This window comes from Mirounga leonina, unplaced genomic scaffold (genome assembly GCF_011800145.1).
Source record: "Mirounga leonina isolate KUSES-001 unplaced genomic scaffold, KU_Mleo_1.0 Mir_127, whole genome shotgun sequence".
Taxonomy (NCBI): Eukaryota; Metazoa; Chordata; class Mammalia; order Carnivora; family Phocidae; genus Mirounga; species Mirounga leonina.
The window spans coordinates 70,798,793-70,916,710 of record NW_023270316.1 but is presented as its reverse complement, the minus strand read 5'-3'; the positions used below and the strand labels follow the sequence as shown (position 1 = coordinate 70,916,710).

Sequence of the window (117,918 nt, the reverse complement as noted above, 5' to 3'; positions counted from 1 at the left end):
TGAGTCTCAGAGCAAATGTTTTGCGCTCTGGAAGCTCTTTCAGAAACCCCCAGGCAGATTAGGGGCTTTTTGCCCTGGACTACACACACACACACACACACATGCACACGCACACGCACACACACATGCACCCGCACACGCACACATACACCCCTTTGTACACAAATCCATTATAGCCATTATATTTTCTCTCGTTGCATATGTTTATACTCAAATTCAACTCTCCATTGGACTACGTCCCGTAAGGACAGGAATGATGTCTTACCTTTGCATTCTCGGCAGCTGGCTTATGGCCCCGTAACAAAGTATTATTTAATGGATACATCGTATGAATAATCAAATTAATGAATGAGTGCGTGAATGAATTATATCTAAACAAGTTTCCACAGAAGCATAGAAATGGCAGCTATAACCAGTGACTAGCCACACTGAAGAGACTACATCCAAGCTGGGCATTGAAGGACAAATCTGATGTTACTAGGAAGGAAAAGAAGAGAAAAATTATGAACAGAAGAACAGCAGGAACAGGGTGCCTGGGTGGCTCAGTTGGTTGAGCAACTGCTTTCGGCTCAGGTCATGATCCTGGAGTCCCGGGATCGAGTCCCGCATCGGGCTCCCTGCTCGGCGGGGACCCTGCTTCTCCCTCTGACCCTCCCCCCCTCATGTGCTTTCTCTCTCTCTCATTCTCTCTCTCAAATCAATAAATAAAATCTTAAAAAAATAATAATAAATAAAAAAAGAATGGCAGGAACAAAGTCATAGGGGTGGGAAAATATAATGGCCTTCCCAGAGAGGAACTAATACCAGTGGTCCAGGAGCAGACAGACATTAAAGAGGAAGAAGCCGGGGCCGACGCTGGGACCAGGATAATGTGCTGAGGAGTTAGGTTAGGCTTTATTCGGGGACATAATGAAGAACCGTGAAGGAACTCTGAATAGGGGAGACATGGGACCAGATATGTGACTTGACTGGAGCTTGGTTGGGAGGAAATTGCTGTAGTCCAGGCAATTACAGTAATAGCCTGGTAAAGCACGGCAACAGTGGGACAAAGAAAACAAAGGAAATTTGAGAAGCATTTTGGAAATAGGATCAAGAGGACTTGGCAACCAGTTGAATGTGGGAAATAAGGAACCCATGCAGCTGAAGACTGACCTAAACTTTCTGACCTGGTGACTGAGGGAAGGCTCAGACATGGCCACCCAAGTGCTAGCTTGTCCTCACAAGCTCTGAGAGAGCGAGGATCTTGGTGGATGCCTTACACTACATTTCCTATACACTCAGAGGTATTTAGTGAACATTCATTGAGAGAATGTTTCTTAGACTCACCACCTATATAAAAAAGGGAAATATTACAATACTTGCAATGTCTTTTTCAGAGACTCTGAGTTTTTCTTAGATTCTCAGCGTGTTTTTCAACCACAGATAGATTCACAAATGCCTCAACTTGTGCACCCACCAAGCTGACCCCTGTCACTCCATAAGCAGAAATCTCCTTTACAACTGTGTGTGTTGGGGGGCAAGAGGCAAGTGGTTGGTATTTTCACTTTTTTGGAGGGAGTGCTATGACAGTTTCAGTTCCTTGAAAATAAATCCAAAACAATAAAACCGAACGAATGTTTTTCTCCAGTAGAAGAAAAGAAAGCAAACCTACTACAGGTAAATTGAAATCCTCGAATAGACCCATAACGCATAGCTGACATTCTTGGGATAATGGCTTAGTTAGACCAGGGCCACAAATCTTTACATTTCTTCATTCACCTGGCAGGACTAATGAGATTTTATGGCGGGCAAGCTGTTTATCCCTTGGGTGACATTGGCAAGAACAACTATATCTTTATTAGTTAAGACTTTTCTGCACTGCAGCTTTTTTTTTCCCCACCAAAGACTGCCCCAGCCTAGATCACAACACACGCAACATGTAAGAACCTCATTTCTTCATATAAACACACCACTGTCCCCTTCCGTAGTTTGCCTCCAATCACTCTTTCCAAAAGTCATATTACTCCATAAAAGGACTGGTGGAAGAAATGGATAAAAGGAAAAGAGAAGAAAAGAAAATTTCAAAGGGACCTGCAAAGAGATTTAGAGCTGACGGCAACACATCTAGAATATTCGATGTGCCCAAAGGCCTTTAGGAATAGAGCTGCAGACCAACTGTTACCCGCAGTACCATAATTGCTGAACAGGGAAGAGGACTGTGCTCCCATCAGCAGTGGCTAGGAATAAGAGCACGGTGACCTCCACTTGAGTCTAGGACAAGGATTTGGCCCCTTTTGTATTGTCTATAATAGCCGGCCACCTTTTTTCAGCACTTAAATAGCACCGTATACACACAGACATACAAATTCACACATTTGGCAATTGCCAGCATAAATGCCGATAATGACATATCCATTCTACCTTTGTAACTAGGGAAGTGTCCCCAGTCCTGAGCCCAAAGGATATTGGAGAAATGGCTCAGCCAAAGTCAATGTGCAGGTTCTATTTCAGGGTGAGATGGAATCACACTCCACCCTGTTTCTCCCATTGAATACAGCTATAAGAGCTGGGGGCAACGCACAGAGCTGCTATTTGAGAACTTTTTAAAAAGTAAAAAGTGGCAGGTCAATTGGGGAAGAAAACAAGAATTCAAAGAACCTTTAAATTGCCTGTGGGTTTACCCGTCTTTCCTTTTGGTGATCCCTGCACAGGACTCAAAGCAGCCTGAAACCCAGAAGTGAGCACCAGTGTGAACGGAGCTCTAGCAGAACCTACTAGTTCAGGCTCAAGATGTGAGCAAGAGGTTTTCCAGCGGTGACAGCAGCAGCATGGAAGTTCCACAGCATAGAAAACGCCAAGGAAGGGGACTCTTCCTCTCCAATTAAAGGAGGGATGGCCCCAAGACCATGTTTTTTCTTCTCTGTGTGTACTTACCACTTGGCCCAGGGCATGGACAGAGTCACAAGAATTGCACAGAAGAGCAGGGTAAATAAAACCCTAGCCTTCTGGATGGATGAACAAAAAGGAGAACACCCAGGAAAAATTGGAAAATACCAGAGAGATCAGGGAGAGAAAGGAGGTTGGGAAAACAAACCCATGAAGTTCTTTGCTAATTTGGGTCTCACCCCAATCTATGCTTGCTTAAATTTGATCACAAACAACATACAAAAGAGTTTGAGAACTGAGTTAACAGATACATCACCATCTGGACCCCAGACCAACCATGAGATGGTGAGCATTCAGGAGAAATCTAAATAGCACTGCAAAGACTTTGCAAATGGAACCGACATTGGAACCACAGCCCACAGAAATCTGGACAGAACTTGCAGCCTAAGCACAATTCTGCCAATTGTCTGCTTAAAAAAAAAAAAAATCAACATTCTCTACGGATTTAAACAAGATCCAGTATCTTATAACATAATATTCAAAATGTCCATGATATGTAATATTATATTTATTTACTGTAAGACTATTTTTAAATTTATGTTGCCATTTATGGATTCAGTTTGGAACCATTTTAAATTTAGTAATACTTATTTTTTTTTAAAGATTTTATTTATTTATTTATTTGAGAGAGAGAATGAGATAGAGAGCATGAGAGCGGGAGGGTCAGAGAGAGAGGCAGACTCCCTGCTGAGCAGGGAGCTCGACGTGGGACTCGATCCCGGGACTCCAGGATCATGACCTGAGCCGAAGGCAGTCGCTTAACCAACTGAGCCACCCAGGCGCCCTAGTAATACTTATTTTAAAGCTCAGTCAGTAGAGAGTGCTACTCTTGATCTCAGGTTTATGAGTTCGAGCCCCACATGGGGTGTAGAGATTACTTAAAAAAAATCTTCAGACAAAATTACCCTGCATGAAAGGAGCAAGACTCAAAAAGTTATGTATTGTAACAATTTCCTTTATCTCATGCAGAAAGATAGAGCTATGGTGATGAAGAACACATCACAAGTTGTTAGGAGTCGGGGGTGGGATGAGGGTGTGAGTAAAGTGGGGTAGCACTGGAGAATGCTGGGGTGTTAAAGATGTCTATGCTGATTGTGATGGTGGTTACATGAATCTCTACATATACGAAAATGCATAGAACACTCCAGACGTATGTACAAAGTCAGTATTGCTGCATATTATTTTTTTTAAGTAGACAAATAGAGATGCTGGTCCCTAAGAAATTTCTAGTCTTTGAAAAACACATGAAGCTTCACCATCTCTCTTGGATGCCTGCTTGCGAGTGCAATCACTAGAGCCATGGCCGTGGCCGATATCAGGCTGTTTCTGCTGCCCTTGAGTGCAGCCAATCCCTGAATTTACCCTCTTCACCTGCCCCACTACCAGTTCAAGCAAAGAATACATGACATGCTTGAGCTGAACAATGAGTAAGAAGTGAGGAGTCATTTTGTGTGATGGCCCTCTTGTTCTACAAAAACTATAAAGCCCTCCTCACAAATAAGAAAAAACCCATTGAACGCATCAGGAGCAGGGCTTAGATATCTATATGTCACCCCATCATTGGAGCACTAGCTTCTGAGTTTCCTTCCTAGCTGCTGCACTCACCGAAGTAGAGCAAATCCCCAGCAGGTCCTGGAGACTCTGCACCATTCTACCACTTTGTGGACATGTAGACTGTCTCTGTTATAACAGATAGCCCTTGGGTCAAAGTGATCATTCTCCTTCGGTGTTCGGTGCTTGGTATTGCTATTTTTGCCTTTGGTGGACCCATGGAAGGAAAAAGGAATCCGCACATCAGCAGGGGAAGGAATAAGATAAAAGCAAGACCTTCAGCACCAACTCTAACGCTGCAGTTTTGCATTGTTTAAAAGTTGTGTGCATGTGGCTCTCTCCCCCTTCAAGCAGGAAGTGTGCTTTACTCAGTTTGATGTCTCCTGGGAATTACACAGTGACGGACGCGTAGACACGCTCACATAAATGGAGGTTGTAAACTAGTGAATGGATGCATACATGGCTGAAGAAATGATCTATGGGACTGATTGAGGCAAAAAGTCTTGCAGACACATCAGATAGCCATGCTCCGCCCTGTTCAGCTGGGTCTCTTGCCACTGAAGGCAATGGGCTGGGGTGATCCAACGGCCTGGGATGGACAAGGGTGCCAACTGGGGGACCCGAGCTGACAATGCGAAGGCAGGAGAATTGGGCCACAGCAGGTGGCTCACCATCCTGCCAGATGGATTGGCATGAGCAGTCCATCCCTATGTCAAGCAGAAGGAAGGAAATAAGGAACAGGAAACAGCACAATGAAATGCACTAAGGTCAATGTGCAAGCCAAAACATCCTCTAAAACATCTTCTATTCCCTGCCGTTCCTTCAAAGAGCGGCCCATCTTCAAATATGTTTAAAGAAACACTCTCTACCCTGTCTCCTTCTTAAAGATGTACCATGTATATTTGCTTGATTAACACCTCTGAAAAGTCCCATAGTAAAGAAATATGCTTAACTTTTTAAAAGATTCAATTGAGGTATAATTAACACATGCACAGTCCATTAAGTGTTCAGTTCAATGAGTATTGAGAGTTGAATATTCAATCTACCACCACCCAAAGCAAGATATATAAAACATTTCCAACACCCCAGGAAAATTCCCCATTCCTGCAAATCCCCTGTCCAGCAACAACTAGTGTCTGACTTCTCATCACTATAGTCTGGTTTTGCTACATCTTAGACATAAAAAAAACTGAATCATGTATGGATTTGCCAGTGGGGGGTGGGGGGCTGCTGTCTGACTTCTTTTGCTCAGTATGAGATTTTTTAGTTTCATCGATGCTGTTGTGTATATCAGTAGTTCATTCATTATTTTTTAATTGCTGAGCTGTATTCCATTGTGTGTGTGTGTGTGTGTGTATACACATCTCATTTGTTTACCTGTTCTCCTTTTGATGGACATTTGTGTTGTTTCCCAGAATTCTCCAGGGCTACCCCACTTTACTCACACCCTCATCCCACCCCCGACTTACTTATTCCATGAATAAGACAGGTATGAACGTTCTTGTGCAAGTCCTTTTGTAGACATATGTTTTCATTTTTCTCAGGTAAATACTTAAGAGAGGAATTGTTGGGCCAGAGGGCAGACATATTTAACTTTATAAAAACTGCCAAATAGTTCTCTAAAGTGGTTGCACCTGTTTGACTTTTTTTAACTTGGTACTTCCTGTAGTCATTTGACCACAGAACACCCCCCCCTACACACACACACACATTCACCAACATCTGTAAAATGAGCAGGTAGGGGTTAGATAGCTTTTCAGATTCCTCCTAGCTTTATGTGATGAGAAAATGGCCATGCCATTCAGAAGTGGAGTCGTTTTGCCTTCTCTGTATATATCTTGTAGGCAAAACCCAATGAGGTGAAACTCAGGATGGCCAGAATTGAAAAGCTTGGGAACAGAAAGAGAGGACAGCACTGAATTCGGTGAGTAGGGAAAAGGTGCTGTCAGGCAGTCATCTGGACAGAGGGATGAAAAAGAGATTTTTAAGCCCGAGAGACTCTGAGATACCAAGGTTAAAAACAATTAAAGCAGACACAATGGTGCACGGAGAATTCTACACTGTTTAAGAAGTTTCTCTGGTCCAAGGACATCACTGATGGCAAGATATTAAGAAAACTCTTCAACATTACTTTAAAAAGGTGGTAGGGGAGGGGAATTGGCTAGACAATTTGGGGGTAAAAATAAAAATAAGGTACAGTATCACTGTACTCATTCTAACTCCATTTATGAAGAATTTAAGCTTATAAGGACATATTACTGTAGGGATACGGTTCTCCGTAGATTTTTCAAATTTCTGCACATCTAGTGCAGAAAAATTGCCCTTTATTTTGGTTTTTTTTTTTTTTGAAGGATGTTTATATATCATATATAACCAGCCTTGATAAAAAGAGACAGTGTCTCCTTCTGGAGCGACTTGCAGGTTCGCTAACATCCTTGGAAGATAGAGATAACTGTCTACCTCTGAGGCAAAGGGCACATATGTGTACTGCCCTTTATATATGATTTGGGTTTCCTAAACTCAGGATTCCTCTCTTGAAATGCAACTCACTGTATAATCCAGCACTCTTTGCATTGCTCTCTGGAAAATGAAAAAGAAGTATTGATTGTCTGTCTACTGCTATGGCTGTGAGGAATAAACTGGCCTCCTCTGACCCAGCAGACTCATGTCTTCACCAGTAACCGTGAAACCAAAGAGGGCTAACTTTTAAGTGTGACATAGGTAAAATGTTGGACCCTTCACAATTCTTGACCGTCGCATCTGAACTTCTTGAACAACAGTAGCAAAAATTCTCCCTCCACACTCTTCCAAAGGCTCATTTGTAAAAAAAAAAAAAAAGAAAGAAAGAAAGAAAGAAAAGAAAAGAAAAAAGAAAGGTGGGCCACCTGTGTGGCTCAGTCAGTTAAGCATCTGACTCTTGATTTGGGCTCAGGTCATGATCTCAAGGTTGTGAGATTGAGCCCCGAGTTAGGGTTCTTAGGACTCTCTCTCCCTCTGCCCCTACCTGCCCTCTCTCCTTCTGAAAGAAAGAAAGAAAGAAAGAAAGAAAGAAAGAAAGAAAGAAAGAAAGAAAGAAGAAAGAAAGAAAGAAAGAAAGAAAGAAAGAAAGAAAGAAAGAAAGAAAGAAAGAAAGGAAGGAAGAAAGAAAGAAAGAAGGAAGGAAAGAAAGAAGGAAAAGAAAGAAAGAAAAAGAGAAAGAAAGAAAGAAAGAAAGAAAGAAAGAAAGAAAGAAAAGAAAAGAAAAGAAAAGAAAGGAAGGAAGGAAGGAAGGAAGGAAGGAAGGAAGGAAGGAAGGAAGGAAAGGAAGGAAGGAAGGAAGGAAGGAAAGAAGAAAGAAAGAAGGAAAGAAAGAAAGAAAAAGAAAGGAAGGAAGGAAGAACAACTTAACTTGTAAACAAGGGGAATCAATTCTAAAATCAGAAGTTTTTTTTTTAAGATTTATTTATTTATTTGAGACAGAGAGAATGAGAGAGAGAGCACATGAGAGGGGGGAGGGTCAGAGGGAGAAGCAGGCTCCCTGCCGAGCAGGGAGCCCGATGCGGGACTCGATCCTGGGACTCCAGGATCATGACCTGAGCCGAAGGCAGTTGCTTAACCAACTGAGCCACCCAGGCACCCCAGAAGATTTTTAAAAAGGAAAATTCAAGAAATTAAGAAGTTCCTTAATATGGTGTTAATTTCTAAAGTTAGGGGTTTTGGGGAAAGTATTTTCTGATACTTTTTAGAAAGTTATTTTGCAGGGCGCCTGGGTGGCTCAGCTGGTTAAGCGTCTGCCTTCGGCTCAGGTCATGATCTCTGGGTCCTGAGATCGAGTCCCACAACGGGCTCCCTGCTCAGCGGGGGGCCTGCTTCTCCCTCTTCCTCTGCCTCCCACTCCCCCTGCTTGTGCTCTCTCTCTCTCTCTCTCTGTCAAATAAATAAATAAAATCTTAAAAAAAAAAAGAAGTGCCTGTATTTAAAAAAAAAGTTATTTTGCTAGCACCAGTTGGGAAAAGATAATCCATTCTAGGAACCCACACGCTAAAACTTCTCAGATTCTGTATCACAAAGAAGAGAATCACACTCAGCCTCAGCTGCCAGAATCACTAGCATTACCCAAGGGCAAGAGCCTCTCCCGCTTCTCTAGTGTCAAAGGGTGACTGGCTCACTGCTCCCACAGAAGCCCTGAGGAGCGCATGTTTCCTCCGCGGTTTCTGAAACTGGGTCAGAGGAGGCCAGTTTATTTCTGAAAGGTTTGCTTCAGGACAGACAAGTGTCCCTCCTCACTGCACGCAGTTGGAGAACCCTTAAATCTCCAGCCAGAAGGCAGAGAGGGTCAGAGGCAGGTGCCCTTGTTTCCAACTTGCCAGGTTTATACCTGTTGCTCCCCATTTGGGGAGTAAAGTCATTATCCTAACCAAAGAATTCAGGAAGACTCTTCACTTCTTTAATTCCAACCCTCACAGCCCACGTGTCACCTCCTCCTACATTCCACTCACTTCTTCACTGAACTCATCTTTGGAAATGATCGGAGTCATAGGAGTGCTCCCCACACCCACTAGTATTGTGACGTGAATTCCCTCCACCTCCCAAATCATGACTTTCCCTTATAGCTTTCTCTGAAGGGCTAGCATTTCACCCACTGTGGGGAACAGTCCCCTTCTCTACTGTGAACTCAGTGACCCTCTTCTTCATCAGCATTCACTCTCATCTTCCACCATTGGACCAGATGATTTCCTGAGATTCCTTCCACACTTAATATATCATTCGATGTTACCCATTCATTTATTCCCTCCGCTTAAAATAGACACATACCATCCAAAATTGACATTGACTCTTCATGTCCTTCCCCTTCTAATACAACCTCCAGTACAAGTCAATTCACTCCTAGATAATTTCCAAGATATACTTTATCTCTGTACGCCACAGAAGCAGGGCTCTTAATAAGGTCCCTGGAGACCCACTCATTTCACATTTGATGAGTATTTCCCCTCCCTCCTCCTCATTGCCCTTTATCTGAGGGTGTGTGTGTGTGTGTGTGTCCGTGCGTGCGCAAACACATGCACCCGCATGTAATCTGTTGGTCCTTGACCTTGTTATGCCTAGGAAACTATTAAAATGCAGTATGTTTAGTATACTGTGTAGAATATGTGTTCTATTCTACATAGTATAGTCTACATAGTGTATTAGTCTGCTCGGGCTATCATATCAAAAAAACACCAACTGGAAGGCTTATATAATAGAAATTTATTTTCCTCACAGTTCTGGAGGCCAAGACATTGAAGATCAAGGTGCCAGCAGGGTTGGTGTCTGTTGGGAGTTAGGGATCCACCTTTGTGACCTCTTTTAACCTTAATTACCTCCAAGGCCCCATTTCCACATACAGTCACGTTTGGGTTTAGGACTTTAAAATATGAATTTGGAGAGACAGTTTGGTCCATAACAATAGGATCCAAAGCGTACATGAAATAATTAGAGTGGCAAGGCAAAAAATAAAGGTCACAGCTAAAGGCAGAATGCTAGCTATTGTCTGTAGAAACAAGGAACAGATAGCAAATACACAGAATTTACTTATCTATTTATTTACTTACTTAGAGAGCGAGTTGAGGGGGAGGGGCAGAAGGAGGGGAAGATAGAGAATCCCAGGCTGATTCCCACTGAGGGCAGAGTCCAAGGCAAGGCTCGATCCCATGACCCCAACATCATAACCTGAGGCAAAATCAAGAGTTGGACATCCAACCGACTGAGCCACCCAGGCACCTCTGTTTTATTTATGTTTTAAATAAGCTCTTCTGATATCTTGTTTACTCACCCTCAGTGGCCATCATTAAATACAGTGATTTTTTTAAGATTATTTATTTATTTATTTATTTATTTTTTTTTTTTTATTTGAGAGACAGGGTGAGAGAGAGAGAGAACACCAGCAGGGGCCAGCGGCAGAGGGAGAAGCAGGCTCCCCGCTGAGCAGAGATTCCCGACACGGGGCTCAATCCCAGGATCCCGAAGTCATGACCTGAGCCACCCAGGCGCCCCAAATACAATGATTTTAACTTTACAAGCACAACTACATTTTACAAAAAGGGCAGGCTCAGCCAATATTTTCATACAGTACCACCTGTGATGGCGCGGGCTTTAACATTAAACACGAAAGGGCACATAATTCATTAATGGCTGTCATTTCCACTTTCTGGCATTGATTAGAGACCTTTGCTTAAGAACCAGTCATTCTGAAACAGTTGGGGGAAATTGGTTGTCTCTTAGATAATGTTGAAGAATTATTGTTAATTTTATTGAATCTAATAAAGGTATTGTGGTTATAAAGAAAATGGAGAAACATATAGAACTACTTAAGGGTAAAAAAGAAGGAGGAGGAAGAGGAGGGGAAAGAGGAGGAGGAAAGAGAAAGGAAAATATGAAGCACATGTAGCAAAACATTCATAACCTGAACTGGGAGAAGGGTCCATGAGGTTCCTTATACATTGTGCCTACTGAAAAATCTTCATTATAAACTGTTTGTAGGGGGCACCCGGATGGCTCAGTCGGTTAAGCGTCTGCCTTTGGCTCAGGTCATGATCTCAGGGTCTTGGGATTGAGCCCCACATCGGGCTCCCTGCTCAGCGTGGAGTCTGTTTCTCCCTCTCCTTCTGTGTGTTCTCTCTCTCTCTCTTTCAAATAAATAAATCTTAAAAAAGTGTTTTTTAAAAATCATATTGGTGAACACTTACTATCAATGCATAACGTGGGAGTCAGCTGGCTGCCTGCTATTAGGGGTAGATCCAATTTTGGTGATGCCTGAAACTTTTACAGTCTGGAAGACCTTTTGAAGAAAAATCATGAATACCAAATTCTCCTGGAAGAGGCCTATGTAGTGAGAAGTCCTGATGCTTGAACTTCAGCAGCTCCGTGGTAAAGCCTTCTCTGTCTGCCATGGGTTAGGTTTGGCTGGCCCACGATTTCCCCTTCTTGTATTATTATGAACATTTTAAATATAAGCAAAAATCAGAGATTATTCAAGGACCTTCTCTGCACCTGTCACCCGGCTTCCATAGCCATCTGTCCTTGGTGAGTCTTACCCTCTACCCCATCCACTCCCCTCCACACATACTGTGTTATCCTCAAGCACATCTCTGGTATCATTTTATCTCTAAAAATATTTCAGTATGCATCTCTAAAAGATAAGGACCCTTGCAAAAACAGAACCATGATATCATTATCACACCTAAAACAATGATTCCCAAATCAAGTCAGTCCGAATTTCTCTCATTGTCTCAAATATTTTTTTATAGTTTGCTTGAATAAGGAACCAAATAAAGCATATATTGCAACTGGTAAAGCTAGTGTTTAAGTCTCTTTTAATGTATAGGTTTGCCCTCCACGTGTTTTCTTTTCCCTACAATCGATTTGTTGAAAGAACCGGGTCCTTTTGTCCGCTGTGGTTTCCCACAGTCTGGATCTCACTGATAGCATTCCTGTGGTAACATCTCACATGTTCCCCTAACTCCTTCTTTCCTGTAAATTGGTATTTAGAGCCAGAAGCTTGATCAGATTTGGGTTTGCTTTTTTGACAAAAATTCTTCCTGAGTGTATGTACTTTATCAGGAGGCACAAGATAAATTGTGTGTGTGCGTGTGTGTGCGTGTGTGTGCGTGTGTGTGCGTGTGCGTGTGTGTGCGTGTGTTTGAGTTGCTAGCGCTAGCAGCCATTGCCTGATCCTTACTGAGATCCTTTGTTTCCCAGTGTTTGCTTGGTTGTTATTTAAATGCGAGTGCCTACAGGCAGGTGTTGCTTACCTGGCTGGCTGCTGCCTTATCTGTACCCCAGGCCCACGCCACACTTGACAGTTGACCTGGCAGGCTCCCAAAGGTGCTGAACCATCGGAAGGATTAGGCCTGGCAACACCGCAAAGATAAACAAGGTGCAAGCCTTGTCCTAAAGGAGTTCATAGCCTCCTGGGTGTTGTAAACACACGAAAATAACAATAAAAGAGGTGTCGTTAAGTGGTACAAGTGACTTGTGCAGTGTTCCCCCTGGGAGACCCATCAGCAGGGAGAATCAGGCAAGGACTTTAACCCAAACACAGATTTTCGCCAACCAAAGTAGAATATCGTACAGATGACTGCGGAGCAGTCCAGGTACAAGTTGGCGTCTACCCATGTCCACCTGGACTTCCTGTCACAAGATGTCCTGTCCATTCTTCTCTGCTGTGTGTGTTGGGCCAAAGCTTTCATAGCCAGATTTCTGGCTCCCTCCTGCCTGGTTCCATGCCACCTGGTGGTACGACCACAAGTTACAACATATTTTCCCACCGAAGAAGGGGAAGAGATCAGCCATTATCCGCATTGGGAAGTGTGGAAACAAGACAACTGTTACATGCTTACTCTGAGCCAGGCACAGAGCTGGGCACATTCCCGTGTGTTATCTCATTCACAGCCCTCGCAGCACTGAATACCTAGGTACTCACTCAGTATCCACATTTGCCTTCTTTCTCTCTGACAGAATCCCAATTTTGATCCCGGTGGCAAAGGGCCCGCTAACACTTGCCTACTCAGACTCTCTCAGAGCTAAGAGTGACCATGTGGAATGAGGCTCATCAACGGGTTCTAGCTGCAAGCTGGCTAGGGATCTCTGGGAAAGCTTTTGGGGCTTCTTTTTCTTCCTTTCTCTCCTTTGCCTTCCTGCCTGGAATGCAGAGTTCAAGAGCAGCCATCTTGTGACCACAAGGAGACCAAGGTGAAGACAAACGCTTCACACTGAGGATCACACAGCGGGAACAAAGAAGTTACCCTCCTGATGTCACTACCCCTCCCTACAATACCTACTTCTAAGAATTCCCAAGAAGTGTGAAAAAAGAAAGCCTTACATGGTTAGACCATCTGAATCAGCTGTTACATGCAGCCCAAATATAATCTATCTGACAGTTGTTGTTATTATTATGGTAACTCTACTTATGTCTTCAGATACCGAAGTTCAGGTAGGTTAAGAAACTCAGACGAGCTCACAGAGCCAGAATAGGACACAGCTGACGTTCAACACATGCCCTGCCACCTAATTACAAAATACATCAATCTTTTGCTCTTCCATGATACCTCTCATCAGGCAGGCCAGAGGCTTTTCCTCAGCATTTGAAAGCCCGGTGGAATGAGCACTTTTCCCTTCTCCTGGTGTCTGTCCTTCTCTACAGTACTGTGTCAACATATTCCTCGACCAGTCAGAGCCTAGTCTGCTGGCAATGAGGACATTGTCCCTTCCCTTCCAGAGACCAGTGGCAGCTCCTGGATATCCCATCTCGTCTCCTTTCCACCACATTGCTCATTTCCTACCAGCGGAGAGCATCCAGAACATCCCTGTTAAAACACAGCTATCTTGGGGCGCCTGGGTGGCTCAGTTGGTTAAGCGACTGCCTTCGGCTCAGGTCAAGATCCTGGAGTCCCGGGATCGAGCCCCGCATCGGGCTCCCTGCTCTGCGGGAAGTCTGCTTCTCCCTCTCCCGCTTCCCCTGCTTGTGTTCCCTCTCTCTCTGTCTCTCTCTCTCTGTCAAATAAATAAAATCTTTAAAAAACAAACAAACAAAAAAAAACACAGCTATCTTGCCCTGTGATCCCCCACTGGGTGTTGCACAAAATCCTAGTCTCACAAGAGGTTACTGGATTTAATTAAGACTAAGATGCACATTCCTTCATGTTTTAATGTCTCCAAGAAATTGGGATGTTTGTTACAATCAATGTATCTTATCATCATCCTTGACCATTTTTCTCTTGCTTTAATATCTCTGAAATCATAACGTGACTTCAAGATACTGGCATTTTAGTTTTGTTGGAATAGGTGCTTGAAAATAAAACAGTACAGTAGTCAAATAAGTTTAGAAAACTTAGTAATCAAATAAACTAAATTAAACAGAAGTGTTTAATGCAGGCCTTCTCAGAGACTTTAACACGCTAAAGTGCATCTTAAGAGATTTGCTAAAATTTTTTGGCCTTGGGATTCTCTTTTTTTGTACGGCACCTTATAGTACTCATGTTATATGGAACATAAGTTTAGAACCACTGCATTAGACCATTATATTCTGCATTAATTAATCAGATTTGCCAAACAACTGTCCTCTGCAAGAGAATTTTGAGAAAGCTGGTCAGAAAATATGTAAACTGTGAAACTGGCAAGTCTGAAGTGTGGCCCTTTAGTGAGAGAGTCAAAGATGTCATAGAAGCATCATTAACCTGAGTAAGTCGCTGGAAATCAGAGCAGATCCCTTCAGAGGAAATTCTGGGGAAATGCGGGGGTGTCAGGATGCTGAATTTCACTATTTTTGGCAGTCAAACCTTCGTCCAGCCCAAAAAGACAGGAGTAGGGCTAGATTCACCCCTCCTTAATTCCTGGAGACTGCGTCTGACCCCCAGAGCCTTAGGACAGCATCACTGGTGTCAGAGATATGAATAACCTTGTAATGCCGGAAAGGTGAGACCCCAAACTTTAGAGAGTACTTTTTACATTCCCGGGTAATTCCAATGTGCAGACAAAATTGAGGGCCATACATTTAAGGAACTGACTTGAGTAAGCAGTGTCTAAACTGTGGTGGCTGGTGAAAGACGTATTTAGCTGTTGCAATAATCAACGCCCCAGGCAACACAGGCTAAAGGTGGTGACTCTAGAAAATGGGAGATGAGGCAAGAACTATTCTTGAGCAAGAATCTCTGGGGAGGCGGGGCGCCTGGGTGGCTCAGTAGGTAAGCGTCTGCCTTCGGCTCAGGTCATGATCCCAGGGTCCTGGGATCGAGCCCTGCATCGAGCCCTGCATCGAGCCCTGCATCGAGCCCTGCATCGGGCCCTGCATCGGGCCCTGCATCGGGCTCCCTGCTCGGCGGGAAGCCTGCTTCTCCCTCTCCCACTCCCCCGCTTGTGTTCCTGCTCTCACTAACTCTCTCTCTTTGTCAAATAAATAAATAAAATCTTTAAAAAAAAAAAAAGAATCTCCGGGGAGGGTCTTAACAGAACTCAGATTTTGAGAAGATTGAAAGAATGTCGTGCCACTGAGAAGCACAGGACAGCGATGGGAGGGGTGGGGGTCCTGGGTCCCCGAGGGAAGATGATTGTTTGAGTTTACACGCGGAACTACATATTTTTGGCATGATGTCCAAGTGGAAATGTCCAAGAGGCAGCTGGAGATGGGGACTGGGTCTCAGAGGGCAGAGATATAAATTTTGAAATCATTTGTATCCAGACGACATTTAAAGCTTTAGGAGTTTTTCAAAATCTTTCCCAGATTGCAATACTGTCCAGGGTTTCACACATTTATAACTGCTGGGAGTCCACATGAATGACTTGAAGTTCAAGTTCCACCTCTGCCGCCAGCCAGCTGTGTGGCCTTGTACGAGACACTCTTACCTCCTGAGCCTCAGTTTCCTTGCCTGGAAAACAGGAATTATCATAGCAACCTCTCTGAGCTGTTGAGAATAATAAGCAAGCGAATCCTTGTAAAGCACCTGGCATACTGCCTCGTGCTAAGTACGGCCTAGAGTCTCGTTAGGTCTCTGATTTCCCTAGCCCCACCCCCCGCAGCTCCCAAGCAAGCCATAGCACAAGTCCGCTCCACAGGGAGAGAATGAGTCCAGCAATAACACAATCAATTTGCACTCACCTCAATGGTATGTGAAGATCAAATCTTGGCAGACCAATTTAATTTTCTTTGATGAATAGATAGGCAGGTAGATAAGGAACGAGCAAGAGATATAATCTCTCTGTGCTGGAGTATGACCTCAGATTCCACTGCCAGTGACTTTTTTTACCACGGAAATAGAAAGAAAGAAGACTCTTATTTCTTAGGTGCAGGCACCAAGACCTGAATAATATCCCCCAAAAGGTGGCTTATCAATGACTCAGCCTCAGCCTGGAAGGTTCCCGCATGATCTCACTCATGTCAGAGCAGGAGCCAGTGCTGAGCATCTCTATCTTTACCCCAGTGATGTAACTCAGAACTTCTAAATAAATCACAGATGACACCGGGTTGTGAGGCATTAGTAACAAGGTAGGAATAGAAGTCAAAATACCATTAACTGACTAAAGAAATAGTTCATAATGCGGGCAAGTTTCAATAGGAACAAGCGTAACGTATTTTGAAATCACAGATGACACCGGGTTGCGAGGCATTAGTAACAGGGTAGGAATAGAAGTCAAAATACCATTAACTGACTAAAGAAATAGTTCATAATGCGGGCAAGTTTCAATAGGAACAAGCGTAACGTATTTTGAAACCAACTAGATAGACAAAAAGAAGGATATATATTGACTAGTTCACAGGCTTATCAACCAGTGTCACCCAGAGTTGTAGGCAGGTAAGCAATGCTCAAGCATGGTAGGGGTGCCTGGGTGCCCCGATGGGCTTAACACATAACAGAAGAAGGCAATAAGGCAGAAGAAAAGATAAGGAGAGGCAGGACGAGAAAGAGAGAAAGGGAAATGATAGACAAGTGTGATGTTAGAATTGCTGTGATATACGTTAAGAGTGGGAGATCCTAGTTAATTGGAATTACCTGGATCACATAGCGTGTGCCAGGCACTGTATCCAGAATCCTGCCCTCCTGGGTTTTTCTTTTTCTACCTGACTTCTAAATGTTGAAGAGCCTATTACGAGTCATCAGACGTCTTCTCTTTCCATCTGCACTCACTCCTTTGGCGATGTCATCCATTGCCTAGGCTTTCCATACACCCATCTGCTAGTGACTCACAACTCAGACTTCCATCCCAGACTCGGGTGACCAGTAGTCCACATGTCCCCTTCACAAATCACAAACTTGGTTCCTGTGAAGTGAAATCTTGAGTCTTCTCTCTCCCTCTCAAACCTGTCCCTTCCCCAGTCTTTCCCATCTGCATACACAGCACCAAACACAGCCCACACAGAGGACTTGTCCTTGGTTCCTGCATCCCATGCCCTGTTGCTTCTAATTCTCCAGAATTTGATTACACAGATGAAAAACAGCAGGGCCTAATTATTTCACATCCTAAAGTCTACTGCAAATGACCAGGACCAGAACAGACCCCTCCTTCCTTCCTCCCCTGTGCCTTCTCCTGCCCCTTAATCCTGACCTCCAGATATGACCTTGCCTGAACCAGCCCTATCCCGATCAACCCCACAACAAGAAGACTGGGGAAGATAAGACAGTCTTTGGGGTCTATTGCCTTGGGAGTGAGGACTGCAATATTCGGGGGGAGCGATGACTGACCCTCCCTTAGGGGAAAGAGAGGGAATGGATTCCAAAGTGTTGGGAGGCTCTGCAACACAGACCAGTGAACTTTCTCTGAGAAGGGCCAGATGGTAAATATTGTAGGATCTGCTGGCCGTCCAGTCTCTGTCCCAACCCAAATACTCAACACAGCTATCATGGCATGAAAGCAGCCGTAGACGGTGACAAATGAGACATACATGAATGAGCAAGGCTGTGTTCCAATAAAACTATTTATGGACACTTAAATTTGCAACCCATATGATTTCAACATCTTCACTTTTTTCAACCACTTAAAAAGTAAAAAAAAAAAAAAAAAATTCTTAGCTCACAAGCTATACAAAAACAGGCAGCGGATCAGGTTTGGCCTCTTGTCCATTATTTGTCAACCCTGAATCCAAGAGAGACACTTGCAGACACCGTGGGGACCTGCCAGAAGGGAACACCTCAGCCCCTCTCCCCACGCAGTAGACACAGCTGATGAACTGTGGACTGCAAGCTTGTCCGGGGTGGAGCAGTGGAGGTATTCCCTTCTGGAAGTTGGGAACACATGGGAGCAGAAGGCCGGGACTGATTCTTAGCTGGGGTTTCTGAAGACAAGACCCTTAGTGAAGCCGCACCTGCCCCAAGAGGAATAGAACTGATTTTACTTGTAACTCCCTCTCGAAAATACTGTATTTTTATAAAATGGTGTCTCCTAAATTCCAGCTCTGTCTGCAGTAAACTTAAAATGTAGCAACATAGTTACAGATGATTTATTGGGATGGAGAGCTTTTGCATGGGTTTTTGGAGTATTCATTTTTAAGTTTCTACTATTGGTGTAATTAAAAAAAAAATTATTCAAATGAAAGAAGGTTAAGCACCGATATCAGTTAACAAGAGCGGCTGCAGGATGCCTATCCTGAGAGCTTTAAACTAGGACCAACAAGCATCTGTTTCAGAAGTTTTAAGGAGAGCCCAGGCTGCCTCCAGAGGCTAGGTGGGATATCCACCCCTGGAGTTTGCCCTGTCTCCATAATTCCAGGCTACCTACAAAAGGAGACACATGCCCACGGGGAAGAGTGGTTAGAAAGAGCAGCTCTTCTTTCCTTTTCTCTGACAGCAGAGACAGTGAAGATTAACTCCCCAAATCCCTGTGTAACACTGAATACCCGGCAAAAGAAGTTTCCTTTGAAATTACATTTGCCAGCAGAGGAGGTCCACAAAACCTGCATTTTATTTTATTTTATTTTATTTTATTTTATTTTATTTTATTATTTTTTTAAAGATTTTATTTATTTATTTATTTGACAGAGAGAGACACAGCAAGAGCAGGAACACAAGCAGGGGGAGTGCGAGAAGGAGAAGCAGGCTCCCCGCGGAGCAGGGAGCCCAGTGTGGGGCTCGATCCCAGGACCCTGGGATCATGACCTGAGCTGAAGGCAGACGCTTAACGACTGAGCCACCCAGGTGCCCCTATTTGATTTTATTTTTTTTAAGATTTTTTATTTATTCATTTGAGACACAGAGATACAGAGAGAGAGAGAGCATGAGCAGGGAGAGAGGCAGAGGGAGAGGGAGAAACAGGCTCCCCGCTGAGCAGGGAGCCCGATGCGGGGCTCGATCCCAGGACGCTGGGATCATGACCTGAGCCGAAGGCAGATGCTTAACCATCTGAGCCACCCAGGCGCCCCAAAACCTGCATTTTAAAGTTGAAATAACTCCAGTTGTTTGAGCTGCTGTTACTGCTAAAAGATTTTTGAAGAGGAAAAAGAAAAAAGCCTCTCAATATGACGAGGAATTTGTCAGAAAGGCCTGGGTACAAACCAGGTGCTCATGTTTTCCCCTACAAAAGGGGTGGGTGTAGTTGAGAGATTGTCCCCATCCTCTTGGCCTGAAGTCCCTGGGGAGACACTGACAGACTTTTTCAGGTCACAGGTTTCTCTGCATCTGGTGGCCACTGAGTCTCTCTGCTCAGGATCTGGAAGTCAGGACATTTTCTCTCCACCTGAGTTTTCCCTAGCACTAGAGAAACTGGACATCCATGTGTAATTAGCAAATTGGGTTAATGTCACAGAGGGCAAAATTCCGAGCGGTTTGCTCTTCCTAGGCTGATTTCAAATCACTGGATTAACAAGAGCCAACGCTGAATTTTTGCCCCCAATTACACTGTATAACCGATTTTTTAAAATAACATGGGGACAGATATTATGTAAGATGCTCTGTTTTCCAAAATTTTTTTCTGTCCATCACCTTTTGGTGTCCAATTTTGTTTCTGCCATGCACGGCAGAAGTTTTGCAGCTATGTTATCTTTTATGCTATGTCATCTTCTTTTTTTCTTTTTTTTTTAAGATTTTATTTATTTATTTGAGAGAGAGCACATGAGAGGGGGGAGGGTCAAAGGGAGAAGCAGACCCCCTGCCGAGCAGGGAGCCCGATGCAGGACTCGATCCAGGGACTCCAGGATCATGACCTGAGCCGAAGGCAGTCGCTTAACCAACTGAGCCACCCAGGCGCCCTATGCTATGTCATTTTCAATCAAGGTGTCCGGCTATATTACTTAACAGAGACACAGCAGAGATGCCGTTAAGCCGGCTCGATGACCATCCCGCTGAGAAAAGAGTCTTCGTTCACTCGCTCCCTTCTGTCCTGGACAGAGTCGTGTGGTTTCCATTTGCGAGAAACACACTTGCAAATATTGTCTCTTAGCTGAACGTCCTTCCCTTTACTGTAGGATCAATAATTATGAAAAGATAAATACAGGAAAAGAGCAGCATCACTTATATGACCCTCCCCGCTCGCTAGGCACCTACCGCTTACCTGTGCCAAGCACGCTCGGTCCCTTCCCCCAACAACTGCACAAGCAGGCATTATTCATCCATTTTTACAGCTATGTAAACTAAACTGTAGGAAGTTAAATAACTTGTCTGGGCTCATACTTCTGGTATGAAGTGGAGGCTGCCTTCAAGCCCAGCTCCATTTGCCTCCAGCGCCTCGTTCTTTCCAATCTTCCACAACGCCTCCCTAAGTAACTATCCCGGGGCGGACCGAGCATTTTCTGTGGCTGTCCCTCGAGCCCATTCGTTTGTCTCTTTATATGAACCTCTTCCCACCTCTTCCGAGATTGTTACTTTTCTTTGTGATCACACAAGGATGACTTTAAAGAAACATTTCAAACAGGGGGTGTCACTCTCTTTCACAATTGGTTTCAGTTTTTATATTTTCTTCCAGTCTTCATATATGGGGATTGAACTAGCACATCGTTTTAAATGCTAAAAATTATATACCCTTCTTTTTGCACTTAACATTACACCATGAACATATTCCTATGTTTGTACATCATTATAATTACTAATTTAACAAGTGCATAAAATTCCATCAAGTCAACATAACCTCAATTTCTTAAACCATTTCTCCTATGTCAAATTGCTTATAACATTTCCCTAATATAAGTAATGTCACAATAAACATTAAAAAAGAAAGATTTTATTTTTAAGTAATCTCTACACCCAACGTGGGGCTCGAGCCCACAACCTTGAGATCAAGAGTTGCACGCTCCACCGACTGAGCCAGCCAAGTGTCCCTATAATAAACTTTTTTCACGTGTATATGCTTTTTCCTTTTACTGGGAATTTTCTTTAGGCTAAATTCCCAAAAGTATAATTACAGGACCAAAGGCTTTGACTGTTTTATGTTTGACCCCTGTTCCTAAATCTTGAACACGCGATTTTCAACCTTCTTCTCCTCATCTTGTAAGCATAATCTGCAAAAGCCAGATTCACTTCATTGCTTCATTTCCCTCACATTTGATTGGGCACTGGGTTAAAGTGGAACAGGCTCACGCTCAAAGCTGCTGCCAATTTCTGAATGTAAGCTGGACTTCTTCAAAAATCCTTGTGTTTCCCATTCAAATGCTAGGCCAGAAAGATAAAAAATAATTACTCGTGCTGGCAAGGGTTTGAAGAAATAGACATATAATAAATTGCACTGAGTATAAACTGGTATATTCTCTGGAAGGCAATTTGGCAATATGTAGAAAAGCTCTAAAAATGTACATATGCCTTAATCTAACCATTCTATATTAATAATTTATCCTACAGGGGAAAAGTCAATGATAAGTACAAATATTTAGCTGTAAGCTAAATTTATAGCATTTCTTTTTTTTTTTTTTTTTTAATTTAAATTCTAGTTAGTTGACATACAGCTCAATGTTGGTTTCAGGAGTAGAGTTCAGTGGTCATCATTTACTTAGAACACCCAGTGCTCATCATAACAAGTGCCATCCTTAATGCCCATCCCCCATCTAGTCCATCCCCCACCCACCTTCCTTCAACAACCCTCAGTTTGTTTTCTATCAAGGGTCTGTCATGATTTGTTTCCCTCTCTCTTTTTTCCCCTCCCAAATGTACATCTGTTTTGTTTCTTAAATTCCACATATGAGTGAAATCGTATGGTATTTGTCTTTCTCTGATTGACTTATTTCGCTTAGCATAATACACTCTAGGTCTTTCTACATCATAGCAAATGGCAAGATTTCATTCTTTTTGTTGGTTGAGTAATATTCCTATATATATGTATATATATATATATATACATATATATATACCACATCTTCTTTGTCCATTCATCCATTGATGGACATCTGGGCTCTTTCCATAGTTTGGCTATTGTGGACATTGCTGCTATAAACATTGGGGATGCACGTGCCCCTTGGAATCACTATTTTTGTATCCTTCGTACAAATACCTAGTAATGCAATTGCTGGGTCATAGGGTAGCTCTATTTTTAACTTTTTGAGGAAACTCCATACTGTTCTCCAGAGTGGCTGCACCAGTTTGCATTCCCACCAACAGTATAAGAGGGGTCCCCTTTCTCTGCATCCTTACCAACACCTGTTGTCTCCTGTGTTGTTAATTTTAGCCATTCTGACTGGTGTGAGGTAGTATCTCATTGTGGTTTTGATTTGTATTTCCCTGATGATGAGTGATGTTGAACATCTTTTCATGTGTCTGTTAGCCATCTGTGTGTCTTCTTTGGCAAAATATCTATTCATGTCTTCTGCTCATTTCTTAATTGGATTATTTGTTTTTTGGGTGTTGAGTTTAGTAAGTTCTTTATTGATTTTGGATACTTACCCTTTATCAGTTATATCATTTGCAAATACCTTCTTCCACTCCATAGGCTGCTTTTTAGTTTTGTTGATTGTTCCCTTCGCTATGCAGAATCTATAGCATTTCTTTATAGCATTTCTTATAATAGCAAAAATGGAAATAAGTGTATGTCCAAAAAAAACCAGAATTGGCTTAAAAAGTTATGACATAGCTGTATAATAGAGTACTATGCAACAATTTAAAATTATCATCATAATGAGGGGCGCCTGGCTGGCTCAGTCAATAGAGCATGCAACTCTTGATCTGGGGGGTGTAAGTTCAAGCCCCACATTGGAAGTAAAGATTACTTTTAAAAATTTTTAATAAATATATAAATAAAATTATAATTATAGATGATATACTACATTAATGACACCAACACAGGCTCATAATATACCTGATGAAGAAATAAGTCTCAAAATAGCACTTATTATATTACCTATTTGTGTAAAATAGGTAGATAGAAATAGCTGTAGAAATGCTCCAGTTGTTAATAGTATTTCTATCCAGATAGTGTTTAATGGTTTTGCCTTTTTATTTTTTACACCACAGATATTATTGCTTTTGTAATTTAAAAAAAAAAAAAAAAAAAAAGCTGGCTTTTTTTTTTTTTTCTTATTTAGACCAGTTTCTAAAGCCTAAATATACACAAAAAATGTTTTCCATACTCCATTCAGCTGGGATGGGGACAAAAAGAAGTGTCTGCATCATCCTCTAGATTCAATGTGTGTTTTATCATCCATACATGCAAACATCAAGGGAATAGCCAAGGGATTAGAAGTGTATCATGATGAATGTAAGGGAAATACCCTTCTATATCTCATTCAAAATACCAATACCCCCAGTCCAGCAAAGGAAGTGAAGGTGACTCAACTTCTTCATCAGGGACCTGGACACTTCTCGCTGCAGAAGTAATTGTGGGGAGGTTGGGAGTAAGGCTAGCAAGGAAGAGACACGACCTGCCCTTCCTGTGTTAGTTATCTATTGCTGGGTAGCAAGTTACCCTCAGACTCAGTAGCTTAAAACAATAAACATGTGTGATCTCACAGTTTCTGTGGGTCAGGGATTTGGAAGCGACTTCACTGGGTGGTTCTGACTCAGGTCTCTCATGAGATTGCAGGCAAGCAAGGACTGCAGTCATCTGAAGGCTTGACTGGGGCTGGAGATTCCATCCCAAGCACCCTCACACTGTTGGTAGCGCTCTCACTGGCTACCGTGTGGGGGCCTCATTTCCTTGCTTCCACAGAGTGTCTGTGTATTCTTGTGACATGACGGCTGATTTCCTGAATGAGTGATCAAGACTGAGTGAGAGATAAAGCACCTGACATGGAAGCCCCAGTGTCTTTTGAAACCTAATCTTGGAAGTAAAATCCAATCACTTCTGCTGTATCCTGTGGGCCACACAGACCAACTCTGACACAGTGTGGGAGGGGACTACGCCCAGGTGAGATCGCCAGGAGGCAGGAACCATGAGGGGTCCTCTTGGAGGCAGCCTACCACACTCACCAGTCATCACTGAAATCCCCCTCAGCAAAAGAACTGGGGACTCAGGAACTTAAAGCCACCTAGGAGAAATAAGATTGGAGGGCCATGGTTGCAAATGAATCTACAAATTTCTAATAGACAAATTTTTACTTTTATTAAAATAAAATAACAGACAATACAGTCAATAAAGAGCTTATCAATGGCATTAAATTAGAGGTAACAGGTACTATACAATTAATTTCCATTTCATTATGTTAAAACATTTACAAAAAACGTTTTCGGGTTTCCTTGCCAGCAGTTTCAAGGAGATTTTTATAAATTTATTTTGCTCAGCTGCAGATACTTCACACATCAAGAAGGTTTTTTCTTCTGTGTCTGGTCCTATGTACAAGGTGAGTGCCTCTCTCGTTGACTTACTCTGAGTCTTGCTCTGGTTATAATCCTAAAGGCACAGCATTGGCCCAATGTAACTTACTATTCAGTTACAGGGAGGTGAGGGGGATTTCAGTCCCTCAAGGCCTAACATCAGGGTTAGGAAGCCTCAAGGTCACCCTCACCTGTTTCAGGCTTCACACCTCCCTTAACTCCCAGCCTGCTGGTCCCTGCAGGACAGGCTTAACCCCTTCCCTGACTCACTCCTTACACGTGCCCCAAAGCTGCTTCTCCTGCCCGGGCTTCCTCTTTACCTCCTTTTCCATTTCTCGTTTCCAACTCATTGTTTAGATTCTTGCCAACAAGAGTGACAATCTCCATATGCCAACCCCCAAATTCTAGACCACAATCAAAGGTATCAAGTAAAGTGAAGAGCAGAATTTTTGGAAGAAGAATTAGTGTGGCCCTTTAGAGCCTTCTAGTGACTTGAATGTAAGATTGCTGTATACCCTCTGGGCGTACAGCAGAGTATTTACTACCTTTGTTAACTACTAAATGAATTAAGAGTTGGAGGATACATTTAAGCCTACTAGCCCCAGTTTGGCAAAATAAAAAGTCAGCAACTCTCTGACGTTTTCCCCTACCCCTGCCCCATTAAAAAAAAAAAAAAAAAATCTGACTTGCAAAATTGTGCGGTCTGGGAACCCACAGCTGGGGCCAGTGGTGCCATCATATTGTTTGTACTGTTGGTACCATGACTGTTCTTCTGCCCCTTGAGGTCAGAGGACCAAATAACACATGTCAACTCTAAGATGTCCACATCAGAAGGCATGAGCCAAGTAAGAAGAAACAGAGAAGACTCTTATGTATTAGATACAGAATGTGTCTAGAAGTGGAAGAAGACTTATAATGGGGAAGAAGACTCCTTACAGTTCTGGGTAAGTCCTAGGGGCCCAGCGGTATCCTTTGCGGGTTAATATGGTACTATCTAGCAGCAGGATAGCATGATGTGTAAACACTATATGGGTCAGGACTCTCCTAGTGGCCAAGTGACAAAAGCTGAACTCAAATTAGCTTAGATAAGGAATGCAGGGACTGAGAGGCAAGGATTTGAATGCCACCAGAATTCTTTCTCTATATCCTTGTCTCTGCTTTTCTTTGTGTTTGGACTTCATGCTCTCCTCCTACGGAGAACTTTCTTCACACAACAGTGGACATGGGAGCCCACCTCACTGGGCTCACAGTCAAGTGACACTATGGCCAGAGAAGAAAGGGTTCGTCTGTGAGGTCCCGCTAGGAATGTCCTGCATTAGGACTCTGTTGGGTGACAGGTCCCTCTCTACACCAGTCATTATAACCAAGAGGCCAGCTGTGTTTACTTAGATTCCCTAAGCTTCACTTCCCTCATCTGTAAAATAGGGATCACATTAGCACCAACCACAAACTGTTGTTGTGAAGATTAAAATAATTTACATGAGATAGTGCATATAAAGTACTAAATTCTATATCTCTGGCACATAGTAACTGCTCAAAAGTCCATTGCCTATTTTGGCAATCATTAATGCTCTGTGCTCAGCTCAACATGGAGACCAAACCACAAGATCTGGTTTTCTATTCTTGCCAACACTCTCCTATTCCTACAGCCAGACTGGAATTGTGTTGAATAATGTACATAACATACTATAAAACCGTGCATTCAGAAAGGTGTGGGAGGGTCAACAATGACTGAAACCAGAATCACATAATTTAGGACTTAAAGGAACTCCCTGATTTCAGATAATTTCAGATAATAAAATTGTACCCTCACCTGGCTAGATAGAGGCAGGAAATATAAGTTAGTGCCGAAATCCTGTTGTCATGAAAAGGTAGCACACTGGAGGGGCTCCTGGGTGGCTCAGTCATTAAGCATCTGCCTTCAGCTCTGGTCATGATCTGAGTCCCGACAAGCTATCAAGTGAAGCTGAAGCTCCCAGTCAACCACGTGATCATGAGGGTCAATGACCCACACACTGACAACCATTCCATCCTCAGATGACCATCCTGATTTTCACTTTCAGTACAGTCCTGGGATCGAGCCCCATGTCAGGCTCCCTACTCAGCGGGAGGCCTGCTTCTCCCTCTCCCACTCCCCCTGCTTGTGTTCCCTCTCTCACTGTGTCTCGCTCTGTCAAATACATAAATAAAATCTTAAAAAAAAAAAAAAAAGATAGCACACTGGATTTGTAGGCCGACAAGCTAGTTTCAGCAGTTGTGGATTTGCTTCAAAGCCTCTGTTTCTTCCATCTGTAAAATGGGGATAATGATATTCCCCTTCTACTCCCACAGTGGGGTGTGGTGGGACTTAATGAAGCACTGTTGGTAAGATGCTTTGAGCTCAGCTAATGAAAGCTCTGGGCAAGCACTCACATTACTACGTGGACCCTTCAAGGCCATGTGTGTCTGGAATAAGAAGTTGGTTGGCACTACTTCAGAGAACTGCTAAGAAATGTAGATATACTAAATGGTCTTCTTCAAAACTGAAATTAGAACAGAAAGTTTGGCCCAGTGACTGCCTCGTCCTAGTAAGACCTCATGCCTCATCGTGTTGACATTACTTCCCTCTGAGTGTCACCCGTGGGTACCGATGACCTACCTACACCTTATTTTATCTTTTTTTTTTTTTTAAGATTTTATTTATTTATTTGAGACAGAGAGAATGAGAGAGAACATGAGAGGGGGGAGGGTCAGAGGGAGAAGCAGACTCCCCGCCGAGCGGGAGCCCGATGCGGGACTCGATCCAGGGACTCCAGGATCATGACCTGAGCCGAAGGCAGTCGCTTAACCAACTGAGCCACCCAGGCACCCCACCTTATTTTATCTTAACTCTTCTTTTTACCCCTCAAATCAAGTTTTCATCTCATTCCACTGAGGTGTCATTCTTTCTTCACCACACGTGGGAAGTTACAGTTGGATAATGTGAATTTTGGATGGATGACCATTGTGTTAATAATACATGAGTCATATGTCAATTATATCTCAATAAAACTGGGGGGGGAAACCTCAAAATATGAGGAAAGGTAATTACATGCTGCAGAGCAGCAAATTGAAAAACGGATTTTTAATACTATACTGAAATGACAATTAAATCATTAGAAAGGCATTACCCCAGTGGGGTACTAGGGCCGGGCTGATAGTGCGTTGTGAAAACTGATTGTGAAATTTTTAGGAATTTTTTGAGCCAGTTGTTAAATACAGCTATTTAAAAAACTAAATGATACGCACCTAAAAATTTTTAAACTATATTAAAAATAAAGCTCATAAATTTTCAAAACTTATCATTTATAGTAATTTTACCATTATGTACTCTCTTGAGGTCAGCCAATGTCTGCTGTTTATGGCTATTGCAGCTACAGGATGGAAATGTAGTCCCCGACTTAGGAAGTTTTGATGTCAGATTTTTTGACTTTACAATGGCACGAAAGCAATTCTCATTTAATAGAAGCCAGACTTCAGATTTTGCATTTTGCTCTTGTCCTGGGGAGTGATATGCGGACAGTGTGATCCTCTCTGTGACGGTGGGCAGCAGCTGAAGCTCCCAGTCAACCACGTGATCATGAGGGTCAATGACCCACACGCTGGCAACCATTCTGGCCTCAGATGACCATTCTGATTTTCACTTTCAGTACAGGCTTCAATGAATTAACGATATAGTCAACATTTTATTATAAAACGGGCTCTGTGTTCAATGATTTTGCCCACTGTAGGCTACCATAAGAGTTCTGAGCACATTTAAGGTAGGCTGGGCTAAGCTATGAGGATGTATTAAATGCATTTTCAACTTACAATAATTTCAACTTTCAATGGGTTTATCGGGCTGTAACCCCATTGTAAGTCAAGGAAGAGCTGTATTATATAATGAGGCACTACTTTGCATTTCTTCCCATCTGCATGTTCAGTGGTGTCCTTTTGGTAGCTTGAAATGAGCTGCAGTAGGAGGATTTATACCACAGAAACTGCACTGCTACAAATCAGCTTCCCCCTTCCCCCAAGAGTGAGTTGCCAAACACTTACTAGCACACCCTGTCTAGACCCATAAGGACAAAGAGAAGACGGGAACAAAAACAACAGCAAACAAAAAATGTCAATAACATTCTGGAAACTAAAAAAGCAGATGAATAAGAGGTAATTAATTTAGCAGAGAAGATAAAGCCAAAACCTAGCCCACAGAAAAGGAAGGCTGTAAGGAGCAAGCCAGCTACAGCACAGAGCCTTAGAAACTGAAATTGGTGCCCTCTGCGCAGAACATGGGTGCAGGTGTGCTGAGATTTGTGCAAGGAGCAGTGAGACTCCCCACATATCTTCCTCTGCCTGTGGGGCCAGGTCACTGCCCTGCCCGGCCCTGGGAGAAAAGGGTAGATCAGAGATCATCTGGACAGTGAGCCCAACTGAGAGCTAGCATGTGACACATGACTGAAACGGGATTCAAGGAGTCTGCATTTTGGATTGCAAGATCCCACAGTCCCCTTCACCCTCTTGGCTCCCAGAACACTGGCAATGAGGCTTATACCCCACGGGCAGAAGAACGGATGATTCAGTTCTAGGGAAGCGGACCATTCCAAGGAAAAAGACTTCCAGACACTGACCCAGCAGGATTCCCCCCGTGAGACATCCAGATCACTGCAGAAGCATGGACAGGGAGCTTCACCCTTGCACACATCCCTTTAGTGCCGGCAGTAGATGGCCTGACATTGGAGAGAAGCCTCTAATATGAAGAAAAATTCTTTCCAAGGTCGAGTAATATATCCAGACAAGCTATCAAGTGCAAGAGTAGCATAAAGACATTTACAAGGTCTCCAAACATTTACCTGCCACAGGCCTTTCTCAGGAAGCTATTGGAAGATGTGTTCCAACAAAGAACTGACCAAGAAAGAAGACAGGAGCTCCAGAGAATAGGGGATGCAACATAGAAAAGAAGGCAAGAGAAATCTCAGGATGATGCTGAAGGGAGGCTCTGAGATTGCTAAGTACAGTGGGCCCAGGAGGAACCAGCGCTGAGTTTGCAGTGGGAAGACAGCTCCAGGAGGATGTCCTCTCGGAGAGATCACCAATGTGTCCACCACACTGGGGAGAGCTGGGGGGTCAATTACTCATAAATACCCCCTCCAACACTACACAATTAAACAGACAAGACAATCATTGGCTCCAAGGGTGGGGGGGGGGGGGGCAAAGATGTACAAGAGCAGACACGTAATTATAGTACATTGTGAACGATACTCACCTCGTTAAAATAATGCAAATACTGATAGGTGATTTAATCAGACACTGCGATATCTCCCTAATTCATAATATTCCACGAGGCACATATTTTTCACATTTTAACACCTTGGAAATCAAACTGAATCTCGTGGCTAACGTGATAAGAAGGTGTTGGATCATAGTGTAATTGAAAGCACTTTCGTTCTTTTGTAGTGACTCACAAATAACGCTACACCGTATAATGGATGGCAGCGAAGATGGGAAGAAATATAGGACTTGTGTCGGGAAGTGGAGGAGTGTGAGTACCTGTGTCTGGGGGGAGAAGGAAAAAGCGAAACCCTCGTCTTCCACAGCAATGTCAGTAATGAGTTCTAAAACTAACAAAGATACAGCTTTATAAGCCTATTATCCGCAATAATGGCTGCAAGTACCCGGAGTACAACTAAAATCATAGACAGCTGGTGGCTCCCGCAATCAATAAATGGAGATAAGAATGGACAGGCCAGGAGGCTACTGTCTCCTGATTTCTTTTGAAGTCTTGTGAACATGTGAATTTGTAAACTATACATATATATACATACGTATTGAAAGTGAAGGTAATATGTACAGAAATAAAAGTAATAAAACGAAGCTCTCCATTTCAAGCCTCCCTGGGGCAGAGGTTTTCCAGACTGTGACAATCCAGAGGGATCTTTACGGTCTCCCTTTCAGGTCAAGGGGTCTAAGCCATCCCGTGCTGTGATCCGGGCTGGTCCTCAGCGGCCGGGCTCCTGGGGGGCGCGCACCTTGCTTCTCGGGCCACCTCTGGCCTCCGGTCGTAGGAAACTTCGGCCGCCGGATTTTCCACTCTCAGGAGATGAGCTAGCTGGCCCCGGGGGGAGGGGGGGGGGAGTGGAAACCGCGGCGCACACGACACATTTTTCAAACGCCCTCGTGTTGTTACCCCGAGCCCTCCAGAAGGAGAAAGGAAGCTGGCGGTTTTGGCAGGTGTGGAAGCCCTTTCCCACAGACATCTGTCAGTGGTTCTGGAAGCCCAGCCCCCCTCCCCCTCTTTACAGAGGAAGAGCCCTGGATTCCCGAGGAGCTGAGGCATCCGTTCCGCCGGCGCGTTCCAGCTGCTTGGCCCCCTGGCAGGAGAGGGTGAGAAAGCCAGAGAAAGAAGGACCCGTCCTGGGAAAGCGAGATCCGCTCGGGCTACGCGTGTCAGACCTACGCGGGCATGTCTTTGGGCAGAGGGGCGCCCAGCTGCACCCCCAGGACGGTCGGGCACCACGGGAACTCTGCACGAGGGAGAACACACACCCACAGTTCTGCCCCGGGGGGGCTGCCCTTGGGAATAAGCACTTAGGGGGCGCAAGGCGGTGGGAGAGGCGCTCGGGACCACCGGCTCCGAGCCCCCCCCAACCACGATCGCACCCCCCACCCCGCCCGCTCCGAGCTGCCCCCGCCGCGCCGCGTGTGCGGGTGGGAACAATTCCGCACTGGTGGGTAAACAGCCACAGCCCTGGCCCCTCCCCGGGGTCCCCCCACCCCACCTCCCCACCGTCCTGCAGCCGAATTGGAACCTACGGCCCAGCAGGGGGCCCCCAGGAGCTGGCTCTGGAAGTCAGGCTCTGATTGGTCAGGCCCGCTTGTTAACTGTTTTAAATATCATTCCCTGTCCCTGGATCTATCAGCGAGAGGCCAGAAAGCAGACTTCCTGCAGAAACCCCTCCACCTTCCTCTCCCTCGCCCAGAGTTTGCCAGTTTAGAACACGAAGGGAGTGTCTCTGGCAGCAGAATGTCTTTTTTCTATGTGCGAGAAGAGAAGCCCTTTTCTCATTCCCTTGGGGACCCTGGTGCTCCAGACTGCAAGGAAATTTTCCTCTGTGCCTCTTCCTTTTACTTCCCTAACTTGTTTATCCTGATGAAATTAGGTTAAAATGGCCAGGGAGAGCATCCTAAAAGGGGAAAATAGAGTTACTATAGGCAGACGTGCAGCCTCGGGGCCATGTGCTGACCGGGAGAAACAGCCAGGGCCTGGATGATGTGCACACCCCCCGCTTGCTGGAGGCTTCTGGATACCCACATTCTCTAATCCTGGCTGCCAGAGGCCCTCTTTCCCTCTGCCTTCCCACCGTTCTGGCTTTCCAGCCCCTGCAGGAGAGAGGGATCCCGTGGGCCCTGTGTAGGGCCCTAGCCACAGACCTGGGCTCTAAGGATATTTTGGTTCCTCTTATATAGCCATGGGGAGGGGACTTCTGTTTCCCCAGGGCAGGAAGTTGAACCGGTCTCTTACCCTTTGGTGGAGGCAGGTTCCAGTGTCACCAACGCAGTCAAAGAAGAGGCCCAGGGCTCTCCCGGCTCAGTGAGGGCCCTAGCGCAAGGGCGCCCCACAAACAGCCTTTGGCACTCATGGGTCTGCATCATGATCTGGAAGCAGTGCGGTCTATTGCATCTACCTCTGCTGAAAACATTTTCATCTTTCAAAATTGTAAGACTCGGGACAATTGAGCAAATGGTCTTTTTGGCTTTTGTTTCTGTTTTGCTTGTTTTGTTTGTTTTTACATGAAATCAAAGGCAGGCTGTAGAGTGGAAAGGGTCAGCCCAGGAAGGACACAGAGTAAGTCCTTAATCCCTCTGGCTGTCATTTCTTCTTGAAATGAGAAAAATACTTACTGACTGCCTACCTCAAAGAGTTGCCATGAGTAGCAAATTTAATCCAGCTGCAAAATGCTTTAAAAAGTATATAAAGGAGCCATGTGAATTTAAGCGATACTGGTTTTTCTATTTTATTCCAGCAAATTCATGACCGTGTATAGGGAACACAGGGTGTCACACACTTAGCAAAGCTTGCCTCTGCACCCAGCCTCGGTTCCCCTCTGGTCCACACCCCACGTGAGGTCCTTCCCTCCCCAGATACCCCACTCTGAGATATCCTCACCAGATCACCACTATGCTCCCACTGGGTGCTCAGAACAGGGTCTCCCCGGGGCAGGGGTGCGTGTCTGTGAGGCCTTTTTCCCAAGGGTACAGCTTCATTGTGTCAAGGATCCCACCATCCTGCTGCAGCTCAGCTGGGGGTTCTGGGCCGGAGGAGGGGTTAAGACCAGATGACCAGGGGCAGAACTGGTGTAAAGAAGCACATGTTTAACCTAGAAGAGAGGCCATCAGGTTAAGAAGCCCTGGGAGAAGTCTGGAAAGGCCTGCCGTAGTAGAAAAAAGATTAAAGTATTTTGTACAGCTTTAAGAGGTAGAACCGGGTGGGCCCTGTGCTAGGATTTAAGAGGTCAGTTTTTTTGTTAAGCCATCTTAATCATTTTTAAGTGTACAATTCAGTACTGTTAAATATATTCACATTGTTACACGACAGATCTCTAGAGCTTTTTCGTCTTGCAGAACTGAAACTCTATACCCATTAAACACGAATTTCTGGGGCACCTGGGTGGTTCAGTCGGTTAGGCCCTTGGCTCAGGTCAGGATCTCAGGGTCCTGGGATCGAGTCCCGCATCAGGCTCCTTGCTCAGCGGGGAGTCTGCTTCTCCCTCTGCCTCTGCCTCTCTCCCCTGCTTGTGCTCGCTCTCTTGCTCACGCTCTCTCTCTCTCAAATAAAATAAATACAATCTTTACAAAAAATAAATAAACACGAATTTCCCCTGCCCCCCAGCCCTTGGCAACCACCTTTTTACTTTCTATCATTTTAACTCTTTTAGACACCTCATGTGAGGGGAATCACACCATATCTGTCCTTTTGTGACTGACTTCTTTCACTAAGCATAATGTGCTTCACTTCCATCCATGTTGTAGCATGTGACAGAATTTCCTTCTTTTTTAAGGCTGCATAATATTTCATTATATGTATATACCACATTTTATTTCATTTGTTCATTGACATGTGGGTCATTTCCACATGTCAGTTATTGTGAATGATGGTCTAATGAACAAAAATGTACAACTATCTCTCTGAAATCCTGCTTTGAATTCTTTTGGATATATACCCAGAAGTGGGATTGCTAGATCATATGGTAATTTTATTTTTAATTTTTTTAGGAACTTCCATACTGTTTTCCATATGGCTGCACCATTTTACATTCATACCAACAGTGCATGAGAGTTCCGATTTTTCTGCATCCTTGCCAACAATTGTTATTTTCTTTTCTTTTGATAGTGGTCATCCTAATGGGCATGAGGTGATACCTCATGGTAATTTTGATTTACATATTTCTGATGATTAGTGATATTGAGCATGTTTTTATATGCTTCTTGCCATCTGAATATCTTCTTTGGAGAATAGCCTATTCAGGTCCTTTGCCCATTTTTTAATTGGGTTATTTGGGTTTTTTGTTGTTGATTTATAGAAGTTCCTTTATATGTTCTGGTTATTAGCCTCTTATCACATATATGATTTGCCAATATTCTCTCCCATTCCACAGGTTGCTTTTTCACTCTGTTGATTGTTTCCTTTGATGCATAGAAGTTTTTTAAGCTTAATGTAATCTCATTTGTCGCTTTTTGTTTTTTGTTGCCTAAGAAGACATATTTTTAAAGACGGGTTTTTTTTCTTAAAGATTTTATTTATTTATTTGACAGAGAGATAAAGAGAGAGCACAGGTAGGCAGAGAGGCAGGCAGAGGGAGAAGCAGGCTCTCCACTGAGCAGGGAGCCCGACACAGGGCTCGATCCCAGGACGCTGGGATCATGACCTGAACTAAAGGCAGCCACTTAACTGACTGAGCCACACAGGCACCCCTTAAAGATGTTTTTTAAGTTATTTACAGGGTAAAAGATTTCAAAAGAGAAAGGGGGTTGGGTAGAGAGAGACAGCAACAGAGATGTACATATACATATAAACATACCTAGATATATATTCATATACATATGCACATAAAATTCTCCTGTCTACCCGATACCCAGTCTCACAGTTTTCTTTCCCAGGGGCAAGCACAGTTGCCATTATCTTTCCAGATAAAACCTAAACATATATTCATGTGTATCTTTCTTTTTGATTATATAAATGTGACATGTATTATTGAACCACTTTCTTTTTCTCACAAATCAACATGGCCAGGGGCAGAAGAACCAATGTAAAAAAAAGAACCAATGTAAAGACTTCCCTGTCAGTATGTGAAAATAGTTGATTTTTTTTAACAGCTGCCTGATATTCCACCCAACAGATACTCCATAATTTGTTTAATCAGTCCCCCGGTTAAACATTTAAATGATATCCAGCCCTTTGCTGTAATGAATATCTTTGCACACGCGTCTTTGAGCCTGTGTGGACTGTATCTGTAGAATAAATTGTTAACAGTGGAATGGCTGGTCAAAGGCTCCATGCATTTTCGATTTTGATAGATATAGCCAGACAGAGGGTTGATTTTACCCCAAAGTGAGAAGGGATTTTGTCAACCGAAACTGCCCAAAGTGCTGTGTGCTACTTTAGGAGGTTGTGAGTGTCCAAAAAAAATCAAGACCAGGTTACACATCAGCTTGTCACGAACACCACTGGATATTTCCAAGCATTGTAAACTCATTGACCACAAAATTCCTTCCAACACCGATATGGTAGCTTTCTAGTAATAGGAATAGCCCAAGAGACGCGACCAAATTTTGCTGCATACTGTTCGATGGTAAAGCAAGATGTTGGCTTGATGTCGGCGCTGGGAGATGCATGAAGGATGCACGTTAATGCAACACATGGCAAATGAGGTCCTTGAGTGGAGCAATGCTCTAAATGAAGGGCTCCCTGTGGTATTGGCCCTGAGCAAGTGGTTAGAAAGGATACTCGGAGGAGCTCCTTCTTGTCCTTTTTATCCATCCTCACTCCCACTGGGCACATCCAGAACTCCACATGTGGAAAAGCGCTCTTTCGCAGAGGTGGCCAAGCAGAGAGTACTGTTCCGTTGACAGCCTTAGGTCGGGGTGCTCAAAAGCTGGGCCATGACCCACTGGTGTGCTGTAAGGCGATGCAAGGCGTGCAGTTACTGCTCTTGCTAATTGAAGAACCAAGGTTTCTCGGGGATGGCAAGTTCCCTGCCTTCCATCCACTCATTTAATTTCCAGCAGTTGATCTTTTGGAAAGCTCTTTCCTGTAGACACAGAACTGAAATCTGTTCCCTTATGGTTTTAGTCCTTCCCTTTGGAGCCCCACTAAATACAAGATTTTTCTTCTTCTACATCCAGACCTCAGATATCGGAGAACAGTCCGCAGAGGTGCACTCCGTCCTCCCTTCTTGGGGTTCCTTCCCCTCGTCTTCCAACCATTTCTTATGTGTCATGTTTTCCAGATGGCCACTGTCTTAATTGCTCTTTTTGAACACCTCCCAAGCAGTCAAAGGCCTCCGACAGTGTGCTTCCCAGAACTGGGCCTGGTCCTGGCCAGGGAAGGGTACGACGGAATCATTTCCTTGGTTTTCTACACTTTAACAGTGGAGCCTAAAATCAGCATGCCAGGGATCTTTGCTTTGGCCTGTCATACATGCCTTTCCACTTTGGGGGGTAAAAGGACCCTGATTTCCCATTAAGGAATTAACCCTTCCCCCATTCTGAGAAGTCCTGAGGGCCTGTCAATCAAGGATTCTCCCCCCACCCCTCCTACTAGGAGGATACTGGCGCACAGAACCCAATCCGGGCCACTGAGACCCGTTCCTAGGGTTTGGCGCCTTTGAGAGAATAACAGAAAACACTGCAACTTAGAAGTTCTGATGGGGGAACATTTCATTCCTGCTAACAGCCTTCCTTCTTCCTGAGGCCTGGCTCTTCAGCCTCCAACAACCACTACTCTAGACCTTTCCAAAGTCCTTTCCAATTAAGTGCATCAGAATCTTTCTGATTGCTTACCGCCGAAGAACTCTGACACCATCAGATTACTTTGTCCTGCCCCAGTTCCGGTGGGAGCCTCACTGTGGGCGACGCTCCGAAATCTGTTTCATAGGCTGTTTCTATTCAGGACACCCTGACACCAAATGAGTGCGTTTTTTTCCCCCCAACACCAAACAGTTCTCCAACTCTCTGGACACCAATTAAGTGTTCTATAATTTAATTCTGACACCGTATCTCCAGAATTAATACGGAGCCCCCAACTTAAGGTTTCAGTCCCAAAAAGCTGCCCCCATGTCAGCTACCAATTGCATGTCCTGGGGGCCTCCCAGCGGCTGTAAAGTTGGGGGTTCCCGCGACTCCCTCCTCAGGTTCGAGAATTTTCTATAACGGCTCACAGAACTCAGGGAGACGGTTTATTGTGAAGGGCATTATAGAGGATACAAATGAATGGTCAAATGGAAGAGATTCATAGAGCAGGGTATTGGGTGGAGAGAGGGCAGGGCTGTGGAGCTTCCACACCTCTCTCTGGGCAGGCCCCCCTCCCACACCTTGATGTGTTCACTGATCAGGAAGCTTTCCGAACTCCATCATTTATGGAGGTGGCATTACATAAGGATGATTGATTAAATCATTGGCCATTGGTGATTACTTCCATCTCTAGTCCCTCTCCCCTCCCAGGTCAGGGGATTGAGCTGAAAGTTCTAACCCTCTTATCACAGAGTTGGTTCCTTGGGCAAACAGCTCCCAGCCTGAAGCGATGAAGTCACTTCTTTAGCATAAACTCAGGTGTGGTCGAAAGGGGCTTGTTATGAATAACAAAAGAAACTCCTCTCCCATCATTCAAGAAATTCCAAGGGTTTAAGAAGATCTTGTACCAAGAACCAGGCATGAAGACCTTTCTTTTTAGATCACACTTTCACAGAGGGCTGCTAGTTTTGTCCTTGGAGAGTCGCTTTGGGACAAAAACAGCCTTTGAGGATCCTCTGATCTCTCTTATTTGTTCCCTTATATCAAAAGATAACCGACTGCATGTTGATTTGGTTATTTTACCATCGAGGTCCGTCCGGTCCAGTCTTTGGCAAAAATGTGAAGCAGCTATTTATAGCCCCTGTGTATTGGCCACTCACTCCGTGCCACCTCTCAGGAAACTCAGCATTCACAGAGGTTTCCCAGATGGCCAATAAGTCACGGCCCTGAGGTTCAAACCCAAATCTCCCTCTGAAGCCAGGGAGAGAGAAGAGATTCCCTTAGGATTCACAGCCCATGAGTGAGTGACTGGGGGGAGAAGGTGTGTGTCCAACTGTTCCTGAAGACGTGGGACAAAAGGGGTAAAGAAGCTCATGGAGCCGGCCCCAGGCTGCAGGAGGTCCTAGACCCCACGTACTCATTAACAGCGTGGTACAGGTAGAAAAGGAAAAATGGAATCACCGAGTGTTGAGGTGCAGGTTGAAGGCATCAGATTACCAGTAAGACAAAGACCTGGGTGGGGAAGGCTGCTCCCAGCTAGGTTTCCATCAGCATCCTGAGCACCAGGCATCAACACAGTGATGCGCCCCACATGCTAGCGTCCACGTCTCACCGCACCCTCTTTCCGATTCAGAGGTTGTAGGAAAGAAGCCCCCTTGCTTTCTCACTGTGCCTCCTCACCCCAGCTCCCCACCACGCTCCAACAGAGACTGCTCTTCGGGAGGGAATTAACAGCCTAAGGAATCCAACATGCCCAGAGAAAAGACAAACACTGTGGGAAAATGTAAGTTATATTAAGATAAATTTAGATATGGCTTTTACTGGAGTTTTTTTTTCTCACCCAGATTTGGTAGTTTTAAGATCCTAATTTTATAACCTCGGTCATGGGGAGAACCTCGACTCATTCCTGTCACTTTAAACAGCCTTTTATAGCCTCAGCATCTAGAGTACATTTCCTCTTCTTTTTCAACATATCACATTTCTTGGCAGAACCATCTAGCAGAAAGCACCAAAATTTTTATAATGAGGATAAAATCAAAATTTCACACATCAGATTTGTCTTGTAGATTGTTTCTTCCTGCTACATCTTTCCCTCTTTTAACTTTATTTTAGTAGCCAACAATTTTAAATTTGATCTCGGCATTGTTCAATCATCTTATAGATTTTTGTTGCCAAAGGGCATTTGCTCTTTGCTCAGACTTTAAAGTTGCTACACTGAAAGACTTTGCCAGTGTAATCACTCAGGAGCTCGGTTGTACTCAGGCAGTTGTCACCTCCCACTCGAATTCCGGGGGTGAGCTCCGCAATGGCCTCCCCGCTCTTCCGGTCCCAGTTTAACTTGGCTTCTCGCTAAGATTTTTCCATTTTAAAATGTGTGCTGTGCTCTTGATTCCAATGTAAAGGTTGTTTGTGATTGCCTTTAGGAGTCAAGATCGAGTTCAAACCCAAAATACTGCAGGAGCCACAGAAGGACCCTCTCACTTAACTACCCCACCAGGCCAGGAGGCCCAAGAGGCCTTTGCCTCTTCAGCTGAGTCACCATGGTCCCCCAACCGTGCTTTTTCCCCCTGAAAATGCTCTCCCGGCTCTGCTCAGTGACTAACTCCATCACGAATGTGACCCAGTTTGTTTGGCAAGATGTGATTTTTTTTTTTACTCACGCTGCTTTTCCTGGTCACGACTCTCTCTCTCTCTCTCATTCTCTCTCTCTCTCGCAGGCATTCAGCGACTCCCTCTCGGCACCCGGCTGGCCCTGCTGCCCAGCTGGATGGATGGCTTTCTCCCCAGCTGTTCCCTTTGCTGCCCGCCCTCCTGTCTCCAGCAAATCCATATTCCATTTGCTTTTCTGCAGCCTTTTGATACCTCCAGAGTCTCCTTAAAATAGATAAACACTAATCTCCAAGGGAAGTTGCAGGGCAGAGCCCACAGATTTGTACCAGCTCAATAATCTGCTCTAGAAGGCAGCTGGAGGAAAAGCAGAACAACGGGAGTCACTATGTACAGGGCTTTTCATCATTTACAGAGCACTTTTTTTTTTTTTTTAGAGATTTTATTTATTTATCTGAGAGAGAGAATGGGAGACAGAGAGCATGAGAGGGGGAGGATCAGAGGGAGAAGCAGACTCCCCGCTGAGCAGGGAGCCCGATGTGGGACTCGATCCCAAGACTCCAGGATCATGACCTGAGCCGAAGGCAGTTGCTTAGCCAACTGAGCCACCCAGGCGCCCTACAGAGCACTTTTAACTCACGTAGTGTCACTTAATAATATATGTGATCACCGATGGCGCAGGTATAAGTGGTCCTTCCATTTTTCAGGGAGGAAACCAGGGCTCAGAGAGATGAAGGACTTGTCTATACAGTAAGGGAGACGACCAGCACTTGAACCTGCCCTTTTTAAAAACTGCTGTATAATTTACATTCAACAAAATGTGCAGATCATCATTGTCATTTGCTGAATTTTGACAAATGTATATGCATGTGTAACTACCTCCCAAAAAGGATACAGAACATCTCCACAGGCGCCTGAGTGGCTCAGTCGGTTAAGCGTCCGACTGTTGATTTCAGCTCAGGGTCGTGAGTTCAGCTTCAAGCCCCACGTTGGACTCTGGGCTGGGTGTGGAGCCTACCTTGAAACAAAACAAAACATTTCTATCACCCAGAAAATCCCCTCAGGTCCTTTCCCAGAAAACCCTCAACGGCTTTCTGATCTCAGCACCAGAGATTAGTTTGCCTTGAACCTCAGTCTTCTGACTCCAAACTCCGTACCCCATCTTTTCCATTACACAATGTTGTTGCACCTTTGAAATTACCAGAATGGACACTATGGGTCGCACCTGGCTGGATTCTATGGACACAGGACTTTGGGAAGCCGGACCATAGTCTTTCAGCTGAAAAAGCTGGTCGACCGGTGGAGTGGACCTCAAGGCTTGCAGTTTCTGGAATGCATGGAGAACGATCCCCAAACTCCATAACGACCCCATCTCTCAAGCATACCGTGAAGTTAAACTACACTCACCGCCCTCCGGCCTCAACAGCACTTCTGGGACGCGGGATTACTGAAGGAAAATTGTTATAAGGTATAAAGGAGAGGGATGGGAATCCAGCTTTGAGTTACAAACACCAGACCTCAGCCGTGTGAGTTACAAACACCAGACCTCAGCTGACACTTCTAGGACCTCCCCGCTCAACCTTGACCTCCACTGCAGCACCTGCAGCCACCAGCTGCAGGCGAAACCCTGAGTTCTTACACCGGACTCTTCACTCGACTTTTCATGCCCATCAGGCATGTGTAAGCTGTAAACGGGGAGTTCTGCAACTGGAGGCCTCCATTTTAGGGGGGAAAAAAAAACAAAAGGAAAGAAAGAATAATAAAAGCCAATTCTATGGCTTCGAAGGCTGTGCAGTAAATGGCGCTAATTTGCTGAGTCACATTCGGTAGTGTTCCTACCAGGCTTTCATTAACGAAGGGATACATAATACAATTAACCTTATCTACTTATCTGCCCACAGTTTTGTGCCAAACTCTTTATTCACTCTGGTAGGTTAACTGGTTCCTCTTGGATCTTGTTTATACACAGCAGTGTGCTGGTGAATGTTTAACAGCTGATTCTCCGGGAGAAAAAAAAAAGGCCATGACTCGATCTGGATGGTGCGTGATTCGTGGGTGGCCCTGTCCCCTCTGCCTACTCTCCCAAATTCTCCCAGAGCGGTGTTCTCTTTTCAAAAAATGTATCGTACAGGCGAGAGTTTGCAAGGTATTCCATTTGCTCCTGGGTTGGAATCTCCAAATCAACCTGTAAAGTCACTTTGAAGTGCACGATACACATAGGCCAGCCGGAGATGAATTCCCACCTGTCCCCATTCCGGGGAATCTGAATGGCCAGCCTCCACCTTTCCTTTCTTGCCTCGGTTAACAGCTAGTCTTGAAATGCTTTCAGAATCTCTCTAAACATCCAGCTTGCTTTCTTGCCTTGTTTTGTTTTTCTCGTTAGAAGACCAACTGCAGAAAAGCACAAAGCATGCAATCATTTCCTGCTCCCGGATGAGCATCGACAGCCATGCACAGAGGAAAAGGATGTCAGGAAGAGGCTGCGGCCTAAACAGGAGCCAGGAGCAAATTCTAGGGTTAATACATCTTGGGAAGGCCCGCCACTCTGCCATCATAGTCCTCATCTAGAAAGCCAAGACAGGGAGGTTTGCAGGTTCATCTGCAAGGAGTCGTGAGGTGGAGAGATTGCTTTTGTTTTTTACGTTGGGGCAGCCTGGGAGCCGGGCTCCTTGCTCTACCGGCATTGACTGCTCCATGCTGTTCTCTTTAACCACGTTAATTAGCGCTCGCCACATCATGTCTTTGCTCCTTCTTCCCCCAGAACTTGACCTGATTCCGCATGACCTTTCCCAATTTCATCTTCATTTCCTGTCCCAACTTGCCGTGCTCTCTGCTTTCTGCCCTGGGTTTTCTGTGCCACACATTTCTCTTGCAGGAGGGTTGACATTACATTTTTAAGCCTTCTGAAGACTTCAGACATTTCAAATAATTACCCAAGCTTCCTGTCTGTCTTGGTCAGCTCAGTCTCTTTCATGCCGTACGTTCATTAGATTCTTCATACAGGCACTTTACTGACTGGTAGGCGGAGATTCAAAGACATCCAAGAAGAGGTCCCAGCCCTCGCTGATTTTGTAATCCAGGAGAGGGGATAAGAATAATATCTCCGCTACATTGATGGCTTTCTGTCAGGCAGTTTCCTTCATGGGCCTCATGATAATCCTTGAAATAGGCAGTAATGGGATTCTCATTTTAAGTATGTGGTAACTGAGGCTCAGAGAGGTTAAGGAATTCACCAAGGTCACACAGCTAGTAAATGGTGAAGGTAGTTATGAGTTGAAGGTTCTAGCCCAAATGATTCCAAAACCTGAGCCACTTACCACAGAGGGACAGACTGAGGACCCAAGTAAAAACACTACAAGGGAGAAAGTGCCGATGGCAAAAACGAAGCAGAATTTAAGGGTTGGGTGATTTTAGAAGTTGGAGATGGAAATCAGAGGGGCTTCCTGAAAACCTTTTCTTTGTGAAGAAGTGAGCTCCCTGGCCCTGAAGGTACTCAGGTGGAAATCGGAGCGCCAAGCAGTGCTCTTGACCAGTGCCTGAATCTGGAGGAGGCCTCTCTCTCTTTGTGAGACCTTCAGTCCTTGATATAATATGTTTTTAGCAAACGGCCTATGAGTGGAGCCTAGAAGCAAGGCTTCTTGTTGGTACAGACTGGGAAGGGGGGGAGGGGGACGTGTTCAGGGTAGAAAGAACCCAGGGACCAAGTCCCCACAGCTAGAACACACAGAGGCAGCTTTTCATTTTGAGTGGGGTTCTCAGATCCCATAAAGCTCGCCCATTACTTGGGTCAAGAATATCTACATAAACACAGCTGCTGTTTGACAGTTAAAGAAGAAATAAATGTCATCATTGAAGTCAGTGGTTCTCAAGGATTTATTTCGTAAGCTGGACTCAGGGGTTCTACGAGTAAAATGCAATGATTGCGGTTTTTACCGATTTTCAGGGAGTGATGGAATCGCACTCTTGTCCCAAAGGCACCACAGCCTCAGTATACGGCACCGAAATTTGTCTCCTAGATTTTCCTTAAGACTTTGGCAACTGCTACCACTTGTCTGCCAGTGAACACTTATATGATAAAACAAATAAATGAGCACAGCTAACAAAAATTAGCAGAAAAACACAGAAATCACCAATTAGGCTTGGTGTGACAGCTTGATTTTTTTTTTTTTCATGGACAGTTGGTGGTAAATTTAGATTGCATACATATATTATAGAGTCATACTTTCTGCCCGTAAAATTGTCTGAAATCATTTAATAGAGATAAATATGTCAATATCTCATGGTGTTCTAGAAAGAGCACCATGGCTTCAGGTGCTCCCCCTAGCCTTCCTGATAATGCCGGGTGAGTGAGTGATGATTCTGTAATTGTTTTACTGCAAGGTGAGCAGTAACGTGTAGAAATTCTCCATGGTGGGACTGTACCCCTGTTAGGCTGGAGGACGCTTTGAAGTGTTGGTGGAAAACAGTTCAACTTAGGGGGACAAAGTAGAGGGAGGGTTCCCGAGACTTTTCTCCAGTTAGTCCTGCGTCCTCTAGAGCAGGGGTTCTCCGCCTGGGAGGGATCACCCCCAGGAGTTTTTTTCAAAATGGACCCACACTGCCCCCTCCCCTGAGGACAGGTCCCAAGCCTGTCACAAGCCTATGACCTGTGAAAATCTCAGCGCCGGCACGATGTGAAGAGGCCCGACGGGTGTTTTCCTGCCTTCACCTGCCCGAGAACCTCTGCCTAGACACCAATGACCGGAACGTTTCATGATGTTTCACCAATAGTTCAAACGTTTCCATTTTAAAGAGCCCCCTTGGCTGGCAGGGGACTGCGACGCCCCTCTCCTCCCCCAGCCCACCCTTCTCCCCAGCCCTGCATCAGAACCAGCATTGGGACACAATGTCTCAAGCCCGGCAACAGGCCCACTCTGTCCGATTCTCCTGTAAAGCCAGCGTAGACTGCAGCATCTCTGCCCACAGGAGTCTGCTCTATTCCGGAGCCCTTGAGCTGCACAGCCGCTGGTGCCTTGCGCTGGTTCCGCCCCAAGCCCAGGCTGCCGGAAATGCCACAGTCCTTTCTCGGAGCACTGGTCTGCTCCCCGCTGAGCCCATCTCCCCTCCAAGGTTTCAACAGTGCACTAGATGCTCATGACATTAGCGCAGGCCTCTGGAACCGCCTCTGGGACCCTCTCTTTAAATATCCACCAGGCACCTCCAACTCAACATTTTCAAGACTGACCTCATCAGGACGCCTGGGTGGCTCAGTTGGTTAAGCGACTGCCTTCGGCTCAGGTCATGATCCTGGGGTCCCGGGATCGAGTCCCGCATCGGGCTCCCTGCTCGGCAGGGAGTCTGCTTCTCCCTCTGACCCTCCCCCCTCTCATGCTCTCTCTATCTCATTCTCTCTCTCAAATAAATAAATAAAATCTTAAAAAAAAGACTGACCTCATCATCTCCTGTTCTAACCTAGCTTTTTCCCTATAACTTCCAACTCAGTGGGAGCACCACCATCTTCCCAGCCACCCAAGCTAGAAACGTGGGAGCCTTCACCAAATTCTTTCTCTCCCAACACTCCACCCATGACCAATCAAACATCGAGTCCTGCTCAGTTTATTTAGCTGCCTTTCCTATCATCATAGTCCTGGCTCAAGCCCTCATCCTGTCTGAATTCACTACAGCAGGTCTCTCTGACTCAGCCTCTTCTCCCCCGAATCCCATCCTCCATACTGCTGTCCGAGGGATCTATTTACAAAGCCACTCATATATCTAGCGATACTATTATTGCTGGAGAGCCAAAGAAGCCTGAGCGCCTTCCTCTATTACACGTGGCCCTGTCTCCCCACCTTTATCCCCTACCTTGCCTTACCTAATATTTTAAGCCCCATCAAGACAAAACTGCTCATCTCTTAGCTCCCTGTTACCTTCCACCTCCTTCTGCCTCAGAGGCTGATGTTCGGTAGGTATCACCAGCTGCCTCTGATCTCACCACCTCCCTCCCAGAATTAGAGGTCCTTCCCAAAGGTCCCATGATCCCTCATGCTTGCCTCTGGATTACCCTATTGATTTGTATTTTCTGTTTATCTGTCTGTCTCTTCCAACGAACATTGGGGGCTTAAGGGCAGGGACTGCACTTTCTACTATCTTCGAATTGCCAGCCCCTAAAATAGTGCTTGGCCGGTCATGGAGCAGAATTACACAGAGGGTAAAAATCTAAAGCAAGCTCCAGCATAGGAGTGTTGGCATCTCTAGTCTTCCGAGAGCAAATGCCAGTCACAGCTACCCCCAAACCTATGCAAGCTGTCTCATCCCATGGGCATCTCTTTACTATTAAAACACCTTCCAGAGTCTCTAAGACAGAGGCTTGGGGGAGGACTCACACTGCTTTCTCTCGATCAGCCCCGATCATCCTTCTCAGTCTCCAACTTCGAATGCAGCTGAGATACTCAGAGGACCCAGGACTCCGCCCCAAGCTCTCCTTCCCAGGACCGGAAGTCACCTAAGGTTCTCCATCACCTCCCTAGTCAAATGCACACAGACGAAGTGTCTCCTCCTTGTCACAGCAAGCCCCATCAAGATCCCCCCGTGTTCTAAAGTGCCCCCCCACTGGCTTGGCACGATTTGGCCACAATATGGCGGCATCTTACCATCCCCACGCTGACTGATGCCTTAACACCTTTACCACATTTCTGTTTGCTCCAACTTCCTGAGGCCACAGAGAAGAGACTTACCCTTGGAGAAGTAAACAGTACTTTTAGGCCTTTAAAGGGTCACCCATGACGCTTAGCATAATATCCAGAGAGGAGAAACATGGCTTCTGGTATGAGAAATTGGCTGTGCGTTCCCTGCTGGTATTTACTGGATAGTTACCAAGTACACGGCACTCACCAACTATCTTACAAAAGGAAGTTTAATGTCATAAATAAGAACGTGCGCTCCATAGTCAAGCTTGGTTTCAAATCCCAGGTCTGCCCCTCAGTAGTTGCGTGACCTTGGGCAAGTTACTGTCTGTACCTTTCTGGGCCTCAAGTTCCCATCTGTCAAACGGGGGTGATAGAAATAGCGCCTCTGCCACAGAACTGCTCTGAGGGGGAAATGAGTTAGTGAAGGAACAGTGTGAGGGCTGTCATTCGTTGTGTGTGGCTGTCATTCATACGCATTAGCTCGTGGACTCCTCACGACTACCTTCTGCTACAGATGAGGACACTGAGGCTTGAGATACGAATCAGACCCGGGCCCAGCATCTCCAGCATCCACATCCCCACATGCACAGGCTGTGCCCTGCCTGAATCCCCTCCACTGTGAAGCCAGCCTCCGTTCCCAAGGGTTAAACCGAGGAAGATAGTCCGCATCCTTGTATAGATAATGCTTATCTTTCTAGTAGGAAACATGCCCTAAGCTAATTCAAAAGTAGGAAATGTCTCAGACTAAAATACCGTTCTTTTTATAAGAAACAAAAGCAAACAAACATCCTTGCCAATTAACACCTGAGCAAGCCACTCCATTAACAGGAAATTGATATGGTGGCAGAGCGGGAGCTCAGGGTTCCAAGTTCTGACTCGGGGTTTTCAACAGGCACCTCCACTCTGCCCTGGGAATAGCAGAGAGCGGAGCGCACACACAGCCAGCGGCTGCAGATGGGGCACCCGTGTCTCCAGCTGCCAAAGGTCGTCTGGCAGGAAGCACGTTGGTGCCCCGGCGGTTCCTTGGACCATGTGACCTAACTGCCAGGTTATACTTCTGCAATTACAGCCCCCGGGGACCAGCCTGAAACAGACATGGGTTGCGATAATTTAGAAAGACTAGCGCAGTAGCTCTGGTACAAGGCAAAACTTGGGAAGGAGAAGTTTACTTTAGTTCAGGTCTTGTGGTAACAAACAGCATGATAGACAAAAATATTGCAGCTGGATGATTAATGAGGCACGGGGACTTTTGCATGTGGCTTTGAAAGATTATAAATACACGGGGCTCGTCAAGCAACGCCAGTCAGTTACAAATTATGAGTTGTCTTTCAGGTGTCCTTTTACACCTCTCGTTTTGAACAGGGCGAGCAAACAACTCTCAATCCACCAGCTGGGGAGTTCCAAGCACGCCACGGAGCATCGGGACACACCTTTGCCCAGGCTGCAGGTTATCGAGAGACGTTCAGTTAGGATTCAACCTCAAACCTTCCTTCCCCTAACTGCATGCTTGGGTGTCCATTAGAAGGCTTGGTTCTGACTGTTCAGTGTTCAAGGATGGTTCCTTCATTAACACTTCTTAGATCCCATTTTTTTGCACGAATCACCAGTCATGGAGATGAATGGCTATGCGGGCCATTACTTTTAAAACGCAGGAAATGTATTTGTGTTTGGGGAGGCTTATTGCTACACTCAAGAATCCAGTATTAGAAGTCGTTGGCTTCCAGAAAGAGAACATTCTAGGGCGTCTGGGTGGCTCAGATGGTTAAGCGTCTGCCTTCGGCTCAGGTCATGATCCCAGGGTCCTGGGATCGAGTCCCGCATCGGGCACCCTGCTCAGTGGGCAGTCTGCTTCCCCCTCTCCTTCTGCCCCTCTCCCCTGCTTGTGCTCTCTCTCTCTCTCAAATGAATAAATAAAATCTTTAAAAAAAAGAGAGAGAGAACATTCTACCACAAAGATATGTCTGAAGAAAATAACTACGTGGCAGCAATCCACAGTGTGCTGTGTTTATAGGATAATCATGACACCTGCTAACCAAGGCTTTGTGAGATTTCGGTCTTTGGTGTGAGATAAATACACACACACACAACACACACACGCCCCAACGGTAAGCATATATGCTGTGCAGCTGAAAATCCCAGTCCTTCATAATGCAAAAGACACTTGAGTCATCTGAGACTCAGCGAGAGTCCACTTCTTCCAACATGAATCCTTTTACCTTTTAAAAATTCACAACAGTCCATTTTTAGTTTACCTGGGGTCTTTGTAATTAAACATTACATTCATCTTAATTAGGAAAAAGAAAGTCTCTCTCAAGCTGAGAATGCATCTTCCCTTCAAGTCTGAGAAAAATACCATTTGATTGCTTTTGTTTTCATTTCTCTCCCTTAAATGTGTATTGGCCAGAAACATTCCTGTTCTTGAGGCCAGTCGGTTGAGCAATATCTGGTCAGACCACCTTTACAACACATTTCTATCTCCTTGTTGCATTTCTCCCATAAAAACACAGTATTAAACATTTCATAACCTGTGGGGCTGGTGTCCGGCGAAGTGGCCAAGCCAGAAGCTGTTTTGAGAACTTGCCTGGCCAACTGGGCAGTACCTGAGCGGCTGTGTAAGCCCTCACCCACCACCCCTCTCCACGCTGGTAGGCTGTGTAAGTTAACAGCAAATAAATACCCCACATTGCTTCCCATCCGGGGAGGTGGGTGGGGGGGCGGGGAAGCAAAGACTCCTGCCCTTCTTCTGCTCTTATTTACAGCCTCTACTAGTTATCAGATAGAATTTTCTTAGAGAAGATGGGACAACGAAATAAACTCTGGTACCAAAAATACCCACAGGGAATCAGAATTACTAAGAATAGGCCATGATTTTTGTTTTTGCGTTCAAAGAAAATGTGGCCCAAGGCACGACCATCCACCCAGCCGCATAAGCCAGGAACCCTAAAGTCACCCATGTCCTTGCCTCTTGGCTTTATCCCTGCATCCAGGCACCCACCTCGTCTTGTGGAGGGGACCTCTCGCCAGCCCTGGAATCCACCCATGGTCTTCATTCCCTTGCCACTGCTCGCCTGGATGGTGGTGTCTCTGCTGGCCGTCCCACCTTCCCCTGTCCCTCCAGCCCCAGCTGCAGCAGTGAGGGCTCCAGATGCAAAGCCACCCAGGTCTCTCTCCTGGCGGGGCTCCCACCGCCTACAGAGTCCCAGCTCCTTGGTCTGGCATGCAAAGGCCTGCCCATGGTGCTTGCTGCCCCTCTTCCAGGCTCTTAGCACTGCGGACGCATCCCTGTGATTGAATGCATCTCACTGTCTGCGATCAGATGTGCGTGATGGCCTTGCCTCCTTGACTGTAAGATCCTTGAGGGCAGGTGCTGTCTCTCTCAGATCTGTATCTCCTACACCAAACAGGGGAAGTGCTCACTTAGTAAATGAATGTACAATATAAAAAATAATTTTTATACCCCGCCTTATTCTAGACAGAATTTGAGATGGCCAATGAGTGGAATTTACAAATAAAATCTCTGCTCCTCTAAGACCGTCCATATCCTGAGAAGGTACACGTGTTCATGAGCATAAGCAAACAAGCTACGAACCTGTGACCATCCTCCGTGCTCCTCGCTAGAAATAGTACCAATTGCTGCCATTTGACAATACATATCAAGCACTTAATATTACATCCTCACAGGTCTCCAAGGCAGAGTTTTCTCTTTTTACAGGTGAAGACACTGAGTCAAGGAAACGTTAAGAAATGTGCCCAGAGGGACGCCTGGCTGGCTCAGCCGGATAAGTGTCTACCTTCAGCTCAGGTCATGATCTCAGGGTTCCAGGATCGAGCCATCAGTGGGACTCTGCCATCGGTGGGGAGTTTGCTTCTCCCTCTCCCTTTGCCACTCCCCCGGCTCGTGCTCTCTCTCTCTCTCTCAAATAAATAAATAAAATCTAAAAAATTAAAAAAGAAAGAAAAAGAAAAAGAAATGTGTCCAGAGTCACACAACGTGTCAATAGAGAGAAAAGAGTTGATCCTGGAGACCTATTTCCAAATCCTCCGCTCCTTCCGCTGTGTCATGACGCCTCTCTGTTTAAAGCTTGGCTTCTGACACTATGAGCGCTGCCAAAATTTTAAAAGCAGTTTGCTTCTGTCATGGTCGGCAAAGGCTGTGGGTGGCACTGCAGTGTGGCTTTAAAGGAAGAGGCTGGGAGGAGTTATCGCCTGAACCCTGAGCACGCCTGGCCTTTCTCCCCAGCCCGCACCTCCACGCTCCCAGGCAGGAGGACTGAGGAAGCCTTGGAAGCTGACTAAATGACACTTTGACCTGAACTAGTGGTAGAGAACAGGCAATTTGACTGTTTGCATCTATTGCCCACTAATGCCAGTGGAAACCACTGGAAGAGCTGCAAGCCGCCCGGAGAGACGGTTCACTCCAAATCGTTTTACAGCTCGTTCGTGGAAGGCTATCAGATCTTCCTTCCAGGAATGGCCTCGGTCTCAGAGCCTCTCAAGACAGAGGGGCCACACCTGGGTTCCAGTCTCTGCAGATGAGCACTGGGAGGGAAGGAGTTGGGGAGAGATCACAGTGACCCAGAATCCAGGTGAGCCCCGGTGACACTCCCACAGGGGGATAGTCAGAGGCAGACCCATCACTGCAAAATTCTGCTCCCCCCAGTACGCCTAGCGTGTTCAGAGAGCCCACCTCACTGTGGAAAAAATCGGAGCGAAGACCCCAGACAGGAGCCCGGCAGATTTTATCAGCAGGGCAAACTCTCAAGCATGGCACATGGGCATGCTGGAGGCGGGTGACTGAGGCTAGCCCACAGGGGAAGGAGAAGGAAGAAGGGCCCGCTGAGGGCCCGCTCTGTGCCGGGTCCTAGGGCTCAGGCCCTGTACCAGAAAGCAAGGTGAAAAATACAATCTACAGGGGCGCCTGGGTGGCTTTGTCAGTGAAGCGTCTGCCTTCAGCTCAGGTCATGATCTCAGGGTCCCGGGATCGAGTCCCACGTCACACTCCCAGCTTGGCGGGGAGTCTGCTTCTCCCTCTCCCTCTGCTGCTCCCCCCACTCATGCTCTCTCTCTCTCTCTCAAATAAAATAAAATCTTAAAAAAAAAAAATACACTCTACAACAGATGCCTCACTCAAAACCACCCCAACCTCTCCTAGCAAGATTTCCTAGGCACTAAAGTCTGGGATGCTGAGTCTTTGTTTTCCCAACTCCCTGGCCCTAGGGATTCCACAAGTAACCTTAGGTCGGTTATGAAAATAGCAGGCTACCCCAGGCAGATGCTCTGGTGTGCAGTGCGGTGTGGGCGCTGTCAGCGTCCCCCCTATACTGCCCCTCTGGTTACAGACCATACATGCAGGCCTGGTCCGAGGACCCAGCGGGGGTCCCTCTGGACCAGCCCGGAGGGTCCTTGGCTTCCTGCAGGATGGAAATCAGACATAAGCCAGCAGGAAGTGAGAGCAGAGTTTATTGAAGATAAAGAGAGAGCAGATATAGCAGAGTGTCTGGGGGACTCCGAAAGGAAAAGGAGAGAGAGTCTCGTCTTTGCTTGGGGTCTGGGGTTTTTCCTGAAAACTGTGGCCTGGGGTACATGTCTTCCCAGGCACCCAGGAACAGAAAGGAGTGTTTAGGTGTCCTCTATAAATCACTTATGCCCTGGAGCCAGGGGTCCTGGTGAGTCCATGGTCTTGGAAAAGCTTCATGTGGACCCTGCCCAGTCACTCTTTAGATCATATCCATGGTGCTGGAAGACTCCAAAGAAATCATTAACTCCTTGACCTTTACAAGGAGTTAATGTCATACCTGATCTGTTCTATAAGGTGTGTGTAAGGCGGGGGTGCAGGTCCTAGCAAGAAGAGAAGCAGGAAAAGGAGCAAAAAAAGCAGTTTTTCCTGAGGTCCCTGAGGTTGCCCTGTCTCACACCGAAGTGGAGATGCTTTGGACCGTCTCCAGCAAGGGCGAGAAAGGCACTAATGTCTAGTCAGTCTCCGACCCCTGGGTACGGAGCGGCGTCCGCACCGTCTCCAGCTTGTGCGGGTTTCCGGCCTGCAGCAGAGGCAGTGGGCCTTGGGGCTTGGCAGTGGAAGCAGCAGGTGCAGCAACTACCTGGCCAAGCCAGTTTTGCAGTGTGACTCTGGGCGTTGTGTCCAGGATGCCCAGTCTGGAGCCCTTATCACCATCCTGTAACCCAGCGGTTCCCAAAGGGCGGCCTCTGGCACAGCTGTATCAGCAGCGCCTGCGCACTTGGTAGAAACGCAGATTCTCGGACCCCGCACCAGGCCCACTGAATCAGAAACTCCGGCGCGGGGCCCAGGAACCTTGGCTCTAACAAACCTTTCTGCAGATTCTGATGCGCGCTGAAGGTTAAGAACCTCGCTACGAGGCAACAGCCTATAAGAAATCCATTCCCGCTAAAAGCAATGAGAGCAGAACTTGCTGTGGGCAACTTAAGCCGAATTAGATCAGTGCCTGCCTTCATGTTGTCCATGGGGCAGACACCCAGTTTTCACAAAATGCCATGATGTTCTGGATGAAAACAAAACAGGGCACTTCACTCAGTCAAGAATGGTGAACTCCCAACTATTTTTATTATATATGCTTCCCCAAAATTTTTGGACGTGTATCCTCAATAGTTACACTTATTTCTAAATTTTATATATACTCTGTTAATATATAAAACACATATAAATAAAACCTTAACAGATGAAATTTCTAAAAATGAACATAAATAGAAGTCCTAATGCTTTCTAATGCCCCATGGGTGGGACTTCAGTGATCAATGGTCTAGAATGTAAGAAGACCTTCTAGCAGAATAGCAAAATTGAAGAAACTGAAATGATGGTGCAGGCTATGTCTGTGGAACCGTAAGGAGGTAAGTAAGAGCGACTGGAAAGAAGGAGGGGGTAATAGGATATGATGATGGTGAAAATGACGACAATGATGAGCACAGTAGTAATTACCGAGCAACTAACCTGGTCATTTAGCTCAGAAAACAACACTGTGAAGTAGAATGTTTACTCCCACTTTTTGGGTTGGGAAATTGAGGCTCAAATGTCTCCAGTCTAGTAAGTGGCAGAGCTGTGTTTTGAAATCAAAATCTGAGTCTTTTGACGGTCAGTTTCTGGCTTGGGCTTCTGTATGGTTGGAAGAGCCATTGGCTGGGGTAGAAAATTCTAGAGGAGGGACAGGGTTGGAAGGAAGGTGATACATTTTCTTTGATGTTTGAGGTGTCGGAGAGATATCCCAGTGGAGCTTTGTAATAAACAACTTAATACATGAATCTGCAGAATGTAAGTCTGGCTGCAGATAAACATTTGGAAAACTTCAACTTCTTACAGTAGTTGAAGATACTTGTTTTGGTATGATCACCTTGATGGCAAGGAGCAAGTAGAAAGGGAAGGGGAAAGAGATAAAGGAGAGGGAGGTATTGAACGGAGCAAGCTTTTTGATGAGCTAGGAGGGCAGGGGATGGACAGTACTAACAGGATCATTAGGTCTGGACAGGAGGAAGGACAGAAACCAGACGGACCCAGGCTTGAACCCTAACTCCAACTCCTACTAGCTACCCTAATATGGGAAACACAAAGAATTTCTCTACCTTCACTTCTTCCTCCGTCAAATGAGGACAAGGACAGTATCTCTACCGGATAGAGATCTTCTGCAGACGAAATGAGAAATGATAAAAAGTGCATAGTGTTTGGCCCATAGAAAGAACCCAGTATTTGTAACTATAATTACCTGGTCATTATGATAATTGGTATTGTTCTCCGAGCTAGGAAGGAAGCAGGTAAGGATTAGTGCAAATGTAGAAAACCTTATTGTTGGGGGAGTATAACAGTTATGGAAGGTCTCAGCTGATGACCTCTACTTTTGGGCCAAGCAAGGGGCAAAGTCCAGAACTAAGAGGGAGTGAGAGAAGCAGAGGCAGGGTAGGGGCTTGAGCAGAAGTGCACAAATTTTAAGAGCCACCTTTGGAGATTCAGAGAGGAAATTAATTAAGCCCACTCAAAGGGATCTCTGAGTGGCAATGAGGGCGTTAATGATTAGGCTGTTTACAAAGGACATTCAGAAGAACAAAGTTGGAGAGCTAACACTTCTTAATTTCCACACTTACTATAAAGCAACAGCAACCAAGACGGTGTGCTATTGACATAAAGACAGACAAAAGTATCAGTAAAATAGAATAAAATGTCCAAAAAGAAACCCATACATTTAAGGACAACTGACTTATGACAACGATGCAAAAGCAATTCATCAGAGGAGGAACAATCTTTATAACAAATAGTACTGACACAATTCAACACCCACATGCAAAAATAAATAAATAAATAAAAGAATTTTTATTCATACCTCATACCATATAGAAACATTAACTCACAACGGGCTATAATCCCAAATATAAAACCTAAAACTGCGACACTTTTTGAAGAAAACATAGAAGAAAATCTTGGTGACAAGATCAGGCAAAGATTTCTTAGATGTGACACCAAAAGCACAGTCTATAAAAGGAAAGGTTGATAAATTGGATTTCATCAAAATTAAAAATTCTGCTCTTTGAAAGACGCTATTAAGAGAATGAAAACACAAGTCACAGGCTAGAAAAAAATATTTGCAAAGTCTGTATCTGATAAAAGACCGGCATCCGGAATACATAATGAACTCTCAAAACTCAATCGTAAGAAAACAAATGACCCAGTTAAAAAATAGGCAAAAAGATCTGAGCAGACATGTCATCTAAAAAAAGATCTATGGACGGCAATGCTACTCAACATCATTAGGGAGATGCAAATTAATAGCACAATGCTATGCCACGACATTCCTACTGGGATGGCTAGAATCAAAAAGCTCAACTATTCCAAGTATTGGCAAAGATGCAAAGGAGACAGAATTCTCATAGACCGCCGGTGATGGTGCAACATGGTACAGCCATTTTGGGAAAAGTTTGGCAATTTTTAAAAGGTTAAACCTTTTAAATCACCTTCCATATGATCCAGCCATTTCAATTCTATGTATTTTCCTGAACAAAAAGAAAGCATATGTCTACAGGAAGACTTATGCATGCATGTTTATAGCAGCTCTATTCCGAATCTCAAACAATTGTAAGCCAAAAAATTGATTAAATCTGGTGAAAAAGGAGAAAAAACCCCACTATGGTTAAAAACAAAAACTCAGAACCAACTAAAATCCAGGTCAGGGTTTTGAAATCCCTATTTTAGGGCATTCCATTCCAATAACTAAGAGATTAAACCCCCATTGGAAAACGATAGGGACCCTCACAATCATCAGAAAAGCTATTACAATTATTTTCCTACGTTTAAAATAAAATAACATGGATAAGACAGTAAACAAAGACAATTTGGTAATCACGTTGTATCATTAATCAATGAAAATTTCTTTTTTATTAGAAAGAAAACTAAACAGGCCTTCAAGAGTCCTTTTGCAGGTGAATGGAGGGACTCTGGCGAACGCATACCATGTAATACTACTATTGAGGGCGCCTGGGTGGCTCAGTTAAGCGTCTGCCTTTGGCTCAGGTCATGATCCCAGGTCCTGGGATCAAGCCTCGCATCAGGCTCCCTACTCCACAGGGAAGCCTGCTTCTCCTTCTCCCACTCCCCTGCTTGTGTTCCCTCTCTCGCTGTGTCTCTCTCTGTCAAATAAAATCTTAAAAAAAAAAAAAAAAATACTACTATTGAAATACACCACCACCTGGATGAATCTCCAGATAATTAAACAAAGTGAAAGCAATTAGACAAAAAAGAATGCATGCTATATGATTCCATTTATATAAAACTCTAGAAGTGGCAGATTAATCTCTAGTGACAGAAAGCAGATGCAGTGGTGGCCCGGAAAATGGGGAAGGAGAAGGGAAGGACAGAAAGAGTACAAGGGAGCTCAGGGAAACTTATTCAAGATGACAGGTATGTTCATTATCTTGATTGTGTTGATGGTTTTATGAGTGTAGAGAGATGTCAACATTTATCAGATTGTACACTTAAAGTATGTACAGTTTATTGGATGTGAGTTATCCCTCAGTTAAGCTGTGAAAAAGAAAACAAGCAGACTCGCTTTACATGGTGATTTTTAAAAAATCGGGGCCCATTAACTTTTGTGAATGGAGGGATTAAAATCACAGCGCAGTTATGATTGAACCATGTACTGTCGGCTAGGGCTGCCATGAGAAAGAAGCACAGACTGGGTGGTTAAGCAACAGAGATTTATTGCCTTACAGCTCCGGAGGCTAGACGTCCAAGATCAAGGTGTCAACAGGGTTGGTTGCTTCCAAGACCTGTCTCCTTGACTTCTAGATGGCCACCGATATGGTCTTCCCTCTGTCCATGCACCTGTGTCATGGGATTAGGTCCCACCCAAAAGGCTTCCTTCTAACTTAATCACCTCTTTAAAATCTCTGTCTCCAAATACAGTCATATTCTGAGGTGTTGGGGGTTGGGATTTCAACATGAGGGAGGTGGCACAATTCAGCCCATAATAAACACTGTTTTCCATTTATGTTACAGCACTTACCACACCGTTTATTTAGATGTAGCCTAATTTCTTTGAGAATATTCTAGTGATGTGAATTGCATGATTAATAGAAGAGAGAATTTCTTGAATTAGCAGGTCTACTGAACTACCAAAAGCTATGCCTGAGTCCCTAAAAACCCCCCAGACAGACGAGGTAAACCGGCAGAAGGAAACGTGATCTTTTGTGAGATGGTTGGGAAGGAACACGGTTGGAGACATAAAGGAAGGCCTGGAAGTTATTCGTTCAAATAACAGGCAATCGGAACAGGAAAAGAGACAGGATCACAAAGTAGCTTTTTCTTTATCCTCAGGTCCTGTCTTACCATCAGCCGGCTTGGGTGGACCCAAATGGACTGCAGGGTCACCCCGACCCCCAAAGGCAAGTCCTGACTTTACAATTTAAGCAAATGGCCAAGTTTGCAAGCAGAGCTCCTTCCTTGCTATGGGGCCAAACCGGAAGCTGCTGCCTTTGTGAACCCCCCCTTTCTGTTGATGCCAAGGGCAGGAAATTCAAGCCAGAGTTAGGCCGGTGGGCGATCAGGTGTGATGTAAAGCAGGATGCTCATTGGACAACCACCTGCTGAGTGGGGCCCAAGTGTGGGCCTTTGAAAAGCCCCAAGTGGCTAGTTCACACACTGACTTGCAAGTGTTTTTGTTCAGATAATCAAACAAGGCTCAATTTAGAATTTGCATGGGTTTCTAATTCCAAAGCTTTCTTGCTGTGCCTGTGATGGCCACTTCCTCTATGGGCTGGGACCCTTGGACTTGCATGTGGAATGGAGGGGGCTGGGCCTCGGGGGAGTCCTGGGAAAGGAACAAGTGTCTTCTGGGCTTGAGCCAAACTGCTTGTAAAGTGATAACGTGGTCAAGAGATAAACAGCATCCTTTTGGCCGTTAGGTACGCACCTTTACCTTGTACTACAACTAAAAGAATCCTAGTTATTTTCCAAAGTTTTCTTTAGAAGAAAAGGTAAATTATGTGCATTTAGTTAAATGTTTGACCATCTTTCCATACTTGACTGAAATACTGACGTGGATGATTAGGAGGCTTAGAGGACACACCCGTGCCACCAATTTGGGCAAGTCATGGTGCCCTCTGAGGCCTCTCTTCACGAGGAACCGTTCTTTGATTTCTATTTAAACCCGACAGAGCAAATTAGGAGGTAGAAACCTACCTGGTGTTTGAGCTGGACACGAGATCAAGCGGACCACTACAGGGTTATGATTATTAAGGATTATTATTTTATTAATAATTATTATGGTGACCATTTATTGAAGAGCTACTATGTACCAAGCACTATTCTAGACTATAATCTACATGATTTCATTCTCACCACGTTAAGAAGTAGATAATAATATTCACCATTTTACATTAAGAAAATGAGGCTCAGGGAAATTCCTTGCCCAGGGACCCACAAATCTTAAGCAGCGAAGTTGGATTCGGACTTAGATTCGTCTGATTTCAAAGCCCATCCTGTTTTCACCACCTCTCGCTTTTCTGGAAGACGGCTCTAAAATATATTTTGGACTGTACTTGAGTGTTATTTGGTGAGTTATCTTCGTATGTCTATTTAGATTGTAGCCTCCTTAGTAAGAAAAGATTGAGTCCTCTTCTGGCTTTTGCTTAGCAGAATACACAAATTTCATACATTCAGAATGTTACTTAAGAGTCTGTACCTGACCTTCATCAGAGTAGTGTGCCAACGTCAAGCTCCTGGTTTTGACAATGTACTATTGTCTATAAGACTATTGTTGGGGGAAGCTGAGCAAAGGCCACATGGGAACCCTCTGTACTATTTTTTTGGAACTTTTCATGAGTCTTACACTAGTTCAGAATAAAAGGTTTTTTAATGTTATTTCATAATGATCATAAAGGGCACCGTGCTGGTATAGTACAAACAAAATTAGGCAAGTCAGGTCCCAGGTTCGAAAGCTGTTCTTCCCTACTAGTTATGTGGCTTTGTACAAGTCATCTGTCCCCAACTGAGGCCCAGCAAACGTGGTATTCCAAGTCCCATTTTAGCATTAAGAGTTATGATTTCCGATATTTAAAAAAATACATTCTAGACTTCCTTTTTAGGATGCAAGAGTGAATATCACATCTAACTTGCTTCCTCCCAAAATACACTAAAACTACAGTAAAGAGATTGTTTACAGACACACCCCACACAGGCAGGCGGGACAGGAGAGGAAAAAACAGCAACAACATATGAGAAGCTAGGAAGCAGGTGATAAAGGACTTACCGGCCTTGAGTTGGCAGTAGATAAAGCGAAGAATGAGCTTGTTTCACACTAGAGAATCTTCAAAAAAACTCAGGAACCAACAGCACCAGGTACCTTTGGAAATGGAGGCACAAACAGGGTGGCTAAAATAGGACTGGGTGAAAGCCCCCAGAGACACACGTCTCTAGCTTCCTGCCCCCACTCTGTACACGGGGAGACTACTTTTACCCCATCTAACCATAGCTTAGAGATTTCACCCTCCTAAGAGTGTAAAATAGAAGTCTGTGGACTGGGAACTTGGACGCACTGTGTCAAAACCAAGAAGATCAAATGACAGTATACACAATGAGTGCCAGGTGCTGAGACCCCCGGCTCTCCTTCCCCAACTTAGCTCCCAGAACTTTGGCCACCAGACATTAAGCTTCCAAGCAGGAGACTAAAGTTCTGCACCGGAGAATCTGACCAGTCCCAGAGAAACCACCCAAAGATACTAAAATTAGGGAATGTTCAACAAATAGTCCACCCAGCCAGCTCACCCCACAGTGAAGCTCACAGTCAGCAAACCCCTGCCTTAACCTCAGAGCTTCCAAGTTAACTTGTTTGTTCTCAACTCTATCATGGACATAGCTGTACCACAAACAGAAAAAAAAGGCAACCTGGAGTCTATGCAGGGAGAAGAAAACTTTCCCCCAAATCATTAATGTCCTCAAAGAGATGACAGAAGATCAAAGTAAGAAGACTGGAATGCTATAAAAAAGAAGGAGAGGGGTGCCTGGGTGGCTCAGTCGGTCTGACTCTTGATTTCGGCTCAGGTCATGATCTCAGGGTTGTGAGATCGAGCCCCACATCAAGCTCCGTGCTCAGTGGGGAGTCTGCTTGAGGATTCCCTCTCTCTCTCTCTCTCTGCCTCTCCCCCACCCCCACTCCCCCTCTCTCAAAAAAAAAAAGAAAGAGAAGAAACGTAGAGAACAACCGCCAAAAGAGCTCTTGGAAACTAAAAACAACTGCACAGATGACAAAATAGAGAGACTAGAAAATAAAGATGATGGTAAATATCCCAGAAACTATAGCAAAAAGACAAAGAGATGGAAAATGAAGGAGAAGAGGAAAGTAGAGGATGAGTCCAGGAAGTCTGACATTTAAATAATAGAAGAAACCTCAGAAAGAGAGAAGAGAGAAATAGAAGGAAAATCATGGACAAAATTATTCAAGTAGTTGTCCTAGAACAGGACATGCCATTCTAGAATGAAAGGGTCCTCCAAGTACCCAACACAATGGATGAAAATTGTCCAAGGACATCATTGGGCAATTTGTAACCACTGGGGACCCCTTGGGAACAAAAAATGATCCTAGGCGTTTCCATGAAGATGAAATAGATCAATTACAAGGATCAGGAAACACACTGACTTCAGACTTCTAAAAGCAAAAAGACAAAGGACAGAGGGTCTAGTCTGGGTACGATGGTGAACACACCCTCTGCCTGGACTCTCCCATGGATTGCCTTTATAAAACCTGGGCAGAACGATGCAGCATCTCTTCAGAGAATCTGAAAAGTAAATGGCAGCAGGCAGATGGAGAAAGGAGACCAGAATCCGGAGTACCACCAAACCAGCAGTATGAGCATCATTTTTTCTTCTGGAAGACCCAGCTGTGACTCAAGTCAGTGTGAAGCAATGGCAACAGACACTTGAGGTGCCTAATGAGTGGAGTATTATCCAACAATAAAAAGGAACAAATAATTGAATGGCTGACCCCTGGATGCATTTTCCTAAGTGAAATAAGCCAGATCCAAAAGACTATTACATAATTCCATTCATTGCACTTTCTGGAAAAGGCCACACTACAGGGACAGAAAGCAGATCAGTGACTGCCAGGGGATGAGGTTCAGGGAGGGGTTGACTGCGTGAGGGCAATTTTGTGGTAGAATTATTCTGTGTCATGACTGGTGGTGGATACACAACCCTGTGCATTTGTCAAAACCCACAGTCTCTCTCTCTCAACAAATAAGATCTTTAAAAGGCGGCGGGAGGGGGGTAAGCTGGGTGGCTCAGTCAGTTAAGTGGCTGCTTTAGGCTTAGGTCATGATCTCAGGGTCCCGGGATCGAGTGGGGAGTCTGCTTCTCCCTCTGCCCCGCCCCCAGCTCATGTACGCACTCTCTCTCTCTCAAACAAATAAATAAAATCTTAAAAAAAAACCCACAGACCTGTATACCACAAAGTGTGAAGATTGTTGTATGTAAATTTAAAAAACCAAATGAATCAGGGTATGGGAGGGAGCCCAAAAGGAATACACACCATAACAAATTAACCTAAGTGTATTACAAATTACTAACATAACCACACTGAAAGGGGTGAAGAAAAGAACTTTGGAACTTTGGGAAAACAGTTATTTTAACAGGAGACTGTAAGGCTTAAGACAAAAAGAATTCTACGCAAATACTGCATTCGTTACTCAGAAGACTGTGGGTTAGCAATTCTCAAATTACTTTATGCCTACACTAGGGTTGGACAGAACAGTAAATACGGTGTCGGTCATGAGAACCAGGCTTCCCACCGGCAGAGGAAGAAGCTACAGATAGGGAAAGCAGAAAGGCTGGAGTAAACCCTGTGGTGCTGGGTTGGAATCGGGGCTATCGGTACAAACGCTCATGTTCTTTTAAATATGTATACAGTTCAATAGATAAAGAAATAAAAATATATGTGTAATATACTTGCCTTATTATACATACATATATTTCCTAGCTCGGCCTGCTGAGAAGGCCTAGAAGCCATGACACCCCAAAAACAATGAGCCCACCTAGTGCCCAGATGTTGGTCTTTAAATACTATGATCCTTTAAAGGGCACCGGGGCTCCTTGAGAAGTGGCTGAGCCAGCTGAGAGAGCAGAGACATGAAGTATCTTGTGATTTCAGAAGGTAAGAAAGTGCCCAAAAAAGATGAAGGCACAGGATTCAAGGAACACAGGACCCAACCTGCAAGCGCTTCCAATGGCCAAAGCTGGAACAATCTGAGGTACAATATAAATGATAATGTAATTAGATTATAGCCCATAGAATAAAATAAATACCCATGAGTTCATACTAATATAAACACATGAATGAATGAATGAATGAATGAATGAGGGGGAAAGGGGCAGCTCTTCCTTACGGAAGAATTCCAATTAACAATTGTAGAAGAAATGAGGAAAATACAGACTCGCCATTACAACGCCACAGAAATCATTGTTGTAGGCAAGATTCTCCAGCAGATGCCACAATTAATGGGCAGAAATTTGAGAAGAAACAGGACACTTATACAATCTAACAGTATCTCCCTCAAGATATTTATTAACTAAAAAAGGAAAAACAGTAACTTTACAGCAGAGAAACCCAGCCCCTTAGTCTAGCAATCAAGGTAAACATCACCACTTCTAGGAAAGTATCCACATCATGAATCCCTTGGTCTGATGCCCTGAGAAGTGTATATCACTTCTATGGTGTCCTTGCTAAAAATTCATGAGAAATCAACAGGCAAACCCAAGTGGGGGGATATTCTACAAAATAACTGACTGACTGGTATTTTTTTTTTCCAATAGTGACAAAATCATGAACAACAAGGAAGGACTGAGGAATTGTCACAGATTGGAGGAAACTAAGGAGAAATAATTAAATGCAATGTGGGATCCTGGGAAGGGGGCATTAGTGAAAAAAATGGCAAACTCCTTATAAACCCATAGTTTATTTAATAGTATTAATTTCTTGGTTTTGATCACTGTACTATAATTATATAAGATGTAAACATTAGGGAAAGTTGGGTGAGGGGTATATGAAAATCCTCTGTACTATTTTTACTTTTCTGTAAGTCTAAAATTACTGCAAAATAAAAGTGTTTTTTTTTTTTTTAAGTACATACTATGGGGCGCCTGGCTGCTCAGTCAGAAGAACATGTGACCCTTGATCTCAGGGTTGTGAGTCTCAAGCCCATGTGGGGTATAGAGAGTACTTATAAATAAATTTAAAAAAAATAACTTTGGGGGTGCCTGGGTGGCTCAGTAGTTAAGTGCCTGACTCTTGATTTCAGCTCAGGTCATGATATCAGGGTCCTGAGATCCAGCCCCAGAAGGAGCCTTGCGTGGGACTCTGTGCTGGGCATGGAGCCTGCTTAAGATTCTTTCTTGCCCTCTCCCTCTGCCCACCCCCCAAAATAAATAAAAATAAAAAACTTAAAAAAAATACATACTATGTTAAAATGTCATTTTACATCCTCAGCTGACCTATCATAGCTAACTTCTAAGGTTTATTCAGTAATCACGTGGACTTACGGATGTAAGTTCCACCAGCGCTCAATCCTAATGGTGAATTCTGAGTTGGTGCCTGGGCCAGCTGCCTGGCCAATTCTCCTTGCTCATTTTTCTACATTGGTCAGTAGGTTTGGCTGGAATTCCAAGGCCTTGGGCTTTGCAGGACTAGAAAAAGTTAGAGGAAAGGGAAGCAAATAGCCCCTGGGATGGAACCGGCTTTCCTGTGTGCCTCTTTTTAAAAAAGTTTTTAAGGGGCACCTGGGTGGCTCAGTCGTTAAGCGTCTGCCTTTGGCTCAGGTCATGATCCCAGGGCCCTGGGGTCGAGCCCCAAATGGGGCTCCCTGCTCCCTGGGCAATCTGCTTCTCCCTCTGCCCCTCGCCCTGCTTGTGCTCTCTCTCTCTCTCGAATAAATAAAATATTTTAAAAATAAATAAAAATTTTTTAAAGATTTATTTATTTATTTTAGAGAGAGAAAGAGAAAAAGCTCACGTGAGCAGGGGGCGGGGCAGAGGCAGAGGGAGACAAGCAGACTCCCCGCTGAGCCAGGAGCCCAACACGGGGCTACGGGGCTGGATTCCCAGGACACTGAGATCCCTTCCTGAGCCGAAATCACAAGTCAGACGCTCAACTCACTGCGCCACCCAGGAGCCCCACTCCTGTGCATGTCTAGGCTGCTTTCGGCTCCCGCTCTGCAGAGCTCCAACCTCCAAGGAAGTCACTCTTTCCTTGTGTCCGAAAGACTGCAGAAGGATCTAGTCTTGGTTGTAACTATACCATCTGTTCGTGCCCTCGGAATTGTAAGACCGATCCCCACGTTTACAGATCTGTGCTTACACATCACATGTGCGGGGCAATAATGACAGGCTGCCAGGCAGTTGCAAGATTCTTCATGTTCAGAAGCTCCTCCATGTAGAAGCAGGTCAGGTCCTGAAAGGCTGTTCTGACCGCACTTTGTCATCCCAGTTACCTAGGAGGGGTTTCCACCGGCAGCCCTCAGATTGATGTCCATCAAACCAGGAGTGTTTTAAACTCAAGCCCATGCTCCTCCTCCTCACTGATACATGTTCTCTCGGGCGTGTTTCCCCCAATAAATTTGGGTCTTTTTTCTGCACTGAAAACACATTGAGAGAGAGAGTATCTGCAAATATTGTAAGACTCTCTTTAACTTCATCTCCACCAGCCCGCTGTACTTTGAAGTCAGGCCCACTCAAAGGGGGCCTTGTACAGAGGAAACATCCATGGCCTCCAGCACGCACACCATCACTCCAGCCTCTGTGTCTTCAAACTCCTGGCATGCTCCTGACAGAGGCTGGTAGACTCTTTGTTGATGTGAGCCTCCGAGCTGTGACACTCTGAACCCTTTCGTTTCTGTCTATTGCTTGTCCTATCTCTTGCTGATTATTGACCAAAGAAGCAAGGCAGCTTTTATATATTATACAATTACCCTTTGTCCTTTTGAACCTTCTCTAATGTTGACTCAGTCCATACACAAGGGCAACATTCATGATTTTTCACTGATTTCCTTTTTTTTTAATTATCTCGTTTGGAATTGAATATATATGCATATATATTAGCAATTATAGTATGTATTAGTATATATTATTATATTTTATATATAGTATACATTATTATATATATATTAGTATATATTAGTAAATCCTTGCATGGACAAGATGGGGTTAAAAATGTTTGCAAAACACCTCAAGCTCAGCATGAGCTGAGCAAGCACATTGTAGACCAAGAGGCTTATCCTGATAGGGTGGTGAGCAGAACTTTCTCAGGACAGCAGAGCTTTGTTGATAACCATGGACGATCTCAGGGAGAGAGCATCTGTACTTCCCATAAAGAGCAAGAAGGATGTTCTTGGGGTTGTGAGTTCAAGCCCATGTTGGGTGTGGAGCCTACTTAAAATAAAAAAATAAGGGCGCCTGGGTGGCTCAGTTGGTTAAGCGACTGCCTTCAGCTCAGGTCATGATCCTGGAGTCCCTGGATCGAGTCCCGCATTGGGCTCCCTGCTTGGCAGGGAGTCTGCTTCGTCCTCTGACCCTATCCCCTCTCATGTGTTCTCTCTGTCTCATTCTCTCTCTCTCAAATAAATAAATAAAATCTTAAAAATAAATAAATAAATTAATTAAATTAAAAAAAAAAAAAGAGCAAGAAGGAGACTCTAAAGTTGCTACTTGGTACACTGTTTCCAGAATCACCAAGCAGGAGGTTGACACAATTATCTGGAGAATCTGGGCAGAGACATACTTATCTACATTAAAACAAAACAATCATCATCATCATCAAAGATTGGTCCAGAAATTTAAAAGTGGGTTACATGGGTTAAGTACTTACTATGCATCAAGCACATGCATTATCTCACGGAATTCTTTAAACGACTCTACGATACGGATATTCTCATTCCCATATCGCAAATAAGGAAACCGAAACACGGGTAGGTAAAGTCACTTATCCAAAATCCCACTGCTAATTAAGAGCAAAGCTGGGATTCAAACCAGGGTCACCAGAAACAGATTCTGCATTCACAGAACTCTTTTTTTTTTTTTTAAGATTTTATTTATTTATTTGAGAGAGAGAGAATGAGAAAGAGAGCACATGAGAGGGGAGAGGGTCAGAGGGAGAAGCAGACTCCCTGCCGAGCAGGGAGCCCGATGCGGGACTCGATCCCGGGACTCCAGGATCATGACCTGAGCCGAAGGCAGTCGCTTAACCAACTGAGCCACCCAGGCGCCCTCTGACCACAGAACTCTTAACTACCCAGGTAACCACCTCAACGTCAGTTAGGCTAATTGACTGGAGAAATGAGCGCGCTTCTATCCTCAAAGGTTTTACCTTTTCCCTCACAATAGTCTCATGCAGGAGGGCTGGCGCCGTGAGCCCTGTGTCTATCTTAGAACATTCCCACTGTGAGTCACCGCCCCATGAGAGCCAAAAGCCACTCTGTCCCCTGCCCCCACACCTTAAGAATCAACACAACTGGAAGCTGTTGGTGGCCGTCTGTTGACAGGGCTCAAGAAGTGGCTCTCAACCAGGGGCAATGTTGCCCCCACCCCAGGGACATCTGGCAATGTGTGAAGATATTATTGATTACCACAGCTGGGGGGGGGAGGGGTCGTTAGCGTTCCATAGCAGCCAAGGACGCTACTAAACATCCTACAAGGCAGGAGCCAGCTCCCCCCACCCCCCCACCCCCAGCCCACCCAGCTCCAATCCAGCTCCAGAGGTCAGTGGTGTAGAAGGGGAGAGACCCCGAGCTAAAGGAGTCCGTAATGCTTTGGAGCCCCGGTCCCCAGCCTAGCCTGGGAGGAAAAAAATCACTGCTACCGCAGTCAGGAAACTGGATCAGATGGGTTCTCTCATCTGCAGGGGAGATGCTACCGCCTGCTTTTCCATCCAGCTAATTAGCGCACTTGCGGATTGTCTGAACTGACAGCCTCCTTTTCCCCATAAACAGCACGTTGGCAAGCCACTCCAAATTCAAAATACTGTCCTGACAAGCTAGGCAAGTGATTCAACAAGGTGACTCTTTTGGATGGGCAGCGTAAGGGCGGGTGGCACATTTCAGGAGCAAATCCCTAGAACATCAGCATCAGAGGGGAAGAGAGGAACTTTAAAGCTGGTCAAGGAATCCCGTTGGCTCCACTCCCTAATTATTTTAGCAGGCAGTGAGATCATGCTCTGCAAGAACGGACGCAAAGGAAGGGGAGCTATAACCGGATACTGCTGCAAATAAAGTCAGCTCCACCAGAGAAACTAAAACAAGACGTGTGCTGCATTCACTTCATGAAAAGTTTAAGGTCGGAGTTCCGTCACGAAAGAACCAGCCTGGGGAGTCAGCCAGCCCCGGTTCCGGGGTGCCGCTTGGAAATGCTGTCGCCAAGTGACTGCAGGCAGAAAGCCCTCTCCCTGTGCCTCCATGTCTCATCTGCAGAGCAGGACTCGTCGCAGCCACTCCACAGGGTCGTCCCGGGAAGTACAGGGTGTGATGCGTGTGACAAAAGCACTCGGTAGGGCTGGGCACGGAAAACACGCGAAACAAACATACACGGAATAAACATACACGGAATAAATGCCCTGGCCCAGCTCCTCCCCTCCTCCCTTCCCTCGCACGTGTGGAGAGGGCGATCGGTTTTCCCTGAGAGGCTGGTTGGGTGAAGGCAACGGGCGAGGGGCTGAGTCAGAGCCCAACAGAAGCTTTTTATTAATGGAATTTACTTTGACAAATCATGCCCACGAGATGTCCAGATAAGCAAGCTTGCCTCACACAAGAGGATCTTTGCTTCTGGGACCCAGAAAATGACTCCCTGAGATGTACGTATGATGCACCCAGGGTCACCAGAAACAGATTTACCTCGAAGCTGATGAAAAGGAATCTCCAAGCCTCTCACCCACGCAGGAGCCCCAGCAACACATTCATGGCCATTTGCTTTTGTAAACTTGGCGGTGGTAAGATACTCTGACCTTGATTGCTTTGATTGCTTAAGACCGCTGCCTCTTTGTACTCTGACTTCCTTTGGGCCACATTTCCCATCCTTTTGGATGACTTTGGAGCAGCCATGGGCATTTTTGGGATCTGGCTAAAAGGAACTGGAATCAGAGATACCTTTACTTGAGGTTAAGAGATTTTTATAAATTTATAAACCATATGGACAGTTTAGTTACTGCCGGCTGTTCTCAAGTAGGGAAGGTTTCCAGCAATATTCCTATGGCCCACTGGGCTGACCCACCCGGCGTGGAGATGCAAAGGCTCGGATCCAGAGGTCATATCGCAGGATGAGGGTGTCCTGCAGTGTCTGGCACGGGAGGTAGTGTGGGCCGGCGGAGGAAAATCAAGATGTGGGACAGACAGAGCCAGAACAGACTCATCAGAAGCTGGCCTGGAAAAATGTTTCCAACCATCAAGCTTGTACAACTATAGGCACATTTAAAATTGATAACTGGTCAGGATGAAATTTGAGGCCGACTAAGAAACATGCCCCCCAAAAGAGAGGACAAAAAGGATATCAGAGATGTGGTAAGCGAATAATACATATTTTTCTGAATTTGGGGATACTTTAATACCTAATTTTGTACATGTAATTTTATATCCTCTTCAAAAGGGCCTCTTGGATTGTTAAGCTTCAGGCCCTACAAAACCTGGGCCCATCCCTTAAAGTCACATACTTTTATCTTTTTCAAGAGGGTAGAGTGGGGGAAAAGGTGAGAACAGAGACAACTGAACTCCCTAACAAACTAAATTTCCTGAAATTATATTTCAGACAGTGAACCTGGAAAACTGGAAATTCCTTACATATCTGTTCTTTCTGAAAAGATTGAAATGAAGTAAGTATATAAGTCTCCACACTATATTGGTGGATTTTCTCGCCAGGCTGAGTCCATATTGCATGGTGTTTTGGGGAAAGTACTTTTTTTAATCATGTGAAATAAAACACACCTAGCTTAAAAAATAATAATAATAAAAAAAAAAAAAGCCAGTTTCTGCCAGTCTTTTATCTGTACTTTATCTATCCCTACCCTCCAGCAAGAGATTCTAAACTCTACTCACGCTCACTGTGGTCGCTTCTACACCCAAATCAAACAAACTCCGCCGGCTAATTAGTTTTTGAAAGCACAAAGGAACGCAATACAAGTTGGAGAAAGTGAAAGAACTTCTTTCTAAATTCAAACGACTGAACAAGGAAACATTCAGGTAGGCAGAGCCCTTGCAGTTTCTGTTCTTACCACAGGAAGACTTAAAGGAACCACATTCTGGAGGCTGGTTTTCATTTTAATGAAAACGCCAGACGCGCCCACAAGCTCCCCCTGCCCTTGCCCACCCCACACCCCCTACCCGAACTCCGCCGACCCCTAGAAGGCACGAAGTTCACAAAGGGGAGCAAATGGAGCCTTCTGCTCATTTCAGAACCGTGTCCTCCATTACGCAAATGCCCGGGCCCCGCGCCCAGTCTGCCCGCCCCTCCCTCCGCGCGCCGCCCGGGATGCTCAGCCCCGCGGCTCCTCCGGGTTGGGGACAGGGGCTGACCCCGGGCAAGTTTGTCCGGGGGGAGCCGCACAACACCGGGGAGGGCTTGGTGCCTCTTTCCCTTTCCTTGGAAAGCCCTCAGCACGCTCCAGACACCCCACCCACCATGTATACCTTCTCTTCTAGGGCTGCTGCTTTTGCAAAAACAGAGCTCGGGGCTTTAAAACCTGCATTTTCTCCCTGGGAGTAAGCATTGGTTAATGACTGCCAGCCGGTCTCTGGGTCTCGGCACCATGTGACCGGGCCACGTGACTTGGAGCCGGCTGTGGTTGTTCCTTGTATTTGAATAAAAAAGATCAAGCTTATTATTGCACTAAAAGCCTGCGGATCTCGTCAGTGCAACGTGATTCTCAGGCGGGTTACACAACACGCTGCAGCGCTGGGCTCCGGCTTCCAGCGCCCAGCCCGCCTGTCTGCCTGCCTGCCTCCGCCCGACGCGAGGAGCTGTTTTCTAAGGGACATAAAGCAAACATGGTTTTATGTTTTCCAAAGTGAGAGTCCATTTTCCCCTCGGAAAATGTGTGATGATCTTGAAAAATGAAGAGACCCAATTTCTCCGAGCCTTCTTATTAGGATCAGGTTAGGAGCCCTACTGCACGCACACAAATACAGGAAAAAAACAGGAGATCCAATCCTCTTTGCAACTGAAGATTCAGGATCGATTTGACCTTTGACTATTTCCCTGTCTCTCGTCTGATCTCCTGGAAAGTCTTCAAAATATACTCCTACTTATAAAAAAATGTAAACTAAAAGTGACATTTTTAAAATTTAAAATGTAAATGGCATGTTCATTTTGTGTCCCCCCCCCCAAGATTTCTAGAACATTGGCAGTTAAATTTTGATTCAGCACATCCTGCAAAGGAGAAAGCAGGGGGATTAGTCTGTTTATAGGTGGGAAGAGCTGGGTGTCCCTTTGCAGGTTAGGGTGTAGGTGGGCACAGCTATGCAAATATACGCAAATTTGCCTCAAAGGGGACCCCCCTTCCCATACCCAGAAAGTGACAGCCTTACCTAGCACATTGTAATACTCTCCCCCACTCCCCCCACCCCCCTCCCCCGAAGGCCATAGAAGGCCTGCAATATTTTGCTTCCTCCTGTGTCTAAGGGTAGTGATGACTCAGGTACAGAAGGACCGGAGGGAATAATAACACTGGTTATCTCCAGTCCACGGCCTTCTCTGAATGGAACTGCAAAGCGCTTCTCCGTGGCAGCTCCTTCTCCAGCAGTGTCTGTCTCTAGAACAGGAGGCCGGCCCATTCTCCAGCCCAGGCCAGATTTCAGCTGTGGATTCATTCATTCTACGAATACTGAGTGCCTCCCGGGCCTGGCACTGTTCCAGGTGCCGAGGAAGCAGCCGTGAACAAGGCAGCTGGATCCCGGGCTGCCGCGGGGCCTCACTCCAGTGAGGGAGAGTCATCTCCGAGGGGCCGAGCCCGAGCCCGGGAGGCCTGGCCTGGCCAGGAGGCGGGGCTGGGGGGCACAGCCCGTGGAACTCCCTTCTGCCTTCCAGCCATCATTCAGAGGACAGGGCCACTGAAGATTAATTAATTTTACCAGCTGATGCTTTGGAAACAGAGGAAAATCTTTGCGGGCAGATACAGGTGTGACCTTGTTTCTGAGACACCTTCCAGTGAGCCTCGAGGAGTCCTTGCTCCCCGTTTCTGATCCTACACGGACAAGAGGCTTTGTGTAGACGGTTCCCCGCTGCCAGCAGCATGGCCAAAAATACAGCAGAGCTGCTCGGGAGTGACCCCTCCTTGAGCTGTGACCGAGTCACTGCCAGAGTTCCGGCTGGAGCATCAGTACCTTCTGCTTCCCTGTTTCTCCACAGCACCCCGCCTCCTTCCGAGGACACCACAGCAGCTCGGGCAGGAGCTCCCCGAAAGGCCAGCCTGTCCACAGTGCCAGAGGGGTGAGATCCAGCCTTGGGCAGCCTTCCCAAGGACAGGACACCAATTCTGTTCCTCGATGACAGCCCAGTATGGGGCCTTCCCTCTTTCGACAAGCCCTGATGTGGATCAGAGAGTGAAAATGTGTTCTAGAAATGGCCAAGCTTTTGACATCCTGAATAAGACCTGACCAGGGGACGAGAAGGGAGAGACAGAGGGAAAGAATGGAGCCATCACGTTCTTCCTGAAATCTTGATTGGATTTCGATGAACCAGTCCTTCAGTGGACAGTCTCTCTATGGAACTCCATCCCACACCAAGGGAAAGGGAACACGGCAAGTTGAAACAAGAGTCAGAAATGCAGGCACAATGGTCTGGTCGCTGAGGATGGTCCTTTATACCAGGGCCTCACAGAAGGTCCTTGATAATCCACGTGTGATAAGCAGGATATAAGACCCTCTCCAGCCCAACCGCCACCACCCCTGACCTGTGCAAGTGGAAGGAGGGCTGGAGAAAGGAAGGGCATGGGCACAGGCTCTGGCCCTAGAACTCAAGGTATTTTGAACCAAATTTCTTCTCTTAGCCAATCTCAGTAATACTTCCCATAGTCCCTCGTTTTCCTGAGAGGAAGAGTAATTGCCATCTTCCTTCTGCAGGTGGGGAACCTAAGCAGAGGCATGCTAACACTCCCCAGCACTAAAAAGTCAAAGATACGGGACACGGGGATCAAAGATAAAGTTCACGTCTTCTCCAGGTTCGCCTCCTATGAGGATCTGCACTACCGTGATCATCAGAATGGTGCAGGCTCTACAGAGAACAATATGGCGGTTCCTCAAAAAATTAAACACAGAATTGCCATGTGATCCAGCAAGTCCACTTCTGGGTCTATAGCCACAAGAATTGAAAGCAGGGACTCAAACAGATAGCTGTACACCCATGTTCATAGTGGCATTATTCATAATTGCCAAAAGGTGGAAACAACCCAAGTGTCCATGGATGAACGGATAAACAAAATGTGCTATACACATACACTGGAATATTATTCGGCTTTAAAAAGGAAGGAAGTTCTGACTCATACTACAACACGGGTGAACCTTGAGGACATGATACTAAGTGAAATAAGCCCATCCCAAAATGACAAATACTGTATAATTCCAGTTACATGAGGTACCTAGAGGCACCAAATTCATAGAGGCAGAAAATAGAATGGTGGTTGTCAGGGGCTGGGCAGAGGGGAGAATGGTGAGTTAGTATTCAAGGGGGACAGAGTTTCAGTTTGGGAAGAGGAAAAAATTCTGGAGATGGATGGTGGTGATTCACAACACAGAAATGGAGTTAATGCAATGGAAGTGTATGCTTTCAAATGTTCTGATGTTAAATTTGATGGGGTGTATATTTTACCAAAATAAGAAAATTTAAAGGGTCCAGTATCACCTGCACATTTTTAGAGCTTCAGGTAATCTCAAAAATCTTTGCCCTGTGTATTGTGCCCTGTGGATCAGCAGGACCTCTAGGAATTACCCACCGATCCTATCCCTTCTGATGTCCAAGGAGATGAAATTATGTTGATCGTCCTGCCATCTCTCCTGTCCTTTACCCTTGGTTCTGTGATGCCCATAGCTTGGAGAGGTGAGGGCTCCGCCTCCATCAGACCATCCTCATCCTCCCCCAGTCCCTTCAGCCCACTGATCTGATTTGCTAGAAAGAGAATTAGTGGCATGGGAGAAGAAAGATAAAGGATTCAACTTTGTTGCCCAATCCATTTTCATTGCCTCCGATAGAAAATGTTCAAGATTTGGGATCAACTTTTTTGCCTGCACTAGTTAATTTTTTTCTCACCTATTAATAGATTTTGCAGGTCATAGGACATACCTGATGGAGTGTTAGCAAAATAGTTGGGCTTTGAGGGATATGAGGGAAGAAGAGTGGGAGGAGAACATGCGAGGAGAGATTATAAACACCAAGTTTTAAATGTTCTCTGCCCTAGCTTTATGATTTAACATACAGTAGAACAGTGCATGTTCCTGGAAACTACAAAGAATATTCTATTCTTAAAAGAAAAACAAAAACAAAGAAGAATATTCTATTCTTATATAAAGCTTGTACTTCATAATTCTAAGTTTGAAACAAGGTCCATTGAATTTCTAGAAAAGAAGGATAATCATCACTGGGAAAAGGCCCCAGGCCTCCTTGGAAGAAGTAAAGCTGGTGGTTAGGATGGCCTCAAATTGTTGTCTACATTAAAACTGCTGACAGTCGCCACGGATGATCCATAAACACAAAAACAGGTCCATATAGGGAACTTCTGTTGCAGCTCTCAGCAGACTTGGCCCCTGCATCCGCCTCCATCAGGTCAGACCCATCCTGAGCCCGTGACGAAGAACCTCAAGCATGCTGAAAACTCTTTAGGAAAAAGGTATGGATGACAAGGCCATAAATCAAGATACTGCCTAAGCTCTCACAGACCTGGTCCCTTGGTAATCATGCTACATGGAAGAGTGCTTACTTGGCTCCATGCTTGGCACTTAACAAATGTTCACTTTATTGGGTGGCATTATTATTGTTATTATTGTTATTCTGGATGTCCAACAGACACAGCAATCACATTTTTCAAGTCCCAAATTAAGAACTTCCGGTATAAGATTTGTACAGCAAGATAGATTATTTCAATCCAAGGCCATCTGGAAAATTCCAGGCTGCGTGTAGCCAGTCTCATGGGCTCCCCATTGACAGACCACTCCAGCTAAACTATGAAATCTGCCCAAGTTGCCATACCTTTTGGGATCTACAAATGGAGTTCAACCAAATACAGATCCTTGTTGTTGCCTTCAATTCAATTCACGAAAACACTTCGAGCACCTTACTGTAAAATATTGATTGAGGTGAGTGCCATGGGGAATAAACAAATAAAAGAGATGGCCCAGTCCTCCCAGAAGCTCAGGGACATGAGTGGATGGGAAGGGCTGCCCTTGTGCTGAGCATGGGAGACTCAAGGGAGCTCTGATTCACTATTTCTAAAATTTTGTAATTGAAATATAATTGACATATGATACTAGTTTCAGATGTACAAATATGATTCGACAATTATATACATTGTGAAATGCTCACCATGATAAGTATAGTTACCACCTATCTCCATACAAAGTTATTACAATATTATTGACTATATTCCCTATGCTGTACCTTCCATACCCATGACTTATTTACTTTGTAATTGGAATTTTGTACCTCTTAATCCCCTTCATCTATGTGGCCTATTCCACACCCACCCACCCTTCCCCTCTGGCAACTGCCAGTTTACTCTCTACATTTATGAATCTGTTTCTGTTTGTTGTTGGTTGTTGTTTTTCGTGTATTTGATCATTTGTTTTGTTTCTTAGATTCCAAATATAAGTGAAATCACAAACTATTAGTCTTTCTCTGACTTATTTTTTTTTTCTGCCTGACTTATTTCACTTAGTATAATGCCCTCTAGCCATCCATGTTGTCATGAGTGACAAGATTTCGAGAGATGAATGGTTTATCTACACAATGGAATATTACTTGGCCATAAAAAAGATCTTGTCATTCAGATTCACTGTTGGTCACTGATAATACCTGACCACTGCCTCTAAGGCTTTTGATGGCATTTTAAGGCATTTACACTTGATTAGGTCTCAGTAGGTACAGAGTGATTTCCATGCAAAACTGCAGGACAAAATGACATAGGGAGAGCCTGGCCGAGGTCTCCAACAAGACCAAGAGAATAACCATGGTCCAAGCTCAGATTCTCAGGCTGCCCAGAAGTTTCTATTTTCCCTGCACCTATAGATCATTCAGGAGCCTTCTACATGGTCAAAATGGTCAAAGGGCTCCTATGGGAGCCTTCCTTCCTTGAACAACAGATTAGTGCTAATATGTTAGCAGAGGTTAATAGACTCCTACTTCCATAAGCCCCTCAGGCTTTGGATTTGGCAGTGGGCTGATGGAGGCCATCTCCTTCACCTTCATGCAGAGCTGCCTCTCAAGGGAAAATTCTCTTCGTCATAGCTTCGTGTCCCGTGCAGCCCCTAGCACGAGAGCATTCCCATACCCCTTCGGAAAGCAGGCGGACAGCACTGTTGGGGCCCAGAGGTAGATGTGGGAGAACCTGCAGATGGAACACCCCACAAAGCTGGTCCAGCTCAACTCATGATCCCAACGTGAAAAGTAACATCACTTCTTCAACATAGGAGACGAGAGCCTTCTTGGGTTTTTTTTCTTTACTGAAGTTCTGGCCAAGTTTAAAACCAAAGATGTAAGTACCTGCTTGGGGCTCCTTTTGACAGGACCAGAGCTGACAGAGGTGCTCACCGCATTGAAAAATGGAAAGCTTGAAGAATCTGGAGCCAGCTGGCAGAGTGGTGATGCTAGGGGACAGGGTAGCTGGCTGCAGAATGGATTTGGGGCATTTCTGGCTCAGCTCATCCCAGGCCTTCTATATTCACTAATTAATCTTCTGACTTGAATTGTTTCCCAAATAGGCTCTGTCAGAAAGAAAGATTCATTCATTTATTCAACAACTATATTGATCTTGTACTATCGGCCAGAATGAATGAATAGTTCAGTGGGAAAGGGAGACAAAGCAATATGTGAGTGTCCTCCCCGTGGTGTGTGTCACAATGCAGGGAAGCCTGGGCTGTTATGGCAGCATGGAGGGGACATCTCAATCAGAGGGTTGGGTCACTGGAAAATCATTAGATACTGAAGGAAAAAGTATAATTCTAGAGACAAGGTGAAGGAAGGCATCGCAGGATGAGGGATCCACATGAATTAAAGTAATGTGTGGAGGCATGAAACTAAGATATTGAATTCCCTCTGTCTCTGTGGGTTTGGGCTGCCCAAGACGGTCATCTTGGAACCACATTACCCATCCTCGTCTTGTGTCTAAGTCTCAAAGGTGCAGCCTAGAGGAAATAGAAAACCAATCCTTGGGATTCTGAAATGTGACCTCAACTCACCTTTTACCCCACCTGGCATAAAAAGGTGCAGGCCATCTAGTATAACTGCAGGGTAGAGAATGGCAGGTGCTAGATCTAGAAAAGAAGGTTGAGAACTAATTCTATTTTTATTTATTTATTTATTTATTTATTTATCGATCGATCTATCTATTTATTTATTTTTAAGTGAGCTCTCTGCCCAACGTGGGGCTTGAACTCACAACCCTGGAGATCAAGAGTCAAATGCTCTACCAACCCAGTCAGCCAGGCAGGTTGGGGACTAATTTCGAAGGGCCTCCTCGGTAATGCCAACAGGCTGCCACATGTCTCATAAGCACAGAATTGTCTGTATGTTATCAACTTGTTCCATATTCAACTTGAGGCACAGGAGCCATATTTAAGCCAGAATAGACAGTGTTGAAAGTGGTGATTTGCCAACCATTCTTATCTTTAGGATAAGTGTGGGGGAGTGAATGGGGAGGTGGCGGGGTGGGGTGGTCAGACTAGTACTAAAACCCTGCAGAAACCTTAGATGGCAGTACTTGCCCTCATCAGCTTTCAGCTACATTAATGGGAAAAATGTCTTCCTACTCTCTTCACTCTTCAAATTTACTGTTGGCTCCCTTAGGTACCTGAGGTTGGAATCCCAGATGGGGAGGTGATCTATCTTAAGCCACGTTCAAGGGAGGAATTTGCTTCTCAAGTCTCAAATCCAAGATAAATATGTCGTTCCTGCTATTCACTTAGCTTCCAAAAACACAGCCATGAGTAAATGCTTCATGCAACGCAATGCCAGAGGTATAATTAAACTTCAAAGGGGTATCAATTGCATCATGTTCAAGAAAAGTGTAGAAAAAGAAAGGCATTACTGAAAGGCAATTTCAAACACCGCCCCCCCCCCACATAAATTCATCTTTGGGAGAAGGAAAATAAACTGAAGTGATCTCTTGGGGCACCCAATTTGCTCACGTAGGCCTCCCATTCAAGTTGTATTAGAAAAGGGAGTGTGTGTGCCCTCTCGTCTAGCCGTTTTCAAATCTTATCTTTATGAAAAGACACCTTCCAGGATTCCAGGTACCATCATGCCTCCTTAGCAAAAGAGGGAATGAAGGTGAAAATAGCCTGGAACATTTCAAAAACAAACCATATAATTATCACATGCTAATCGTATTCAGGTTTTTAAGATCACGTTTGTTGGGAAAAGTCAAGAGCAAGGCCCCTCGATGCCTTGTTGCAAATTCTAGCGTGTCTTTCTGCTCCATGACCTTGGGTAAAGTACCTGACCTCTTGCACCCTCAGGATCCTCAGCTGTGATATAGAAGCACCAAGTAACACCGTGGTCAAGGAGTTGTGACAAGCCTGAAATGAGTCATTCCACAGAGAAACCTGGGACTCAGGTTGGCACATACTAAATAACCAGGGAACATGAACTCTTATTATGGTTTTGATTGTTCTGACCAGGAGCCCGGATCTCAGGCTCTGTCGGGGACACACCAGGTAGCTGCTTTGCAAAGACAGACTCTGCCCCATGAATAAAATTTCTGCTTCTCCCCTCAGCCAACACCTTCGAAATGCCTGTTTTTGAGGACCTAGGCCAGAGACTGTGGAGCAGGCAGCTCATAAAAAATCAAATTAAAGTCAGTGGCATCTTATCAAAGGCAGCACTTGTACTATGAAATAATATGGATTTTTATGGAAGAATCGTGTCAGGATAGTCTCCATTCCAAACCTACTTAAATAAAGACATGTCAAGCAGAGAAGCACCATATATCACTATTTATCATCCCCAAAGTCATACTTTGCCAGAGCTCCAGGTAACTCCAATGAGCTTGATAAAATCTTTTAAAGACAGAAATCCTAGGGAAAATAAACAAAACTTAAAAAACAAACAACAACAAAAAAAACTTTACAAATGAAAGAAAGAACACCCAACCTGTTTACCACGTAGCTGCCCAGGCTTGTTTAACATTAAAATACTATTAAAAAAAAAAAAAAAAAGCCAAATCAGATTTCACAAACTGATCAGTGCAGCTCATAAAAAGGCAATCGTTTGGTTTGTGAATTAGCTGGCAGCCTGGCTTGTGATTTTAAGTTTTGCTACCCTGAATTATTATTATAAAGCTTTAGAACATAAGGAGAGAGAGAGGGAAAGTCTTGCCCTTAGCTTGTTCTGGGCTCTCTTGTTTGCTTCAAGCGAGTCTCTACTTAATGCCTTCAGAATTTGCTCTTGCCTTGAAGCAATAGACAAGTATGTGCTGCTCTGGTCTAAATATGGGAACAGCGAGTACAAATAGAAGATTGAAGCTTTGCTCTGAAGCTCAATGTTGCCAATGCAGAGCCTCTCCCAAGCGCTGCGAGCAGGCGGCAAGGCCCTGCAGAAGGAGAGCTCGGCTTTTAACCGGCTAACGTAATAATTCCGGGCGGTGTCTGGTGAGACTGAAGGTCATGAATCTGCTTTTGACCCTAGTACTAATGGCAATCCCATGGGAATCCCGAGAGTGGCTGAATGAGTGCTGTAATAGTACTAATAATTAATGATGACGATAATGCCCTAGGTTTCTCGTTTTAGTGCTTATCGCCCGAAGATTTCGAATCACTTCAAGACCAATTGTTTCGCCCACTACTGACCTGTAACTGATTCAGGCACAGAATATTGCCCTGTGGTCGAGAATACAGCCACCCCAAGCCTGTTTAAGCACGAACTAAAGAAAGATACCCATTGAAAATTAAAGTTTAGGGGCGCCTGGGTGGCTCAGTTGGTTAAGCGACTGCCTTCGGCTCAGGTCGTGATCCTGGAGTCCCGGGATCGAGTCCCGCATCGGGCTCCCTGCTCGGCAGGGAGCCTGCTTCTCCCTCTAACCCTCCCCCCCTCTTGTGCTCTTTCTCTCTCTCACTCTCTCTCTCAAATAAATAAATAAAATCTTTAAAAAAAGAAAATTAAAGTTTAAATTTTAGGTAGGCAGGTTATAATTATCCACTTGAAATGAAGCCAAGAAATGAAGCTTAATACCCTCCTTTTGTGAGAAGCAGCCAGGCAACGTTCCTAACCATAAACAGACCTCAGATTTTCATCTCGTCTAATTCAGGGTTTCTCAACTTTGGCATTATTGACATTCTGGGCTGGATAATTTTCTGTTGTGGGTAGAAGGGCTGTTTTGTGCACCATAGGTTATTTAGCACCATCCTGGGCCTCCCCCAAATGCCACACACACACACACACACACACACACCCAGTAGTGACCACTGAAAACAGTTCCAGACAATGCCAAATGTGGGGGGCGGGGGTGCAAAATCGCCCTGAGTGGGCAACCATGGCTCTAACTCAAAACATTTGAGAAGAAAGTTAGAAGCTACTGAATTACCAGAACCTTTCTCATTCCTCCAGGTTGCTTGAAAGATGCCTCATGAAGGAGGGACAGTTATCTGCCTAGGGATTTTAGGATTTCAGAGAGGCTTCAATTATAAAATAGGTCTTCGATCATAACTTTGATTACAAAACTTAGATTATGAAATTAGATCCTCCCCCGACCCCGAACAACAAAAATCCAAGAAATAACACAACCCTAGACTATCAAATGCTACCCTCCCCTGGGTAGCAGGGGATCTGTCTGTGGCACGTGGCTGTGGTAGGTGGTAACAGGATATCGCTGCGACAGCTTCAATGTCCACATTGCCTACCCACCCCTCAGACTTCCTGGGGTCAGGATGCCTCTTCTTCTGGAATCCACAGTATTCGTCAAACAGAACTGAGGCCCGCATCTACCCTTCTGCATGCACTGTGATAACCCCAGTCCCTGCCTTTGACCAGGACCTGCAGCTTCTCACCCTCCCCGACGACGCGCACGAGGCCTCCCAGGACCTCAGCTGCAGGAGGCCCCCCTCACTGCCTGGTGCATGTGCCCTCCACACCCCAGACAGTGTCGCTCTCAAACTTTTTTCACCAAGCCTCCCCAAAGTTTATGTCATGGCCCCTCCCCCGCCCAGTTCACATATACACAAATACGTTGTGTTTTTAGACTGTGTTCTGAACTAATTGTGGATTTTCAGAAAAGCTGCAGAAATCCTGCAGAGGATTTCCATATATCCTTTGCTATGGTCTGGAGGCCTGGGTCTCCCCAGAATTCCTATGTTGGAAGCCTCATGCGCAAAGTGATGGTATTAGGGGGTGCGGCCTTGGGAGGTGAGTAGGTCCTGAGAAGGGAGCCTTCATGAATGGAATTCGTGCTCTTACAAAGGAGGCTGCATGGGCGCCTGAGTGGCTCAGTTGGTTAAGCGACTGCCTTCGGCTCAGGTCATGATCCTGGAGTCCCTGGATCGAGTCCTGCATCGGGCTCCCTGCTCGGCAGGGAGTCTGCTTCTCCCTCTGACCCTCCTCCCTCTCATGCTCTCTGTCTCTCATTCTCTCTGTCTCAAATAAATAAATAAAACCTTAAAAAAAAAAAAACAAAACAAAACAAAGGAGGCTGCAGATAGCTTCCTAGACCAGTCCACCCTGTGAGGACCCAGCAAGAAGACACCATCTATGACGAAGGAAGGGAGCCCTCACCAGACACAGAATCTGCCAGCACCATGATCTTGGACTTCCAACCAACAGAACTGTGAGAAATAAACTTCTGTTTATAAGCCACCCGGTCTGCGGCATTTTGTTATTGCAGCTGGAATAGAAGAAGCCATCCTCATCCAGCTTCCCCTAGTGCAATGGTCAAAGCCAGGAAACTAACACTAGTGCTCTCTACTAGTAACCAAAGACCCCAGTTTTCCACTAATGTCCCTTTTCTGTCCCAGGACCCCCATTCGGTGTCTCACATGGCATTTCGCCATTTCTCCTTAGTCTCCCGAATCTATGAGAGTTCATCAGTCTTTTCTTGACTTTCAGGACCTTGACACTTTTAAAGAGTATCGATCAGTTATATTGTCAAATGTCCCTCCACCGGAGTTTGTCTGATATTTTTTCAAGATTGCACTGAAGTTAGACGTTTTTAGCAAGAATGCCACACGAAATGATGTAGCCCCCCCCAAAAAATATATCTTTTTTAAACTGATGTATTGTTGACACCAAAATACATCTTACACAGAAGTTTCATGAAACTGTATCCTTGCTATATGTGAGATACACTCTGACATTTTCTGTTATTATTTTAAATGCTGGTTTTACAGCCATATTGCTTCCCAGCCCTCTAATGGGTGAGAAAACACTGCCCGAGGCCAACTGCATTGGTCGGCTTCTCCCTCGACCAGTTCCTTCTTGAATCTCTTTCCTTTCTTTGCCTCAGTGGCACCACACTGATGGTGGTTGTTTTTTCTCCTTCCTCTCTGACCAGCTCTTCCCTGTAAGCTTTTGGACTCTCTGTCCTCCCCTGTCTGTCGGATCACAGTGAGCTGACCCCCTCTTTCATTTCTACTGCACATAGGGGACCCCATCCCTGCTCTCCTCGCCACGGCGGGCCCTAACTTGCAGATGCTGCGAGGAGTTTGGATGTGGGTACCCTGCTTTCACACCAAACTCAACAGGACCAAAATGACCTTTACTTAGTGCTCTCCCCCTCACAAACTGAATCCCCTGTCCCACATCCTGTACCTGTCAACGGTACACATTTATCCCCCCTTATTTATACACAGGGAGCTCACAGCCCCAGCACCTGGGATGCCACCCAGTTGGCTCCTTTCTTCTCTATTTCCCAATCCAGGGGTTCCCAAACTTTAGAGAACATCAGAATCACCCACAGGGCTCGTTAAAGACTGATCACTAGGGCCCACCCCCAGAGACTCTGATTCAGTAGGTCTAGGGAGGGGCCCTAAATTTGCATTGCTAAGAGGTTCCCAGGGGAGGCTGAAACTGCTCTGAGACCAGTTGCTTCCACAGATGAATTCCAGGGGTACCACGCACTTCCTGGACTGTGGAGAACCAGCAGTGGGAATATCCACATACCCTACTTAGCCTGCAGCATCTCACCTTAAGCCACTGGTTTTCACCCTGAAATGGAAAGTCCTGTTCATTCCCTTGCCTTCCAAGGACTCACATCTCCCTCATTCTGCAGGGATTCGCTCCAGACCAGCAGCCCCCAGAAGACTTTTTTACTTCTTCAGCCTTCTTGGAGTTCTTTCTTCTGGTCCTTAGTGGGTAATCAAAGTTGATGATTAGAATTTGCCAGGTTAGTCCTTCCTTTCCCACCAGCCCGTGCATAGCCTCGGCAGAGTTGAGTTGTTATTACTTATTCTCACTGCACTTTGCTCCCTTCTTTCATTGTGACTTCTAGCACATCCAGTTTTTACCTTGCATGCCCTCCCATACACACACAGAAACCACACACACACACAGGCAAGCATGGGTTGGGGGTCGGCCTGACATTGGGTACACACACACCACACACACACACACACACACACACGGGCAAGCACTGGGTTGGGGCTCGGCCTGGCCTGAAGCTCAGAGAGAGCCAGGACAAATGTTTCCCAGAGAGCAATCTGGCTAACCTTTGTAGGTGAACTTAAAAGAAACCTAGTGAGCGTCTGGTTGGCTCCGACGGAAGAGCATGTGACTCTTGATCTCGGGGTCGTGAGTTCAAGCCTCAAGTTGGGTCTAGAGATTACCATTAAAAATAAATAAATAAATAACTTAAAAAAAAAAGAAGCAGCAGCAGCCTAGTGAGACTTTGCCCTCTCTTTCAAGGACGCGCTGACTGCAGAGGCCCGTTCTTGGACTGAATTGGCTCAGCAGCCCCGGGAACAGGTGTGGGGAGGCTGGCCGGCTGACGATGCCCAGAGGGGCCAGGGCAGGGAGACAATTGGTTGGGCTCCCCTATACGTGAACATGGGTCCGTTGTTCCAAAAATCTTTTCGAAGAAGGTCCAGAGAAGAGATCGTGTTGGGTCCCCGGCAACGGAATCAACAAGGGGCTTGCCGAGGAGCCGGGTTCCGGGTTCCGGGTTCCGGGTTCCGCGCGGCGCGGCCCCCTCCCCGCCCGCCGCCCAGGGCCCGGCGCCCGGCGTGCGCGTCCGAGGGGCTCTCGGGCACCGCACCGCCGCGTGCCGCCGGCAGGTGTCTCTCTCCTGGCTCTGCCGCCCGCGGTGAACTCACCAAATGGAGGCCCCGGGAGGCGGGGGCCGGTGCACGGCCGCGCCGCCCTCTGTCTCGGCCACATTTCGCCAGATCCTCACCTTGGGACACTTGGTGGCCGCGCGGGAGCCCGAGCAGTTACCTAGCCGCGCGGCGGGGCGGGGGCCGGACACGACAAGCCTTCCCGGCCTGCGAACCCGCCCGCTCTCCTTTCTGGGGCGCTTATGGTCTGATGAGCGAGGCCGGGGGGCGGGGGAGGGGGGCACCCGGTCACCTCTGAAAGGCCCTCGGTCAGTGCGGGAGCAGGACCCTGGGGAGTTTTGTCCCATGTTTCTGCGCACCTTCCCAGAAAACGGCGGAAAAAGGGGGCTGCTGTCCTAACATCTTTTCCCTTTAGGGAAATTCAGTTTCCTAACATGTCCTGTTTTGAAAGAGGCCCATTTATTGGGTAATGTCAGAAGCCCGGTGGGTGCAAGTGGGACCAGTAGCCATCACTTTCTTTTTTTTAATTTTTTAAATGTTTATATTTTTACTTATTTAACAAATGTTCATTGACCATCGATGGGGTGCTGGGCACCGTATGGGGAGATTCAGTGGTGAGCAAGGACGCAGACCCTGTGCCCTCACTACCCAGCTCATCAAAGAAATGTTTCCAGGGGACAAGAGGTACATGGTGTCCATTACTTGAGAATCCAAAACAATGTGGAGGAAGAAAACCACGCTGTCATACCAAAATAGGCAAATCTGTGCCACTGGTTAGAAGGAGGTTAATGCAGACATGCATTCCTTTGGACCTTTTCACTTCATTTAATAGTAACAAAAAAACCTTTCCTGGGGGCTGACTTTGGCGCTAGGGCTGGGCTAAGTGCTGGGGATACAACGGTCACAAGCGGCATCCCTGTCCTTCAGGAACTGCTCAGCCCCCTGTGCAGTGGGCCAGTAAAGCATAAAGAACAATCGTAGTGCATCTCCCACCCTGGGGCCCACCCTGGTTAGCTGTCTTGATTCCACTGACTTACTCTGTCAGGCACCAGAGGCTCTAGGAAAGAGAGGCCCAGCCAGCAGCCCTGGGAGGGACCCAAAAGCCAGGCTGAACAACGTAGAGTCCCATAGGAAAACCACCACCAAGTGCTGACGCCCAGGGAGGAACATCCCCAGGACGCAGGAATAGAAGCATCCCAATTTCTCACCTTGGGTCCGCTCTGGCTTCATTAACCCCATTTCTGGACAAATTCATTTCCGGGGAAGTTGCTAAGAGCCAGCGTCACACATCCATATCCCACCCTTGCCTTCTCACGAAACTAGGTTCTACAGTCTGGCTGACATTGGGAGAGAAAGAAGTTTTCACCCCTGTGTCTGCCTTTACGTAGCTCAGTAGTTGTTGTTTTAAGGTGCTTAAATTACGTTTGGGCTTTTTTTGTTTGCTTTTTGAAATAAGTTTTGCAAATTTAGAATTTCAGGAACGACTTTTTCTTTTTAGGTTAACAGAACACTAGCCGTGGGGTTCCAACCTCAGACATTTACAGACAGCAGAAATCTCATCACGCAGCCAGAGAAACGGTCACAGATTCCCATGACACACTTTCAAGCTCTATCTCTGTTCTTGGCCTGCTTCAGGACTGTGGGAGTAAGTCAGAGCTGGAGATATTAACTGGAAGGCGCCTGGAGTCCCTCCACACTGATATTTTGTCCCTTTTTCCCCAAGTGAGAAACACAGAGTCCTCTGCAAGCCCTGTTATGGTTTTTTTGTTTGTTTTAATTTATAAAAATACATAGATCTCTATGCTCAGTGTTCTCTGAGCTCTGTGTTAAACATTTAGTGCTATTTTCCAAAAGAAAACTTTTGCCTCATTGAAAAAGCATCCCAAGGTCTTGTTTACTCTTTGTCTGTCTGTCCATACCGGGATAATTCCTGACTACCTAAATTGCCCTAGTAGTCACAATAGGATAATTCATTTCCTTTCTCAGCTGTTGAGTGCTAAAATCATTCTCCTTGGGACAGACGCCATGTCTTATCTAGAAAGATACTGAGAAAGCAACATTTGTGATTATTTATAAGGCTCGTGAGCACACTGGGCATGTGAATAAGAAAAATTAGGTACATTTTGATCATTCTTGGGATGCTGTCAGAGAATACAGAATGACACACAATTGGCACGAGATCTTTCTCCTCTAAATCTCACATATTCCAAACCACGTTTCAGAAAATGGGCATCGTTTCTACAAATCGAATCCCATTATCACATTCAAAACATTGAAAATGTGTTCACATAGGAAAACTATTTCAGTAGACCAAATTCAGAAATGTTTCAACAAGAAAGAGGTGGCCTAACCTGTGATGATCTCATAAAATTTGGAATAGAAAAAAAATCTTAGGTATCACTGAATTCAAGTCCCACACAATGCCTCTGACAAGTGACTTCCTCACACTTGAGGAAACATGCCCTGTGGTGGGGAGGTTCCTAGTGGCCCACCCTTTCCAGTTCTTAGAAATCTTTCTTTATATTGAGCCCGAGAGTCCCAAAGCACCTTGCCTTGAGCGCCCACTCATCATTCTAGCCTGGCCATGGGGGTGGGAGCGGTCTCTTCCACAAAATAGCTCCTTCAGTGTTTGACAGAGCTCTCAGAGGCCTGCCCTACTGTGGGTTTACAGTATGGCTTTTGAGTTCATCAAAATGTGCTCATCGAGAACCTAAGGTGTATCAGGAGCAAGGGATGGATCAGAGGAGCAAACAAAACCCCAGCCCTCCTGGGACTTACATTCTATTGATGAAGACAGAAAATAAACCATTAAGTAAATTGGTAACATAATGTTAGGTACTGATAAATATGCTGGAGGAAAAGCAAGGTAAAGTGACTGGGAAATGGGAGTGTTTCTTTAGGTTGGGAGGTAAGGGAGGTCAATGAGGAAGTGACTTGAGCAAAGACATTTGAGGGGATGAGCCATGTGAATACGTGGGCGGGGAGAGCAAAGATCCTGCAAGGATAAATGCTTGATGTTTGAGAAATATCAAGGAGGCAGGCCACGCTGAAATGGAGAAGGGGAGAGAAGTCAGAAGAGAGGGTTAAGAGGTAGCCAGGGGTCATGTGGCCTCAGAGGTCTAGGGCCACACTTTGCAGTGTTGAGAGCAGGGACATGACATCATTTCAAGAGCCTTTCCATATTAGTTGCTGTCTTCTCTACATATTCTAGCTGGTCAAAGGCTCCATAAAAGATAGTCACCCAGAATTGCCTCCAATATTCCAGGAGAGGCCTAACTTGCAGAGTAGAGTCGGACCATCCTCTCCTTTATTCTGGACATAATATTTCTATTAGTAAAATCCAAGGCCTCTCATGTAGCATTTTAAGAAGTCATTTATTTTTTTTCTTTTGCATATTGTACTCTTAAACCACACTCCCCACCCAAATTTCTTCTCCACCCTCATCTTCCTTTTCCCTGGACTAACATCTACTGTTATCATGGAGCTTCAGGAAATAGCCTAGATGCCAAGTGGTGGCCTACTCATAACAAAATCTTTAGAGGTACATTTTTGCATTTGCCTTATCCTGGTTTCATTTAAACATGCCAGGTTCCAAACATCCTGGCCTTGTTCGGATGATTTTTAGATGCATAACTGTGGGATAATTCCCTATTAAATTCTATCTTTTTTTTTTTTTTAAGATTTTATTTATTTATTTGACAGAGAGAGAGAGGGAACACAAACAGGGGGAGTGGGAGAGGGAGAAGCAGGCTTCCCACAGAGCAGGGAGCCTGATGCGGGGCTCGATCCCAGGACCCTGGATCATGACCTGAGCTGAAGGCAGACGCTTAATGGCCGAGCCACCCAGGCGCCCCTTAAATTCTATCTTATTAGACTTGACACATTGTTCCAATCTTTGAAAATATTTTTGGACCCCGGCTCTAGCATCTTAAAGTATAAGCTATTCTCCCATATTTGTCACCATCAGATTTCTTCAGGATATCACTTACAACAATATTGTACTGAGTGAGGCAGAAGGTAGATTCCTGGGGCAAGTCACTAGTGACCTCCATCAAAACTGAAATGGATCCATTTCAAGACTTTTGGGAAGTGATTGTTCAACCAGCTACAAATCAATCGAATTTGCCCTACACCTACCCTCCAACTCTCCATGAATCGACAAGGACACTATAAAAGATTTTTGTCTAATGCCAGGCTGAAATTTACATGCATTGCCTTGACCCTCCAGCCCAACCATGCTGTCAAACAAAGAAATGAAACTCTACTTACACCTCACAGTTCATGTTTTCTTTGGCACCTCTCTTTTACCAATTCTGGACTTTTCCTCCTGGTCTAAGGCTCAACTAACATCAGTCGCTGGCCACAACTAGAAGCTTGCTTTCTCCTTTTTTACTGTAACTGTACAATACAATTTCATCTTCCTAAATGTATTATACATGTAACTGAAAAGTTGTGAATCAATTGTGATAATGTGAATCAAATTTTAAGTATACAATGAACTGTTCATTCAATCAATAAGGTTATTGATCACTCCCTCTGTAAGTCCAGTATAGTATTTCCAAAATGAAAAACCTTTCTGTAATGCAAGTATGATGCTTTCTAATGTAGATTTCTGTTTACCTACACTGAATTTTCTCAAAACATATCATACTTTTAAACACCATAATAACAGACTAGGGCCGCTGTAACTTGAATCACCAGTAAATCTAATACCTGTCAAATGACGTCCTCCTGCCAGGAAACTCTTCAACCTCAAGTCTTCAGACTCCGGAAAATAAATAGTATTTTTTTTAAATTGGTAGTTTATGTGAATATTAACAAAAGCAGTTTCCATCTGGTTTTACATTGATCCTGAATTTTCGAGTCATCATTGTTTCTCCTTCGCAAACTAGATCCCAGATCTCCATGAGGACAGGGATCCATGTTTGTCTTACTATCTTCCCAGAAGAAGGTGCTATACCTGAAGCATGTATGCCAGGAGCTCAGTAAATATTTTTTGAACAGATAAAATGAGAAATGAATGTATGTGTAAAAAATGATACCTCATCTGTTCATAAAGTGATTTTAGTTTTGCCTGGGATCAAATGTAGCCATGATCACTGCCTTCTAGAAAGAAACTTTTGGGGCAAAAAATCATCATCTCAGATGCATAAATAATAGTAATATTCTTGATGAGCAGTTCTCAAACATTTGGTCTCAGAATCCCTTTACACTCTTAAAAAAATTGTTGAGAATCTGAGTTTTTTACTTATCTAGAATATATCCACAATGCTTAACATATTAGACATTAAAACAAAAATTAAATATTTTCTAATTCATTTAAAATAATAGCAATAAACCCATAATACACTAACATAATTAATGTTTTGTGAAAATAAATTTCTAAAACAAAAATAAATTAGTGAGAAGAGTGACATTGTTTTAAATATTTGCTAATCTCTTGAATGTCTGGCTTAGTAGAAGACAGTTGGGTTTGTCTATCTGCTTCTATATTCTGTCTGTGGTAATATTACATGACATGTAGCTTCTAGAAAACTCCACAGGGCACTCATGACAGAATGGGAGTGAAAAAGGCAAGCAATGCCTCAGCATTATGAAAATAGTTTTGATCTGTGGACCCCCAGAAACGGTTTTGAGGACCACAATGGCCCTGGACTATATTTTGAGAACTATTCTAGAGATTTACATGTTTAAATAATAACAGCGATTTAATTCATAACATTCTCTTCTTTGCCTTGAATATTAGAAAGTTCAGAACCAGGTTTACTAATCAGTTCAGGCCAGGAATTATAGCCTCTCCATCTTCTGTCACTCTGTTCAACTGCAAGCTGTTTGCTACATGCCTTTTACTTCTTTTTTAGTGTTAATGGCTTTTGGTCATATTTCTTCTGTTTGTTTTTTTTTTTTTTTTTAAGATTTTATTTATTTTATTTGACACAGAGAGAGAGACAGCAAGAGAGGAAACACAAGCAGGGGGAGTGGGAGAGGGAGAAGCAGGCTTCCCATTGAGCAGGGAGCCCGATGTGGGGTTCGATCCCAGGACCCTGGGACCATGACCTGAGCCGAAGGCAGATGCTTAACTGACTGAGCCACCCAGGCGCCCCTTCTTCTGTGTTTTTATTAGAAGCTTCTTCTAATCCTTTTTGGAAATAGGTTGGGTTTCTAAACACATATGTATGTGTGCATATATATCTCTCAACACGCACAAGTTTAAAATTGCACTTTTTAAAAAAATTATTTATTTGAGTGAGAGAGCACGAAGGTGGGGAGGGGGAGAGGGAGGGAGAAGCAGACACCCCGCTGAGCGGGAAGCCTGACATGGGGCTCAATCCCAGGATCCCAGGATCATGACCTGAGCCAAAGGCAGACACTTAACCAACTGAGCCACCCAGGCATCCCTAAAATTGCACTTTTATCTCATGTTCTTATCTAGCTAGCTGGCACATGTCAACGGGATGAAGATATATATGGTAGTCACATAAAAGATTAAGATGTTTGTTTGCTGGGCTTTCTTAATAGAGCCCAGAGGATAGGAGTTGAGTTGCCAGGAAAACTGCTATCTAAAAAGATACAGCTCTATGATAGACAATTTATCACTCAAGAAATTAGGCTCCAGTGTCTGAATTATACCTTGAAACTCCCACCTGCACCATACCACTTTTTCTATATCAATAACTAATCTGACTGAAGCCTCGGATCGTCACACTTTAAAAATGTCTGCCCACCGCACTTCATTCTTCTGTCTGGAAGGGCTTGCCCCTCAGCCATCCAGGAGGTAGGGCACCCTACCTGTGGCCACCTTGATTGGATCAGGTTGTGCACCTGACCCGGGCTGGGCCAATCACACTTCTCTCCTGGGCCAACCAGTCACCTGTGGCTTATCTCTTCCATGGAGGAATCATCTTCAGCCCGGCTGGCTGCCCACAGAGAGGAAAGGAAAGCGGACTGCGGAAGCAGAGACGAAAGCTGGAGAAGGAGTCCGGCCTGGGTTCCTAGTAGCCATCTGTCCTTGAACTTCAGGAGATACTGCTGCATCCACACATTTCCCTTACTGCCTAACCCCGCTCGAGCTGATCACTGGCAACCAAGGTCTTAACCTTGTCTCAACCAGGGTCTTGACTAAGGCAAAGAGAGAACCAGAACCATCTGTGATGTTGTGTTTTTTTTTTCTCTACAGCCAGTTCCCATAAAGGATCCTGGAGAGCACTGTAGGCCCTCAATACGCATTTACTCTCTGAGGGCTCTCATCAGGCAAAAACATCTTTCCATCCGAGGCCACGTAGATTAGGAAATCGCATTTCCTCCAGCTTTCCATCCCCAGAGGGTAAATGTACACATAACTGGAGTTGGCAATTGACTCTGTGGGTTAGTATTTGCTGAGGGCACACACCCAGGGACTTGAATGGCAGAAATCCCCAGGTACCAGGGAGAAGACTGGCAATTACGCTTCCAGTCACCTGCCTGTTCCCCGCGCCTCCAAATCAGCACGCCCCAGAGTGCTGACCCTCCGCGACTGGCAGCACGACCCACTTTTAACCGTGCCAGTTTTTAGCAGCTGGAAGCAATCAACGGGGAGGGAGGTGAAGATCCCGGAGCACTGATTTCTCCTGAACCGTTTTTCGAAAGTCATTTGATACCGTGCGACTAGCAGGACGGCAAGGATGCAACGCGACAGCCGTGGAAAGCCAGCGACTCTGTGATGGCGGGTTGGTCCACACGCGTCCCTGGGCCTCAGGTTTTGCGGCTGCGGGATGCGGAGATAGAGCTAGATGGTCTTTAACATGCCTTGCATCTTCAACTTTCTACAATCTTTGTGAGCTGGAAAGATTTACACAGAACTTCATCTTGATTTTATTGCTTGTAGTTCATCTTCTTGTGACAGAGCCGGCAGCAGCGTGTGCGTGTGGAAGTCAGTGGCTCTCTGTCTCTGGGATGATTTAGGAGGTGCTGAAAGCCCAGGGTACCTCCCTCACTGTTCTGCCGCTGGGAGGGCCTGAAGCTCCCTGGCCCCAGAGCCAGACCTGGGATCCAAGCATTGTTTGTAGATGCTCTCAGTCAAATGGCAAACACTTGCCCATTGTTTCTCCCCACACAGTCGCCTGGACTTGCCTCTGGATTCCCTAGGAATGATCCCAGGAATGGTATCCAGCAGGGGCACAACTGCCAGGAGAGGTCTGGGGCCCAGGGCATCCCGACGGCTGCCGGGCCGGGCCGGGAGAGTCTGCAGGGCGGCCCACCAAGGGCCAGCTGAACAACCGAGTCTCAGTCAACTGCCTTTGCCCAGGGAGGTGGCCTGTCAGCTTCGGGGCGCTGCCCTAGGCTTTGCTTCGTTTTGACTTGCCTGATTCTCTGCCCCTCCTCAGGGTGCCCTGCGGGAAGGCGGAGGTTCTCCGACGACGTTCCAGGGCTCCGTCCTCAATACTAGAACAGCAGGAAATGAGGCCCCTGTAGGAGGAGGAGGTCCTCGGAGGCAGCCTCCGCTTCACCTTCCACCACGTAGTCTGTGGTGATAAAAAGATTAGGGATAGTTGGCCACCCTGGAGAAAATGGCCCGATCCTGTGGCAGAGCTGCCTGGGACCAGGGGCCCCTTCTGTAGCAGGGATTCGTGACTCCTCGTAGAAGTGGACAGTGGCACCATTTTCCCTCTTCACTCTGTTGTCGGCCTAAGGAGCCGCAGGCCTACGGCCTCACGCGCACCACCAAAAACAAGGCTTGGGGGTCAGGTCGTCTGTAGTAGGCCTCCTTTTGGTGGCTTCGGTTCTTAACCTATAAAAATGGAGAAAGGATAACCAGGAGGATAACTTCCCAGCGCTCCTATGGGGGATTTATTTATCAATATGGGTGGCTGTACGAGGTTTAGAAATAAATGGACCATCAGATGGCACCCTGAGGTATTATTCCACGACACAGCCTTTTAAACACCAATTCCCTCCGCACTCCTTTAGCACATGTGTAGAACATTATATTTAAGAAACAGTCGTCCCACTGACTTTCTTAGAGGGCTGGGCTTGTCAAAACTATCTCATTTTTGGGTGAGGATTAGGGTGTGTTCTGGTGACGTATGAGCGTATAGCTATCAACTAGTAATGAAAATACAACGGAAGCAAAAAACATCCTTCGTGGTATCTTGAAACCTTCTGAAAAACAAACAAAAAAAACATCAGAGGAGCCTAACAGAAACAGGTGTGTTTTATATTTGGGGGGATAAACAGGAAGGGAACACACATACATGCTGAACCACAAATATCCCATCACCCTTACCACCAAGCAAGCTTCACCTTAGTCTCCAGAGTAAGTCACCCCGTTGCATACCACAGGAACAGAGAATCCCAGTTTTTCCCAAGGTGTTTTTCATAGTCCAGCTGAAATTTCTGGATGTGTTGCAAGGGCCCCACTAAACCCTCAAGTCTGGGGTACCTGGGTGGCTCAGTCCTTAAGTGTCTGCCTTTGGCTCAGGCCATGATCCCAGTGTCCTGGGATCAAGCCCCGCATCCGGCTCCCTGCTCCACGGGAAGCCTGCTTCTCCCTCTCCCACTCCCCCTGCTTGTGTTCCCTCTCTCGCCGTGTCTCCCTCTGTCGAATAAATAAATAAAATCTTAAAAAAAAACCCAAAAAACCCTCAAGTTTAACATGCTTTGTTCCTCTCCCCATCCTACTGTTTATTTCCTTTGTAGGAGATTGGGAATTTAGGGGATAGTTAAAAATCCTATTGGATAGTCCAGTAATTTTGCAGTGGGATACCAGCCTAGGGCCCAAGGAATTTCCCTAATGAGCCAAAAGGAGATTTGGGTTAACTAGAGACAATAGCTCCCTAAGTATCCACTTTGGAGAGGGTCTAGGAATTCAGAGATTCCTGCTAATGATAGGCCTCAGGAACATTCTGGGGGGTAAAGATGCCCTGATTATGTCCCTTGTGAAACACAGTCTGGAAGAACTGTAAGCTCGCACCTACCTGCAATTCTACCTGACTGCCCTCCAAACCAATCTGTGTTCAAGCTGAACCTGAAGCTGTCTTAGACCAGCAAATACTAAGTCAGGTTTTGGTTTTGGAGTCAGACAGATGTAGGTTTGAGTCTTGGGTCTGCCACTAAGAGCTGTGTGGTCATGGCCAAATCACTTAGCCTACCCGGGCCTCAGTGTCCTAGTGTGCAAACTAGGAATAAAAGAGACCCACGGCATCTACTGAACTTGATGGGGACGGGAGGGTGTGGGAAACAAGACTGTGTGGCCATCGTTGCTGGCAATGGAAATACACTGTCTCTCCGTGGGATTCTGCTGTCCCGGCCACCTTACCTTTACATCTACCTACGCCCCCACCCACCCCGTGCTGGCGTCCAAATAGGAACCTCCACTCCAAAGGAGCCCATCTAGCAGATCACCAGCACCACCTTACTCCCCTGTTTTCTTGCCTCCCCTGGCCTCTCTCCCTCTCAGTCTCCCTTTGAGCCCTCATTTCCCTCTCTAACAAAAAGTACCGCTGCGTTTTTATCTGTGCTAAACTTCAAGAGCAGAATCATCTTAAACCGAGAAGAAAAGCGGAGGGCGCCGCCCCTGGGACTGGGACCACCCACCCCGATATAAGCTCGGCGCTTTCTGGGCGCAGACGCCAAGGGGAGCCGAAACGCCGCCCGGGGCTCCAGGACACTCCTGCGGTGGAGGTGCCAGGAAACTTTCTCATCTGAGTTCTTGACGGACGGCCTCGAGACCACATTCAGCCCAAATCTGTGTTTGCCCCAAATGAGGGAGGCGCCCGCTGCCCTGGGGGCCTGGGAAGAGGGGAGGAGAAGGGGTGGGAGGAGGTGGGAAATGAGGCGGGAGGTGAGAGGAGGTAGGGGAGAGGCGGAAGGGTGGATGATGGTAGGAGAAGATGGGAGGGGGAGAAGTGAGGGAAGGAGTGGGAAGACATGGAGGTTTGGAAGAAGAGGACAGGGAGGTAGGAAGAAGGGATGAGTAAGAAGAAGGGGAGGGACAGGTGGAGGAAGGAAGGGTTGGAGGAGGTGGGAGAAGGAAAAAGTAAAGGAAGAAGGAAGTTGAGAGATGTAGGTGGGCGAAGTGGGAGAAGGAAAGTGGGAGGGCGAGAGGACGAGGTGGGGGAGTGGCAAAGATGGAGGAAGGAGGAGGTGGGGGTAGGAGGAATGGGAGGCAGGAGAGGCGGGGGGGAAGTGGGAGAGGGAAGAAGTGAGGGAAGAGGGAGAAGGGCGGAGGGGGTTGGAGGTAGGGGAGGGAAGAAGTGAGGGAAAGGAGGTATGGGGTGAGGAAGAGAGGGAGGGAGACAGGAAGAAGGGGTGAGGAAGAAGAGGGTGAGGGGCGGAGGGGGGAGAAAGGGGGGAAGAGGACGTGGGAAGGAAACAGGTGGGGGAGGAAGTGGGACAGGGAAGAAGTGAAGGAAGGAGGAGGTAAGAGGTGGGGGAGGGGCGGGGGTGGAGGAAGGGGAGGTAGGAGGAGGCGAGAGCGAGAAGTGAGAGAAAGGGGGGAGACGCGGAGGGGAGCTAGGGGGAGGGAGGGGCAGAAGTGGCGGGAGGAGGGCGGGGCGGGGGGTGGAGGGAGAAGGGCTGAGTAAGTAAGAAGAGGGGGCGGGGCGGAGATGGAGGGAGGGGGGAGCGGGAGCCGGGCGAGGGCGCAGAGCCGGCTCGGTGGCTGGAGGACCGGGAGCCGACTGCGAGCACTGCTCCTGGGAGCGGAGGCGCTTTGGAAAATCCGGGCGTGCCGAGCAAGTTCTCTAGTTTTTCTCAAGGCCCGCAGCCGGCCCGCGGGCTGGGTGAGCACGGCGGAGCTCTCCTGGAACAGCCAAACAGCCCAGCCCGCAGCGGCCCGCCGGCCCCGCCCAGCCCGGTGCAGCCCGTGCGGTGGCCGTGGCCGTGGCGGCCGCGGCAGGGGCGGCGACGGCGGGCGGGGGGCGGGCGGGGGCGCTTCCCCGTGGCCCGAGGCCCGCGGCCGCGCGGCTCCGGGAACTGGGCTCCGTCACACTTCCGGGAGAGAGGAGGCTTTTCTGCTCAGAAATCCACCAGACTCCTCTGATGCGCTTTGCTTTTATAGTGGAAAACTACAATCACACACACACACACAAACCATAGCCATGAAAATAAGTGAAATTAGAACCTGCCGACTTCACTTCCCGGAGGCTTTTTTTGTTGGCTCGGGGCCTTTTTCGTCCGCTCACACCGCTCGTGCGTCTATGCTGCGTTTAACATCTTTAGACGGGTGACGTTGTGACATTGTATGAACTTGATTTAATGATGGTTTCTGCCTGGGTCGGTGGACATCGCCTCACTTGATCACGTGAAATAAATGCATACACGTTGCAAACATAAGGGCACCGAGGGAGAGGTATCTTTTTAACCCTGCCACAAAATAGGTAAGAAAATATCCCCTAAGGCAATGCCAACACCGAAAGGGTGGAGTATTATTAAGACTGTGGCTATGTTAGAAACAACAAAAACTCACTGGCTTGTTCATAGTCATTCGTAAGTTAACATTATAAAATTATCAAATAATAATAGGGACGAAAACTCATTTGTTGTAAGCTTGATGTTTTAGAATGCATATCCTATGTGGTAAATCACTCATTGTTGGGTCTCTGTGTGTGGGAGAGAATTTCTGCTCTGAAAGGACGGCTTCAATGCTTGGGTACCCGAGAAGTTCCACTTAGGAAATCAACAAATGCAGTTACTGTAAAGCAGATGCAGTATGGGGGGCTTACTAAAACTGAGGGTTCTTCCCCCAGAGTTTACTCCATTTGCCTTTAAAATGAGCTGAAAACCAAGGGATCACAAATTTAAAATTGGCCAATGCCAATTGATGGTCACTCCCAAACCGGAATGATAAGGTTGTCATCCCTAGAATGGTAAGTTAATAGGTCCAGTTCAATTTAGAAAAATTTGGCCTTCCGGCCACATCTGATATGCCCGTATAAAATCAAAAGATGAAGCAATGCAGGTTTTATCGAATTAAACCAGCAGTAGTGATAACTAGGATATAGCTTCTCATAAGCAGAAGGCACGGACATGTCTCTGATCTAAACCATTTCACACTAAACAATATCCCAGTTACTCTATGTAGCTTAACTTCCTGGGATTTGTATACTCTAGACCAGAGATTTTGTTTTCCAGACCTGTTTGTTTGACTTTTGAGGTGTGTTTTAAACGTTTCAGTTAGTTATCTATATTTAAAAATCAGGATATTTACACGCAAAGCTGGACTTTTGGCTTTTCTTTGAAATGAGACCTGGCCACTATTGGCTGGAGCCCAGCAGTCTGTAAGATGGGACAGTATGCATCTCCCCTGCTGTCCGTCCCTCCTCACCCCTGCCTTTCCTCTTCAGGTACTTGTCTGCCCTTTGTACCTCAGTATTCGGCTTCCGCCCCAGAAAAACCACTTTACCCAGTGCTCACCTTTTTATTAGGATTATTAAAGTCATAGATGATTTAGACATGCCTAATGCTTGTATAAATTAAAACCTCAAATCTTGATGTCCAGAAATTCATCTTGACAGATTCATCCTATCGTAACTGATTCTATGTCCATTTCTTGAAGACTAGCCCTACAGAATGTCCCGGTTCCCTCGATTCTGCATTTCCAAAAGATGCAGCGAGACCTCAGGGAGCATGTGATCTCAGGAATTAAACCTGGTCTGGATTCCCACAGGTACTTGTGCAACGTTAGGCAAGTTATTTATTGTCCTTGAGCTGGTTTCTTTAAAAATAGATGTAATAACACTACCACCTTGGACTTTTGAATATTAAATTATTCTATGTGACAGCATCTTGAATAGTATCTGGTCCACACTAACCACCCCAAATATTAGTTTTCCTTGCCCTTGGGATTTCAGTAACTAATGTGGGTACTTGAGAGAGAATTCTTATTAGATCTGTTTACTTGTCTACAAAATCCTACTTTGGTAGAATCCAAACTTTGATATGCGGGAGACTTACCTGGATACTTGGTTAAAATGCTAGTTTCTGGGTCCCCCACCCAGGATTTTGATTCAGGAAGTCTTAAGTGGAGCCCTGGGGTTTCACCTTTTCATATTTAATTCTGGGACTGGAGTTCTCAGACTTCACTCTGACCCTCTGAGATCCGGGCTGGCTATGGGTCATTCAGTGAAGGAGGTGGATGGAACACTGAATCGATTCCCTGGCTGGGCCTGGCCAACATGCTGACCTGCAGCTAGATCGCATGCCCTCCCTGGGTCCCTATTGCCTGCTCATCAATTCACAGACATTGACTGAGCATCTACTTGAAGAACACTGAGCTAGCACTAGGTATATGATGGTGGACACAGTAGGTGACGTGGTTTCTGTGCAGGTATCTCGGGGAACTGAGCACCAAGCCCGCCTGGCCCAGGCTTCAGCCTTTCCTACCAATGCTGTTCTTCCTAAAGACACTCCTAGATGCCATCACCGGCCTGTCCTCCTCCCACCCAGCACTGTGCATTTCCATGTCATATTACGGTGCTGTATGTCCGTTACTACTCGTGGACACTTACCATTGCACTGCTTAGCTGCTCACTAGATATTTGTGCAATTTAATTTCTTTTGACAAATCTATCTTCTGTAACTGAGTTGATGTTCACTCAGTCATCAAATATTTGAGCCAGGAACTGTTCCAAAAGCTGGGGGTGCGATCGTGAACAAAACTGAAAAATCCCTGTGCACGTGAACTTCTCTTCCAGTGGGGGAAGCGAGGCTGTACAAACAACTTGTTTGGACTTCTTGTGTATTTGATGGCTGTCTGTAGCCTGAAATTTGCTGCAATCTTGTTTGTTCTGACTCCTACCTTAGTTCCCTGCCAGATGGACTTCTTGCCCAACCCCGGTCTACACAAGCCTTGCTCTGTGGCGGTTCTCTCTGTGGCTGGAGAGCTCTCAGATATCCTATTGCATTTTGAATCAAAGGGTCTGCATCTCCTCTAGGCTTTAACCAAGATCGACCATTCATTTCCAAACACCAGAAGCTTCCACGACAGGCTAATTTTTTAAAAATGCAGCTTGTATGTTCTCTTCTCATGGAGTATTAAGGAAAGACTTGACAGAAGCTAAGTGACTCCGCAGTCTCTCATTTGTTTTGCTCTGTGGCAATACTGCATTCTTTTTAAGCTTCTTACACCAAATATAAAAATAACTCTACTTTGCATGCATATTCCATAATTTATTTTGAGTAGTACTTTTAATGATTTATCAGCAAAAGATAATCTTACCTTTAAATATGTGATTTGGGGGACATATGTTTTGCTGCTTTCTTGAGCTCTTTGTGCTTCTCTGGGTCTAATACTTGTTTTAGAGAAATACAAGTCCAATTTTAGCATAAAAATGAGAGGGGATTTCAGTTTTCCAAATACTCTACGAAGCGCGTTATGTCTGAAAATTCAAGTAAAGGAGTCTAATTTTAATTTCTTCTCTAAAGAGCCAACTTCTTGTGAAAATGCCCTCAAATATCTTATTTCTATCTCTTTGCATGGGTGTATTTGTATATTTGACCTCTGTCCTCATCTTTGGCTCTCCGTTCATGTCTTTTGTCGTTTTCCAAGTCTATATGACTACCTGTTGAGAACTATGAACTTGGTTAATAGAAATTCTTGGAGAAACAAATTCAGACACCTAGGATTTCACTTTTGGCTGTGAAGTTCAAGATAAGCGATTTAATTTGGACATAGCATTAGTCTTCAGTCATGCAACTGGTGAATATGCAGGTAGTGTTAAAACGCGATGAACCATGGATGGTCATCCTAAAAAGCAGGCAAGTTGCTGTGCTGAGCACAAGTTCAAACTGCTACATTAGAACTTAATTTGAGAGTCTATGCATACGCACCACTGAAAGTGGCCATTACTAGATGGAACTACCCATCAGTGCCACTGGAGTTTTAAAAACCTTCAGATTGGGGCGCCTGGGTGGCTCAGTCATTAAGCATCTGCCTTCGGCTCAGGTCATGATCCCAGGGTCCTGGGATCGAGCCCCGTGTCAGGCTCTCTGCTCTCAGGGAGCCTGCTTCTCCCTCTCCTCCCTGCTCTTACTCTCTCTCAAATAAATAAATAAAATCTTAAAAAAATAAAAAGAAATAAACCCCATAAGATCTGGCTACCCTGATACAATGAGAATTCAGACATCATGATGCTGACACACCGTCCAACCAGAACCAAGGGTTTACTTAGAGGACCTGAAAGAAAAGAAATTATGTGCTCCATTCCTTTCTATTCCTCCCCGCCTCCGGCCCCCCGGGAGTGAGGGTTGAGAGGGATGTCAAGTAAGGGTGAAAAATCTGAACTTGGATCTGTGCCAGCCACAATAATTGTGAGAAATCTACTTTTGTTTTAACTGGATGTTTCCCCTCGCTGAACTGACATTTAGTGATCAAGATACCTGGAATGCACACCGTAACTTGGGTGTCTTGATTTTAGGACAAAGATGGAGACAACAGGAGATGAGGTGCAAGGGGCTGGGACGGCCCTGATAAAGGGAACGGAACAAATGCAAACTTCACAAACAAACAAACAAAAAAAAGGAGCGTCTCCAGCTCCAGGTTTTGCTAGGCTGCTCTGAAATGCTTTATTTGTTAATTTATTTATTTTAAATCATGCCTAGGCTTTCATTCTCCCTAATGACATTTCATGCCCCCCTCCTCCCCGGTACCTCTCCAGTATGAACTTTAACAGGCACGCTGGGACTCCGACCCTTCCCTTTGGTAATTGGCAATAAGATTTCTCCTGTAGTACAGATACATACAGATTTGTTCCCTCTCCTGCTTTTGATACTATTTTAGAAACTGAGCTGCTAAAGGTTGTATTTGAACACATTTTCTGAACAAGAACTTTAATTAAGGGATCAAAAGGCTTAAGTGCATGCTTTTTAATAACTGAAACTGGTATCTATAATTTTTCTTATCTAAAATCTATGGAAATTGTTATCAGCCTAGCTTCTTTTACTTTCACCTTGTAAAGAAACTTTTCCTTCAAGCTCCCTTTTTTATTTTTACATCCAGTAGAACCAGCTCCTGTGATTATCATCAGCTAGAGGAAACCCATACGTCTCAGTGAGCAACATTCAATTGCCGACCGACGTTGCCAAGGACTCTAGAGATTTCTTTTCTGGTCAGTGTCACAGCCGGTTTCTTCTCGAAAGGCATGTTTTCATTTCATTGCCATATTCAGTGGCTAAGAGTTTTTTGGCTACGTTACTAAACTTTTGACTATCTTAGAATTTAGTTTGCTCAACAAGATGGCCAAAGAAAGCCACAGATGACTACGTGTACTAATACATATGAAGTAAATGACACATGCCAACCGGGAACGGTGAGCCACTCCTCCTGTCAGTCTGGGAGAACGTGTGTGAGTTGCTTTGTTTTTATTCTGGAGGGTGAGGGCCACTGGTGTGGGTAGATTTCCAAACTATCCAAGAGAACCTAATCGGGAAGCTCACAGCAGTCCCAGAGAGGAGTCCTACAGCGGGCTGCAGAGGGAGCTAGGAAAAGATTGGAGAGTTAAAGGAATGGATTGTTTGGCATGCAAAGGGCAAAGTAGAGACAAGAGAATCGTGTCCCACCAGAGGTGCAAATTCAGAGAAAACAGGAATTTCAACCACAGCCGAACATAAAAGGGGAAACTTTAAATTTAGACCCAATAATTGCCATGAGTTGATTTATTGACAAAAACTGGCCTAAAGGTGGTATCCCAAAATGTTAGTGTGGAAGAAGCGTTTTAAATTGCCTTTTGTGGGGCACCTGGGTGTCTCAGTCAGTTAAGCGTCTGCCTTCTGCTCGGGTGGTGGTCTCGGGGTCCTGGGATCAAGTCCCGCACCAGGCTCTCCGTTTGGTGGTGAGTCTGCTTCTCCTTCTCCCTCTGTGAACTCTCTCGCTCTCCCTCAAATAAAGAAATGAAGTCTTTAAAAATAAATAAATAAATAAATAGCCTTTTTGTTCTCTTAATTCTCTAACATTTTTTTCTGTAGTACTAGGTAAATACCAAAAAAGTGGCTACCAGAAACTTGGAAAGTCAGCTTTTTCCCAAACATAAGAAAAAGTGTAAAATGTCAAGTGGGCTCAGATGTGGGTCTTACCATTCGGGGTGTTTTGCTCACAGTGGCGCTGTTGGGATGGGGATGGGGTTGGTCATGAGGGTGCAGACCTACTCCATGAAGTCAACTTCTAAAGCTTGAGACATCTTCCAAGTAGACTTTTCTAGCTTAATCATAACCAATGATAGATTTGTCATGAGAGAACCTTTCTACAAACTTTTTTGAATATATTTTTATTTTCGCTTTGTTGACTTGGGATCGTAAGTGAAAATGAAGTGATTTTTCCTCCCCTTAAACTAGATGGTGACCATTTAAAAACACAGCCGAAGAGACTTCCAGAATGAGTAAATATCTCCTGCTTTTTAAATGGCCAGCCTTCAGACTGATTAAGAGAGTGCTCAGGCAGGCAGGTATTCTGAGTCACCGTGTGATTCCGGACATGTCCGCTGACCTCTCTCCAAGCTTCGGTGAAGTTAATGTTTTTCCTCCCACCAACTCACACTGGTGCCTTTGGGATGGAAAAAATGAATGTGGCAAAGTCCAGTGCAGATTTTTTAAATGCCACAGGAAAAAAATCAGGTAAAAAACACTTCTTTTTTTTTTTTTTTGTGAAATGCAGGCGCTGTGTGAAAGACACAGGGCACAGAAGCTTCTTGGCTCAGGGACAAAAATATCCATCTTTCTATAACTCAAAATGAAAGGTAGAAAAACACAGTCGAAGGTTTTAAGGAAGGAAGCAGAGTGTTCTTTTTAGGCCTACGAGGCAAGTCCTGTTCTTTTCTCATGTCTCTGGGAAAGAAAATGTGGTCAACATAAAGATGTTTTATTGCTGATGCTTACATAAAGGGACCTCAGTGTTCAAATCGCAAAAACACGTCTTCGGATGCCAATTTCACCTCTCTGAAAATGAGCAGAACTGAGCTTTCCCTAAAGGAGGGTTGGTGGTGTAATTATAGGCGTTGGGAGGGTGCCCAGGCTATGTCTTTCGTCCATTCTCAACTGTTGCTCCTTCCTTAAAACATACATATTCATGCCCTGGCGTGGTCTCTTGCCAGCCCTGACACACACATATACTCTGTGCTGGAATGCCTTTCCCGACGAGCGGGCCACATGCACAAAATAGTTTCACAACACATGGCTGTCTGAATGGCCATCTTTCATGCAGCACACATTGTGAAGCATCTTCCACCACTTCATGGAGAAATTTAATCAGAAGTCAGGCTGGCTGGGATTCTAATGACAGAGAGGCAAAGACTTCGCTAAAGAGGAATTGTTTAATTCTTTTTTTAAAAGATTTGTTTATTTTGAGAGGCAGGGAGAGAGAGAGAGAGAGCAAGCACACAGTGCGGAGGGGCAGAGAGAGAAAGAGAGTCCCAAGCAGACTCTGCACCAAGCATAGACCCCAACGCGGGGCTCGAGCCCACGACACAGAGATCAAAGACCCAGGCCGAAAAAGAGTCAGACGCCTTAACCGACTGAGCCACCCAGACGCCCCAAAGTGGAATTGTTTAAAATGTCAGTAAGGAAACAAGCGTTCATTTCTTCTTCATGGGAATACCAGACGACACACAAACCCCTAAGGCGAGAGACTTGGATGTGAGCTTTGCCATGGCTGGGCCTGCTCACCTGGTCTCCAATGCGGACCGAAGACAGAGGCCGGCTTTTCCGAATAGCACAGCATTCTGAAGGAAGGAGAGGGGTGCTGGGGTCCATTCCCAGGTCATCCACTAGTGTGCAAGGATGCCCCTTTAGGCATGGAAATATGCTTTGCAGTGGCTTCCAGAAGCAGATGGAAAAGTCTTGAAAGAGTGTTTGGTTTTCTGTGTCTGGTTGGCTGGTTTTTTGGTCTCACCGGAGAAGCCACCAGCCCATCAAGCTTGGGAAAAGCAACTTCAGAAAGCACAAATGCCTGCCCCCAGGTGAAGCTACTCTTCTATTGCCATGGAAAGTGTGGAGACCCAGAAATTGAATTTGCTTCTTCTTTCATTAATTTGTCCAACAAACTTTATTGAGCACCTACAATATACCAAGCTCTGTGCTTAGTGCTGGACATAGAAACATAAAGGCGACCCAAATCCTGCCTTCAGGAACCTCCAGCCCATACTCCATTGTGGATTCTGCATGTGTGATTTTAAGCTAATTTCCCCAACCAGACCATGCATTCCAAACATTGGAATCAGGGACAAGTGATCTCTTCAACTCATCAATAATTCTCACTAAAAACATTGTGTCTAGGGGCACCTGGGTTAGTAGGTTAAGCGTCCGACTCTTGAGCTCAGCTCAGGTCTTGATCTCAGGGTCGTGAGCTCAGGCCCTGCAATGGGCTCTGTGCTGGGTGTGGAGCCTACTTAATAAAATAAAACAAAATTAAATTAAATATTTAAAAAATGCTGGGTCTAGATATAAGAAAGAGATTCCTGTGACCTATTTCAAAGATCTCATTTAAGGGGCGCCTGGGTGGCTCAGTCATTAAGCGTCTGCCTTCGGCTCAGGTCATGATCCCAAGGTCCTGGGATCGAGCCCCGCATCAGGCTCCTTGCTCCGCGGGAAGCCTGCTTCTCCCTCTGCTGCTCCCCCTGCTTGTGTTCCCTCTCTCGCTGTCTCTCGGTCAAATAAATAAATAAAATCTTAAAAAAAAAAAACAACAAAGACCTCATTTAAAAAAACACTTGGAAAACAAAAGTAAAATAATGGATGTTTTAATCCTAAAGTGAGGTGATATTACTGTGCACCCATATATCCCGGATATCGACGACAGCAGATCAGAAAAGGTGCAGTTAAAGGGATACTTGTTGGGTCCCCTTCGGTTCAACGATCTTAAATCATAATCCGTCTTCTCCGTATCTGAGAGGCTTATAAGGCCGTCATCCACAAGAGGCCAAGGAGGCAAATCCAGCTGTAATGGCTTCACACAGACTCTGTGTGATCAGATAGATGTGGGGTTTTTTTAGAGGAGGAGAAATGCCTTACAGATAATGAGACCCAGGAGAGCCTGGATATGGAGGCAGAAGTCCAGTGTTGGAATGACCCCTCTGATGCTGACCATGTGCTCCAGCCAATCACCCTACCTCTTTGGGCCCCAGATTCCTCACTTGTAAGATGAAGGCATTGTGCTGGATGACATTGATGGCCTTTTTTTTTTTTTTTTAATTTAAATTCTAGTTAGTTGACATACAGTTCAATGTTGGTTTCAGGAGTAGAGTTCAGGGGGTCATCATTTTACACACAACACCAGTGCTCTTCCTAACAAGTGCCCTCCTTAATGCCCATCCCCCATCTAGCCCATCCCCCCCACCCAATTCCCTCTATCAACCTTCAGTTTGTGCTCTATGAGTCTCTCAAGATTTGTTTCTAAAGGCCTTTCTGATCCTAACGTTTTATTATTCTGTGATAAAGGTGACACTGGGCAGCATGTTTTGTGATTTTAATTCATTGATTAGGTCTTTCCTCAGTGGTCAGAGTTGCTTGAACACTCTGATTAGAATAATTGTGGCTAGGCTTCTGGGTTAATAATTCACTGAAATAAATGAGTCATTTCACACCTCCGCTTGTGTTCTCCTTTCCAGCTCTCAACAGGAAAACAAACAGCAAATGGCAATGAATTAATTCACAAGCAAAGATTATTTTTGGCAATTAGGCACTTCTCTGTTTATACATACCCATTATATACATAAATCCGTGTGTACATTTATAATTATGTATATACATGCTACCATTTGTCATTAATTGTGAATATCCCAAATAATAAAGTTACAATAGCTAACATTATATTTATTGAGCACATATTATGTGTTAAAGGCTTTATTTACATTATCAGTAACTTCTTTTTTAATTAATTTCTTCTATTTCCATCTTAACACTCACAATTGAGTTCTCAAAATATGGAAGTTTATAAAGTTTATTGCGAACATCTTGTCTGGTAGGCATAACTGTTAGAGTGTGGGAAATAATATTTCAAAAAAAGCACCCTCAATTTTTTTGATCTTTGGTTAAAGGCCTCTCTAGAAATGCATGCATTTGATCATGCTCATATCTAGGGGTAGGGGTTTTGTCTCCAAAAAACTCTCCTCTTTTGGAGAGGGAGGGAAAATCTTGGAGCTTATGGAGGGTGGGAAACATGACCATCTCGAGTGAGATCAGAAAAAAAAATGTCAATAAGGCTCAAGGAAAATTTTCCTGGCGATGAAGGTTATATTTGATAAGTCACTATGATATTTGAATCACATGTTCTGGAAACAGTTATAGAATAAATTTTCACATACCGGAGACAATTCAGGTGTGCTTCTTTGGGTCTGGGCCCTGCCAAAATCCACACGAGTACTGAAATGTCATAGGATTCCTAATTTCCACATGCTTTGCTCATGCAGCACTCCCAGTTATGAAACATTAAGTAGCAGAAGGGACGTGGTTCATGTTATGATGATTAAAAGTCTACATGTTCCCCGAAATGTACAAATCTAAAATATGCTGGGTTCTACTCATATGCTTGCATATGGAAAACAAATAAAAACGGTTTACTTTGGCTACAACAAATGTCCTTTTCTTGCCTAGTGGCTTTTGATATTCTTCAGCCAAACCAAACACGCAGCTTCTCAAGATACCAGGATCTGTATTTAATACAATAATGAGTTTCTCCCTCCCAGCCTCCCTTCTCTCTCTCTCTTTTTTAATGACTCCATTGTTAAATAAGAAATGGATAATGTTGGCTTTCCCAATACCACCAGTAGTATTTGTTGCTGTTTCATAAGTAATTTAGGAAAGCGACTGAAGCATAAAGAAGCTAAATTATTTATTACTGTATTCTCCTCTACTGGATATCACTATAATCTTCAATATTAATGCCTTCCTTACAAGTGTAAGATTGGAAAATTGAATTCACTGGGTTAAATTGATAAACTAAACAATTATGAAGTGTTTTCAGGTGCGTAGTTGATTCTGCTTTTATCATTAAATCGAAATAGTGCTTCTCTTAAAGCATGCATTATCTAAATATTTATCTAATATGTGTTTGCATATTCTTTGTGTGTGTGTGTGTGTTTATGTATTCTTAATCATTGTAATGCCTTCTTTGAATGATTCTCTTTTAGGGTTAGAAGCAGCTCTATTCAGTTGTCCCGAGTCAAGTGCAAGCTTATGGATTACCAGTCCGGCGACTGGTGTGGCCAGGATTGAGCAATGCCCAAGTAATGAAAACCAGGTGTCAGAACCCACCCTCGGCAGAGCTGATGATTGAGGTGGTTTACAGGTTAACTCCAAAGCCATGATTTGGAGAACCTAGCATTCATGGAGAAGTGTCCGATGTGGAGGTTGTCTGCAGGTTCGTGCAGGAGGCAGCCAGAGGACGTCAGAGGAGACAATAGTTCTAATATGTTTCTCTTCAGTCAAACAAGAAAGAGTTTAGGCAGGGGCCATTAAGGAAATAAATGGCCAAAAAAAGCATAGGGAACCCCTTCCCTGGCTCAGCTATCATCTCTGTAGACTTCTACATAAAATCTGCACAGGGCGCTCACTTTGGCCACACCTATATTAAAATCAGAATGATACAGGGAAAATTAGCGCGGCCCCTGCCCAAGGATGATATGCAAATTCGTGACACGTTCTATGTTTTTTAGAGCTTACTTAAAAAACAAAAAAAGAAATCTGCACAGGAATCTCTCACCTACTTGGCCAGAGAACAATTGTATTCAAGGGGCATGACGATGTCGCTGGTTTTCAGGCTAAAACTTGAAGTCATCTTCATAAATAAGCATCACCTCTTTCCCATTTTTCTGGAATTAGCCGCACTACCATCGAAGTCCTGATTCCTGGGGAATGTTTTGGGACCCAGTCCCTTACCGTCCATTTCAACTGCCACACTTGGTCCCCGTCTCCTGGCTCCAGCTGCCTGGACACCAGTAGGACCCCCTGCCTATAGCAGAACTTTCATCACTGTCCCTGGGTCTCCTGCTTAAGAGCACACAGGCTTCTGCCTGCTTTAACAGTGATATCGTCCTCAGGACCCCTAGCTGTCTCCAAAGGCTGAGCACCTGCCTCTTCTCTTGCTGAGCTAATCTATGTAGCAGTCACCTCCCGGCATGGCTTATCCTGAGCCCAAGCCTTCCCAGTTGCTCTTTGCCCCCCAAATTTACATCTCCTCCCCACCCCACCCGTGTCCTCAAACCATGCCCGCTATTCCTGTCCCAGTTGAGGATATGTTGGTTGTACACTTCTCCTCTTTGGGGCATATCTGTGTTTAGGGCATGGGGTCTCGAGGGGCCCCTCCCTCCTGCACCTTGAGGGACCCCTCCAATCCTAGTTTTGTGATTTCCCACTGTGCAGAAGAGTGAGTGCTCTCTGAGTACCCTGGGAGTGGAGGAAGGCACACAGGAATGAATGTGGGGATGGCAGAGGCTGCTGTAGGGGTAAAGTGGTATTTGCTTTTCAGTATAGGATAATCTCATAGTATTTTCCTCGCCCAAGTGAGAAAGAAAATGCTGTATTGAAGCAAATGAGTGTATCTGAAGTTACATGGAGTGAGTACAATAGGAATGACTTTTTAAATGGTGTTTGGAAATAGAAGCTGAAAAGGCAACAGAGAAATGAATGTGACAAGGAAGGGATATAAATTTGTGATGGGAGGGGCGCCTGGGGGGCTCAGTCCTTAAGCATCCGCCTTCGGCTCAGGTCATGATCCCAGGGTCCTGGGATGGAGTCCCTCGTCTTGCTCAGCGGGGAGCCTGCTTCTCCCTCTGCCTCTCCTTGCCCCTTGTGCTCTCTCTCTCTGACAAAGAAATAAATAAAATCTTTAAAAAATAAAAAATAAATCTGTGATGGGAGATACCATGCTGCTCCTTCCCACAGCCACATGCTAAGGGCTTTCGGGGTAGGATCAGAAAAGTCAAATTTGATCCTCCACCAACAGGCACAGCTAACTGCCCAGTAGGCTGGTCCAAAGACAGCTCCCAACAGCCCAACTGGCCCTACCCCAATTAAAGTAACTTCCAGAAATAATTCTTCTTCAAAAATGCATGATCTCCGCAAAGGATTCTTTACAAATAATCTACATCAGGGTTGGACAAACTATCCGTGGGCCCAATCCTGCCCACCTCTGGTTTCTGTAACTGAAGTTTTCTGGGAACACAGCCCTGCCTGTCCGTGTTTGTATTGTCCGTGGTTGCCCCCCTCTACAATGGCAGAGTTGAGTGGTTGTGACAAAGACCCTGTGACCCACGAAATAAAAGAAAGGCCCTTCAGGGGCACGTTTGCTGACCCATCACCTACATGATCTAAGGATACAGTAATTTGTCTAGAAGTGCCATTAACTTGGAAATGTAATATGGTCGGATATGTTATTTTCTGAAATAAGGGGGGGAACCGGGCCTCCTATGTGTGCTTCCCACCAGGGGCAGGTGTAGGGCCTGAAATCCGGCTGGCTGGTTAAGGGTAACCTCTGGTTACCGAGTAGAGTAACCAACTTGTTCTGGTTTTCCAGGGACTGTCATGACTTTAAAACTGAGTTCCATGTTCTGGGAAATCAGTCCTGGGTAAACCAGGAGCATCAGTCACCCTGACACATAGGGTGGGGTCTGGGGCAGGTTGACTCGGTTCAGATCCTATTTTTGTGACTTCACGCTGTGCAGTTTTGAGCAAGTTAATTAATCTCTCTGAACCTCAGTTACCCTATCTATGAATTGGGACTGATCTATTTTGAGGGGTTGTTATAAGGATTAAAGGAGATCATGTACAGAAAGAGCCCAGCACATAACAGGTACTTACTAAATACTCATTCCATCCTACCCATTTGACCACTATGAATTTTCTTTTATTCACTCTTTAACCAAAATTCCTTTTTTCATAAAACTATCAGAAAGGAAATTTTATTATTTATTTTTTTATTTTAAAAATATTTTATTTATTTATTTGACAGAGAGAAAGAGAGAGCGAGTGAGTGCACAAACAGGCAGAGGTGCAGAGGGAGAGGGAGAAGCTTGTCCCCCCGTCTCCCCCCCGCCCCCCCGCCATTGCTGCCTAGCAGAAAGCCCGATGCAGGGCGTGGGGACACTTAACCGATTGAGCCACCCAGGGCCCCCAAGAAAGGAAATTTTAAGACTTTTCCTGTGTCCTCCTTTTGTAATGATGTCATTCCTGAGCACCTTACAAATAAATCCTCTAACAAACAACTAACTTGCTCTGCAGTGGGGGAAGTAGGCCATATACAAAAAACTGCCGGATTTTTAACTTGTTTTCTGCTTTAAATATAAATACTTGGAGGGGTGCCTGGCTGGCTCAGATGGTTAAGCATCTGCCTTCGGCTCAGGTCATGATCCCAGGGTCCTGGGATCGAGTCCCACATCGGGCTCCTGGCTCAGCGAGGAGCCTGCTTCTCCCTCTCCCTCTGCCTCTCCCTGCTCATGCTTTCTCTCTCTCTCTCTCTGTATCTCTGTGTCTCAAATGAATAAATAAAATCTTTAAAAAAAATAAATATAAATACTTGGAGACAAGTGGTTGTTGAATTTGATTTTGTCCAACTGTGGGTGCATCCCAGAGAGGCTTGGTCTGCCCTGCTAGTTCCAGAGATCATGATGCTCCAGGTTCACGGCCAGATGCAAAACTTCTGGGATACGAGGTTCAGGGGCTTTTTTGCATCTAGCATTTGGTGCCTGTAACGGAAAATGTTGACAGGATGTTGACAGAGGCTGCCAGCGCTACCCCACTCATGATCCATCTGATGGATCAGTATGACCAAAGCACTAAGAAGACCAACACGCTAATTAATTTTTTAAAGAGGTTAATAATACACAGACAGCAGTGTACAAATCCAATAGCAACCTACATGCCTTCAAAGGCCCCCAGGACGAGATCAAAGGGATGAGACAACATTAATCTCGTTCCAACTATCAGCATTTTGATTTAACATCCAGTTGGTTAGCAAATGTGCAGGATGGAATTAAATAATGTGTACTCCTGTAGTGATTTATATTCTAAATTACACTTAAAATCCTAGCTCGTCCCCAACAAATCCAATTGTCTTTAGGCTATGGCTATAGGAGTTTGAAAAATCAAATTTTTATTAAATGAATTGGTCAAATCAATCCAGAACTATCAGCATTTTTATTTAATATCCAGTATCTTAGCAAATGTATAGAATGGAATTAAATAATGTGAACTTCTGTGGTGATGTATCATCTAAAAGATTCCAAATACCCACTCCATCATAGCTGGTTCCCAGAAAATTCAATTTACTTGAGGCTATGGCCATATAATTATGATGAACCAAACTTTTTACTGAATTAATTGGTCAAATCAGTCAAAACTTATGAATTCAGTGAAAAAATAAGTTAGATTGATGGGCTGATTTGAATGGCTAATGCAGCAAAATGAGTCACATTATTAGCTCATAAGATATGCCGCTTTAATTTGATTTAGACTATGCACATCTGTTTGCCTTTTTGAGTAGGACAACACCAAAAAGCCCTGGTTTCCAAACTTGGCTGTTCCTTAGAGTCACCTGGGGGAGTTTCCGAAACTTCCAAAGCCCAGGCCACACCCAAGATCAATTAAGTCAGAATCTTGAGGGGGAAACACAAGTATCTGTACCTTTGTAAGCAGCCCTGGTGATTGGGACAGCCTGACATCAAGTTCAAATAATTAAGAATGAAGCCACTGCACTATGTTTGGCCTGAAGGTGAAGCCCAAGCTGGAGAAGGGGAAAAGAATGGGACTAGGTAATAATATAAAAGTATTTATTTATTATAAGCTAATAACTTGTTATATCATTTGTTATCATTATTTTTAAAAATATTATTATTTATTATTTATTACTATTATTATATCATTTGTTACTCTTATTTATTATATCATTTGTTATTCTTATTTATTATAGCATTGTCATTATTATATAATTTGTTATTGTTATTATTATACCTTGGTTATTATTATTATTAAATAGCTAACTATTCACTGAGTTCTAAGTGCCAAGCACCGTGCCAGGCATAGTATATGGATTCTTTTTTTTTTTTGGTCAGAGAGAGAGAGCGAGAGAGCGTGTGAGTGTGAGCACAAGCAGGGATAACAGCAAGCAGAGGGAGAAGCAGGCTCCCCGCTGAGTAAGGAGCCCGATGCGGGACTCGATCCCAGGACCCTGGGGTCATGACCTGAGCCGAAGGCAGATGCTTAACTGACTGAGCCACCCAGGCGCCCCTACGTGGATTCTTTTACCAAATTTTCACGTATGCCAGTGAAGCCTTATGAAATCGATACGATTATTATGCCCATTTTACAAGTGGAGAAGTTGAGGCACAGGAGGTCAAATATTTGCCCAAGGATACCCAGCTAGCACGAGGCCACAGGAGGGCCAGCACCACGCAGGGTGTGACTGTGCTTGAATTGTTTTTTAAAACCAGTCACTTAAAACTCTATTTCTTTAGGTCTTTGGACTTCACTATCTTATCTCTTTGGGGCATTGGGTTATTTCACTTTTCTTCGTTTCTGAATGCCGAGGCCTCTCCAAACAGCGCACCAAAGCAATTTCTGATGCCCCTGGGAGAGAGGTGGGCCTGGCTTTATGGATACAACAGGCAGAAAAGTTAATATTCCACACTGCGCTCTCCTGCTCTCTCAGGGGAGTTTGGGGCATACTTCAAGCACTCTTAGGCAGCCTGCGGAAACCTGAAACAAAACTCCCACCTGGAGGAAACAGACGCATTTGCTAAAGTGGGTTTAAAATTTAATTGGAAAACAGTCCGACTGTAATGGGACTTCCCATTCATGGCAAATCTTGTTATTTCATAAAGTCTTCCGTGGTGGCCTCTCAACCAGCAAGAGTTTATTTAAAAAGTTGTTTGGGGTTTTTTGGGTGTTTTTTTTTTTTTAGGTAGGTGCCCTAAGGAACGTGTGTTAAATACCAGCATCTAAATGCTTAACATTTAGGGCGCCTGGGTGGCTCAGTCGTTAAGCGTCTGCCTTCGGCTCAGGTCATGATCCCAGGGTCCTGGGATCAAGTCCCACATCAGGCTCCCTGCTCGGCGGGAGGCCTGCTTCTCTCTCTCCCAGTCCCCCTGCTTGTGTTCCTGCTCTCACTATCTCTCTCTGTCAAATAAATAAATAAAAATCTTAAAAAATAAATAAATAAAAATAAATAAATAAATGCTTAACATTTAGATGATGAACATCAATGTTTTTGTTGCATAATGAAAAACAAAACAAAAGGAAGAAAGAAAGATGAAAATACATATGAAGTCATGGATATTTGCAGCAGTTTCCTGTGACGATTACGGGGCTGTACACTCATTTCTGAATTATGTCTTATTTCTCCTTTTCACATAAAAGCCGAGAGAGGAGCTAAAACTGCCCCGAGAAGCTCCCCCAGGACAAGGCCGACCGTCAGAGCAGAATCTGGGCCAGTCTCGGTTGCACTTTTTCTTCAGCCCACTGACCTCAAGGAGAGCAGGATTTCTCCTTCGGAGGCGTCCCGCACACCCAGCACAGCCCCCAGCCGGGCGGAGGGTGGGAGGGCTCTGTCCTGCATCCCACCAGGCCACTGCCCAACCCAGGCTGGCCGGACAGCTCACATCCGGGCCTCCCGCCACCCTGCCAAGGCACCTGAAGGGACTGGGACTCCCCTCCAGCGCCAGGCAGGGCCTCGGAGGAAGCGGTCCCCGTCCTCCCCGAAGGGTAGGTCCCACGGAGGGGGGGCAAGCGGGGTCCAGCTCGGAGCTGCCAGGGGGCCTCCTGTTGTTGGGCAGAGCTACACACGCGTGCAAATGTGCACCAGCCTTGGAGAAGGTCAAGGGCCTGGGTACCAACGATGCTCGGCTTCCCGAATGTCCCCTCTCCCACTTTCCCGTGGGGCAGGCCGTCGGGGGCTGTGCGTGACTGGGCCCGACTCTGCTCTGACCGTGTGCGGCAGACCGAGGGGGTCTGTTTTCATTTCCTCGTAGCTTCCTTCTTTAAAGACAAATTTCCCATGATGCCTTATAAATCAGACTTAGATTTTGGAGTTCAGGAATACGGCGAGAGGAGACTGCGAGTCTTGAAACTCGGGGAAAACTCAGGTGGAAATATTTTAAGGTGATAATGTAAAAAGACTGGACAAGTCCTGAGGAAAAGACTGTGCACCAAGAACACAGAGGGTTGGATTTGGTCTCCGGTTCCCTGTTAATCGGCTGTCCTCAGACCTGTCCCCCTTCACCTTGTACAAAAGTGTTCACTCTTGGTGCTGAGCGACCTCTGGGTCCGTGTTGAAGATAAACAGAAAACGTTTCAGGGCACACGTTTCTTTTCTTCTTCGCCTGCCTTCCATCATCTCGCGTGCACAAATCAGAAAATAAAAGCCATAATCTGCACTGGTGGGTTGGCCCAAAGCCTGGCGGGTTCTGCTAGGCTGCTCGCAAGGGCGTGAGGAGGCCCGTGGCCGGCCTGGCTCCCGGCCTGGCTCCCGCCGTGGCCGTGGCTGGCTGGCTTCCCGGCCTGGCTCCTGCCGTGGCCGTGGCTGGCTGGCTTCCCAGCAGCTACCTCCAGCTGCAGCTGTGCATGCTATTTGCAGCTTTCCACATCCTGAGGGCTGGATACTGAGGCCTCTCCTCGGAGGATGTGAGTAAGACGCACAAGCAGACACTGAGGGGGAAACTGGGACAACTGGGAGGACTGGACCGGTAGGGCCCTCCTGGGCCAGGGAAAGACCTGGGGAAGTTGGGAACCAGGGATCCTGAGGGCCTGCCCCTGGTGCGGGGGGTGAGGGTGGGGGTCACTGAGCACCACCACCCAACTGCAGAACTTCTAACAAAGTCTGAAAATAAATGAACTGACCTCCTGCTACGATCTCCCGAGAGACCTTTCCAGACTCTCTAGGTAGCCAGCTCTCTCATTCACCCTCTGCCACTGTCCCCTGTTTTATTATCTTCATGGCCCTTAGTGGCCTCTGAAATTATCTTTCTTGTCTATTTGTTGGTTTGTTCGCTGTCTGTCTTCTCCATGAAACTCTAAGCTCACAGACACGTGCTGAGGGAGGCACTGGGTCTGTTTCGAGCCAAACACAGTGCCTGGCTCCTTTGTAAATGAATGAACGGGGCCAGAAGGAGCAAGCTGCCTACTAATCCACCCAGGAGTTGGATTTCTTGACTTCACATGTCAGAAAGCTCTGGAGAGAAACTGGATTTATTTGGGGGTAAAAATATTCATTTTTTCGTGGGCTTATATATTTTCCAACCCATTGGGTGGGATCTGACTACATATTAGTGGTCTTTCCAGTGTCTTTATGTGATGGGGGCCACTTGTCACTATTTCATGTAATCTCGTGTCATTTTAAAAAGGTTAAATTCTAGGGTAACTAGAAAGTGACAATAATATAATCTTAAAATGTTTTTTTTAGAGTCCTTAAACAGATACGTTGTTGATGTATTTAGACAAGTGGAACCATAAGGGAGAGGGCTGCACCCCTCAACACCCCTGGCAACCCAGAGGCAGTAGAAAATTGCATATATACTTTTTTTTTTTTTTGCATAGACACAATCATTGAGAGGAAGACTTTCACCTAAAACTTGATTAAAATAAATCTGAGAAAGACTTAGTTCAATTCAATTCAACAAATTTGACTTAGTGACAGATCCAACATTGTCTGTTGTATTTAATAAGAATTCAGCCCGTGAAGGAAGATTTAATGACATTAACGAAATTACCTTTATTCATTAATGGAACCGAAGGAGTCTTAACACTAAAAGCAAATGTTCTCTAAACTTAAATATTTTACACTCAAGAAGAAAATCAGCTGAAAAGAGAAGGCTTGTCAAAAGTGACAGTTATATGTGATGATGATATACACAATCTGGAAACACTGTGAAAATTATATGCACTGGACGTATTAATGTCTGTTCTTCCCAAGATCTCAGAGTTCACCACCTATTCCTCTATAATTATAATGAATTGTCCCCATTTTTTGCTAGCCTCTTCCCGAATCCTTCCAGGCAACTGCGTGGTAGGGTACGTCAACCTGTTTCTAGAAGTGACTTGTGTCTTGTTCAGTATTAGAACCAACGTGTTAGAGTTTGTAGTTTGCCACAGAGTAGAAAATAGAATTTATTCATGTAGGTGCTCTTATTTCTGAGCACAAACACAGGTGAGCCAGCCGTCAGGAGGACGGAGCTGTCCCAGCCCTCCTGAAACTCAACGCCTTACTTGAAAATGTTACCACACCTCTGAACAAAGTCGCAATCAACTAAGTAATTTGAATGGCATTTGGACTCCCTCCCTGCTTTTTTAATAAAAACTGGAAAATAGCCAAATCTAATTTTTTTCTAAGGCTTTGTGCATAAGGACTTTGGCTTGAAGGTAATGTGCCTAGAGGTAGGGAACTGGGGATCCCAAACCACTGCGTACAGATTTTTGGAGTCCAGAATTCAGGGCGGGGCAAGGGAGTTTGACTACCACCGCCCTTGACCCCATTGGAGAAGTCTGTGGGATATACACAGGCCCTAGAGGTACCTGAGGTTCTCACCAGCTCCTTCAGTGGCCACGGACACCTGTTGCGCTGGAGATTTGTGTCAGGGGAGGAAGGATCTGGAGGGATCAGCAGAACCAAACTGAGTGGAAAGGAGAGATGGGGGCCAGCCTCCTCACAGAATTTACAGCTCAGGGGACATTCTTTCATACCTGAGACTCTCTCTCAAAGAAAAGACGTTTGAGTGTTTGCCCTGTTTTGATCATGTTTTGTTAGAAATCGTGCTAGGCCAGTTCAAGTTAGCAAGAGGAAACTTCCACAGAGTGAAAGTGGTACACACCACGTACTTAAAACAGCCATATTTTGGTGAATGGAATTTTAAAATCCCTTTATAAAAAATTGAAAGACTTCTTCGTACTGGGTGTGAACTTAGACTGCTACCATACTTTTGGTCAGCTTTCTTATGAATCCATTTTGCTAGTTTATCTCTTAAAAGTCTTCTTCAGGCTTTCTCCTCTTAAGTCTCTGCAGTGATGCCAGATGGGTTTTATTTTAGGTTTTTAGCTAAACTTGGGTCCTGGAAAAGAACCTAGATGTTGACAGTCATCTGACAATTTCTGTTACTTACCTGCCTGCCTTCCTCCCTGGAATTAAAGAGACCAGAGACTTTATGGAGACCCACACTCCTGAGCCCTCAGGAGGAAGAATAACAGTTACAGGAATTTCTTTGTATTTCTGAAAACCAGTAGAAGCTACTCCTGGAAGTCTACTGCAGTGAAATCACAACATACTGCACCTAGCAGCAGGTTGCCTACCTCTAGCAAACATGATTCCAGATTTTTTTCCCTGGAACACGGCTCCGAAGGGGCTGTCCCACCTTAAAGGAAGTGCTTTGACTGGATGCTCAGTAAGTCTCGTCCATCAAGGAAATGCTAACAGTTGTCCCAAAGGTTAGAAAAAATTAGATGTGGCTTAACAATGAAGACACAGCAAAAAAATAATAGTAAAAGAAACTATCTCTCTCTCTCTCTCCTTTTATTTTCCTGGTTAGTTGATCTTAACTGCAATTCTTTAAAAATCCTTAGGACCTTAATGTTTGATTTTTGTAAAAAAAAAACTTCAAGTATTGTATTTACAATGGAGCTACTGTACAATAACATATCTCTAATTTTTAAAAATAAAATCAACTTTATATCTAATGGTCCATTATAATTACCTGTAGAAGCGCAGTGCTTAAATATTCATGACATAAAGTTCTGGAATGTTGAACTCTAAAGTTTAGGTTCTTAAAAGAAACACGAAAATTATATTACTTTTCAGATTTGATCTATACAGTGTGAAGTCCAATACTCCTCAGTGTATGAAATGAATTCCTGTGGGATTGACTAGAAGATGAACTCTTTATAATTAATCCCATTTTGTGTTGACCTGTTGGCCATCATTCAGTAAGACATGTACTCCCCAGAAAAACTGTTGATCTATGCATTGGTCTTAAATCATATGTGAAAATACACTTTGCCTTATTTAATGAAAATAATTCTGATACAAATTATTAATTAATACGTTTTGGAAATTATGTCAATTGTGTTTAAGAACAGTGATACAATGAAATGAAAAGCAAGAAAGCTCTAGTGCTTTTGTAAAATTTTCAGTTTTTTCACATATTCCAATTGATCTACACATTCTCTTTTTGCAGTCTTGCAATTACTCAAATATAAAAGCTCTTTTGTTAATCTTCAACCTGAAAAGTTGTAAAATAACAGAAGTGTAAGGGGGAATGGACATTTCAACCCAATGGCTCTCCAGGCTTTTCAGGCTTTTCATCTGCTGGCTTTTGAAGGCTTACCCCTTTCACAATTTCCCCCATTGCTGTGGGCACGAACCTTTATAAAACCTTAGAAATCATGACCCAACTCTGTATCCCTTATATGTAAAAACTCTCTGAATAGACTTTTTAAAAAGTTATTACATTTGGGTGAAAACTTTCCTAAGGCAGCTTGGTAAAGTTCCCCCCAAATCCGGCTCATGCTTTGATTCAGCAATTTCACTTTGAGGAATAGATTTATAACCCACAAAATAATCATGGGCACAAAGGAATGGATATAAGGAAAGGATAGTCATCTTAGCCTTATTCAGGACAGTAAAAATCAGAAATGACACAAATGTCTAAGAATATGGGATGAAATGGATCATTTATGGTATTTTACATTCATTCAGTGGGATACCATGCAGCCATTAAAAATAATGCCATGCAGAATAAGAATATACAATGACATAAACTTTTGTTTAAGAGAGACTCTTAAGCAGAAAAAGTAGTTTACAAATAGGATGTTTGCAAACATATCACCATTTTTGTAAAGCAAAAAAATATATACAACCACCAAAAGACAACCCAATTTAAACATGGGCAAGGGACTTGAATTAGATGGTTTTCCCAAGTAGGTATACAAATGGCCAACAAGCAATGAAGAGATGCTCAGCATCATTAATAATTAGGGAAATGTGAATCAAAACCTCAATGATATCACTTCACACCACTAGGATGGCTATTATTAGAAAGAAAGAAAAGAAAGGAAGAAAGAAAAAGAAAGAAGAAAGAAAGAAAGAAAGAAAGAAAGAAAGAAAGAAAGAAAGAAAG

The 117,918-nt window shown here is 45.1% G+C and overlaps 3 long non-coding RNA genes and 1 other non-coding gene across 4 annotated transcripts; 3 read left to right on the top strand and 1 right to left on the bottom strand.

Moving 5' to 3' along the window:
* Nucleotides 1-40,254: 40,254 nt before the first annotated feature.
* On the bottom strand, nt 40,255-82,998 carry LOC118009540. Its single transcript, XR_004678969.1, has 6 exons — nt 82,901-82,998; nt 82,298-82,403; nt 81,777-81,936; nt 58,690-58,782; nt 48,924-49,319; nt 40,255-40,281 (listed from the first exon to the last, which is right to left on the bottom strand). It is a non-coding gene; the product is annotated as an uncharacterized LOC118009540 (long non-coding RNA).
* LOC118009541 lies at nt 67,418-69,577 on the top strand. Its single transcript, XR_004678970.1, has 4 exons — nt 67,418-67,969; nt 68,214-68,277; nt 68,477-68,644; nt 69,104-69,577. It is a non-coding gene; the product is annotated as an uncharacterized LOC118009541 (long non-coding RNA).
* Nucleotides 82,999-94,745: 11,747 nt separating the features above from the next.
* On the top strand, nt 94,746-100,631 carry LOC118009190. Its single transcript, XR_004678828.1, has 3 exons — nt 94,746-95,217; nt 99,837-99,945; nt 100,053-100,631. It is a non-coding gene; the product is annotated as an uncharacterized LOC118009190 (long non-coding RNA).
* A 5,736-nt stretch (nt 100,632-106,367) lies between these two features.
* Nucleotides 106,368-106,476, top strand: LOC118009695. The gene has a single exon (XR_004678985.1). It is a non-coding gene; the product is annotated as a U6 spliceosomal RNA (small nuclear RNA).
* Nucleotides 106,477-117,918: the final 11,442 nt, after the last annotated feature.